Below are 144,179 nucleotides of genomic sequence, written 5' to 3' on the forward strand. Positions count from 1 at the left end.
CCGTGATAAAAAGTATTTAATAAAAAGTAATTGAAGTTTCAGAAGATGAGAATCATAAGATAAATATGTGTCGAAATTATACAGTATAAAAGATATTGTACAGATACCAAATTAAATATATTATTTTTGGAAATATAAAGACTCTAATTGTTGATAAACTTAACAAAATCACGCATTCGGCTCGCTATATGCACTGGACATACACAAAAATGTTGGACTGCAAAGAACTATGCTAGCTAGCTCTTTTTCTACTTCTACTTAGTTATTTTTCTAACATAATTTAGCTATATTCTTCTCCATATTGCTTCCTTCTACTATATCCATGTGAATGTATGGAGATAATCGAGTAATTATCAGATTCTCAATTTTGATAAAAAATATATATTTCTTCTTACTAATTCTTTGTCAATAGGAAAAACAGTTGTATTCTATTAAAGAATTATCCACGACAAACAAGTTATCATGCAATAATTCACATTGATTATTCGCAAAATTTTATACCTTATTTTTTCATGTACAATTATTTATTCAAAACTTTATTTATGAATATTAATATTATTTACAATATCATATACTACCTGGTTCGGCATACACGTGCAACGCACATGCCGAGAGACTAGTGTGTGTGTATATATATATGTGTGTGTGTGTGTGTGTTCATTTTGAGTGTGTGAAAGAAGTAAACAACTTTCTTCTAATTTTCTTTTGATTAATCTTTCTTGTTTCTGCTCCTAGTTTATACTAGCAGAACTTGTTGAATCCAGGGGGATATGCCTAATTTTATTCATCAAAGTATGGGCGAAATATCCTTAAGGACAGTGTCCTTGACACGCCTCAAGCTAAGTCTTATTTTCCATAATCCAATATTTTTACAACAATGATTCCATTTGGATCTATTAAAAGGACTTACAATGTTAGTTTAATATTTAATGGAGATCAAAAGTGTCATGACCCAAAATTACGTGACCGACACCCGGCACACTATCTAACCCGGGCGTACCAAGCAGTAGAAGAATGCCCATCTATATGTAAAATAAATACATGTGGAAGCCTTTTTGAAAACACAATTATTTTAAATGATTAAAACCATATGTAGACAATAAATTTGCGTCAAGAAAATAATCGAGAACGAAAATATTGCAACAATCGTAGTATTTGATTTCGATTAATTTGAGTGTACAATCTCTATGAATCCTCTGATTCTTCTTTTCAATAGTAAATAAATTCAAGGGCCTTTGAGCTTGATCTTGAATCTATATTTGTTACCACGAACGATGATGTTGAATTCAACTAGTATGAACTTTGATTTGAACTCGTACTCCTTGAATCTTGATTTGTTCTTCGTTCTTGAGCTTGAACTTGATTTGTTCTTCGTTCTTGAGCGTGAACTTGATTGCTTGAACTTGAACTTGTGGAGGAATTTGCAGCATTTGAACCACGAGCTCTTTCTTGCTTCTTGTTATAACTTATGGTCCCTTTTCTAGGTTATGAAGACCCTTATTTATAGTTGTGGGTGGGAAGAGTTATGATAAGAACAAACTCTTTCCGACCAATCAGATTGAAGAGTGACAAGGCCGCATTTGATTGGCCAGAACATGTCACTTGCACATGTGGCGCGGTTTCATTGGCCTTTTAATTTAACTTGGCATGCCTTGTCATTTTGACACATGGCATGATCCCATTGGCTCTTCTGTTTGACTTGGCGTGCCACATCATTTGATACATGGCACCAAATTGGGCCTCTAGGAAGATGGCATATTGTGCTTAATGAAGTGGGCTCATCATTTGTAGCCCAACTAAATAGACTAGCCCAATGAATTAAGACTTATTTATTTAATCCATATATATTGAATTTATATAATTAATTCAATTATATTAGCCCATAATATTTATTTGGACCAATATATCTTGAATTTAAAATATAGTCCAAATTATTTTATGAATTTAATTTTAATAAAATTTATATGCCTACAAATACCCCTACTTCAAGATTCGTCCAAGTGTATGCTTGATAAACAATAGGGACGAGGCTTGAAGTACTAACGTAGTACATAATTTTTTTGAATTCACATTTACTATTTCCTGGAGACCTACTCGTGTACACTCTCTCCAAAGTGTAACTTGAGGTGATTGAATCTTGATTTTTGTAATGCTAAATAGATTAAGATCGCAACAGTTGCAAATTAACAGTAACATCCATTCTTTGTGTCTGGACATTTTTCATGAGGTCCATTTTCTTAAATTTATTCTCGAACATTAACTAAATATGCATGAACCAAGATTAACACGTTGGATTCAATTTTGAGTAGCACTCTCTTGCTGAGCCTCGTGGGAATTGGATAGAAGTAGATTACGATCATTACTAGTTAAATTCTTTTAACCCAACTAGCTTAATTTGCTTTCATGTAGGAGACCATACCATCAATAAAAGTACTAGAAAGCCTTTATAGCACATGTATATCTATAAACCAAAGATTCAAGCACCTCGTTCTAGAAAGTCCCTTCTTTTCTATCATTGGCTTAAGCTCTGTTCAGCTAGAATTCTTTCTCGATGCAAATTTGTGTCATATTCAAGCAACAAACTTTCTTCTTCGACTTTAAGTAGGTTACTTCAGGAAGAAAAGACGCCACATTGATACTTTTGTCCTATTGAAATACAAATTCCTTTCCCACCGATGTCTATAAAAGGGGTACCAACCCAACTAGTTTTGACCACAAGCCAATATCGAGTTCCTCTAATATGTAGACTTGTAGTCAAGTTCTTTTGCACCAGTAGAAAGTTGTCTTCTTGCATCGGCCAAAAATAAAAAGAACCGTGCACTCTATCTAGGCCGAAGTACCAAAGCTAATATTAGTGTTTCACCCATCTCAAATTAAATTGCTTTCATGAACTGCTTTCGCTCATCCTTTCTTTCTTTCTTTCTTTTTCTTATTCTTAACTTTTGTTAATGCATGACTTGATCCCTTTTATTTGTTGCAACATATCGTTTAAACTAGGAAAAACAAGAACTAGAAGCAACCCAAGGGCTCCGAGATCGCAAATCATTGTGTAATTGACAAAGAGACCGCAAAATCTGCAGAAACTTCATTGTTGGCACTGAGGATTTCCAAAATAGTTTTCTTATGCAGACTTTTGCAAGAGTACCGGCGGTCTTTGATATCCCTAAGGAGATGCACGAGATGCCTATATGATTTTCAGCGAAAACACTTGTCTCCTTGTTGCGGCCTGGCGAGAGACACATGAAGTGTCCTTTCAACCTCGGCGATGAAATCCCTACTCTTGGAAGCTCGGAGATACCATATTTCATGTGCTCTGTGTATTAATTTGCAGTTCAAAAGCCTATCGCTTAAGTCCATATTCGACGGGTAAATTTTCTTCCTTCGTTCAAATTTCGTCACCTTTTCATTGCCAGCATGTCTGTAGTGTAAAATTAATATTTTGCAGTAAAAAGTTCAAATCACAGTCTGTCTAATTCTACAGAAGCTAGACTTTTAATTTTAAAACATAGCCAAAATTTAGAATTAGAATCTTCGCGGATCACCCTAGGTGATTTTTCGAAGTTAGCCTTGATTTCTGTCATGCTGATAGTTTCAGATTTGTGCGATTTTGCCAAAAGTTTTATATCTTGATGTAAGTACCTCAGAATCATAAACCGTTTAATTTATCAAAAATTAAAGTTCAATATCTACAACATATCCGAAATTTCGAATTAAATACTTCTAGGATCATTCTAGATGAGTTTTAAAAGTCGGATCTATATTCTAACACGCCATCAATTGTAGATTTGTGCGACTTCACCAAAAATTTTATATCTTGATATAGGGATCTCAAAATTATAAACCGTTTAATTTTTTAGAAACTAGAGTTCAAGATCTACAACATATCCGATATTCAGAATTAAATACTTTCAGGATTGCTCCAGATGAATTTTTGAAGTCAGCTCTATATTCTAACGCGCCATCAGTTTCAGATTATCGCGGCTTCACCAAAACTTTTGTATCTCGATGTTGGAATGTCAGAATTGTAAACCGTTTTAATTGATAGAACCTAGACTCGGAGAGCTTAGTATCACTAAAATCATGGCCCGAATTATGCCATATTGTTCTAGGCAATACTTTGAACTCAATTTTCGAATCTGATATGCCTTGGCAGGTTACCATCTTTCTTGTACTCGTATTTTTTTTTGCTGCCTTCTTTTTTGTTGTTGTAGGCAATGGAGACATCTTCGTCAAATAGGTTAGACGCACATAGAAGGAAAAATTCGTGGCACCAAATAGAAGGACCAATATTCAACATCATATGGAAGTACAAATCCATGACAACATATAGAAGGATCAAATCCATGACAACATATAGAAGGATCAAATCTATGATAATATATGGAAGGATCAAATCCATGAAGAGGATAACTTAAGGTGCAAAGGAACTTCAACGTCCACCTTAGGATTGAAAAATTATAGTTCCTTTTAAGGACAAACCCGCGAAGAGACCAACTTAGGGTACAAAGAGACTAACATGTCCACCTTAATATTGGAAAATTAGAAAACTTCAACTTGAAGACTTGGCGGACTTTGCAGATTTCAACTTGAAGACCAACAAATTTGAAGATTTGACGGGATTGAAAATTTGGCGGACTTTGATGCTTCAACTTGAAGAGCGGTGGACTTTTACTTCAACTTGAAAAATTAGTAGACTTGAAGACTTCAGCTTTAAGACTTGTAGGGCTTAAATAATTCAACCTGAAGACTGGCGAATTTGAAGACTTCAGATTGATGACCGACGGACATGAAGACTTGGAGGGATTGAATACTTCAACTTAAAGATTGGCGGACTTTTAGACTTCAACTTGAAGGGCGGTGGACTTGCTGAATTCAACTTGAAGAGCGACATACTTGAAGATTTGGAGTGCTTATATAATTCAACTTGAAAACCGGCGAACTTGAAGACTTCAAATTGACCACTGACAGACTTGAAGACTTGGAGGGCTTGAATACTTCGACTTAAAGACTGGCGAAATTGCAGACTTCAACTTGAAGGATGGTGGACTTTGAAAAATTTAACTTGAAGAGCGACATACTTGAAGATTTGGAGGGCTTAAATAATTTAACTTGAAGACCGGCAAACTTGAGGACTTCAAATTGAAGATTTGGCCTTCTACTAAAAGTTTACATCCATCAATGGGAGATGCCAATTTGCTATGGAGGCTTGCCCCCATTGGACCACCAATCTTCAATAAGGCACAAAGTTCGTGTAAGCCCGATTTTTAAGTTCCAATTAAGTGGATTATATTCCATCATTCTTCATTCTAACAACGATTGGGGTACCATGTATCTTTTGAACTTATGCGACTGAACTCAGAATGAAACTCTAAGCTACCTACGTACCTCAGTGAAGAGGATCAAGTCATATCGTAATTCAGAATAGGTGATTTTTTTTTAATTTATTTTTTTTATTTATTTTTTTATGTCCTAACTTTTGCCTAGACCGCCTCTTTCGAGGTTTTCAACCTAGCAGACTCTTTTTTTTTTATTTTTTTATTTTTTTTATGTCCTAACTTTTGCCTAGGCCGCCTCTTTCGAGGTTTTCAACCCAGCGAACTTTGTTTTTTGGTGGGCCGTACACAGTTTAGACTCATGTAGGCCAAGAGTGTAGGAACATGCAGTTTAGGCTCGTGCGTCAAGGAGCGTTGCAACTTCAAGGATAATACTTCTTCAAAAACTTACCATTGATAGGTCCGATTCTCATGCCATCTGAATCAACCAGCTTGTAGGCTCCACTTGAATAAGCTTCTTGCACTACATATGGCCCATCCCATTTTGAAGTAAACTTCCCTACAGGTTTATGGGAAGTAATAATGGGTCTTCGCACAGCAAGGACTTGATCTCCTACTTGAAAGGATCTCGGGCGAACTCTTCTATTGAAGGCACGAGATAATCGAGCTTGATAACATTCAAGACTCTGTTGAGCTTCCAACCTCTTCTCATCAAGAGCCTCTAACTCTGCTAATCGAAGTTGAGCATTTTCTTAATCAGTGATCCCTTCTTGAATAGCTAATCATAATGAAGGTATTTGACTCTCGAGTGGTAAGATGGCTTCGACTCCATAAACGAGTGCATAAGGGGTTGCTTGTGTTGGCGTGCAGTGAGTTGTCCTATATGCCCACAGAGCTTCTTCCATACGGTCATATCAATCTCGTTTGTATTTGGAGACAACTTTCTTTAATAAGTTGCATAGAGTCTTGTTGAATACCATAGCTAGACCATTGGCGGCAGCATTGTACATAGAAGAGTTACGTTGCTTGAAGCCAAAGAGATCACAAATCTTATTTATCAACCTATTGTCAAATGGCTTGCCATTATCCATTATTATGTAATGAGGAATGCCAAAGCGATAGATTATGTTTACTCGAATGAAACTTGCAACATTTTCCTTCTTTACTTCCTTAAGAGCCACAACTTCAGCCCATTTTGAGAAGTAATCAGTTGCAGCCAAGATGTATAGGTGTCCACCAGAGGATTTTGGCAATGGTCCAACAACATCTAATCCCCAAGCGTCAAATGGCCAGGATGCAACATTCGGGTGCAAAACTTCAGGAGGCTGATGAATAAAATTCGCTTGGAATTGGCAAGCCTTGTATCTCCGAGCGTAGTCCAATCAATCTTTTACCATCGTTGGACAATAATATCCCATCCTTTTTATATGAAAGTGGAGCTTTGGTCCATATTGGTGTGACCTACAAACCCCAGAATGTGCTTCTTGCAAAGCTTGGAGTGCTTCATCTTTCCCTAAGCATCACATTAGTACTCCCTCGAATGACCTTTTGTATAGAGTATCTTTGTAGTAAAGGAAGCGAGTTGCATGACGACGAATTTCAGTCCTTCTCCTCGGATTTTTTGGAAGTATCCCACAACTTAGGTAGTTAATGATGGGTTGTCTCCATTCTTCCTTCTCAACTTCAGAAATGGCCACAAGATGCTCAAGTTCATTTTCTTCACTTTCACCCTCATTTAGCTGCGGTACTACCCATTTTTCGCAGATAGTAACTTGCGCTTGATTAAGCAGGGTTAGCGATAAAGCTAGGGCAGCTAAAGCATCAGCCTTCTTATTTTCTTTCCTAGGCACATGTTGAATAATCACATCACCAATCCATCCCATTAATTTCTTAGCATAATTATAATAAGGGCATAGTTCAAGTTTCTTGACCTTGTAACTACCTAAAAGTTGATTGACCACTAATTGGGAGTCACCAAAGACTTGCAATTGCAACTGCTTCATATCACAGCCATTTTAAGACCAAGTATTAATACTTGATACTCAGCAACATTGTTGGAATAAAGTTTTGTCAACGTAAAAGAGTAGGGCAGAACTTCGCCTTGAGAGGTGACAAATACTACGCCAGCAGCAGCTCTTCCACGATGCGCAACACCATCAAAGAACATCTTTCATGGAAGTTGAACATCAACAACCTCTTTATCAGGTAGTTCGTCAGTTAGCTCCCAGTCATCAGGTATCGGATGAACTGCCAAGAAGTATGCCAATGCTTGTCCTTTTACAGCCTTTTGAGGGATGTACAAAATCTCAAATTGTTGAAATTGGAGGTACCATCTCGCTAGTCGATCACTAAAAACAGGTTTTGACATCACGAACTTAATGGGATTCGCTTTAGAAACAAGACGAACAACGTGAGCTTGAAAGTAGTGCTTCAACTTTTGAATTGAGAAGACTAGCGCTAAACACAACTTTTCAATTGGCGAATAATTCAGCTCGTTTGGTGTCATCATCCTGCTCAAGTAGTAAAGAGAGTTTTATTTCCCCTCACTATTTTCGTGGGCCAACAGTGCTCCAACAGACCTTTCTTATGCTGAAATATATAGTATCAACGACTTTCCAGGTATATGGGTGCCAAAATCGGAAGCTTCATCAAGTAAGTTTTGATGTTTTCAAAGGCATTGATACAAGATTGGTCCCTCTTAAAAGGAACGCCTTTCTTCATGAGGCGACTGAATGGTTGGCACCTCCTAGCTAGGTTGGAGAGGAATCTCCTAAGGTATGCTAGATTTTCTTGCAGACTTTTCAATTCATGAATATCGCGACGCTCGGGCATCTTCAAAATGGCATCCACCTCGGCTTGATCAATTTCGATCCTTCGATGTCGGACAATGAAACCAAGGAACTTTCCAGAAGTAACTCCAAAGGAACATTTCAATGGATTCATCCTAAGTTGGTACCTTCAGAGCAACTCAAACACCATTCTCAAGTCTTTCAAGTGGTCGCTCTTCTCTCTTGATTTTACCACCAAGTCGTCAACATAGCATTCGACATTCTTGTGGAGAAGATCATCAAAAATATTCTGCATAGCCCTTTGGTAAGTAGCACCAGCGTTCTTCAAGCCAAAAGGCATTACCTTGTAGCAATAAATACCCTTGGGGGTACGGAATGTAGTAAGCTCTTCATATTTTGGTGCCATTCGAATTTGGTTATAACCCGATAAACCGTCTATAAATAACATTGCCTCGTACCCAGTAGCAGCATCGATCATCAGCTCTGGAATAGGAAGTGGGAATTCATCTTTGACACGCATTGTTGAGATCTATGAAGTAAACGCACACCCGAATCTGGCCATTCTTCTTCCTTACAGGGACAATACTTGAGACCCATGTTGGGTATTTAACTTCGCGAATAAAGCCAGCTTTAATGAGTTTGTTAACTTCACTTTCGATCAAGGGAACCAAGTCCGGCCTAAAGCGCCTTTGGGCTTGCTTAACAGGACGAGCGCCATTCTTGACTGCAAGGTGATGAACTGCTACTTTAGGGTCCAAGCCGGGCATCTCTTTGTAACTCCAAGCAAATACATCCTTGAATTCCTTGAGTAACTCGATATAAGTGATTTCTTCATCGATTGCTAGTAAAGCACTTAGGTATGTGGGCCTTGGTTCTTCATCTATGCCAAGGTTAACTTCTTTTAAGGCATTAATCGTTGCCTTCACCTCTTCTTCAAGTTCCTGGGGAGCATCTTTCACATCTTCATCTTCTTGAGGGTCCCCATCATTGAAGGATATGTGATAACACGGTGAAACATCCTCCAATTTCTCGTCATCCTCCATTAGAGATGAAACACCGTGCTCGCCTTGTGCAGTGACATGATATGAAGAACACACACTTTCTTCGTCTTCATCACGTTCTTTAGTGTAGACCACAGTGTATGGCTTCACCTTTAGTACCTCATTACACGTAACCATGACTTTTGTTTGTCGCCTTATTCTAGAAGGAACCAGACTTTGGAAATCCTTAGAGATTTTCTGAATTTTGGGTGAGGCAGGTGTTCTTGTATTTCGATAATTTCTCTGGAACTTATTCTCTTTCTTTATTGGACCCAATCTCTCAAACACGGAAGTCCTCACAGTTGATTTTCCAAGTTGATCAAAGATAGAAGGCTTGTTAGAAGCGGCAGATTCATCTTCTACGGTGATATAATTGCTGCTCGGCCTTCTTATGGATATGAGCACTGGTGACGGTTGCTTGTATCCCAAGCCTTCACGTGGTTTCCTCGTCGCAGCCTCTGATGGGATCTTCTCTAACTTTGACGGCTCATTGGATATGTATCCAGCTTTTGCAAATAGCCTGTACGCGTTAGGATTAAAACCTTCATTTGTTCTATTTGTAGGGAATGCCACATTCTGCAAACGATTTTGGGCCACAAACCCTGCAAGTGGCTTTGAGGAAAACTTTACTGCCTCAATTTGTTTTATCGGAAGAGTTAACTCCTTTAGCATGTTAGTTTGGATATTAGATGATTCACCTTCATCTTTCTTTCTTTTAGGGATATATTGGAGCGCAGGAGTTACTTTCTTGCCATAAGACGCAATATCCCCTCTATAAGATTTATTTGAGTTAGGTTGCACCTCTTTAGTAATAGCTTTGGCTCTACTAGCAGTCACCTCAGCTCTTTTAGTTGTGGGCTCGTCATTCTTGATTTTCATGACATCATCAGCTTTTAGCTCCTTCACAATGCGGTTCTTCAAGTAGAACTTTGCATCGGTAAAGTGTGACTCAGCCTCGGTGAATGACTCATCATCAACAACTACCGTCTTCTCGACTTCACCCTTGTAGTATTTTAAACATTGATGGTAGGTAGATGGAACTACTTTATTCTCATGTATCCAAGGCCTCCCAAGCAAAACATTGTATGAAGTCTTCGCGTCGATCACATGCAGCCATGCACTTGATTGCATATCTTCAATAGTGATTCCTAGCCTGATCACGCCTATGGCTATTTGCCCCCTTGGTTGAATCCTTGGATCATCACACAACTTTCCGAGACTTCGTTCATGGGAATACTAAGTTCTTTCACAGTGCGAATTGGCAAGATGTTCATTGAGGATCCTCCATCAACCAAAATTCTATTTACCCTTTCATCAAGCATATAGCCAACCAGGTACAACGGGTGGTTATGGGGAGTGTCACCTAGTAGAAGATCGTCATTTGTGAATGTAACTTTTTCCTCACAAGCATTAACTTCTTGAGGAATGGACTCGGCGAGCTTTCTTGAGGATGGTGTCGATGGTAGGTCCTCACTCTTTTCTTCCCCTTTGTCAGTATGGCAACAAGAGGCATCAATACCCTCATGGGAAACCTTCGTTCGGAACCAACTTGGTAAGAATTCCTCCAAGGTCACTAGATGTCGTGGCTTTTGAGGATGGCGCACCTCCACTTTTGCTTTCTTCAAATGCTTAACTGGACTCCATCTCCTTGATCTTTTTACCATCATTTTCTTTGTTGGTTGTTCTATTGATTCTTTTCGTGGGCTCCTTTTGTGGGCCTAAGACGAGTCACCAACGTCCAACCTTCATCATCATCAGGTTGATCAACTTCAACATTGTTGTTCTCCAGTGATTCTTCATTTTTATTTTCTCTAAAACTACATAATTCATCTAGACTGAATGAGCCAAAGGTGATAGAGACTTGGTTTGTGCTTGCTTTCTCATCTGCAAGCACGATCTTCTTTTCACAAACCAAGTCCATAACTTTGTCTTTGAATACAAAGCACTTCTCTAGAGGGTGACTCACAAGTCAATGGTATTTATAGTAATTTGGGTCATTTGTTTTACCAGTTTCATTTGGCCGCTTCATCTCCGGAAGCTCAATGAGATTTAACTCGAGGAGTTCTTCAAAAATTGCTGGCACATCAGAATCTAGAAATGGGTACTCCTTCTCTTGCATTTCTTTTAGAGTCAACTTTCCACTTGGTTTATCTTGAAAAAATGTGGATTTCGTACTCTGCTTCTTGCTTACATTCGTTGTGAACTTCACTGGTGATGTGTTGACATTCATAGCTTCTTTGTTTTCAGACTTAGGTGCAAACTTGCTCCATTTCCTAACTTCTTGCTTGTCGTTCCCTTTGCGAGGCTCATAGATAGGCAGTCTTTCGTTTCCAGTGGAGGCCATGCTTAACTCCATGTCATGGGCACGAGTCGCAAGTTCTTTAAATGTGCTAGGCTTGATACCTTGCAAGATATAGCGGAGTCCCAAATGCATGCCTTGGATGCACATCTCAATGCCAAAAGCTTCACTAAGCTTGTCTTTGCAGTTGAGGCTTGCATTCCTCCAACAATTGATAAAGTCAATAACTGGTTCACATTTCCGTTGACGAGTATATGTAAGTTCCACCATGCTCATAGTGCGACTTGTGCTATAAAAGCGATTGAGGAACTCTTGCTCTAGTTGATCCCAGCTATCAATAGATCCCATCTCGAGGTCTGTATACCAATCAAAAGCATTTACCTTTAGCGAGCGGATGAACTGCTTGATGAGGTAATCTCCATAAGTCCCAGTGTTGTTGCATATCTTAACAAAGTGTGCCACATGTTGCTTTGGGTTGCCTTTTCCGTCAAACTTTTGAAACTTTGGAGGTTGATAGCCAGCAGGCATTTTTAACATATCGATCCTCGCAGTATATGGCTTTACGTATGTAAGAGAGGACTTGGTAACAACTTCGTACTTGCTTTTAATAGTTCCTTCAATGAACTTCTTCAGTTGATCGATTGGAATTATCCTTTCATATGAGACATGGATAGCCTTAGCGGATACTACTTGTCTTGGGGGAGAATTACTCTCTGGAACCTTTGGGAGCTTGACAGGTGCACGGGTAGATTCTTCTTCTATCAAGATTCCCACCCTATCTGTTAACTTGTCAATTCTAGCATCTTGATTTTGCATGCACTTGGTCAAGCCATCGATTGCTTCCGTCAACTTTGCCAACTGCTCCTCCACAAATGAAGTGTTTGTCACCATGGCTTACATGATTGTTGTGGATGATGGAGAGTAGCATGGATGGTCACACGGATTGATCCTTGATTGGCTCACACTATGCGGTGTAAGTGGAGAGGATCCATCACTTGAAGCATCATCATCTTCCTTCACATCAGAGTTCTTGGATCCGGAGAGGTCAAGCAGAATAAGAATTTTCTTGATCTTTTCATCAACATCGCTTCCTCCTTCGGGTGCGTTTGTGGAAGATCTTGCTCCTTTGAGGGTGAAGATCCGAAAATAGGGGTTGATGCGGACGACACTTGGGGTGCTTGTTGTCCTAATGAGCTTGCTTTGCTTCTCGTAACTAGTCCAAAGCTTCCAAAGGTAACATCGAGGATGCTTTCCACATCAGCATAGAACATGGAATTAGCAGCCTTGGTGGAAGTTGAACTAGAGTTGATTTTCTTTGAAGCCATTTCAATGTTCTTGAACTTTGGTGATTGAAAAGTTGAGATGAGAGGTAGAGATTGTCCCACTGGGCGTGCCAGAATTTGTAGACAATAAATTTGCATCAGGAAAATAATCGAGAACGAAAATATTGCAACAATCATAGTATTTGATTTCGAGTAATTTGAGTGTATAATCTCTATGAATCCTTTGATTCTTCTTTTCAATAGTATATAAATTCAAGGGCTTTTGAGCTTGATCTTGAATCTATATTTGTTGCCACGAACGATGATCTTGAATTCAACTGGCACGAACTTTGATTTGAACTCGTACTCCTTGAGTCTTGATTTGTGATTCGTTCTTGAGCTTGAGCTTGTTTGCTTGAACCTGAACTTTATTTGTTCTTTGTTCTTGAGCTTGAACTTGATTTGTTCTTCATTCTTGAGCTTGAACTTGATTGCTTGAACTTGAACTTGTGGAGGAATTTGCAGCGTTTGATCCACGAGCTCTTTCTTGCTTCTTGTTATAACTTCTGGTCCCTTTTTTGGGTTATAACGACCCCTATTTATAGTTGTGGGAGGGAAGAGTTATGATAAGAACAAACTCTTTCCGACCAATTAGATTGAAGAGTGACAAGGCCACATTTGATTGGCCAGAACATGTCACTTGCACAAGTGGCACGGTTTTATTGGCCTTTTAGTTTGAATTGGCATGCCATGTCATTTTGACACATGGCATGATCACATTGGCTCTTCTGTTTGACTTAGCGTGCCATGTCATTTCACACGTGGCACCAAACTAGGTCTCTAGGAAGATGGCATATTGGGCTTAATGAAGTCGGCTCATCATTTGTAGCCCAACTAAATGGACTAGCCCAATGAATTAAGACTTATTTATTTAATCTATATATATTGGATTTATATATTTAATTCAATTATATTAGCCCATAATATTTATTTGGACCAATATATCTTGAATTTAAAATATAGTCCAAATTATTTTATAATTTTAATTTTAATAAAATTTATATGCCTACACCATATATGAAACAAAATCTTTAAATCCATCATTTTTTATAGTTGAAATGTACGAAAGAATAACAATATTTCTTTCATGCGTGTTATATGAATAACTATCGATTACAACTCCAAAAGAATAAAAATTGTCTATGGAATCTCTAAGACACAAGGATGAAATAAATACTTGGGATGAACCCAATCAAAATTAAGTAAGATCAACATGAAGGCTACCACGGAATAGAAGTGGTGCGTTGCTATATGCCTCGAAAAGATAGTCATCCTAGCCCCATCCACTAGCGTATCATGTCTCATCCTAAAAATATGTAAAGTAAGTGGGACCCTGGAGAGGGCCCCTGAGGGCTGAGTAAACCACGACGGTACTCAATAAGTGTCATAAACTCTCTCTAACTCAAGTTCTTGGGTGTAACAACCCGACCGGTCATTTTGAGCATTTGTACTTTGCTCAGTAGTTTGAGGGCATGAGTAGCTCCTTATGATATATTATAACTTGTGTGAATCGTCGGTTTTGATTTTCAGGTTAATCGGAATCGATTTGGAAGAATGAATTTCATGATTTAAGTTTTAAGTTGGAAGAGTTAATCAAGTTCGATATTTTGGTGTTTGACCTCAGATTGGAGATTTTATGGTTCCGTTAGGTTCATATGGTGATTTTGGACTCGGGCGTATGCCCGAATTTGCATTGGGATATTTTTAGAAGGTGTCGGCGCTAATTGGCGAAAGTTAAAAATTTGAAGGTTTGGAAAGTTCATAAGTTTGACCGGGAGTTGACTTTGTGGATATCGGACTCGTATTATGGTTCTCGGAATTGGAATAGCTTCGTTATATCATTTGGGACTTGTGTGAAAAATTTGAGTTTTTTCCGAGTTGATTTGATATGTTTCGGCGCGAGTTTTAGAAGTTCAAAGTTCATTCAAGTTTGAATTGAGATGTGATTCATCATTTTGATGTTGTTTGATATAATTTGAGACCTCGAGTAAGTCCGTGTTATGTTACGGGACATATTTGTATATTCAGATAAGGTCCCGAGTGGCTCGGTTAAATTTCGGACGGAGTTCGGATCGATTAAAGCCTTGTTGAAGCTGCTGAAATTTTTTGGGTTGCTGGTGCAACCGCTTCAGTGGAAGCTTGGTCGCAGAAGCGACTCCGCAGAAGCGAGCAGCCCATCACAGAAGCGGAGTGGGCAGCTGGGCAGTGGACTCCGCAGATGCGAGGTTCCAGTCGCAAATGCGACGCCGCAAAAGCGGCTAGTAGGATCGCAGGTGCGAACAGACCAGGGCAGAAGCTATAATTGATGTTTTGGTCATTTTATTCACATTTTTGAATTTTGGAGCTCGGTTTGGTCGACTTTGGAGAGAAATCTTTCCACACGACTTTGGATAAGTATTCTTGACTTACTTATGATTATATTTCATAAATTAATCTTCGTTTTTGGCATTGGATTATTGATTTTTAAAGAGAAATCGGAGGAATTGTCTATAGTATAATAAAATGAATTTTTTAGATTTGAATGTCGATTCGGAGTCGTATTTGAGTGAAACTAGTATGGTTGGACTCGTGATTGAATGGGTTATCAGATTTTATAAGTTTCGTCGAGTTCCGAGGTGCGGGGCCGAGTTTTATTTTTAATTGATTTTGGGCTTTTGAGTAAAGATTCGACCTCTATCAATTGGAATTGTTTCCTTAGACTCTATTTGATGTATTTGAGTTGCTTTTGCTAGTTTCGAGCCGTTCGGAGGTCGGTACGCGTGGGATGGCATTTTTGGAGAATCGCTTGGCTTGCTCGGTATTGGATTTGGCTTGTCCGAAGTAAGTAATACTTCTATACTTGGAGATGGGAGTATGAACCCTGATTATACGTCTTATGTGATTTTGTTTAGAGGTGATGCACATGCTAGGTTACGGGCGTGCACCGTAGAAATTAAGACTCGGTCGATTCCGTAGAGCTGTGTAGTCAATTAACTTGTATTTTCCATGCGTAGAGAAACTGAACCGTGACTCATGTTAGAAATCATGCTTAGGCAAATGCTGGTATTATTGGGACCCACTGAGGTCATTTCTGCTAGCGAATTATATGTTTAAATTGTAATTTGGTACTCAGTCATGTTCATTTATTGCATATCAGATCTCAGTCTTTTGCTATTTATTGATACATCATATCATCATTTTGGGCTAATTTCATGACATTGTGAGCTCGAGAGACTAGAGAGATTTATGACTGAGTGAGGTCGAGGGCCTGATAGTGAGTGATGTTTATGGGATCGGGATGCACGCCGCAGTATATTTTATTGATTTATGCCTGGATTTGTCTCATTATAGTGCTTGGGCAGAAGGAACCCCTCCGGAGTCTGCACACCCACAATGAGCGCAGTTGATATTATATTGAGGGATGGATCTTCCCTGGACATGGATCTTGCCTAATTATTTATATTGTGAGATGGATCTTCCGTAGGTTGTATTGGCTATATACACTACTGAGTGATTGAGTATTCAGATATTACATATATATATTTAGGATGGATCTTCCCTGGTCTAGACTGGATATATACAGTGGTGAGTGACTGTGCGCGAGTTGTCATTTATATTTGGGTTGGATCTGCCCTGTATAGTATCGAGTGACTGAGTGTGCTGAGTATTGAGCATGATGTGTGAAAATACAAGACAATGAGATTCAGCACTCTGAGAGTGTGAGTACATGAGTTCATCATTAAGATGCATTGCATTTGCCATGCGTACTTGAGATACGGGCTTATATATGGATTTCCTCATGCTACCCGATTTTGGTGACATTCATGATTTCACCTATTTAATGACATGTAGGCATAGAGATGTATTTTCTTCATGCTATCTGAAAATGAAACATCTTGTTTATTGTTGAAAGGTTTTTAGAAAAAATCACAGTTTTCAAACTTATTCAAATGCTTTTGGTGTTTTCGGAGAAAGTTTTGGGATTTACTGTTATACTTGAAAAGCATGCCTAAATTTCCATAATTGTGAACGAGTTGAGCATCTTACCTCTGAGTTATTTTCATGTACCATTTTATTATTATTGTTATGACTGTTGCTGGTTATTGGAGTTGGACTCTGACCCTTGTCCCAGCTCGTCACTACTTTCAACCTAAGGTTATGTTTGTTACTTATTGAGTACATGGGGTCGGTTGTACTCATACTACACTTCTGCACCTTGCATGCAAATGTTGGATGTTAATGTAGCTGCGTACGGCGGGAGCTGGATCTGAAGATGTACCTGCATTTCGGTCATAGTTGCCTCTTGATCTTGGTAGCTTTAGAATATTAATCTGTTTATGTATAGTTCAAACAGATGATGTACTTTATTTCATACCAGCTTTATAAATTCTAAATCTTAGAAGCTCATGATTTGTACCACCAGTCCTTGAGGAGTTGTATAAAAATTTAGTTATCTCATCTTTGATTCACGTTAGTGTTACTATATTATGTTATTTTGTTAATTGGCTTACCTAGCAGGTTGGGTTAGGTGCCATCACGACAGTTTGGATTTTGGGTCGTGACAAGTTGGTATCAGAGCTCTAGGTTCATAGGTTCTACAAGTTATGAGTAAGTGCCTAGTAGAGTCTTGCGGATCGGTATGATGTCATCCATACCTATCTTGGGGAGGCTACAGAGCATTTAGGATAAACTTCCCATCTTTCTTTCCTTATCGTGTGATATTGATTCAGCTTGAAGCGTAACTCTTTGAATTCCTTCCACGCATTCATATGTGCATGTGAGCGCTCGGTATCAGTTGTGCATCGACGGCTTGTGATTCCATGGATGAGGTGCGAGATATGATTTCCGTGCTGATGATGGGTCAGTATGGAGGACTTGAGGCCGTAATTTGACCGTAGCTTAAGCATGGGGTGTTCGGCTGTGTGAGCACGCGCTTTTAGGACTTATATGTTCGGTAACGTCCCTATGAGTGGAATTTATGACTCGATGAGTGGTTGGATGGTTATATGATGAGTATGATGTTACTGCAGGATGTGTCCAAATGGTTTGATTGTGGCAAGAATAGTTTGCTTGAGATGTAAAAAGGACTATTGGGTGCTAGATTGTTGTCTTGATATGACATATAGTCTCGAGTTATGAGTGTGTTGAAAGATTTTTCATGTTGTTTAAGGGTGGAACGAAGTAGATTTTCATGTCTTGTTGTGAGTTCAGACTCATGGAGATTAAGTGATTGCATAGTAGTTGTTGTGAAAGGGTATAGAGAGATGTTAGTCTGAGGCTAAGCAAGTGGGTTATAACTTGCGGGGTAATCTACGGATGTGTGATAATTATGATGTTGGGTGGAGGCTTTCTTTTCTACCAGTCGGTTATACTTGTGCAATTTGAGTTTGGATCGGTTGTAATAGTTGACCTGACCGTCACGAGGATAAATGCCAGATTTATAGATTATTTGAGGTATTAGATGGTTTGTATGACATGAGCTTATGAAGGATTGAGTTGAAATTCGGTGCGGGATTATGGCAGTAATAGAGTATGGGTATTATGAGTTATCACATGTTTTATTCCATGGCTTTGAGCCAAGTGGGGGAGTCTGCTATCACCGATTTGATTGCATGGTTATGTGTTGTGCTAGTTTCGGTTTGAGGCATACTTGTGAATCAGATGTGACTTGCGGAGGTTGAGATCGAGGATGACTCGAGTAAAGGAATTTCTAGATGCGGTTATGTCACACTTTATGGGTATATGGGGATCATGGAATGATTGAGTTGTCATTGTAGAAGATGTAGTGCGCATAGAATAGGACTTTGCTCTATTGCATTAAGGCGAGGTTACTTATTTCGGTGTTGGTATGCTAATGGGGCACATGTCGTTCAGCCCGTTTGGGCAGTGCAATTGAGATTTGAGCAGAGTGGATGACTCTCGAGAAGGTTTTAATGGATTCAAGGTTTATATATAGCAATTGAGAATTTTGTGGATTTGTATATGGCTAGAATCTAAGATTTAAGTTGAATGGTATCGAGACTTGTGGCATTTCTATATCATTATGGGTTCTACATTTCAGCATCATGAGGGTGAAGGAAACAATTTTGGATTCATAGAAGGTCTCTTCAGAGTGGGTGTCTCGGTTGTGATACTTTTGGATGCTTGAGAGCGAATACAGCGGCTTATGGGCCTTAGGGCAGTACGGTTGCATGCTAGGATCTCTTGTGATGAGCTTTGCGTGAGGATCACGGTTTTCTAACAAGGAGAAGGTTTAGCTTGAGGGCAATTCAGAAGGAACACGGAGAAATGGGATAGCTTAGTAGTAGCTTGGATCAGCATGGTAATGGATATGATTGGTTTTTTGGGTACTTACATTATGGTGAGGCTCTACAGATGTTTTGGTGTCAATACTCTTAGGTTTGGCGACCTGCACGGCTTGGTTGAGTTAGAGATATTCAGTTCTGATGGCTTGGTTATGTGCAAATGGATTTCAAAGTGTTCTCAATGGTTTCTACCACGGTTCGAGGTGTATATTTCCTGTTGGCGTGGGGAGCATGTTGCATCTTGTGATTTTCTCGTGGATGAGATCAAATGGAGGGTTCTTGGCTAATTGACAATGTATTCTTGGTGACTCGGAGTTGATTATGAGATTCTCATACTTTTCATATAGTGGCATGATAGATGCGATGTATTGTGTAGGATTGAGATTGCATGTAAAAGGTCACGCTTCAGTTTTGAAGGGAAGGTCATGAATTCTTAAACAACATGGACGATTTCAAATGACTAGATGAATGATATTAATACTTGGTATTGCTTTAGGAGAGTGTACATTTCAGAAGGTGCACTGAGTGTTGACTTACGGATGCTTCATTGGTATTGCGGTACTCGCCTAGATAATCGACTGCTGATATTCAGATTTTGCTATGTAGCATGGAAGAATTATAGAAATATTCCTCGTGAGATGATCGTGTATGATAGATGTGTTAGACATTCGGGCGGTGGAGTTGGGATCAGATATGGTGATTCGTGTATTCCATGGATTTGGAGACTGGGAGTTCTCAGAAGCAGATTGTTTCGTGGTTATGGACTATAAAGATGTGGCTAAGCTAGACAGATGGTAGTATATGTTATGGTTAGGTCATTTTGGACTTTCGGAGGATTATTTATCTATTTGTGGATGACCAGAGTTGATAGGGGCCCATTGGTAGGCCCAACGAGGATGTGTATTCTACACCGAGTCGAATTGGTCAACTCCGTATTGCTATTGTTGGGAGATGTGCTATTCGATTAGATTTGAGCTTATTCGTGTTCTGATATGATCTATGTGTTACTCCTCTATTCTACGAGGGGTTGTGATTTGTTGGTTATAAGCACATATGGTGTGGTTCTGTTTGGGTCTTGTAGCGGGATCTGAGCGAGATGGTTATTGGGGTATCGAATGGTTGATTGCGCCTTGGCTATGTTTTCTCCGGACTGTGGAATATTGTGCTATTTGCTTCTCTATGGTTATGGTCATACACTTCGTGTATTTGATGTCGAATTGCGTGTAGTTGTTGATTTTGAGCATGGTGGAATGAGGTATTTCATATGGACCCGTGTTTGGATGGGGTCACGCATTGAAGCTGGGTTATGTCGGGATATAATCCTTTGTGTTAGATTCATTTGTCTTGGTTCTACTATGTAAGATGGGTTTGTAGCATTGCGGTTGTGGTGGTACTTGTTGAACTTGCGGGATGGTTCTCTCATTTGAGTCATTTTCCATGATTGAGTACATTTGGGTTGTTGCTTATTGGTGCTCGGATTGTGTGGGTTGTGGTCTTAGGTTATATTGAGGTGGCATGTCACTAGAGCGATTGTGTGATGAGATGAGGTCATCGGACCTAGAATGGGTGCTACCGGATTTGTTTGCAGTATATTTGGAAGGATAATGTCATTGATCGGCTTAGAAATTGGCTATAGTTCTTGTCGAATGAGAGGGAGCTCCATGACTTGTTGATCTGATAAGTGGTTATGAGTTTCTATGTTATACCCCATATTTTTTGTACGTGAAAGTACGCCATAAATAAATTGATGAAAGCTCGGAAATGAGATGTTACATCCCGCATTTTTGTACGTTAAATTTTCGTTGTAAGTTAATCGACGTAAGCTCGAGAATGAGATTATTTTGGGATTATAAGTATTATGCTATTTCAAACAAGGGATAAGTAAATTCGTGAAGGTGAGAGGGTAAGAAAATCGAAGAAAATGAGTTTCGTTAAAATTTGATAATTTGGGATAAAATACGGTCCGAGCTATAATACCTGGTATTTATGGACTAGTGCCATACAAGGTACCACATGACCATAATAGTAAGTGTACAAAGTGTGTTAAAAGTGAGTAGTATTTTAAATAATTTGAGATAATTCTTAATTATGTGGATAATTGGATAATTATTGGATTAGTGGGGAATTAACTAGTTAATTAAGAAAATGAGTGGATAAGCTTAAGAAGCCCCAATGTGGCAGCAACATATGATCATTTAAGTGACTCTTAAGTCGCATTGAAAGGCGAAAAAATTGGAGGAATTATTGGTTGCCAAGTCATGCATAAGTGGGGCCCACAACCCACAAAATTATGCTAAGTTAGTAAGTGAGATGTTAATGTCTCTATAACGTGAGAGATGAAGACTTCAGCAAATTAAAACAAAAAGTTTGCATCTTAATAACGTAATGTTCTTGAAACAAAATTCAAAAAAAGATCTCTTAGCATCTTAGCAATGTGAGGTGTTGAAATTTTAAGGGAGTACAGTGCAATCTTTCTCAAGAATATCATACGGATTCTTCCCTACTCCGATCTTGCCGATTACATATTGTCGTAATTGACGTGTATTAGAGGGATTGTCAAGAGAACCGGCTCAGGTATGTTAAGGCTAAACCCTTCCTTCATTTTGGCATGATCTTGTAATTACATATGTTTGATAACGAGACATAAAGAGAAGTTCATACTCCCGAATTTATATACATTATCCTAGTCTCATAAATTATAGTATTCTCCTTATCGGGACTTCATATTTAATTGAGTGTTGTCTTCTTCCAGTCAAGAGAGCAGAGAGCCTATATATACAGTATTATAATATTTTCATTACTATCGAGCTATAATCGATGGGCAGGCCCCTATTGGGCAACCTCTGATCAGATGGTAAGTTATATACCAAGCCTACTGTGGTCGAGCGCCTATGAGCGAGCCCAGTTGGCCGAGATACAGAGCCTAGTATGGCCGAGTGCCTATGAGAGAGCCTACTACGGCAGAGCAGTTATATATACCGAGTCTTATAAGGCCGGACAACTATTTTACTTACTATATTGAGAGAGTTGAGTCAGTATCAGTAGGTGAGCATATCTTCAGATTATCTTTGACTCCCAGTTACTTTCAGTTATTATATTATCAGTTCAGTTTCAGCTTTCAGTATATTACCTTACATACTCGGTACATTATTTCGTACTGAAGTCCCTTTTCTGGGGGCGCTGCATTTCATGCGTGCAGGTTCAGGCAGACAGACGGGTAGACCTCCTCATTAGGTGTTGTCCGAGTTCAGCTTGATCGGTAAGCTCCATGCCCTTCGGAGTTGCCGGGTCTAGAGCTTTATGTACATCTTGTGTATATATGTATATATGTTATGAGTAGGCCGTTACCTGTTATGATCACAGTATATCCATCAGTAGAGTAGGTCGGGGCCCTATTCCGATCACAGTATATCCAGCAGTAGAGGCTTGTAGACATATCCTGTCAGTTAGTATAGTATTTTAGGCTTGTAGGCCTTTTATATATATTTTGTTGGTTTGCCAGTTGTAGTAGTTATGACGGCCTTGTCGGCCCAGCATTATATTGATGTTTAGTCAGCATTCGTAATTGTCTTGCAATGTGGCCCATGGCCAAAGTATGACATTATATGATTGGAGTCCCTTAGTCGCAAGTTGGTACGCAAGGATAGGTGAGGCACCGGGTGCCGGTCTCGCTCCCCAGGTTCGGGGCGTGACATTCTACGTGCTTCTTTCATCATTGGCAATGTATAAAAGTTTTAGAATGAGGTTTTGTTTGATATGAGGGTTATTGCCGGTTGCTTCGAGCAGTTATTGTGGTCGGGAATTATTGCTATGAGTATTTGAGTTATATGGTATATCATGTGATTTTGTCTTGGGTTATGGTTATGACTTAATGCAGCTGGTTCAGACTTATACAGTGTGTAGATGTGAGATTCGGGACTTATAGAAAATTTCAGATGTTGTAAATTGGATTCTAAGGTTTACGGGCTAAGGTCAAAGAAATGATCTTCAGTTATGTTGTGTTGTCGGGTCTATATGGAATAGGGTGACGCGGGATCACCCCCGGGTATGTGCATGGTAAGGTTACACGGCGGTTAGATGGATTTGGAACGACTCTGGACACGTTCGAGGACGAACGTATGTTTAAGTGGGGGAGGATGTAACGACCCGATCGGTCGTTTTGAGCATTTGCATTTCGCTCGTAGTTTGAGGGCATGAGTAGCTCCGTATGATGTATTATGACTTGTGTGAATCGTCAGTTTTGGTTTTCAAGTTAATCGGAATCGATTTGGAAAAATAAATTTCATGATTTAAGCTTTAAGTTGGAAGAGTTGACCAAGTTTGACTTTTTGGTTTGACCTCGGATTGGAGATTTTATGGTTCCGTTAGGTTCGGATGGTAATTTTGGACTCGGGCGTATGCCCGAATATGCATTTGGATATTTTTAGAAGGTTTCGGCGCTAATTGGCAAAAGTTAGAAATTTGAAGGTTTGGAAAGTTCATAAGTTTGACCGGGAGGAGACTTTGTGGAAATCGGACTCGGATTGTGGTTCCGGGAATTGGAATAGCTTTGGTATGTCATTTGGTACATGTGTGAAAAATTTGAGTTTATTCCGAGTTGATTTGATATGTTTCGGCGCGAGTTTTGGAAGTTGAAAGTTCAAAGTTCATTCAAGTTTGAATTGAGGTGCAATTCATCATTTCGACGTTGTTTGATGTAATTTGAGACCTCGAGTAGGTCCGTGTTATGTTACGGGACTTATTGGTATATTCGAACGAGGTCCCGAGTGGCTTGGGTCGTTTCGGACGCGGTTCGGATTGATTGAAGCCTTGTTGAAGCTGCTGGAATTTTTAGGTTGCTGGTGCAACCGCTTCAGCGGAAGCTTGGTCGCAGAAGCGACTCCGCAGAAGCGAGCAGCCCATCGTATAAGCGGACTGGGCAGCTGGGCAGTGGACTCCGCAGATGTGAGGTTCCAGTCGCAAATGCGACGCCGCAGAAGCGGCTAGTGGGATCGCAGGTGCAAGCAGACTTCGACAGAAGCTATAATTAAGGTTTTGGTTGTTTTATTCACATTTTCGGATTTTGGAGCTCGGTTTGGGCGATTTTGTAGAGGAATTTTTCCACATGACTGGAGTTAAGTATTCTTGATGCGCTTGTGATTATATTTCATGAATTAATCTTCGTTTTCGGCATTGGATTATTGATTTTTAAAGAGAAATCAGAGGAATTGTCTATAGTTTCATAAAACGAATTTTTGAGATTTGAATGTCGATTCGGAGTCGGATTTGAGTGAAACAAGTATGGTTGGACTCGTAATTGAATGAGTTATCGGATTTTATAAGTTTTGTCGAGTTCCGAGGTGCGGACCCGGGTTTGATTTTTGGTTGATTTTGGGCTTTTGAGTAAAGATTCGACCTATATCAATTGGAATTGTTTCCTTAGACTCTACTTGATGTATTTGAGTTGTTTTTGGCTAGTTTCGAGCCGTTCGGAGGTCAGTACACGTGGGATGGCATTTTTGGAGCATCGCTTGGCTTGCTCGGTAATGGATTTGACTTGTCTTAGGTAACTAATACTTCTAAACTTGGAGTTGTGGGGATGCACCGTAGAAATTGAGACTCGGTCGATTCCGTAGAGCTGTGTAGTCAATTAACTTGTATTTTTCATGTATTTTCCATGTGTTAGAGAAACTGAGCTGTGACTCGTGTTAGAAATCATACTTAGGTAAATGCTGGTATTATTGGGACCCATTGAGGTCATTTCTGCTGTCGAATTATATGTTTAAATTGTAATTTCGTACTCAGTCATGTTCATTCAGTGCATATCAGATCTCAGTCTCTGTTGCTATTTATTGATACATCATATCATCATTTTGGGCTAGTTTCATAACATTGTGAGCCCGAGAGACTGGAGAGATTTATGACTGAGTGAGGCCGAGGGCATGATAGTGAGTGATGTTTATGGGATCGGGATGCACGCCGCAGCATATTTTATTAATTTATGCCTGGATTTGGCTCATTATAGAGCTTGGGCTGAAGAAGCCCCTCCGGAGTCTGCACACCCACATTGAGCGCAGTTGATATTATATTGAGGGATGGATCTTCCATGGGCATGGATCTTGCCTAATTATTTATATTGAGGGATGGATCTTCCCTAGGCTGGATTGGCCATGTACAGTACTGAGTGACTAAATGTCAGTTATTACATATATATATATATATATATATATATATATATATATATATATATATATATATATATATATATGTATATAGGTATATATATATATATATATATATATATATATATATATATATATATATATATATATATATATATATATATATATATATATATATATATAGAGAGAGAGAGAGAGAGAGAGAGAGAGAGAGAGAGAGAGAGAGAGAGAGTGTGCGCGAGTTGTCCTTTATATTTGGGCTGGATCCGCCCTGTATAGTGCAGAGTGACTGAGTGTGCTGAGTATTGAGCATGATGAGTGAAAATACGAGACAATGAGATTCATCACTCTATGAGTGTGAGTACATGAGTTCATCATTGAGATGCATTGCATTTGACATGCGTACTTGAGATACAGGCATAGAGATGGATTTCCTCATGATATCCGATTTTGGTGACATTCATGATTTCACCTGTTTAATGACATGTAGGCATAGAGATGTATTTTTCTCATGCTGTCTGAAAATGAAACATCTTGTTTATTGTTGAAAGGTTTTTGGGAAAAATCACAGTTTTCAAACCAATTCATATGCTTTTGGTGTTTTCGGCGAAGGTTTTGGGATTTGTTGTTATACTTGAAAAGCATGTCTATCTTTCCGTTATTGTGAACGAGTTGAGTATCTTATCTCTGAGTTATTTTCATGCACCATTTTATTATTATTGTTATGACTGTTGCTGGTTATTGGAGTTGGACTCTAGCCCTTGTCCCAGAACGTCACTACTTTCAACCTAAGGTTAGGTTTATTACTTATTGAGTACATGTGGTCGGTTATACTCATACTACACTTCTGCACCTTGCGTGCAGATGTTGGATGCTAATATAGCTGCGTACGGCGGGAGCTGAATCTGAAGATGTACTTGCGTTCCGGTCATAGCTGCCTCTTGATCTTGGTAGTTTTAGAATTTTAATTTGTTCCTATATAGTTCAAACATATGATGTACTTTATTTCATACCAGCTTTGTAAATTCTAAATCTTAGAAGCTCATGATTTGTACTACCAGTCCTTGAAAAGTTGTATAAAAAGTCAGTTATCTCATCTTTGATTCACGTCAGTGTTATTATATTATGTTATTTTGTTAATTGACTTACCTAGCGGGTTGGGTTAGGTGTCATTATGACGGTGTGGATTTTGGGCCGTGTCATTGAGACAAGACTTTATAAAAATAATTCAATCAACATTTGATATAAAACGATAAAAATTATATCAATTCATTGTTCTTGTCATTTCAAATGAAAAGACTTGAAAAATATAAATCATGATACAAACTTTTAAAATATTTATATCGACCCAATAAGAATCATGCAAACCATTTCAACTGCATTAAGTCACTGAAATCCCTTTCGGCTCCTTAGGCCTAAACATAATAAAATTATGTTTTATCTTTCCACTGGGAGTACTATACCGTCACCGACACAAGAAGGTCAACTAGGTTATGTACATAGTAGCAAGTATCATATACCCTACTTGCTCAGGTCGTCTCATCGCAGTGTTGTACGAATCGACTCAGCCATGCTATTAATAGCACAAAATAGCACCCTCTCAAGGAGCATACTCTGTCGTAGTCTATACCATGAAGTGGCCATCTACGGCACGTGTAGTTTCATGACAACAAATATGATATATCCGAAGTCAATCTCGGTGAACACAAGTAACTCCCAAAATATTTGATACCCAAAAATAGATTCATAGCAAATAGCCTCAAAGTATATATTTTATCAAACCATGATGTTTACGATCAATCCAAACCTTTTGAACAAAATCAAATAAAACCCTTTCTCATTTCATATTAAGCAATTAACAAAATAAGATTTCAATCCTTAAAGATTTAAGAAGTGGTATTTCAAAATATAAAGATTCTAGAAATATTATATTTCTCATTTTATAAAACAAAGGTAAATATAAAACTCAAATGTTTAATCATTTTATCATCAACACAAGTTCTTTAACAAAATTTATAACATCAGTCTCAAGTGTCATTTAACCAACCAATATTTAAAATAAAGTTTTAGAAAATAACATGACACTTTATATGTAATAAATATTTTAGTACATGAAGATATCCGCACCCACTTGTCCCCACAAGTACGAACATACATATATATAAATAACTTATGTCTTAACCCAAATCATGCTCTTAGAGAAAGTCCCTCAAGAAAAGTAAGTTTAATCAACTTACCTCAAGTCCAAGCTCCAAAATAATATTACAATGCTCCAATTGATACAAACTCTCAAATGTTGCCAACAACACTATATCTATATAAATGAACTCACATACGTAAATAGCGCGTCACAACAAAACCAACCAAACCAACTAAGTGCCTTGCACCTAGGTTCAACTTCACAACATTACAAAGTTTCTTATTTCAGCATTTAAAGGCCAATCCTTGAGTTTAATTAAACTCCAATTCATCCATTAAGTGCATTATGGAATCTATTCGTCCCATTAGAAACTCAACATGACATCGCTCAAACAAACCCAACACTATTCATCTTCTCTACTAACGACTTTCCAATTTCAAGACTAGTTTTTTATAGTTTCATGAATTGATGTTTAAATTTAAATCTTTTTTCATAAATATACTTTTAATACCCATGGAATATAATATACAAGATTGAAGTGGAAGAAATACTTCTTTGTCAAACCTTAGAATTTTTAAGACTTGAGTTCTTGAAGTGTTCTTGAGATATTCTTTAAAAATTTATAAATCCTATATTGTTGGAGTGTTAGAAGAAGAATTAAATAAACCAAATCTACCAACATACTTGTTAATTACTCACCTCTATATGGTATCAATGATGTAGGAGCTCCCCCTTACTCTCTAATCTTCAAAAATTTGCCCCAAACAAATAACATTTCTCTTTCCACGAAATAGTCTTTTAAAGGCTTCAGTTGACCCAGAGCTAGGATAGGCGCGACGCACCACCATCGCGCGCGACCGGTCCACTTTGTAAAATATTTTTGACGCCAGATTTGTTGCGTTGGGGGCAGTTCACTGCCTATCCTTCTTGGCAACAGAGGCGTGAAGATTCTTAGTTTTGTTAAATCACTTACAAATCGACTTCTTGTCTCCTTGTTAGTCAACCACGTTATTTTCTTCTTATTCATTCATTTAGTCACCTGAAGCATTTGTCCTCATTACTCCATTTCTTTTATTTCTCTCTCTTTTATTTTTTTATTTTTTATTTTTTATAATTTTATTAATCCAAGGTTTAGTCAAACCAAGCACTAGCCCCAAGAAATTCCCAGCATTCATTCCTTTATAAATAAATATTTTGTTCCCATGTCTTCTATTAAAACAAAACGTCTTGACTTATATCTATCTCTCTCTCCCTCTCTCTCTCTCTCTCTCTCTCTCTCTCTCTCTATATATATATATATATATATATATATATATATATATATATAAAGGAGGGAATAAAAGTGGTGACTTGGCAACTCTCTTAGGCCAAGAATCACATTTATCTTTTTTCTCCTTTTTTGCTTCTTTCCTCTCATTATTTTCTTTCAAATTCAATTTATATTAGAAAGCCCAAAAGTTTGTAAAAGAAATTAAATAAAGAGCAATCAGAAAAGATTTCTTAATACTTAGTGACCAAACAAATCCCCACTCCTCCATATAACTTCCTAATTAATGGTAAGGTAGCAATTAGCTTTCATAATTAGAAGAATCAGAAACGGCAAAAGCAATTAACACATTAACACAAAGGAATATAAGTATCTCACTGTATATTTGTGTGTGTCATTGTTGCATTGGGAGTATAGGCTGCTATAACTTGCGGCGATGCACATGAAACATTATCGTGAGGGAGTGACTCAGTCATGAAGTAGTGGAGTAAGGATCAGGACATGAGAGGGTAGTTATAGAGCCTCATATTTGACCAATTCTATTATCTCCCCAAATAATGCAGCAATCACCTCTCCTCAGCAATGTGAGCTGCTACGTTTAGACGTTGTGGACTTAGCAATTCGCTTGCTCAAGATTACTTTGTCTTAGATCATTTACGTTCACAATTGTGCTCATGTATTTCATTTTAGATGAAGTATTTGTTGCTTTCTTTTCTTAGTTACCATGGTACAATAATCTATTTTCACGTTTAGTAACTAGAGCCTAGAATATACTTTAAGTTTTACAAAAATGTTGTCACGTACTTTAAATTTATTATAGTTCTATTTTATAACGTAATTGGTTCTTTCTTTTATTAAGTTGTATGAAATGTTGATATATTATTGTTATGTGTGGCATTAAATTTCTAAATTCAGAAAACAATCTATGAGAAGATTTTGTTAAATTTATTTAGCACCGTTTATCTTCAAATTAAGTGCCATTATTATATTGTTAATGTTATAAGTTAAATTGGCCAAAAACAGCACGGAGTATCAATATTCTTGAGACTTCAAATGTTTCACATAGAGATACCTTGTGATGATTTCTCAGTAAATTTGAATTAGTATAATATTAGAAAAATACACAAATATTATATACCGAAACAAAAATACCAAACTGTCACGACCCGAAATTTTTCACCGACGGGACCGTGATGGCGCCTAACATTTCACTTGCTAGGCAAGCCAACGTTAGAAAATCATTAAACTAATTCCTTATTTTCATTCAGTAAATAACAATAATAAACTAAGATGAAATATAATAAGTGCGGAATATCATAAAACAGTATTAATTACTACCACCCGGATCTGGAGTCACAATTCACGAGCATTCTAGAATTTACTATAAGTAATAGTGTAACGACCCGGCCGATCGTTTTGAGAGTAATAGACCCGATCCCCTAATAACTGCTTTTCCCAAATCTTTATCTGCTATTGTGGCTTGCCGGGATGATTGATTTTGAGTTTCGGGGTATTTTGGGACACTTAGTCCCTAAATGAGAGCTTAAGCCTTAGGATTTGGACCATAGTCGGAACTATGTGAAGACGACTTCGGAATGAAATTCCGTCGGTTCCGTTAGCTCCGTTAGGTGATTTTGGATTTAGGAGCGTGTCCGAATTGTGTTTTGGAGGTTCGTAGCTCATTTAGGCTTGAAATGGCGAAAGTCGAATTTTTGGAGTTTTGGACCGGTAGTGAAATTTTTGATATCGGGGTCGTTTTCCGATTCCGGAAGTTGGAGTAGGTCCTTAATATTGATTATGACTTGTGTGCAAAATTTGATATCAATCGGACGTGATTTGATAGGTTTCGGCATTGGTTGTAGAATTTTGAAGTTTCAAGTTCTTTAAGTTTGAATTGGAGGGTGATTCGTGATTTTAGCGTTGTTTGATGGGATTTGAGAGCTCAACTAAGTTCATATGGTATTTTAGGATTGGTTGGTATGTTTGATCGAGGTCCCGGGGGCCTCGGGTGTGTTTCGGATGCTCAACGAGTCATCTTTGGACTTAGAGAAGTGGCAGATTTCTGGTGTTTTATTGCAGAAAAATCCTTCATCGTGTTCGCGAGAGGTGCCTCGCGATCGCATAGTGCATCTGGGAAAGGCAGCGAAGTTGTTCTTCGCGTTCGCGATGTTGTTCCCACATTCGCGAAGGTGTGGGAACTTAAGCCTACGCGTTCGCGATATGGTCCTCGCGTTCGCGTAGAGGAATGGGGCAGAGGAAGCTTCGGGCATTAAGCCTACGCGTTCGCGAAGAGGTTCCCGCGTTCGCAAAGGGTCCGTCAGTGGAAGGTACGCATTCGCGAGAGTCCCCTCGCATTCGCGAAGGAGGAATTTTGGGCCAGTGGAAGATTGTTCATAGCGTTCGCGATCGTGATGTCGCGTTCGCGAAAAAGAACACACGTGGGCAGAATTTAAGGTTCAAAAACGAGGGTTGAGTTCATAACACAAATATTTAATTGAGAGCTCGGTAGAAGGCGAAATTTGGAGAGATTTTCGGAGAAAGTTTTTGGGTAATGATTCCTAACTCCTTTATGGTTATATTCCACTAATCTATGGTTGATTTCATCATTTAATTTCGGATTTGGGGTGAAAAATTGAGAAAGATTCTTAGGCCGAATTTTGGGATTTTGATCGAGATTTTGGTATTAGATTTGAACAATTTTGGTACGAGTAAACTCGTGAGTGAATGGGTGTTCGTATTTTGCGACTTTTATCCGATTTTGAGACGTGGACCCGGGGTGACTTTTTGGGCGTTTTCCCTAATTTCACGCTTTTGCTTCGAATTAATTAGCTAAATTAGTTACTCGTAGTTATATTTACATTATGTAATTTATTTGAATAGATTCGGGCCATTTGGAGTCGGATACTCGTGGAAAAAACGTGTTTTCGAGGTGATTTGAGCGGTTCGAGGTAAGTGGCTTGCCTAACCTTGTGTTGGGGACTTCCCCCTTAGGATATCTTGATATTATTTGGTGTGTGGGCGCCATGTACGTGAGGTGACGAGTACGTATACGGGCTATTATTGCAAAAATCCTGTTTAACCTTTTTAAATCATAAATTGTTTCTCTTATTAACTCGTACTAATATGTTTAATTGTGTAGTTTAGACTAGAAAAGCATGTTTACGTGTTTTAACTGCCTAATTGACATTCTGTGCGTCATGTTTAGCTAAGTCCTCATTTGCCTTATCTGTGTCCAGTATAAACTGTATAACTCGATGTCATACCTGTCATTTCATCTTGCGTTGCATATTTACTTTAGGAGTACAGACTTATTCCGGGAGATCCCCCAGCACTGCATATTTACTTGGGACTACGGACGTATTTCGGGAGATTCCCATGTACTGCATATTTATTTTGGGACTACAGACGTATTCCGGGAGATCCTCCAGCACTGCATATTTATTTTGGGACTACGGACGTATTCCAGGAGATCCCCTTGTACTGCATATTTATTTTGGGACTACGGACGTATTTCAGGAGATCCCCCTATACTGCATATTCATTTGAAACTACGGGATAGTATCTCGAGAGATTTTCCCACTGTGTTTACCTTGTTTTGAGCCGAGGGCTCCCTTAACTGTTAAATTTTCGAGAATTTCTTTAACTATGTTACCGTAAATTTCACTTATATCTTTTACTGCTTAATTTATTATATTTACTCCGGTAGGGCCTTGACTTGACCTCGTCACTACTCGATCGAGGTTAGGCTTGGCACTTACTGGGTACAATTGTGGTGTACTCATGCCCTTCCCTGCACATGTTTTCGTGTGCAGATCCAGGTGCGAGCTATCAGCCTCGAGGTTAGTACGTGCTACTGATTCTAGGAGACTTCAAGGTACTTCTGCTTGCGTCCGCAGATTTTCGGAGTCCCCTTCTACTCCCTCGCCTAGATACTTTTTTTATTATCCTCAGACTTTTGTATAGAGCTACATAGATTATAGCAGCTTGTGACTTAGTGATATTCCGGGTGTTGAGAAATTTTTTTGTATATGCCGAGTGGTACTACTCTTGGCTATTTATAATATATTGTTTATCTTTAAAATGTTGTGTTTCTTTATATTTTTCGTAATATTAGGTTTACCTAGTCGTAAGGACTAGGTGCCATCACGACACCTTACACAGGGATAATTTTTGGTCGTGACAAGTTGGTATCAGAGTACTAGGTTCGTAGGAGTCGCGAGTCACAAGCCGGTTTATTAGAGTCCTGCGGATCGGTGTGGAGACGTCCGTACTTATCTTCGGGAGGCTATGTAATTGTTAAGAACAATCATATTTCTTTGATTTCCTTGTCGTGTGAGTTATTGACACCAAAAATTCTAAGATTCTATTCTATTCTTTCTCACAGATGGTGAGGGCTCGCAATGGGAGGACCGACGATCAGGCACCCGAGCCCCCTGCCAGAGGCCTGGGTCGGGGTAGAGGACGACCACACGGTGCAGCCCGAGCACCTGCGAGAGCTGCGTCAGAGAAGCCCCCAGCAGCTCCAGCTGGAGGGCCAGCGCCGGAGATCCCTATTGCTACTCCAGCCCTCCAGGAGACTTTAGCTCAGTTCTTGAGCATGTTTAGCACTCTGGCTCAGGCTGGACTATTTCCGATAGCTCCCGCTACATTTCAGGCCGGGGGAGGGGCACAGACTCCCGCAGCCCGCACTCCTAAGCAGAGGGTCCAGGTTGATCAGGCCCCAGAGTATATTCCTTTGCCCCCAGTGGCTCCAGTTCAGCATGAGATCAGGGTAGCTGCTTCTGAGGCAGAGCAGCTCAGACTTGAGAGGTACAAAAAGTACCACCCACCTACTTTCAGCGGACTAGCCTCAGATGATGCTCTGGGTTTTCTTGAGGAGTGTCAGCATATTCTCCGCACTATGGACATTGTGGAGACGAGTGGGGTTTCTTTTACCGTTTTCCAGCTGAGGGGAGCAACATATCAGTGGTGGCATACCTATGAGCTGAGTAGTCCGGACGAGGCAACATCACTCACTTGGACTCAGTTTTCAGAGATGTTCTTGCGTGAGTATGTTCCTCAAAGACTCAGGGATGCTTGGCGCGCAGAGTTTGAGCAGTTGCGTCAGGGTGCTATGACTGTGTCGGAGTATGCAGTCCGTTTCAGTGAGTTAGCTCGCCATGCGCCGGCTCTGGTTGCTACAGTCAGAGAGAGGGTTCGTCGCTTCATTGAGGGACTCTACCCCAGTATTCGGACCAGTATGGCCAGGGAGTTGGAGATGGACATCACGTATCAGCAGGCAGTGAGCATTGCCAGGAGGGTGGAGGGCATGTTTGCCCGGGACAGAGAGGAGAGAGAGGCCAAGAGGTCTCGAGAGACTGGTCATTATTCAGGAGCTCGTGCACCAGCAGCACGCTATGGTAGGGGTTTTGTGAGTCGCCTTGTTCATTCAGCTCTTCCAGCAGCCAGTGGTGTTCCAGTGTAATGACCTCAAGAGCCCTATTATGCACCGCTAGTATCCAGTATGCCTCCTACTCAAGGTGCTAGTACCGGCCAGTCCAGCAGGCCAGGTCCGAGTCAGCCTCAGCCCCCGCGTCCTTCGAGAGGTTGTTTTGAGTGTGGTGACACTCGTCACCTGGTTAGAGATTGCCCCAGATCCAGGAGGGGTGCACCTCCACAGACTTATCAGCCTCCACGTGCTCCACCGGGTCCTCCGACCATTCTTTCAGCACCAGCTGCTACCCCACCTCCTCAGCCAGCTCGAGGTGGAGGTCGGGGAGATCGAGGTCGCCTAGAGGGGGAGGCCAGGCCAGGTACTATGCCCTTCCAGCCCGTTCAGAGGTCGTTGCTTCATATTCAGTCATCACAGGTATCGCCCCTGTCTGTCATAGGGATACATTAGTATTATTTGACCTAGGCTCTACGTATTCATATGTGTCTTCTTATTTTGCTCCACATTTTGGGATATCTCATGATTCTTTGAGTTCCCCTGTTTATGTATCTACTTCTGTAGGAGATTCTTTCATTGTGGATCGTGTATATCGGTCGTGTTTGATTGCTCTTAGTGATTTTAAGACCAGAGCCGATTTGTTATTACTCATTATGGTAGATTTTGATGTTATCTTGGGCATGGACTGGTTGTCGCCTCATTATGCTATTCTTGATTATCACGCTAAGACCGTGATGCTGGCTATGGCAGGTTTGCCGAGATTAGAGTTAAGAGGTACCTTAGAGTATACTCCCTGCAGGGTCATTTCATTTCTTAGGGCTCAGCGAATGGTTGAGAAGGGGTGTGATGCGTATTTGGCCTATGTGAGAGACGTCAGTATTGATACCCCTATAGTCAAGTCAGTTCCAATAGTGAGGGACTTCCCAGATGTGTTTCTAGCTGATTTTCCGGGCATGCCGACCGATAGAGATATTGATTTTGGCATTGATTTGTTGTCGGGCACTCAGCCCGTCTCTATTCCTCCAAACCGTATGGCTCATCCTGAGTTGAAGGAGTAGTTGCAGGAGTTGCTTGATAAGGGCTTCATCAGGCCCAGTGTATCACCTTGGGGTGCTCCGTTATTATTTATGAAGAAGAAGGATGGTTCTATGCGTATGTGTATTGATTATCGGCAGTTGAATAAGGTTATAGTGAAGAACATGTATCCTTTGCCTCGCATTGATGATTTATTTGATCAGTTACAGGGTGCCAGGGTATTTTTCAAGATTGACTTACGTTCTGGCTATCATCAGTTGAAGATTCGGGAGCCGGATATCCCGGAGACTGCTTTCAGGACCAGATATGGTCACTATGAGTTTCTTGTCATATCATTTGGGCTGACCAATGCCCCAGCAGCCTTTATGCATTTGATGTACAGTGTATTCCGGCCTTATCTTGATTCCTTCATCATTGTGTTTATTGACGACATCCTGGTATATTCTCGGTCTCGGGAAGATCATGAGCAGCACCTGAGGACCGTGCTTCAGACTTTGAGGGAGAAGAGGTTGTATGCAAAATTTTCTAAGTGTGAATTCTGGCTTGATTGAGTGATATTCTTAGGCCACATAGTGTCTTGTGATGGGATCAAGGTAGATTCGAAAAAAGTGGAGGTAGTTCAGAGTTGGCCCAGACCATCATTAGCTACGGAGATCCACAGTTTCCTTAGTTTGGCGGGGTATTACCGTCGCTTTGTGGAGGGATTTTCATCCATTGCAGCACCTATGACAAGGCTGACCCAGAAAGGTGCTCCGTTCAGGTGGACCGAGGAGTGTGATCAGAGCTTTCAGAAGCTCAAGACAACTTTGACTACAGGCCCAAAATTAGTATTGCCTACAGGTTCGGGGTCCTACACTGTCTATTGTGATGCCTCGAGGATTGGCCTTGGAGCGGTATTGATGCAGGATGGTAGGGTGATTGCCTACGCATCTAGATAGTTGAAGGTGCATGAGAAGAATTATCCAGTTCATGATCTCGAGTTAGCAGCTATTGTTCACGCCCTGAAGATCTGGCGTCATTATTTGTACGGTGTTCCCTGTGAGATTTACACTAACCACCGGAGTTTGCAGTACTTGTCCAGTCAGAAAGACCTTAATTTGCGTCAGCGGAGGTGGTTGGAGCTACTTAAAGACTATGATATCACTATATTGTACCACCCGGGGAAGGCCAACGTAGTGGCCGACGCCTTGAGTCGCCGGGCAGAGAGTTTGGGGAGTTTGGAATATCCTCCGGCATCTGAGAGGCCCTTAGCCTTGGATGTTCAGGCCTTAGCCAACCAGTTCGTGAGATTGGATATTTCAGAGCCTAGCCGGGTATTAGCTTGTGTGGTTGCTCGGTCTTCTCTTTATGACCATATCAGGGAGTGCCAGTATGATGATCCTCATCTTTTAGTTCTTCAGGACAGGGTTCGGCGAGGTGATGCCAGAGATGTGACTATTGGTGATGACAGTGCGGTGAGGATGCAGGGCCGGATCTGTGTGCCCAATGTAGATGGGCTTCGGGAGTTGATTCTTGAGGAGGCCCATAGCTCGCGGTACTCCATTCATCCGGGTGCCGCGAAGATGTACCAGGACTTGAGGCAGCACTATTAGTGGAGAAGAATGAAAAAAGATATAGTTGGGTTTGTGGCCAAGTGTCTCAACTGTCAGCAGGTTAAATACGAGCACCAGAGGCCGGGTGGATTACTTCAGAGGTTAGAGATCCCAGAGTGGAAGTGGGAGCGGATCACCATGGACTTTGTAGTTGGACTTCCACGGACTTTGAGAAGGTTTGATGCTATCTGGGTGATCGTGGATCGGCTGACCAAGTCAGGTCATTTTATTCCAGTGTTGACCACTTATTCTTCTGAGAGGTTGGCTGAGATTTATATCAGAGATATTGTCCGCCTTCATGGTATTCCAGTATCCATCATTTCAAATAGAGGTACACAGTTCACAAACCGGTTTTGGAGAGTCGTACAACAGGAGTTGGGTAATAGGGTGGAGTTGAGCACAAACTTTCACCCTCAGACGGATGGGGCAGTCCGAGCGCACGATTCATATTCTTGAGGATATGATTCGTGCATGTGTGATGGAGTTCGGAGGGTCATGGGACCAATACTTGACACTTGCATAGTTCGCTTACAATAACTGTTACTAGTCCAGCATTCAGATGGCACCGTATGAGGCCTTGTATGGTAGGCGGTGCCGGTCCCCAATGGGATGGTTTGAGCCGGGCGAGGCCCGATTGTTGGGTACAGATTTGGTCCTGGATGCCTTGGATAAGGTGAAGGTGATTCAGGAGAGACTTCGCACAGCCCAGTCCGGGCAGAAGAGTTATGCAGACCGTAAGGTTCGTGATTTGGCATTTATGGTTGGTGAGCAGCTCTTGCTTCGGGTATCGCCTATGAAGGGTGTCATGAGGTTCAGGAAGAAGGGAAAGTTGAGCCCGAGGTCCATTGGTCCTTTTGAGATATTGCGGCGAGTTGGGGAAGTTGCTTATGAGCTTGCATTGCCTCCCAGTCTAGCAGGAGTTCACCCGGTATTCCACTTGTCCATGCTCCGGAAGTATCACGGTGATCCGACTCATGTATTGGATTTTAGCTCAGTCCAGTTGGACAAAGATCTATCTTATGTTGAGGAGCCAGTAGCCATTTTGGACAGGCAGGTCAGAAAGCTCAGGTCAAAGAATATTGCTTATGTAAAGGTCCAGTGGAGGGGTCAGCCGGTCGAGGAGGCAACTTGGGAGACTGAGCAGGATATGCGCAACCAGTACGCTCATCTTTTCACAGTTTCAGGTATGTCTTTATACTCGTTCGAGGACGAACGATTGTTTTAAGAGGGGAGGATGTAATGACCTGGCCGGTCATTTTGAGAGTAATAGCCCCGATCCCCTATTAACTGCTTTCCCCAAATCTTTTTCTGCTATTGTGACTTGCCGGGATGATTGGTTTTGAGTTTCGGGGTATTTTGGGACACTTAGTCCCTAAATAAGAGCTTAAGCCTAAGGATTTGGACTGTAGTTGGAACTATGTGAAGACGACTCCGGAATGGAATTCCATCGGTTCCGGTAGCTCCGTTAGGTGATTTTGGGTTTAGCAGTGTGTCTCGATTGTGTTTTGGAGGTTCGTAGCTCATTTAAGCTTGAAATGGCGAAAGTCGAATTTTTGGAGTTTTGGGCCGGTAGTGGAATTTTTTATATCGGGATCTTTTTCCGATTTCGGAAGTTGGAGTAGGTCCGTAATGTTGATTATGACTTGTGCGCAAAATTTGAGGTCAATCGGACGTGAATTGATAGGTTTCGGCATCGGTTGTAGAATTTTGAAGTTTCAAGTTCTTTAAGTTTGAATTGGAGGGTGATTCGTGATTTTAGCGTTGTTTGATGGGATTTGAGAGCTCGACTAAGTTCGTATGGTGTTTTAGGATTGGTTGGTATGTTTGATCGAGGTCCCGGGAGCCTCGGGTGTGTTTCGGATGCTCAACGAGTCATCTTTGGACTTAGAGAAGTGGCAGATTTCTAGTGTTTTATTGCAGAAAAATCCTTCATCGCATTCGCGAGAGGTGCCTCGCGATCGCGTAGTGCATCTGGGAAAGGCAGCGAAGTTGTTCTTCGCGTTCGCGATGTTGTTCCTGCGTTCGCGAAGGTGTGGGACCTTAAGCCTACGCGTTCGCGATATGGTCCTCGCGTTCGCGTAGAGGAATGGGGCAAAGGAAGCTTCGGGCATTAAGCCTACGCGTTCGCGAAGAGGTTCCCGCGTTCGCGAAGGGTCCGTCAGTGGAAGGTACGCGTTCGCGAGAGTCCCCTCGCGTTCGCGAAGGAGGAATTTTGGGCCAGTGGAAGATTGCTCATCGCGTTCGCGATCGTGATGTCGCATTCGCGAAGAAGAACGCACCTGGGCAAAATTTAAGGTTCAAAAACGAGGGTTGAGTTCATAACACAAAAATTTGATTGAGAGCTCGGTAGAAGGCAAAATTTGGAGAGATTTTCAAAGGAAGTTTTTGGGTAATGATTCCTAACTCCTTTATGGTTATATTCCACTAATCTATAATTGATTTCATCATTTAATTTCGAATTTGGGGTGAAAATTTAGAAAGATTCTTAGGCCGAATTTTCAGATTTTGATCGAGATTTTGGTATTGTATTTGAGCAATTTTGGTACGAGTAAACTCGTGAGTGAATGGGTGTTCGTACTTTGCGACTTTTACCCGATTCCAAGACGTGGGTCCGGGGTGACCTTTTGGGTGTTTTTCCTAATTTCACGCTTTAGCTTCGAATTAATTAGCTAAATTAGTTGCTCGTAGTTATATTTACATTATGCAATTTATTTGAATTGATTCGGGCCATTTGGAGTCGGATACTCGTGGCAGGAACGTGTTTTCGAGGTGATTTGAGCGGTTCGAGGTAAGTGGCTTGCCTAACCTTGTGTTGGGGACTTCCCCCTTAGGATATCTTGATATTATTTGGTGTGTGGGCGCCGTGTACGTGAGGTGACGAGTACGTACACGGGCTATTATTGCAAAAATCCTGTTTAACCTTTTTAAATCATAAATTGTTTCTCTTATTAAGTCGTACTAATATGTTTAATTGTGTAGTATAGACTAGAAAAGCATGTTTACGTGTTTTAACTGCCTAATTGACATTCTGTGCGTCATGTTTAGCTAAGTCCTTATTTGCCTTATCTGTGTCCAGTATAAACTATATAACTCGATGTCATACCTGTCATTTCATCTTGCATTGCATATTTACTTTGGGACTACGGACGTATTCCGGGAGATCCCCCTATACTGCATATTTACTTTGGGACTACGGACGTATTCCGGGAGATCCCCTACCACTGCATATTTACTTTGGGACTACGGACGTATTCCGGGAGATCCCCCAGCACTGCATATTTACTTTGGGACTACGGACGTATTCCGGGAGATCCCCATGTACTGCATATTTATTTTAGGACTACGGACGTATTTCGGGAGATCCCCATGTACTGCATATTTACATTGGGACTACGGACGTATTCCGGGAGATCCCCTTGTAATGCATATTCATTTGAAACTACGGGACGGTATCTCGAGAGATTTTCCCACTGTGTTTACCTTGTTTTGAGTTGAGGGCTCCCTTAACTGTTAAATTTTCGAGAATTTCTTTAACTATGTTACTGTAAATTTCACTTATATCTTTTACTGTTTAATTTATGATATTTACTCCGGTAGGGCCTTGACCTGACCTCGTCACTACTCGACCGAGGTTAGGCTTGGCACTTACTGGGTACCATTGTGGTGTACTCATGCCCTTCCCTGCACATATTTTCGTGTGCAGATCCAGGTGCGAGCTACAAGCCTCGGGGTTAGTGCGTGCTACTGATTCTAGGAGACTTCAAGGTACTTCTCCTTGCGTCCGCAGATCTTCGGAGTCCCCTTCTACTCCCTCGCCTAGATACTTTCTTTATTATCCTTAGACTTTTGTATAGAGCTACATAGATTATAGCAGCTTGTGACTTAGTGATATTCCGGGTCTTGGAAAATTTTTTTGTAGATGCCGAGTGGTACTACTCTTGGCTATTTATAATATGTTGTTTATCTTTAAAATGTTGTGTTTCTTTATATTTTTCGCAATATTAGGCTTACCTAGTCGTAAGGACTAGGTGCCATCACGACACCTTACGGAGGGATAATTTGGGGTCGTGACAAATAGTCTAAAAGAAATACAACTGTCTGAATGAAAGAAAACAGTAGGACATAAAATATAGACGGGGACTTCAAGGTATGTGAACGCCGACAGATCTACCTTGAGTCTTCGGACAACGGACCAGTAGAAATATCGATCAACCTGAGCCGCTATCAAAATCTACACAAAAAGTGCAGAGTGCAGCATCAGTATAACCGACCCCATATACCGGTAAGTGTCGAGCCTAACCTCGGCGAAGTAGTGATGAGGCTAGGACAAGACACCCACATATAACCTGAATAATATAATCCTGCTAGTGGCAACAACAGTAAATAAAGAAATAACATACAAATAATGGGAAGGGAACATACAGTGGGAGAATACAACATAAAGAGTGAGAATAATGAAAAGACAGAATTAAACCGAAAATCCTTAAACGAATTGAGCAATTAAAACAACAAGGAAAACTGCACGGCATCACCCTTCGTGCTTTTACTCTCAACCTCACCAAATAAATAAATAGAATGGCACGACATTACCCTTCGTGCATTAAACCTCTCATAATATACACGTCATCACCCTTCGTGCTTTAAACCTCTCATAATATACACGACATCACCTTTCGTGCTTTACACTCTTCCTTACAATATAATTAATGCATGCACGAAATCACCCTTCGTGCTTTACACTATTCCTCACCAATCACAAAATCAATAACAACGGATAGATAAGAGTATCACAAAGAAACCAGTATTTTACCCATAATCAATAGCACAATGTAATCTCAACCTTGAATCAATATTCGAAAGTTACCAAATCTCAATGAAACCAGATATGAGTCACCCAACATTTCAAATAACCCGCTAAGCATGGATAGTAGAATTTAAGGCTACAAAATAAATAAGAATAGAATTTCACTCGCATGATATGACTCGACCACAATGCATAGATGCTCGTCACCTCAACTATACATCATATTTAACAACAAAACACGTAGCAAATACTCACACAATACTTATTCCCTCAAGCCAAAGTTAGACACAACACTTACCTTGCTCCGAAGGCCACTTAATTCTCAATCACGGCTTTTCCTTTGGAATTCACCTCCAAACTACTCGTATCTATTCAAAAATGACTCAATAATATCAAACATTGCTAAAGGGATCAACTTTAATGAATAATTACAAATTTCCCAAATTTTTCTCCAAAAAGTCTAAAATCGACCCCGGGTCCGCTTGGTCAAAACCCAAGGTTCAGACCAAAATCCATTTACCTATTCACCCCGAGGCCGAATATGTAATTGATTTTGGAATCCGACCTCAAATCGAGGTCTAAATTCCCGACTGCCCTGAGAGGCTATACTTGTTTTTCATTTGTTAATGCACTTAGTTGCTATCTGTCATTATTGTGAAATTTCTGAAAGATTCTATATCCGGATTACCTGCATTGTAACTGTATAAACTGATTTGACTTGAACTGCCGGATTTGAAAGCATGTCTATTCTTTACTGGAATTATTGAAAATGAACTGTATTTGTATAGCTCGTCACTACCTTATCAGTTCTTTATTTATTTCTGTTACTTGCTGAGTTGGTTGTACTCATGCTACACCCTGCACTTCATGTGCAGATCCAGGTGTGTTTGATCACGGAGGTCATTGAGTTCGTGCGCGATCGAGTACCAGAGACTACGAGGGAGCTGCCGACGTCCGCAGACCTTGTCTCTCCTTCTATGTTCTCTTTCCTCAGACATTGTTTGTATTAGACTGGATATCTAGATGCTCATGATTCAGTGATACCCCGATGTCGGGCTATTTTTTCGCACTTATGCTTTGGGTTTTACCCCGTTTTCATGAAAGATGTTGGTTATTTTTAAATATATTAATTCATTTTTGTTAAATGTTGAAAGTGTTTTGGAGATGTCAGCTTGCCTAGTATCACAATAGGCGCTATCACGCCAGGTTAGGTTTTGGGTCGTGACAAAAAGTATATATCACTGAGGCATATTTATAATTAAGTACAATAAAATATAATTATTAAAAGATATAAAATTATAAAGGCAGAATAGCATGGGAGGCCCCTGTACTTGTCCAGTTCTATCATGCCGATGTTCGTACTTACAAGTTTGCCAACCAAATCTCTCTACCCTTAAAAACTGAGCATTTTAAACCCCGCTCATCCTATATGGCATTTTTTACTGAAGTGCGTGTGCTACACTCGTTTAAGGAGCGTGAGGCCTATTAAAAAGACACCAACAATCATTTTTTGGCTGTTATCTTCTTCCCGATTGTTCATCCTCCATTGTTGAAGTAAAGTGAGCTTTTCTTCTTTCCTTTTCTCTCTCTCTCCACAACATTTTCTATCCAATTCTTTTTTTTTCTCTTTCTTTCTTCAATATTTTTTGTCCAATTCTTTCTCCCCTCCCCTATCTTCTTTGTTTGTTTCTTACCTCGAATCTGAAACTTTTTCATAAATTTCGAATCCTTTGGCCAATAATTCATATTTCTCTTAAAATTCAATTATATGCCCATTTTGTAAAAGGAAAACCCATCAAACTATCAAAAATACCAACAAACCAAAAAAAGGGTTAACCGAAAAATTCTCAAGAATTACCACACCTCAAGATTAACCCATAAAGGATTTTGAAGCACAAATTATTCTTTTACCAATTAATACTTAAAAAAGATTAGACCTTTTTGAGAAAATTTAACCCCAATTTCAAAAATCAAACAAGGCAAGACTTATTTTCTAAATCAGTAAAAAGAAGAAGAAGAAAGATAATGAATTATTCCCCCATTTTCGAGCTGGACAAAAAATGGACCACCGAACCTCTTCTCCGCTACCTAACGCCTTCAGCCATGGAAATGGACCACCGAACTTCTTCTCCCACTTTTCTTTTCTTTATTCATTTTAATTTTATTTCTATAATATAAAAAGGGAAGAATTGGAAGGGGAGAGGAGGAAGAACATGAAGAGAGAGAAGCGAGATGGGCAGGAGGAAGAACGTGAGAGGAGAGAGATAAATCAATGAGGGAGAGGATTAGGGGATTAATGTTTGAATTTTATTTTTATTTTTTATTTTTTATTTTTTGATTTTAATTATTTTTAATCTACCATGTGACATGGCATCTACACATTATTTTTTTTGACGTGGCAGCCAACGTGGAGGGGATTGTATTGCACGCACTGACAGCCTCCTGTCATAAGCGTTTATTATACACGGTTTGAAGGAGTGTAAGTGTTCAATTGGCAAATTGTTAAGTTTGGGGACCGGAATGACAAAGTAGCACAAGTATAGGTGCCATTTAGGCCATTCTGCCAATTATAAATAAAAACTTTTTCCAATTTTATTTTTGTTTGTTTATTTGTTCTTCTGCTTCAAAATTATGTTAAATCACTTTTGATTTGTTTCATTATATAAGAGTTTAAATGTTTAAAATAAGGATGACAATATTGTATTTAAGAGTTTCGAAAGATAAAAATAATTTGCTAAATACGTAAAATTCAAGTCACCTCATTAAGTAATTTGTGTTCAGTTCCTATTTAAGAGTTTCAAAAGAACATATTTCAGAATTATTTATTCTCTTTTTAATCAAAAGTGAGAATAAACATTTTCAACAAAAATATTTACGATCTTTTAAATTTCATTAAAATAATTTAAAAACATTTATTAATAGTTTTAATTTGTCTTATAAAATTTATATTTTAATATAGGTTACACCTCATATTCATAGGGGGTATAAGTGTAAGATTTCAATAGTATAGGGGGTGCAAGTGTTTAAGTTTAAAATACAATTGGTGTTTAGTATAATTAACCCTTTGATTTATATATTTAGCAAGAATTAAACAAATAGTTGAACCTATTATCTTTGCATTTATCTATATCCGAGCAGTAGTTTCACTGCAAGACATTGAGACATTACAATTATTTCACTTTATAAATCAAGTAATATCTTATTATGCTTATATGCTTTAAACTTAGCTAACATTAATGATTAAAATAATGAATAAATCACTCCAAAATAACTCCAATGAAAAAGAATACAAAACTCAACTAAGCATCATTAATATGTCTAGACAACTTTATTGGCTAAGAGTAAACACATATTTTTTAAAATAAACAAATATTTTGCTAGTTTCTTTAATATCAAACCAAATCAAATATTGTAGCTTTTATTTTAAAATTTAAAAGAACCAAACCAAATCAAGTCAAAAGTATATCTAGTTTTTTACGTGAACTTGATATGATTTTGAACACCCCTAGTCTAAAGCCAAACACTACTCAAATTTTTCTATTAGTTATTCATTAAAGAATAAATTTCTATGTAAATTTATCAATCATCTAAACCTCAATTTGAAATTTATTTAAGACTTGCATATGAATTTTCTATGGTCAAGTAATGTGAAGTTGTAAATAAGCATAAACATATTGAAATTTCCAATTTAACTTCTAATAAGTTACAAACAGAAAGAATATAGTTAATAGGGAGGCGCCAGTTTAGGAGTTATTGGCAATAACAGATAAATAATTACTGAGTTATGCCAATAACATTGATTCTCCAAACTTCTCCAATCCCAGAATTTGATTGTACATATACGAATACTCATTTTAGGAGATCTACAAAACAACAATCCTCATGGTATCTCAAGGGGGGAAAAAATCTGATCTCTATCAAAATCATTTTGTACAGATTCTGTTGACGCCTAGATCAATTTAAGATCTCTCGTCTACGAAAACATTATTACATCATGGACCTATCAAAAAAGAATTAGCAAAAAGAATGGTTCCTACAAAGTTTTACAGCCGCAATTATTCACTATGATACAATTAAATAACAATAAGACAATCCAATGAGAAACAGAAAGGGGGAAAATGCACAGAATGCGCTCACAAAACTCAGTAATCTGCTCTTCTACTATTGACAAGGTCACCAGTGATATCATCCTCTTCATTCTCGCATTGTTGCAGCAGTTTCCTGTAAGACTCGTCATAAGCAGTAGCCAATTGCAGATGCTTAATTGCATCGTTCTTGCGACCAACATTGACCAACGCACTGTAAGAACATCATGTACCAGTTTAATCAATTGTAGAATTGGAATAAACACAAGGTCTTTTAGAACTTGCTTTCCTAGGTGGAACTAATTGGAGATGATAAACCACGGGTCAAGAATTAAAGGAAAACCTTTACCTTGACAGCAGTACTAATCCGTCATAGTAATGAGCCTTGCTCTTTGGGTCCTCTGGCTCTTTTATACTAGCTATTCGTTCCAGGTGTACAAGTCCCTCTCCCATCTTACCCTGTAAGAAAAAAAGAAAGGTGCAATATCACACTGAGAAACCTACTCCCATGACGTCTTCATAAACAAGCTGTGCTGGTCACATTATCCAAGGGCTCGGGCTTGGCTCAAGAAAGAGAAGCCTCGAGACAGATCTGACTTTGACTATAAGCCCCAAAATATGGCAAGTCAAGTTCAAAACAACAGAATAAAATAGAAGTTGGACTTACATAGTGGTGAGAGAGCAATACAGTCATCAAATGAAGAGGAAACAAAAATCTGTCTACAATCCTTATGTAAAGATCCCGAAAAAAGAGAGACAAAAAGACTAAAGAATGAAGACTACATTGAGCACCATTCTGGAGGTGTCAGCATTCTTATAGCTGACTCACCTACCATCCACACTAACTCCAGGCACTGAGCAATCAGCCGACAACCTATCCGCCTTTATATTATTTGTTTCATTTAATCTCAATTCGAGTCCAAAGAGTGGAATGAGGAAAAGAAAGAGTGAGGTTATAGCTAGTTTTGATGGCAAAAAACAGTAAAGCGAGAGAATATGCAATGCCTAAGGTTTCTTTCAATGAAGGACAAGGCAGAGATACATAGAGGGTAATCAGTTTGTTCAGATCATTGAAGGGAGAGGGGGGAGAGCAGCTAGGAATTGGGGTAAGTCGGGTCGATTCTTCACTGTTATATAGGAGAGCAGCAATCAGGAGGCCATAGGGGCAGTTTAGAGTCTTCAAAAATAAAACTATATTGTAAGAAAGGAAGCTGAATGATTGAATCATTAGTGTTATTTATATTTATATGAACATTAAATTCAAAGAAAGATAATTGACAAAAACAAGCTAAATATTCTCCGAACATACTGCAGATGAAACAGACAGGAATTTAACAAAACATTTGAATAGGAAAGAGAACTAAGATAAAAATTCTAGCATATACAGGCCAGGGAAAAAAAAAAGAAAAAGGGAAATCTTATATTAGGAGCCTTCTCAGTTCTCTAGGCTGAAAATATATTTGAAAATTATCCCACAATAGAGTTCCAATAACTCAACCCACTAAAAGCAGCAAAAAGGAAAACATCCCCTACATACATGGTTTCTCTATCGCCACCACTGCCATGTCACAGGGAATCACGTAAATAGTGCAAGGTACTCAATTATCTGTACTAGAATTCTTTTAATTAAACTACTTATAATAAAAAAGAATTCTTATTGTCATGTCAAGCCTATTAGGTCAACCATCAAGCCAATTTCTTAAAAAACCATTACCTGCCGTATACAGGCAACACCTGCCCATTGAGATGATAGAATCAGGAGATCAACATCCTCAATGTCCATCGGATTCTCCTTTAGCAGAAGCTGAACTTGCAGAAATAGACTTTGGTTAGCAACAAATCAAGTTTGCTGGATTCTAGCAGCCAGATCAAGGTCTGCTGTAGAGTATACTGCATACTACATAGACTTTAGAAGGTTACCAGATATAGAAAAACAGATTATGACTTTTAACAGAATTTAGTAACCATTTCATGGAAAATTCTTAGTCCACAAAAGCACACTGAGGTTTCTTCACTCAAAAAGATCAATAAACTCAAATTGAAATGCAGGACGTCAGACTCGAACCTTGCCAATAGCACGTTCCAAGTACTCAGTAGCTTCTGGTAAGGAACCATCTTGCAAAAGTGACTGACCAAGAACAAGCAAAGCTCGAACATACTCGGGATCCTTTGCAAGAGCAAGTCTGTAAGACATACATTAAAATGGGAGATACTACAGTAAAGAAAGAAAATAAATGAGCAGGTGAGGATTGTTTTTATTTAGTGAGAGACCTACCGAAGAAAGGACATAGCTTCATCTTTACGTCCTCCTGCTAAGAATTTGATTGAAAGCTGATGAAGTTTCAACAACAAAAATTTAGACAGCAGCAAGAACTATTCAACATTTCATGTCGATAACAGGAAAAGAAAATAGTTACTAACATTAACCAATTCATGAGGTGATAGGTTCTGGACAGATACTTTCCGCTGCTTTTTTGATGGATCTATTTTGATTTCTTCAGGATTACCTAACTCTTTCTGATGTGCAGTCACTGACTGAGGATCCTTATGAGGTAGCCCCAGTTTCTTGCGAACATCTGGATGCTTTAGCAATAGTTGCTGCCCATAAAGGTAATGAGTTCTCCACATTCATTGATTTTCATGAAGATGTAAGAAAGTGCAATCTTAAGAAGTGCATTTTCAATGGCAACAAGTGGACCGGGAAAAGAATAAAAACTTAAAAGACAAACTGTTATGTACGATCTGCTAGACAGCACTGCTAGAGGGAGCAAAAGCGAGAAAACGAGGAGCTCATAGACATTTTCCAAGGGAAGTTTGAAGAAAGTTACCATCTTCATTATCTAGCAGTTTATCTATCATGCTTTCTTTCCACGTATCCAGGAAATTTAAAGAATAAGTCCCAGCACTCCGCATGGATCATGCAAGTTCGAAACTTAATGCCTTTTCAAGAAAAGCTCTTGGAGTCCATTCATAAGAAGTTACAAAACCTTAAAGATAACTGAGAACATTTGCATTTATCTGCATGCCCAGTCACCAAGGAAATAAAATTGAGACAAGGAACATTCAGGGAAGGATACTTCAGAAGAGATACCTGAACAACAGTCATCGAACTATTGGTAAGCCAATAGACTGAACTCCCCTGAAAAATAGACAAATGAAAGAAACTTCATTTCATGCACATGATCCTTTATCAGGCATATCAAGATAGAAGGGCAAATGAATGAGTCAGAAAGGTAATGAAACTTGTTTCCCCTTTGCAACACCCTCTCCAACTCAACACCACAATTAAAAAAATTGGAATAGTAAACGTAAGGGACTTATCAACACTAACATCTATTTTTAAGTGATCAGTCCACCCACAGCTGCCATTCTTTCGCATAAGTCTCCAGTATCACATAGAGAAACTAAATCAAGTTGCTCTCTCCATCACCCAAAACTCCATATGGGCTTCCCCTTCTGTAAGATATTATATTGTACTGTTGAGGAATCGTCGGGTCATTACTCATTTGGCAGTTCATCACCTCCCACAGCATCAGCTTTCCAATTCCAAATGACCATTAGATGTGCCACTTATTCACCACAATATCAATTGCATTAATTGCATCTCTATTCCTAGTACAGTCCATTCTCTGAAGGTATTAACCAGAGAACAATGATTTGCAAGAGAAACTAAACCTATCAACAAGAACATTAATTCATAAAATACTATGTTCAATCTACCCAACTATGATATGGTTCAGTCTGTTAACTTTAACAAACGCAACAGATTGGCCCAAAAAGCTGCATTTACAATGACAAAAATCTCATAGTGTCTGTCCCAACAAAGAAAGCCTTGGGAGACATATCCAAACTAGACATGATGCAGACTACCAAGAAAAGCAAGAACATCCCGGCAATTCCAACTCAAACTCTGACACGATGAGTTACTCCTTACCATCAATTAGTTGTTAAAACACAGGTAGAGATGTTCAGATTCAAAGCAGAAATATCAGTATATTTACAATATGATAAGCCCCTTTTGCCCTATATGGAGGAAATATTTCTATGATCAGAGGGGGTCAAGAAGAACGGAGGCAAAAGTCAAACTGTACCTCCATTAACAACCTCTTAAGAAAACAATGATTTCAGCTACTGCAAAGATCAATAAATCAACTGGACCCAAAAAAAAGATTCTAGGGGAAACCAAACCAAACAGTTCAGAATCAAAATAAGTTCCTTCTTCTCTCCACTTAAAATTGGGCCAAAAAGCTAACGTAATAAAGGAAAACATCAGATGCCAGGTTCATATTTTAATGCAAATGAATGAAATGAAAGTGGACAAATCTTATGGCACATCAAATTTTAGAATCAAACAGTTGATTACCTGGGGAATATTGAATGTAATAAACAATAAGGGTAATGTCAGGACTTCCAAGTACTTCTTGTAGTACTGCAACAAGAAATGCAGTTGTTAGACTTACTTCTCAAAGCTATAATCAATAAAACAGAAAAAACATCACAAACCTTGAGCTAAAGTATTTTCAAAAGTTTTAACTTTGCTTCTAATTTTACTGCAGCTGCAAGACGCTGCAGCTACCACAAAATAGCTTAAGTCTATCAAAAACCTGCAGCAATACTTGTTACAGCAAAAAAGATGCTAAACCCTGAAAGTTTGTCTGCCTAGCAGAACTTATAGACAAATCAATAACCTTAAAATTTAATAAGATTTAATGGTGAATCATATAGCTATAGGACCTCTTAAGATTTTATGGTGACCTATATAGCCATAGGACCTACATGACTAGATAGAATAAAACTGTTGGACACAACATCCAGTTGCTGGGATTGCTATAGCTTGTGAAATGTGATGTTGCAGTTTCGATCCCCACTCCCAAACAACTTTGTTGTACCCCAGCTCTTTTCAGACCTTTATTTTATCCAAAAATAATAAAACGCCATCGTAGACCCATGATGGCCCCGCTTTATTTGGGGCACAATTATTTATTGTGGCAGCAATCTGTTCGTCTACGAACTCTCACTCCAGCCATTCTTTTTCTATCCAAGTGCATATTTTATGTGATGTTGCCATTTTATGGAAAATTTGTGTTTTTGTCTCCATCTTTTAACCACGAACATCTTGATTTTTGCCTCCAAGAGATTCCCTCTGCTTTTGCCTGATTAACTAGCTCCTCCATTAGCTCCATCCTTTTTGTTTCATCTTATGAAAGGGTTCTTTTTCCTGCCAGCTGATCAAGGGTTTGTAACTCTTCCCAAATTAAAGTTTTATCATCTACCGGACTACAAAATTCTTCCTTGTTTCATTTTTTTGGATTTGTTTTCAGCATTTTAAGTTCTCTGCATCCATATGATACCAAGGGTTCCTTGAATTGCATAGTTGTTCCACAAATTTTTAACTTTATCCAAAAATCTACCGCTCTTGAGCCACATATTCTCAAATTTGAAGTAGCTTAGATTAGGAGTCCATTCACCACTTCCCAAGAGAAAAGGATTACGATCAGAGTATGCCTTAGGAAGAAAAGCTTCATTCCAATCAATTGGGACTAAGGATCAGTCTATTTGAGAAACCGCAAAGTTGGGATTGTATCTTGACCATGTCAAACTCCCTCCATGAAGTGGTAAATAACCAGAGTTATGATCAGAGAAGGCCTTAGGAATTTCCCATAGCCCTGCTTGTTCTGTTGTACCAATCTTTTCTTTGGTGAATCTGGTAGTGTTAAAATCTCTCCCTTACTCAAGGCATTTCCCAAATTAGTCTAATTGCAGCAAGCTTCAGCCACATACTTTATCTTTCGTCAGGTCCATACATTCCTGTAAATGTTCCAGTGAACTCTCCTTTGTTATGCTTTCAAGCACACATGAAATTTTATAGCTCCCTGCCAACTTATCCTTACTTTGCCAGACTCTTTATCTGCCCAATCAGCCCATTTGTTCCCCGAACGTGCATTGCCTTTTGTACAGTCCACTCTTCTACTTTTGTTTCTTGGAAGCACGTAACATCAGCCCCCATTGTTTTGCTAGCATTTTTAATGTTTTGCATTTGCCCCCTAATCCCTCACATTCTAGCTAAGAATTTTGATCATCATTTACGGAGAATTTTTCTTTCTCCACTTTTCCCCTTCCAAAGATTCTCCATAATTTACCTTAAATTCTAGCTTTTTAAGTTCATTCTTACCCTTTTATGCTTTGGCCTTCTCCTATTTGACTGAGACCGGCTGATTTGAAAGTGATTTCCTTTGTTTTTATATTCAAGAAGAGCTCCAACAACTCTGTTTCAAAGCCCCTAGATTTGACATCTAACTGCATGGCGAATCTGAGCATACTTTATTTACTCATCGTGATGCTTCAACCACTGTAGGGATGAGTCTCTGGTTCTGCATGTCGTTTGCATGGTCATACCAAGGGAGAAGTAATTTGCCGTCCCCTGCCTGCAATGAGTAGTTCTCCTCCGTATCTCCTTCAGACTGCAAAGAGAGTCCAATATCTGAAGTGGTTACCGAAAGGAGAAATCTTTTCCCTTCCCGACTCGCTTGAGTCTGGTTTTGAGTACCAATCCATGAGGTAACCATCATCGCTGTGGCTAGACTTCACTTCGATCTGTTCTTGGTATCTTGATGGGAATCAGAGATAGACCCTTGATGGGCTTGAATATCTACCTAGAGGGGGTCCCCAGATGATAGGTTAAATGATGAGCAGTGGGCCTTTCTCAGGGTTCAAGGGTCTGAAGGTTTCCCTAAATTTTTATTAACTAGATTTATTGAAATTGCTTCTAAATGATGGGCCTTTTTTATAAAATGAATGGTCACAAAGTGTTGAACCTTGGGGGCTAGATAGACTATAGCTGGGCTCCCCTCTGATTTCCAATCATCAAAAATTCAAATTGGATCCCCAAGATTTCAAATGTCTCATAGTAACCATGTGCTAAGTGTCGAGTTCTCTGATTTGAGCCTTGACTTGTGTTAGATAGTTATGTACATAATATGAATTAGTCCTAGTCCCACACAGAATAGGACTATGATATGTATTGTATAAATAGGGCTCATTGTATTATAATAAAACAAAATATCAATAATAGATTTTTCTCCCGTGCATTCTCACATGGTATCAGAGCAATCATGAGAGATTTATCGCTGTGCATAAATTCCAGCGACTCCGAGAAGAAATATCAGTCAACCGGAAGTCTTTTTCCGGCAAACACGGGTCTGCCGCAAGTAAAAAGCCACTTTTCGTCAGTGTTGTGCAAAAACCAACACCACCACGAAGTAGATCGGCCTCCAGCGACTAACCCATAAAATAATCTCCGTCAGAAGACCCTCCACGCGCTGCCACGCGCCGCCGGAAGAAAATTTTCCGGCGAAGTACCGACATCACACGCCGGCGCGTGGGCCACCTTCCGGCCATTTTTTAGCGGCGACTCTTCAGGAAATATTGTTCCCCTTGAAATTCCGAGCCTATCCATCCAATTTAAATCAAATTCCGACCACTTTCATATTTGTTTGGCGTAAACATTATAATGGCATTCATATTAGAACCTTTTGACTCACAATCCGTTAGATCCAATGCATTGAATCCAATCCAGATGGTTTCTTTACCGGATTATATTGAGTTCCTTCGGTACAAAGCATTTAAACAGACATCTTCAGGGATAGCTTCCGTTGTTCAAACAGATGCGTGACTTGTATCTCCCAATCTTCAACCTATGAGTCTTGGGTCATTGATTCAGGTACATCTGATCATATTTTTGGAAGCAAGTCTCTTTTCACTACTATTTCATGTTCTCAATCTCTCCCAACAGTCACAATGGCCAACAGGTCTCAAACCATGGCAACTGGAATAGGTCAAGCAAGTCCAGTTCCTTCCTTACCTTTAGATTCAGTTCTTTATGTTCCCGGTAGTTCTTTTAATCTCATAGCCGTTAGTCGCTTAGCCAAATCACTTAAATGCTCTGTTTTATTTCTTGATGACCTTGTTTTTATACAGGAACGCAGTACAGGGCGAATCATTGGTACCGGGCGTGAAACAGATGGACTTTATTACCTTATCCTTGCAAAATCACATGGACTCACATCTTGTCTTCCTTCAACAACTTGTCATGTCACTGATTCACCAAATTTATTATATAAACGGTTGGGACATCCCAGTTTGTCAAAACTTCAGAAAATGGTACCTGGTTTATCTCACTTGTCCACTCTAGAGTGTGAGTCATGTCAGCTCGGTAAGCATACCCGCTCCCATTTCCCTCGGTGTCTTGATAATCGAGTAAAGTCACCTTTTACTTTAGTCCATTCAGATGTTTGGGGTCTTAGTCGGGTCAGTTCTACCTTGGGATTCCGCTACTTTGTCAGTTTCATTGATGATTATTCAATGTGCACTTGGATATTTTTGATGAAAAATCTATCTGAGTTGTTTTCTATTTTTCAGACCTTCCACCTTGAAATTCAAAATCAATTTGGGGTTTCTATCCGCACATTTCGTAGTGATAATGCCCTAAAGTATTTGTCTTCCTCATTTCAGTAGTTTATGAACTCTCATGGAATTATTCATCAAACATCTTGTCCGTACACATCCCAACAAAATGGGGTAGCTGAAAGAAAGAATAGACATCTTATTGAAACTACTCGTACCCTACTCATACAATCTCATGTTTCGTTGCGTTTTCGGGGGGATGCAGTTCTTATATCTTGCTATCTTATTAATTATATGCCATCTTCAGCTATCCAGAATCAAGTTCCATTCTCTGTCTTGTTTTCCCACTTACCTTTGTTCTGTCTTCCACCCCGTGTCTTTGGGAGCACGTGTTTTGTTCATAACCTTACTCCAGGAAAAGATAAGTTAGTTCCTCGTGCTCTTAAGTGCATATTTTTGGGTTACTCGAGAATGCAAAAGGGATATCGATGCTATTCTCCTGACCTCAGGCGGTACCTTATGTATGCTGATGTTACCTTCTTTGAAACCCAATCATACTTCACAGGTCCAGGTAATCACTTAGATATTTCTGAGGTGCTACTAGTTCCATCTTTTGGAGATTCAGTCACGGTCTCTCATTCATCTTCACCTACAGCTCCAGCTCCACCATCTATAGCTCCAACTCCACCACCTATAGCTCCAGTTCCACCGCCTAGTCCAATTCAACCTTTTACAGCTCCACCACTCCTGACTTCTCATCATCGTCGCCCAGTTGATTCACGTCCTGCACCTGACCCTGCTAATACTGCGGACTTGTCTCCTCTTAGTCAACAGATTGCACTCCAGAAAGGTATACGGTCCACACTTAATCCTAATCCTCATTATGTCGGTTTAAGTTACCATCGTCTGTCATCACCCCATTGTGCATTTGTATCATCTTTGTCATCTGTTTCCATCCCTAAGTCTACACGTGAAGCACTGTCTCATCCAGGGTGGCGACATGCTATGATTGACGAGATGTCTGCTTTACATACGAGTGGTACTTGGGAGCTTGTTCCTCTTCCTTCGGGTAAATCGACTGTTGGTTGCCGTTGGGTGTATGCAGTCAAGGTTGGTCCAGATGGCCAGGTTGATCGACTTAAGGCTCGTCTTGTTGCCAAAAGGTATACTCAGATATTTGGGCTCGATTATAGTGATACTTTCTCTCCCGTAGCTAAAATAACATCAGTCCGCCTTTTTCTATTCATGGCTGCTGTTCGCCATTGGCCTCTATATCAGTTAGACATTAATAATGCTTTTCTTCACGGTGACCTTGAGGATGAGGTTTATATGGAGTAACCACCTGGTTTTGTTACTCAAGGGGAGTCTAGTGGTCTTGTATGTCGGTTGCGTCGGTCCCTCTATGGTCTAAAGCAGTCTCCTTGAGCAAAGTTTGGTAAGTTCAGCACATTTTTTCAGGAGTTTGGCATGACTCGTGGTGAAACTGATCAATTTGTATTTTATCGGCATTTTGCTTCAAATCTCAGTATTTATCTGGTAGTTTATGTTGATGATATTGTTATTACTGGCAATGATCAGGATTGTATTACTAAGTTAAAGCAACATCTCTTTCAGCACTTTCAGACTAAGGATCTGGGCAAATTAAAGTATTTTCTAGGTATTGAGATTGCTCAGTCTAGCTCATGTGTTGTTAGCTCACAAAGGAAGTATACCTTAGACGTTCTTGAGGAGACATGAATGATAGGCTGTAGACCTGTTGACACTCTATGGATCCGAATTCTAAACTTCTACCAGGACAGGGGAAGCCGCTTAGAGATTCTGCAAGATATAGGCGGCTGGTTGGTAAATTAAATTACCTCACAGTGACTAGACCTGATATTTCCTTTCCAGTGAGTGTGGTAAGTCAGTTCCTGGATTCTCCCAGTGATAGTCGTTGGGATGCAGTTGTCCGCATTCTTCGATATATAAAATCAGCTCGAGGCAAAGGATTATTGTTTGAAGATCGAGGCCATGATCAAATTGTTGGGTACTCAGATGCTGACTGGGCAGGATCACCTTCTGATAGACGTTCTACGTCTGGATATGGCGTCTTGGAAGAGCAAGAAACAAAATGTGGTTGCTTGGTCTAGTGCAGAAGCAGAATATCGAGCAATGGCTGTGGCAACATGTGAGCTAGTTTGGATCAAACATTTGCTTAATGAGTTGAAATTTGGTGAGGTCAGCAAAATGGAACTTGTGTGTGATAACCAAGCTGCCCTTCATATTGCATCAAATCTGGTGTTCCATGAGAGAACTAAACACATTGAGATTGATTGTCACTTCGTTAGAGAAAAGATACTCTCAGGAGATATTGCTACAAAGTTTTTGAAGTCGAATGATTAGTTTGCAGATATTTTCACCAAGCCCCTTACTGGTCCTCGTATTCGTTACATATGTAACAAGCTCGGTACATATGATTTGTATGCACCGGCTTGAGGTGGAGTGTTAGATAGTTATGTACATAAAATGATTTAGTCCTAGTCCCACATAGAATAGGAGTATGATATGCATTGTATAAATAGGGCTCATTGTATTATAATAAAACAGAATATCAATAATAGATTTTTCTCCCGTGCATTCTCACATCTTGCCCATTGTGCTTGAAGTTTAATGCATCTTCGGACCAACCTCATTCAGACCGCCTGTCACCTCTGCAAGTATGCTAAAGTATTCAGCGAGGTTCTTTTCTTATTAAGATGGTAAATTTTTTCCGCTCACAACCAGATCAATCTTTTCCGGCACTGCTTATGTCGTCAGTCTCATTGCAGTCAAGCTTCACCTAAGAAAGCTCATATTTTCGTTGTATCATCTATTCCAATCAGTCCCCCCATTTGTCTTCAATGCATACAAACACCTCTTCCGACCAGACAAGCAGAGTTTATAGGGCTACACTTCCGGTATAAAACAGACTTGTAGTACCCAGAAGATCAGCTCTTGAGTTTGATACCCCGAAGATGACCTTATACCAAATACTTTTAAGATTAACAAAAATATTGCACCAAGATGGACAATAAAGCGACTAAATTGGCATCTATACAATGGTGGAAAGTGATTATAGTACAAGCATAATAATGTGAGAACTCAAACTACAAAACACTAAAATACTAAATCACCATATCATTTAGACTTCTTTCTTCTTCTTCTTTTTTTTACTCCTTTCATCCCAAAAAGGATGACGATGCTGCTGTTTGAAGAATCAAATTCAAACTTTTTTAAAAACATTGTATAGGAAAAATGTAATTTGTAATACTTTAATATTATGTGTAGATATTTAAATTATACTCCCTCCGTTTCAATTTATGTGAACCTATTTCCTTTTTAGTCCATGCCAAAAAGAATGACCCCTTTCCTTATTTGGAAACAATTTACCTTTATGTAATGATTTATAGCCACACAATATATATGTGCCTCATTTTACACCACAAGTTCAAAAGTCTTCACTATTTTCTTAAACTCCGTGCCCAGTCAAATGGGTTCACATAAATTGAAACGGAGGGAGTATTTCAAACGAATTCGGAAATCGGTATTCCTTTTGGAATGGAGGGATAATTTTTTAGCTTGTCTCCAATTCATAGGATAGGACTCTTGCAATAAGATAACTGAATATTAAAGATATACTTCTACAATGGAGTTTGATTAGAGATTGGTTATGTTCTGTAATTATACAGCATAATGAAGAAAACCACATTTCATAAATTTCTCTTTCTAACAATAAGAACCTTTTAACTAAAGCAGATGTCACATAAATTTCTAGACAGATTACTGACCTTGGCTAATAATCCCAGGAATCCACTCATATTTCCAACTGAAGATTTCTGAAAGGATACCTGAAGAGTAATAGGAAGAGAAGATATCAGCTATCAAAAAGCATGGAGACAGAATACCTGCTGGATTATCACTTCCATAAGAAACTAGACCAAGCTCACTGCATAATAAAATACAATGTGCTGCCTTTAAAAAAATATAAATTTTGAGTAAGCGTTTTTGCAAAACTCATTTTCTCCTTTTTATTCCCTTTTCATTTTCAAGACAAGTTTGTAAAAGTTGTTTGGTGCATAAGAGCGGGAGAAATTTAGGGAAAACCCTCTTTTTAAATGTAACCACTAGAAACACCAAATGGTGTTTTTCTTTTTTATTTATTTATATTTTTTATTAGGAGTAGATAACATTATTTGGTGTAGATAAGACCATATCATGCTTTTCAAAATTCAAAAACATGGGAGCTACTTTCTAATTAAGTCTGGTCTCCTGTTCAAATCTCGTCACCTACAACTCAGCCAACTACTTAATAATCTTCTTTCCACTTTCCTTATATATCTCTTTGGTGATTATCTGTCTTTCTCTAAACCCTTCCCCCCCCCCCCAAAGTATGGTGATTCTCTCTCATTCACTTTGAATTTGACATCACACTTAATCCTTTGAAAACACACTGTCATTTCCATGGCTCAACCTTCTCAATTCTTTCTTACCCACTACCGCAATGAATGCAAGAATTATCAGATGAATCTCTTTCATTGCACTATTTGTTGGGAATAAATAGGCCACATAAATAATATTCACAGTAACAAAGAAATGATAACGTAGCATCGAGATAAGATAGTCAACAAGAATAAAAAAAGAGGTTTTAACACTGTTAGTCCCTTTGTAAAGAGTTTTTATATAAATAGCATTACTTTTGCTTTATTTTTAAAATAGCACATTCATTTACAGTTAAAGCATTTTTCAAGATTCTTTACGTGGCATTTAATTTCTTAAACGTAAACATTAAGCACAATTCAGGGGATGATTGAACTATATTAATTTATTACAATATTCTCTCTCATCATTAATCTAAACTTGTCATTTTCTTTGAATTTTGACTCCAAATTAGGTGCTCTAAGAAAAAGTCCTTTTTTCATAATTCTCTCATACACAATCTAAATCAATCCACATTCCATAATCTTTTTTTCACTTCCATAAATAAATACTCACCCATATATCTTAAAGATACTGAAAAGAAGCAATAGTGGGAACTTCTTGTATTTTTTCAAACTGCATAATTTTATATTTTCTCCAAGTTATACCTTTAATATACACACACACACACACACACACACACACACACACACACACACATATAATATAATATATTTATTTCATCAGTATGTCATATATATTGTTTAATGAAATATATATGTATATGTATATGTATATATTGTTTATACGTATATTATACATTGTATATCGTATGTTTAATATTTAATATATATACTATGTATATAATAGGTATATTTCGTGGATTAGTTTTACAATGAAATGTTATAAGATGTGTGTCTAACAATTATATTGATTGTATAATTAATGCAACAATATTTTTTTCTGGTAGGTTTGAAGACACATACTTATATTATATATAAATAGTTGGTATATTTAATTTATATATTGTATTATTTATGCTACTGCAAAGCTAGTCCTTTATGTTTTTTTTTTCTTCTAACTTTTGATGATTATCTAAAAGGAAGAAATAATGTAAAAGGAAGAAATAATGTTTGTGAAGAGAGGAATAAGTTAATAAAATGGATATAGTTAGCAATAATTAACTTTCATATATTTAGGAATGTTACGGAATGGATGCATCATATTGTTATAGGGATTGAAAATAAAACGGCTGTTATGGGGAGATTTTAGGCTTAAAATGAGGGTTCCATTTCTGGCAGGGGGTTGCTAAGATGGTAACTTTTTCATGGCTACAGTTGGAATATTCATTTTAATACTAAAAATCTGCAATTTTATTTTTACATGCCTAGTTACGAAATCTTCTCATAAAAAAAAGAGTAACAAGGACACCAAGATTTTTACATGAAAAACCACAACTCCGAGAAGAGCAACTAATATTACTATAGTAAGGAATTTTACACTATGAAAGCTGTGTAAAATACTCCAAATACTACTATACACTCAAAAGAAATAACCCTCTTTTCACTTGCACTCTCTATATTTCCTCGCAATATTTTTTACTTCTCACTCTGTGAATTGCTCATTTGTTCTTTGTATTACTTTTTGTCCAGTGTGTTTGGTATGTTGCAAATACGGAAGAACTTTTGTATTTATAAAGGTGAAGAATAGCATGCCAATGTCATCAATGACATAGGCAAATGATAGCAATGTCAACAATTGCGATGTGAAGAGATCATTGGCCGGTTGGCCAAATCTGTAGACATTTGAATTTCTTACCAAAGGAAGAAAACATCTTCCTTAAAACATGGATTGGACGCACAAATCTCCTCCTCCTAGAATATGCATCGGAAGGAGGTATCTACAATTTTTCACATAGAGCTCATGCCAACAAGTTCTATACATAGCTCGAACTTGTCTCTCGGCATCACCTTAACATATCTGCATGATTTTCACTCATGTGAATCTTCTTGATCTACAATGACTCGTTCTCCACTTTATCACAAATCCAATGATATCTTACATCGATGTGTTTTTTTCTTGCATGGTATATGTACTCAAATCTATTGCACTTTCACTGTTACAATAGACGACACACTCCTTTTGATGCAATCCAAGCGCTTGAATGAACTGTTTTAGCCATATCATATCCTTCTCATCTCCTTGCCAGCTTCAATAGCGGCAATGTACTTTGCTTTAGTTGTAGAGTGCGCTACACTTCTGGAACTTCGACTGTCATAATATAGCTCCACCTAAAAATGTGAGCATGTATCCAGTAGTAAATTTTCAATTATCAAGATCACCAGGCATATCATTGCCCTGGACCAAACCTTCCAAAACATAAGCAGTCTCCAGAGGTACCTCTCAAGTATATGAGTATCCATTTGACTGCTTATCAATGTTCTTTTCCAGGATTTTCAAGGAACCTACTAATAACACCGGCTACATGAGCAATATCAGGTCAAGTAATATCATTGCATACATCAGGCTTCCGACCGCTGAGGAACAAGGAACTTTGGATGTTGTCTATTTTTACTCATTTGTTGTAGGACACATCTTCTTGCTCAATTTCCCATGACAAACAAGAGGAGTGCTAACAGGTTTAGCACTTTTCATGCTGAAGCGTTCCAGTACAAGTTCAATGTACAATTCCTGAGATAGCCACAATTATTTGCTTATTCGCTTTCAAACAATCTTCATCCTTAGAATCTATATCTATATTATATTAAAAGGATGGTAGTCTGCATTGTGATTAATAGCCTGTTTGGCCAAGCTTCTCCAATCCTAGAAGCATTTTTTTTTTTCAAAGTTGAAGGGTTTGGCCAAGCTTTTGGAAGAAAAAAAGTACTTTCGAGGAGAAGCAGAAGCAGTTTTGGAGAAGCAGAAAAAGTAGCTTATCTCCAAAAGCACTATTTTGAAAAGTACTTTTGAGAAAAATACACTTAGAAGCTGTTTTTAAAAGCTAGGCCAAACACGAATTGATGCTCATAAGTGTTTTTCAAATTAATTAGTCAAACACAAACTACTTCTCACCAAAAGTACTTTTGAGAGGAAAGGGACAAGTTATTCCGGCTGGCTAAGGCGAGAGAGAGGACGACTCGTGATCTAGACCAAGTGAGATGCATCAAGGACGAGGAAGGCAGAGTGTTGATGGAAGATGCTCAGATTAAGCGGAGAAGGCAGACTTACTTTCATAAACTGTTGAATGACAAAGGGGACAAATATATTGTGCTGGGGGAATTGGAGCACTCCGAGAGTCACCGAGATTTTAGCTACTGTAGGCGCATTAAGGTTGAGGAGGTTGTGGGGGCTATGCGTAAGATATGTAGGGGCAGGGGCAGAGCAACCAGGCCCGACGAAACCGATAGAATTTTGGAGGTTGGTGGGTAGAGCAGGATTGGAGTGGCTAACTGGGTTGTTTAATATTATTTTCAGGACGAAAAAGATGCCAGAAGAATGGAGGTAGAGTACGATGATACCGCTGTACAAGAACAAAGGCGATATCCAGAATTGTAACAACTATAGGGGTATCAAGTTACTAAGTCATATCATGAAAGTTTGGGAGAGGGTGGTGGAAGTGAGGGCAAGGAGGTCGGTGTTGATATCCGATAACTAGTTTGGGTTTATGACTGATCGTTCTACTACGGAAGCTATCCATCTTATAAGGAGGTTGGTTGAACTGTACAGGGATAGGAAGAAGGATTTGCACCTGGTGTTTATTGACCTAGAAAAAGTATATGACAAGGTCCCTAGGGAAGTTCTTTGGAGATGCATGGAGGTGAAAGGTGTTCCGATTGCTTATATTAGGGTGATTAAGAACATGTATGATGGAGCTAAGACTCGGGTTAGGACAGTGGGGGGCGACTCGGAGCATTTTCCGGTTGTTATGGGTTTACATCAAGGATCTGCGCTCAGTCCATTCTTATTTGCACTGGCGATGGACGCACTGACACACAATATTTAAGGGGAGGTGCCATGGTGTATGTTATTCGCTGATGATATTGTTCTGATCGATGAGATGGGAGGAGGTGTTAACGAGAGGTTGAAGGTTTGGAGACAGACCCTTGAGTCTAAAGGTTTCAAGTTGAGCAAGACTAAGACATAGTACGTGGAGTGCAAGTCCATGTTCGCATATCGGGAGACGCAGACATAGACGTGGTGCTCGACTCTCAAGTCATCCCCAAAAAAGGGAGCTTCAAGTACCTGGGGTCGGTTATCAAGGGGGATTGGGAGATTGACGAGGACGTTACGCACCGTATAGGGGTGGGGTGGATGAAATGGAGGCTAGCGTCTGGTGTCTTGTGTGACCGAAAAATGCCTCCGAAACTTAAAGGTAAGTTCTATAGAGCGGTGGTTAGACCGGCCATGATATATGGTGTCGAGTGTTGGCCAGTCAAGAATTCGCATATCCAGAAGATGAAAGTTGCAGAAATGAGGATGTTGAGATGGATGTGCGGGCACACTAGGCTGGATAAGATTAGGAATGAAGATATCAGGGTGGAGGTGGGCGTGGCTCACATAGAAGACGATGCGGGAAGCTAGGCTTAGATGGTTCGGGCACGTGCGAAGGAGAATCATGGATGCCCCTGTAAGGAGGTGTGAACGGCTGGCCTTGACGGGTATGAGGAAAGGTAGAGGGCGGCCAAAGAAATATTGGGGAGAGGTGATCAGGCAGGACCTGGTGCGACTTCAGATTTCCGAGGATATGGCCCTTGATAGGAAGTTGTGGAGGTCGAGTATTAAGGTTGTAGGGGGCTAACCTGATAGTGTTTTGTCTTAGGCTGCTAGTGGCTTCAGTTGTGTCCGTATTACTTCTTTAAGGTTGCAGGTTAGGTCGTAGGAGGCTAGTCTGATAATGTATTGTCTTAGGATGCGAGTGGCTCTTGTTGTATCCTTATTACTCCATTGTGTCTGTAATACTCTGCCATTGTTACTGCTTATTGTTATTGCTTTTCTCATTTTCTAGTTATTACGTTGCTAGTGTTATCTTTCTTGCTTCCTTTGCTATTACTGCCCTAGTGTCTCTTTTCATCTTCTTGTGCCGAGGGTCTATCGGAAATAGCCTCTCTACTCCTCCGGAGTAGGGGTAAGGTCTGCGTACACACTTCCATCCCCACACCCCACTTGTGGGATTTCACTAGGTTATTATTGTTGTTGTTGTTGTTGTTGTTGTACTTATGAGAAAAAACACTTCTCAAAATAAGTTGATTTTTACAGCTTGGCCAAACGGGCTATAAGCCAAGTGGCGCATTAAGAAAAGGTCATTTGACACTTTTAGGACAAAACCTAATAAGAATTAGGACAAATCTAATGAGAATTGTAATAAACAATTCGAATTAATAATTGAAAGATAAATATTTTATTAAAACTAATATTGATTATCCTTTAAAAGGTTAATACCATTTCAATCTAAAAAGGTAAGAATCAAATGTACGGATTTAACTAATTCCATATTCTACTCATGGGAGAAGATTACTTACGTGATAATAAAAATTTTCTTATAATTATTTTAATGAAGTTTATATTATTTGTCAATTAATTAATTTTTACATGTGAAGATAAATGAAATAAAATAATAATTCTTTTTCCTGTCAGTAGTTAGCGAATCATAGAAATAACACAGAAATCAATGCAAATTAAAAGATTTAAAAATATAAAAAAAAGAAAGTGTTTATAAAAGCAATTTCATGAGGGGGCGTGAAAAAAAAAATCAAAATGGTAAAGGAACTAATAGGGAACCAAGAATTAAAAATCAAAGTTAAATAGTTATTTGGACAAAGTTCATAAGCATTGTATAAAAAATATTTGAATTGAGATTAAAAAAAGTTGGAATTTGAACTTAAAGATATAAATATTTTATTTGATAAAGAAAATAATTTGCATTCGAATTTAATAAAAATATGATTTAAAAATTTAAAGATAGAAATATTTGAGTTGAGATAAAAGAAAAAGTTCATTTGCTTATGGCAAATAATAAGAATATTAGTAGTTTTATAACAAAATAGTAAATAACTTATCTGTTTATGTTTTGAAAAAAAATTCAAACTTACAATTTAGTTTTTTTTGTTGAAATAGGAAATATTTTATTTAATACTAAGGGATATTACACAGATCACTCACAGCCATCCCATTGGGATCGAAACTGTGAGGAGTTACAAGAGTAGAGGTCCCGTCTAACTAGCCTGACCTGGCGACTCTATAACAACCCCACAACCCCTTGGGCTGAAATTCTCATCAATCAATATTCTTGGAAACATTCTCCCAAGAATACCTCATTCATATGTAAAAACATTGTGCAAGGATGGAAATTATGCGCCGAAGGTCTTGCATGGAGGGTAGGGAAGGGTGATCGAATAAACTTATGGAATAGTAGATGGATCCCTAACCTCCTCGTAAAAGATGTTGTCACAAATGTCACTTGGAACCTCACTAATATTTCCTTCTCCCTCCCAAGTGAAGTCACTAATGCTATCCAAAGTATCCACATTGTTAATTTCATTGACATCAACGACCAGCCATACTGGCTCCCATATAGTAATGGCATTTTTAACTTAAAATCTGTTTATAAACTTATTACTCCTATAAAGGAGCCCATCTTGAATTTCTCTTGGATATGGAATCTAAAAATCCCCAGGAAAATTAGTTACTTCTTATGGCTATGCTACCACAACAAACTTCCCTCTAGAGCGTACCTCCATCACATAGGCCTTAACATCGACGAACAATGCCCAGTATGTAGGAAAGGGGAGGAAAATCTTACTCATATCTTCCAAACATGCCCCACTGCCAACAGGCTTTGAACAACGCTGGGTATCACTACTACTACTACTAACAATAAGCACTGGCTAGATACCATCAGACTTGCGCAACCTGCAAGGTCCTTCCCTTCAAGGTCCTTCCCTTCACTTGAATGGGATGACATCTTTCCTTTTTGCCTTTGGCACCTTTGGCTAAACAGGAAATATAACAACTTCAATAATGAATCAAAAGATGTCTCCTGCTACCAAATTCTCAATAGAGCTGCCGAGTTCAAACATCTCACTGGTATCTACCACGCCCAACTAAACTTCAAAAACATCGTCATTAATTGGAAAAAACCAGACCCAGGCTCTTATAAGCTCAACTGTGATGGAGCTTATAATAGTAACCAAAAGATTGGAGGCATGGCCGAGTCATACGCAACAGCCATGGCCAATGGGTATTAGGTTATCAAAAACTGACAAACGTTATCAGCAATACTCAATAGGAGCTTCTTGCCTTGGAAACAGGCCTCAAGATCGCGGTGCAGTTCAATCTCCAGTCCCCCGAAATCGAAACTGATTCAACGGAGGTAATAAAACTGCTACATACTAATCACCTAATTTATAACCATATTATTTCTTCTTGCAGGTGGTCAATGTCTCAACTGGGGAACCCAGTGCTCAGGCACAATTTCCAGGAAGCAAACAAGGTGGCCCATCTTTTGGCTAAGGAAATACCCAACTAGTTACTATGAATAAAACAATCATCCTTCCTGCACCTACACCAATGGTGGAAGCTGTAGTGAATGCTGATGCTGAAGGCACCTCTTACTCTAAATCTATATCCGAAGAAGTTTGTAATATACTAGCCAGTATGGGGAATGCTACTACAATTTAGTTTTAAATATAACAGTATTTCGATTATATGTAAAATTCAAAATGAAGAAAACTAATTATAATATTACAGTAGAAAAATGTACAAAGATGGGAATAAAGATAATATGAGGATATGATTAATTTAGAAAATAAAAACGGATTAAGTAAATAATACACAAAGATACTATTGATAAATTTGTGAACTATAGCATAAAATTTTAAGAAATAAGAAATATTTATGTTATATTAAAAGGAGAGGTCAGGTGACACGCTAATAAAATATTATATTAATAACCTAATAATACTAGATAATAGAAATTGTAATAAAGAAAAATAAGAAACAAAAATCTTACATGATGACCATATGATTCATTTCTCCTTAATTTCATATGGATTGAGTTAATAAAAAATTGTTTTGAGAAGTAAGATGCTAGTTGGAATTCTATTATATACTAAAAAAGATAAATCATAATTTATTTATTATATACTAAAAAAATCATAATATACTAAATAGTAAAAAGATAAATCATAATTTAAAATGATTAATACTCTTTAATAATGATCGTACATCGTAGATTCTAATACTAGTTCGTTGTAATGGGCCCAAATCCACAACTTCGCAATTGTCCTACAATTAACATGTCTTCCACAAATAACAATAAATAATAAAATTGTTGTCAAAAAATCTTTTGAAGCATACACAGAGATATGAAAAGGTATTTATGCATGTTTGACTTTTCATGAATGAGTCAAACTTCTTGTACCACTTTCAAACCATAAAGACTCTTATTCAATTTGCACACCACGTGTTTCTTTCCAACTACTTCAAATCCTTTTGGTTGCTCCATATAAATCTCTCCTTCCAAATCTCCATGAAGAAACACAGTTTTCATGTCCAATTGCTCTACCTCAAGATATAGGATAGTTGTTAAGCTCAAAATTGTTCGAATAAAAGTCATTTTGAATTATATATGATAATATAAATAATTCAAAGTCATATTGATTTCGTCAAAATCAATACCTTTCTTCTGTTCGAAGCCTTTTACCACCAATCGAGCTTTGTATTTGACGAGCTTGCCATTTCCATCGTTCTTGATCTTAAAGACCCACTTGCACTTGAGTAGTCTTTTACCTTTTGAAAATTCAACTAGCTTGTACATGCCATCTTTCTGTAGAGATTCCAGCTCCTTTGAATGGCTTTTATCCACTAGTTCTTTTCTGAACGGGATAGAACCTCCTTAAGACTTTTTGGATCCCCTCGTCACTGATGAGCACATAATCTGAGAAAAGATACTTAGATGACCCTACCCTTGCCTTTCGGATCTCCTTAGAGGTTGAGGTTCTTCTCCTTCCTGTTCCGGAATAGGTTGCCCCCGCTGCTTAACAACCTCTTCATCTACACCTTCCTCATACATTGCTTCACCTGTGGAAGGACTATGTATATGTACAATAGGAGTGGTAACAAAGTTAGTGACTATGCTTCTTTTTGGTCTTTGCTGATTTGATTACCATCAATCCCGACAACATCTTCTCTAAAGATCACATCTCTTCTTCTGATGGTCTTTTTTTTTTTCTGGGTCCCAATCTGTAGCCGAATTCTTCTTTTCTATATCTGATAAATATACAAGGAATAGCTTTGTCAGCAAGCTTCGTTCTCTGCTCCTTCGGCACATGCACACAAGCTCTAAATTCGAACCCTCTCAAATGGAAGTAGGACACCTTTTTATTGGTCCAGACTTTCTCCGGAATGTCGAACCCCAGCGACGCCTATGGACTCTGTTAATCACGTTATCTGAGTTGCTTCACCCTATAGTGACTTGGGAAGTTTAGCCATTTTGAGCATACTTCTCACTTTCTCACTAATAACACAGTTCATCCTCTCAGCTACACCACTGTACTGTGGGGTTCAAGAACTGTATTTTCAAGTCTGATGTCTGATCCCATGGTTAGGGACTATACCATTATTATTTTTGGTCTTTGCTGATTTGGTCACCATCAATCCCGACCACATCTTCTCTAAAGATCACATCTCTACTTCTGATGATTTTTTTTCTTTCTGAGTCCCCCACATGTACTCGAACTCTTCATCTCTATATCCGATAAATATGCAGGGAATAGCTTTGCCATCAAGCTTCATTCTCTGCTCTTTCGGCACATGCGCAAAAGCTCTACATTCAAACACTCTGAAGTGGAAGTAGGACACCTCTTTGTTGGTCAAGACTTCCTCCGGAACGTCGAACCCTAATGGCGCCGTTAGAGACTTGGAAAGTTTAGCTATGCTACACTCTGAACAGGTTGTCTTAGCTGCTTCACCTCATAGAGACTTGGAAAGTTTAGCGTACTTCTCACCAATTGTATAGTTCATCCTCACAGCTACACCATTCTATTGTGGAGTTTAAGACCTATCTTTTCATGTCGATGTCTGATCCATGTCCGGAACAATACTCTTCAAATAGTTTGAAATATTTACCATGGGTCCAGCTTAGGTTCCAAACCATGTTTTAAGGAAGATGTTTTCTTCCTTTAGTAAGCAAATATCTGCAAATTTGGCCAACCGGTCAATGATCTCTTCACAATCGCATTTGTTGACATCACTATCATTTGCTTATGTCACTGATGACATTAACATGTTATTCTTCACCTCTATAAATAGGTAAGTTATTCTGCATTTGTGACAAACCAAACACACTGAGCGAAAATTAATACAGAGAGAAAGTGAGCAATTCAGAGCAATTCACTGAGTGAGAAGTAAAATATTATGTGCGGAAAAATAGATAGCTCGAGTGATATTGCAGTGAGGTGGAAAAATCAAAAGAGATTTATTTCCTTTGAGTGTGTAGTGGTCTTTGAAATACAAAATGTAAAATTCCTTGCAATAGTGATAGCAGTTGCTCCTCTAGGGGTCATGGTTTTTCCCTTATTTAGAATGATTGTCCATGTAAAAATCTTGGTGTCCTTGTGACACTTTATTTATTTTTGTTGATTATTGTATCTCGGTACCACATTATTATTTCGTTGTTACCGTGAATATTATTTGTGGACTCTGATACCAATTATTGGGAAGCGTGTCAGGCTAATACAACAACATACCCCGTATATTCCCACATAGTGGGATATAGGGAGGGTAATGTGTACGCAGACCTTATCCCTCCTACCTTGTGGAGGTAGAGATGTTATTTCCGGTAGACACTCGGCTCAAGAAGAAGTGTATCAGGCAAATAGAAGGAAAAATGAAAAACAATAGATTTCACAAGACGAGACAAGATTGATGTGGTTCAATGATTTTCACTGCCGCACCGAAAATAACATTATTATTACTGAAGAAAAAGAAAGGTTGTGATTGGTGATTTACAAATGGAAGGGCAGAAACACTTTTATAAGCTTATGAAAGCCCGGCTGAGGTAATCACTTATGTCATAGGAAAGAAATTGAGAGATGAATTCTTCCGCCGGACAATATACTCCACACTACATTTTTTCCTTTGCAGTCAAGCAAAGTCATCATTTGCATAATTTTTCCTTTTTCTCTTTGTCTGTTTTCCACTTTTTGTATTCTTTCTTTTTAACTTTTTTCTTTCTTTTACAACGTACCGGTTTTGTCCATCAATCTCCCCCTCAAAACCATGTATATCAAAGAAAAAATAGAATAACTATTCTCTAGTGCGACACCTTCAAATTATTAGTTTTGAAGGTCAATTGAGGCAGCGCATAGCCTCAACTTGTCAACACCGACAACTTTGGTTAACATGTCTGTCGAGTTCTTCAATCTGTCAAATGATCAATCATCAAAGACAGATGAAGAAAGAAAGTACAAGTCCAAAGCTCCATATCCTTCAGCAATAAGAAGTTTGATGTATGCTATAGTTTGTACTAGACATGACATAGCTTATGCAGTTGGAATTGTGAGTAGATACATGTCAGATCCAGGATAAGAGAATTGGGAAGGTGTAAAATGGATTTTGCGATACCTCAAAGGCTAAGTTGCTCTGACACGGCGGTTTAGGTGTCGCACTCATGTCGACACGACACTAGTATGAGTGTGCGCATGAGATCCATACCGGATCTGGTCAAATAATTTTGGTTACTTTGACCACGACAGACGAAAAAATTCGAGACGAGATACAATTTGATTCCTGAAACCAAAACCAAAGTTGGGGAAGAAAATAGCTTACCGTATCCAGGATCAATCCTTTACTTATCTACAACTTGAGAATAAAAAAGAAATCCACACTTTACAAGCTATACGTAATTATTCCTCAAAGATTTCCCATAATTTAGAAATATTTTTATTTTTTTGAATTACTTTTAGCCGGATCCTCGCACACGTATCCGTACTAGGATCCGTATCCCCGAATCTTAAAATTTACATCTTGAAGGATACGAGCAACTTAGCTCAAAGGTACCTCAAGTATAGCACTTTGTTTAAAAAGGAGCAATATTATCTTACAAGGTTTTGTTGATGCCAGCTTAGGTGATGCTCTGAATTGTCTGAAAAGTAACACTTGCTACGTGTTCACTTTGATTGGTATTGATGTTAGTTGACTGTCCAAACATCAAAAAAGTGTTGCTCTATCTACCACCGAAGCAATCTCAGAAGCTAGAACGAAGATGATTTGGTTCAAGAACTTCCTGAAAGAGTTAGGTAAAGAGCAAGACAATTGTGAACCCTTCAGTGATAGTTAAAGTTCTGAGGGAGGTTCTATGGAGATGTTTGAAGGCTAGAGGTGTACCTGTGGCGTATATTAGGGCGGTTAAGGACATGTACGATGGAGAAAAGACTATGGTAAGAGCAGTGGGAGGATACTCGAAGCACTTCCGAGTATTGATGGGGTTGCACCAGGGATCAGCTTTTAGCCCATTATTATTTGCCTTAATGATGGATGAATTAACATTCAAGGGGAGGTGCCATGGTGTATGCTATTTGCAGATGACATAGTATTTGATTGACGAGATACGCGTCGGAGTTAACGCTAAGCTGGAGGTTTGGTGATAGACCCTGGAGTCTAAAGGTTTCAGGTTGAGTAGCACTAAGACGGAGTACTTTTCCTACTTGGAGTGCAAGTTCAGTGACATAACTCATGAGGAAGATGTGGAAGTGAGGATTTAAACACAAGGCATCCCCCAATAGAGAAAATTTCAAGTATCGAGGGTCAATAATCCAAGAAAATTGGGAGATTAACGATGATGTCACACATCGTATTGGAACGGGGTGGATGAAATGAAGGCTCGCACCAGGTGTGTTGTGCGATAAAAAAATGCCACCAAGACTTAAGTGTAAGTTCTATAAAGTGGTTGTTAGACTAGCTATGTTGTATGGGGTAGAGTGTTGGTCAGTCAAGAACTCTACGCTTAGAAGATGAAAGTAGCGAAAAATGAGGATACTGGGATGGACGTGTGGGCATACTAGGAGAGATATGATTAGGAATTAAGATATTCGGGATAAGGTAGAAGTGGGCTTCATGGTCGACAAGATGAGAAAGCGAGGCTGAGATGGTTCGGGCAAGTGAAGAGAGATGCACAGATGCCCCTATGAGGAGGTGTGAGAGGTTGGCAATTGTGGGTCTAAGGAGTAGTGTTTTAAAAGGTGTGGGCGTAAGACAAAGCATTTTACATATACGCCCCCCGAGGCACGGGGCGTAAGCCCCATGGGCATTTAATTTTTAATATTTCATAAAATAATATAATTATAGTAAATATTTTCAAATAGATAAAATTGCATAAAAATTGAAGAAAGCTATAAATAATTGAAAAATATACATAGATGTGCTCCATCTCCACAAAAAACTAGTTCAAATAATCCATTATATGCTACTTACAAGCACAAATAATTTGAGTAGAAAAGAATAAAGTTTTCTACATGGAGGAACAAAAAGGATGACTAACCTGTAATTTGAACTATACTTGCTTTTATGGAGGAGAATGGAGTGTTCTTTGTATTTGCGGGAAAAAAGATTGACTTTTCGTTGCGTTTGGGAGATAGTAGCAGACAAGATAAAGAGTTGGGAAAGGCCATAAATTTGGGCTTCTAGCAATAAAAAAAGGTCTTGAGCTTTAAATTTAATGCATTACTTTTTTTAAAAACTTTTGAGTAATTACAAGCTGACTTTTGAGAATTTGGGTATTATGTTAAGGACTTATTCAACAAATATTTTAATTTGAAAGTCTCTTGGACTTACGCCTCACTGCAAAAACTCCCCTCAACGCCCGGGCGTACGCCCCGAATTGCTGGGCGAACGCCTCTTGAGACTTGCGCCTCCCCACCATCGCCTCGGGGCATTTTTGATGTGCCTCGCCCTAGCGCTGCCTCGAAAACACCTTTTAAAACACTGCTAAGGAGAGGTAGAGGTAGGCCGAACAAGTATTTGGGAAGCGATTAGATAAGACATGGCAGATCTTCAGCTTACCGAGGACATGACTAAGGCTGCTTATCGGGCGGATTGGACGAATATTTACGCTTAACAGTTTGGCTTATCGGTTATTGGCTTGTAAATGTACTAATCAGCTAGCAACCCAATAAGATATTGGGCAGATTGGTATCATATTAGAAATTATCGGGCGGTTATTGGACAGTTTATCGGCTGAATAGACAATAAAAATTACATAAATAAGCAAGACATTAAACAATAGATAGTCAATCCAATCAGAATCACACTCCAATACGCTAATGAAGCTCTCATTGTTAATGGTAGTTTCTTTTTCTTTAATTCTTTTTCAATAAGCAAGCTAAAATACAAATTGGGGATCCTTAACGAGTGATAGAAGTTCAGTTAACACAAATTATGGATATAGTTTTGCTTCAATTACCTAGTTAAATAATTTATTTGAATAGAAAGATATCAAACTATCTTGATCTGCCTAGTCCTACCCCAAAAACAAGTTATGATAATGTTAAAGCCCAGGCTGCTAAGAAGTTTCTTCATAATGAGGTAAAAATATAAATAAAATAATTCTTAACGGGTTAACGGTTTATCCGATAAGAAAATTAAGTAATCCGCCCCAAACCGATAAGCCGTTAATTATAAAATTTCAATCCATTCACCAACCGTTAATCAGATAACTCGATAACAATAAGCCATTAAGCCACTTTTACGGTTCGGTTAACAGTTACGGTTCAGTTTTGAACACCCCTAGACATGACCCAAATAGGAGGATATGGAGGTCGAAGATTAAGGTAGAAGGTTAGTAGGTAGTCGAGTTTGGGATACCGTATCTGGTCCGAAGGGCAAAGGCGGGCCTACGTTGTGGGTTGAGGGGTCACTGGACCCCGTTAGCCTCGGCAAAAGTACTGCATATATATGTTATATATATGTCCATATATATGGGACCCCTTAAATATTTAAGATGTGCCCCCAAACACAAAAAGGCGGATGGAGAAGTGGTTGCGTTGGGCATTTAAGTTCGCTTCTTGTCTAGATGACGTGGGTTCGAAACCCCTCTTCAGCCTTTTCTCCTTTTTGTTTTAGTTCTTGGAATACAAGAGTTTTTAGACTTAATAGCAAATTGCTTTAATTTTAACTTTTATCTTCTTTTTTAATTCAACTATAGCTTAGTACTAAAACATAATAGTCAACTTATTTAGTTTTATTCTTTTTCAAATCCCTATCTTAAAATTAAAAGCCTCAAATTGCAACTTATCGCTCCACAAATAGAAACACACAAATCCTTCTTCAACAATCACTTTGACTCCGACTCGGCAATGGAAACTAAGAGTTTGAAACTCCTTCCCTTTCCATAGCATCCATTTTGCGAAGGAATCTCCCTTTGTTCAGTGCTTTCTGTTTCTTTAGAACTCCTTTTTATTTATACTTGAACGATAAGTCATCATAATATTATGTTTTCAAAGAGTTGCACGCCGAATTTAATTTATCGCTAGTGCTTAGCATACAGTGGTGCCCCCGTTGTGCTCAAATCCTGGGTCCGCCTCTGCCGAAGGGCATTGACAGTTTTCAACAGGGTGTTGCTGGATACAAAGACAAGTCCAAGATCCCTAGCTCGTTCCTCCGTCACAAAGTTATGTGTCGCACCCGTGTCCACCATGATGCGCACGTCTTCGCCTTGGCATCGACAAATAATGATTCACGCGACCTCTTGTCACGGGCCTATTTTTAAAGGCGGCGTGGGACAACTCTATGAGCAAAATCGCTCCTTAAAGGCTTCAGTCCTAAACACAAGAAACGGCACAACCGTGCTGAAGCGATGGCAAGCACACGAAACGAGCAAGAAAGCAATGAAAGAAAGAGACCAAGATGTGGGAGACAAATACCCTTTTCTGTTGTATTTATCAATTAGGAGTTGCTTCCAAAGAATAAGCCCAAAGGGCTATTTATAGAAATCTAAAGGGCTGTACAAGGGGAGTGGTCCGCAAGGCTGGCAAGCTGCCTGGTGCATTCCAGCCTGGCGAAGCTGGCAAGGCTGCCTAGAGGGGTCTTGCTGTCATCTATTGCCCAGAATCCCAAAGATGCTCTTCCACTTTCGGCTGGTGGTCCCTTGGTCGGCTTACTTTCGGCCAAAGGTGCCTTTTGAGGGCATCCAATGACTTTTGTGAGGGCCCAAGTGTTTTCCCATTGATGGCTGTCCAAAACTTGAGCTCGTGTAAGCCTCATTGTCGCTGGAATTGCTGAAAATTAATAGGTGTGACGGCGGTGCGTGCACTCTCTCCCACCTGAAATGGCGACGACCCCGGCGCGGCACAACTAAAGATAATTGTGGACTTGTTCTCTGAACTGCCACAAATCTTCGTATCTCTCCCATGATGCCTCATCTGGCGAAGTTCCTTTCCAGTGGACAAGGAACTGCGCGCTTGAATTGCCCCAACCTTTTCCACGGACCTATTCATGGTCTATGATGGCCACCACTTGTTTGTCCGTTGCCGGTGGAGTAATAAAAATTTGACTGCGTCTAGACTGCCCTCGATCCTTGTCTTCCACGTCTTCAAAATATGGTTTCAGTTGGCTAGCGTGGAAGACGGGATAGATTTTAGATGACGCAGCATGTCCCGTCGGTAAGAGATGATACCCACCTTGGCAACAATCTCGAATGAGCCTTCATATCGGCGAATCAAACTTTGACTGACGCCTCACAGTGATTTGAACTGCCGTGGATTCAACTTCACCATGGCATTGTCTCCAATCCTATAGTTGAGTGGACGACGTTTCCGATCCGCAAATTTCTTCATTTTGCGGGCAGCTAGGTCGGCTTGTTCCTCCCAAGTTTTGGCCATGTGATAAGCACCTGGATTCTTCAATCCGACGTTGACGGGCAATGATTGTGGGGTGTTGGACTGTTGCCCAGTTGCAAGCTCAAAGAGACTCTTTCCCGTCGCTTCACTCTATTGTAAATTGTAAGAGAATTGGGCTATATCAAATAGTTTAGCCCAATCCCATTGCTTGGCGCTGACATAATGCCGTAGATAGCACTCTAGGAGGGCATTAATCATCTCCATCAGTTTGAGGATGGAAACTTGTTGAGAAGTGCAGTTCGGATCCTAACAAGCTGAATAGCTCCTTCCAGAATGAGCCAGTAAATCGAGAGTCTCGATCGCTAATGATGTGCTTTGGTACACCCCAGTGGTTTACGACGTCCCTTAAGAATAGACGTGCAGCCTCTTTAGCCTTGCAACCGGCCGTGGTGGCCGAAACGGTTGCATACTTGGAGAATCTGTCGACAACCACCATGATGGTGCTGAATCCTTCCGAATTTGGCAGACATGTAATGAAGTCCGTTGTGATGCTATCCATTAGCTTCTCTACAACTGGCAGCGGTTCGAGTAACCCCCAGGGAGTTTAGATTCCACCTTGTCTTGTTGACAAACTAGACAGGTGCGCACGTATACCTCGATGTGGTCTCGCATTCGAGGCCAATAGTAAGATGACTCAATCAGGGCCAACGTGCGTTTTTGCCCTGGATGACCTGCCCGGGCAGTGTCATGACTCTCCTTCAACAGCGTACGCCTGAGATTTGTCCACTTGGGCACGTACACCCTATTGCCAGTGGTGTATAGGAGACCGTCTTCCTCCCAAAATCTTTGAGTCTTGCCTTGACTGGCCAAGGCAAGAAGTTGCTTTGCTACTGGGTCATGTTGCATGCCCTCTTTGATGGTCTCAATAATGCTACTGCTTGCTGGGCTAACAATGGTTGCCAGCCCAGCTTAGCGACTTAAAGCGTCGGCTACCACGTTAGCTTTCCCTGATTTGTATTCCATGGTGTAGTCGAACTCGGCTAGGAATATTCTTGCCAACGGGCCTGCTTGGCGGATAGCTTCTCCTGGGTCTGGAAGTAGCTAGTTGCGACATTGTCAGTCTTGACAACAAAATGAGACCCCAACAAGTAGTGACTTCATGTCCTTAGGCAGTGGACTACGACCGCCATCTCCTTCTCTTGGACAGTGCAACGCCTCTCAACGTCGTTCAACTTTCGACTCTCGAAACTCACATCGCAACGAAGAAGAAACCCACGTTGAAAAGAACCCAGAAGTACAAAGAGGTATGGCCAGGAAGCGAGATAAAAGTAGGGCAAGAGACTTATCTCAACCACCTGTTAGCGAGATGCTACCCTACGTGGAACCCGAAACTTTTGAAACCAGCATACTTAATGAGAGGATGGTTATGGTAGAAACTGGTTTGTGGGCCTTGCACTGTAGTATTAACGCCGCCGAAAACAATTTATGTTCCCTTGAGTCAGTTGCCCTTGAAGGACTTGGCGAAGTCAAAGGGAACATTCTAGAGCAAGATGAAGAGCACAAGGAAGGGATGACCCACCTTGAGCTCAAGCTTTGTCTGCCTGCAAGTTGAGGCTTTAAAACTGCGTCTAGACGTGGAAAACTTCTTGTGGCAATTAGATGCTTATTTTGAACATGTAAGCATAGCCAACGAGACTGCCAAGATCCGAACGGCAGCCATGTATCTGACCGACACCGTCATGCTATGGTGGCGGAGGAAAAAGGCAGATATGGAGAAAGGAACATGCTTTTGACCGATCTCGGGGTCGTGGCCTCCATATATTCTGTTACATCCCATATTTTCGTACGTAAAAGTATGCCATAAGCAAATTGGTGAAAGCTTGGAAATGAGATATTACATCCCGCATTTTCGGACGTTAAGGTTTCGTTGTAAAGTTAATCGACGCAAGCTCAGGAATGAGATTATTTTGAGGTTACAAGTATTATGCTATTTCAAACAAGGGATAAGTAAATTCGTGAAGGTAAGAGGGTAAGCAAATCGAAGAAAATGAGTTTCGTCGAAATTTGTCATTTTGGGATAAAATACGGCACGAGCTAAAATACCCGGTATTTATGGACTAGTACCATACAAGGTACCACATGGCCATGATAGTAAGGTGTATAAAGTGTATTAAAAATAAGTAGAATTTTAAGTAATTTGAGATAATTCTAAATTATGCGGGTAATTGGTTAATTACCGGGTAGCGGGATATTACTTGACAAGAGGGGTTGCTCTGATGATAAGCAACCTCCACTTCCAACCAAGAGGTTGTGAGTTCGAGTCACCCCAAAAGCAAGGTGGGGAGTTCTTGGAGGGAAGGATGCTGAGGGTCTATTGGAAACAGCCTCTTTACCTCATGGTAGGGGTAAGGTCTGCGTACACACTATCCTCCCCAGACTCCACTCGTGGGATTATACTGGGTGGTTGTTGTTGTTGTTGTAATTAATTGATTATAGGATAAGATTAAAATTTCCCCACCCCCACGTGGCAGCAAGGCCTTGTCCATATCCATGACTCTTACAATGGAATGGAAAGGTGGCAACCTAAATGATAATGGCAAGACACTACTTCATTTCTAGGAATTGGGATACAAAACAACATTTCATTCCAAAAAGACTTAAAACCCATTTTCAATTCGTTTTGGTGTCTCTGAAATTAATGAAAAGGTTCAGCAAGAAGGTTTCCTCCAAGATGATACTTGATAGTAACGTAAGTTACTTAAGTTCATACGAAACTTCTTAGAAAAATTAGCAACGAGATTTTGCGATTCTATAGGAGTACGGTGCAATCTTTCTCAAGAACATCATACGGATTTTTCCTACTCCGGTCTTGCCGTCACGTGTTTTGTCGCGATTGTCGTGTGTTATAGGGATTGTCCGGAGAACCGACTCAGGTATGTTAAGGCTAAGCTCTTCCTTCATTTTGCATGATCTCGTAATTACACAAGTTTGATAACGAGGTATAAAGAAAAAATTCATGTTCCGGAATTTACGTATATTTTCCTAATCTTGTAAGTTACAATATTCTCCTTATCGGGACTTCATATTCAATTGAGTATTTCATTTTTCCAGTCAAGAGAGCAGAAAGTCTATATATACAGTATTATAGTATTTTCATTACCATCGAGCTATAATCGATGGGCAGGCCCTATTGGGCAACCTCTGATCAGATGGTAAGTTATATACCGAGCCTACTGTGGCCGAGCGCCTATGAGCGAGCCCAGTTGGCCGAGATACAAAGCCTAGTATGGCCGAGCACCTATGAACGAGCCTACTACGGCAGAGCAGTTATACATACCGAGCCTTATAAGGCCGGGCAACTATTTCACTTACTATATTGAGAGAGTTGAGTCAGTATCAGCAGGTGAGCATATCTTCAGATTTTCTTTGACTCCCAATTGCTTTCAGCTATTATATTATAGTTCAGTTTCAGCTTTCAGTATATTGCCTTACATACTCGGTACATTATTTCGTACTGACGTCCCTTTCTGGGGGCGCTGCATTTCATGCGTGCAGGTTCAGACAGACAGACGGGTAGACCTCCTCAGTAGGTGTTGCCCGAGTTCAGCTTTATCGGTAAGCTCCCCGTCCTTCGGAGTTGCCAGGTCTAGAAATTTTGTGTACATCTTGTGTATGTATGTAGATAGGTTATGGGTAGGTCGGGGCCTTGTTCCGATCACAGTACATCCATCAGTAGAAGCTTGTAGACATATCCTGTCAGTTAGTGCAATATGTTGGGCTTGTAGGCCTTGTACGTATATTTTGTTGGCTTGTCAGCTATAGTGGTTATGACGGCCTTGCCAGCCCAGCTTTATGTTGAGATTTAGTCAGCGTTAGTCTCTATTCAGTTTTATATTTTGCTTCGCAAATTTTCTTGCAATGTGGCCCCTGGCCAAAGTATGACATTATATGTCCAGAATTCCTGAGTCGCAAGTTGGTACGCAAGGATAGATGAGGCACTTGTACCGGTCTCGCCCCCAGGCTCGGGGCCTCGCTGGCTATGCTTACATGTTCAAAATACGCATCTAATTGCTACAAGAAGTTTTCCACGTCTTGAGCGCTCCTTTCACCTCGAAATTCTTTGGGTTGAGGAGCCTCAATACGAGTCTCTCGGACAGTGACGGGACCCCGCCCGCTGGCTCCTGCGGTCTCCTCTAGACGCAGTTTTAAAGCCTCAACTTCTGCCTGCAAGGCAGACAAAGCCTCAGTGAGCTTGAGCGCAAGGTGGGTCATCCCTTTTCTTGTGCTCTTCATCTTGCTCCAGAATGTTCCCTTTGACTTCACCAAGTCCTTCGAGGGCAACTGACTCAAGGGAACATAAATTATTTTCGGCGGCGGCAATACGACGGTGCATGGCCGACAGACCAGTTTCTACTATAACGATCCTCTCATCGAGAGTGCTGGTTTCGAAAGTTTCGGGTTCCACGCAGGGTAACATCTCGCTAAAAAGCGGTTGAGATGTGTCTCTGGCCTTACTTTTGTCGCGCTTCCTGGCCATACTTCTCTGTACTTCTGGGTTCTCTTCAACGTGGGTTTCTTCTTCGTTGCAATGTGAGTTTTTAGCCATGCAAGAATCTAAGCTCTGATACCACTTGTCACGGGCCTATTTTCAAAGGCAGCGTGGGACAACCCTATGAGCAAAATCGCTCCTTAAAGTCTTCAGTCCTAAACACAAGAAACAGCACAACCGTGCTGAAGCGATGGCAAGCACACGAAAGGAGCAAGAAAGCAATGAAAGAAAGAGACCAAGATGTGGGAGGCAAATGCTTTTTTCTGTTGTATTTATTAATTATGAGTTGCTTACAAAGAATGAGCCCAAGGGGTTATTTATAGAAATCTAAAGGGTTGTACAAGGGGAGTGGTTGGCAAGGCTGGCAAGGTTAGCAAGGCTGGCAAGCTGCCTGGTGCATTCCAGCCTGGCGAAGTTGGCAAGGCTGCCTAGAGAGGTCTTACTGTCATCTATTGCCCAGAATGTCAAAGATGCTCTTTCACTTTCGGCCGGTGGTCCCTTGGTCGGCTGACTTTCGGCCAAAGGTGCCTTTTGAGAGCATCCAATGACTTTTGTGAGGGCCCAAGTGTTTTCCCATTGATAGTTGTCCAAGACTTGAGCTCGTGTAAGCCTCGCCGTCGCTGGAATTGCGGAAAATTAATAGGTGTGGCGACGGGGCGGTATTTCCCATATCAGTATTATTATTATCATTCTCGTATTTTCTTAATCTTCGATTTCTATTACTACTTGTTGTTCCCCTTGCTTCGGTTTTCTTACTGCTTTGTTATTTTGATATTGTTACAATTTTTGTCTTCAGTATTTTCAGAATGGCTTTTTCATCACTGTTTTTCTTGTTCAAACCTTATTAGAAATGATTTTCTTGAGTCGAGGATCTATCGGATACAGCATCTCTACCGTCACAAGGCAAGAGTAAGGTATGCGTACACACTACCTCCCCCACACACACTTACACGGGGTATGTTGTTGTTATTGTTCAGTGATAGTCAAAGTGCAACTCATCTTGAATCTAGTGTTTCATGCTTACTGCATCGTTTTTTGGGTGAAAGCTTATAGGCAATTGAATGGAGTGACCACAAACAGCCTCAACAATTGGTTCAAGAAGCCACCTTTTTCGGTAACAGTTGCAAAAGCTAGTTCAAGCTAATATTGTTGGGGTGTAAAACAGACTTGTAATAAGTCCTAGAACATGCGCCTACCACTTCCAACGATCTAAAATTTTGACAACTGAGAAATCCCTGACCGCTAATGGCACACGGTTCGAAACTCCATGGATAATGGCCCGCCCCTCTATCCTTCTCCGCTTAAATACCAGGATTTTGTCGCAAGGTTCAAGCTTGTGTCATGCGCCTAACCCACGCATCACAAGCCGCATACCACTAAACCAAAGCCCTGTGCCCAAAGATCTAATTTTCTCTGCTCCAACTTCGTATTTTTAAGTTATAAGCTAAAATTAGTTAGTAGTATCCTAAAGATAACACTGAAACTAAAACCCCGAGTTCACAAAAGACCGGAAGGATTATTAAATCAGTGTGTATCTGGTTGGTAAACTGCAGGTTTTCAGCATCAGTTCCATACCTATCCAGCACCACAAAGATAGAATTCACACCCTCCCAACTCTAATGAACAAAACACAACGTTACAGCGATACCTAAGGTGGCTCCTTTCGTTTCTTCTTTTTTACCTTTTTGCACGTAAAACTTCCAGGAACCCATTTTTTAAGATGTTTTTTGGGAAAAATGGAGAAACAAGGGAGATTTTATAACAGAAAGCAGTAAGCACAAAATAACAAGAAGAGGCAATTTCGTAAGTATTCTTTGCTTCCTAACCAATCTGCTAACTGTTGAACTCAAGTCCTCCATGATGTTTAAGCCTTTGCTCGTTGATCATCCAAACCAAGATGAAATCCTCTCTTCTCTAAGATTCTACGCCACCATTTGGAAAGATCGAACTTTATCGAGCAGGTCTTTTAAGTTAACTGAATAGAGGTAACATGAAAATCCACATGTCGGTTAAATCTTAGATCCTCGAGAGTTTTGAGCACCGGAGGGGATTTGAGATTACATCTTAGATCCTCGAGAGTTTTGAGCACCGGAGGGGATCTGAGATTACAGAACTCAATATTTACGGATTTACAGTTCCTATATTGTTTGGGAGAAGAGTTCCTATCATTCAAAACCGTGCAAGAATGGATTATTTTTCCTTGCGACAGTATATCAAAAAGCTCAAAAATGTGAAGGGGCAAGAAAGTAAAGGCAAATCTAGTAAGTATTGACAATCAACAAGCACTGGACAATGGGAAAAAATATTTAAAAACAAAATTGATGTTGGTATATAGGTGTCTCATACCTATAGAACTGTAGAAGATTTTTTTCCTTTTACCTACTTGCTTCAGGCCGGCCCCAAACTTGAAACAATATCCAAGACCCATCACCCCTTGCAGGGTGGGCCTCAAATGAACACGTCTTATACATAAAGTGATGGTTCATGTTGATGATCAAATGCCTAAGCATGATTATATTGGATGGCAGCCAACCCGCCAAACAGAAAAGAAATTATATGTGAAAGTGTATCTAGTACCAAGGACAAGAACAACGTACAGGTCTCTTAATCCCATGATGAAACTCCGGTAACACAAAGAAAGAAAACAACAAAACAGATGAGCTGTAACTCTCAAGTTGATAAAGCAAGATACCTGAACATTGACATAATGCAAGCCAGCAATCAGTAAAGGAATGACTGGCCCTAAAACACCACTAGGGAACTCAGTCAAGTTCTGGAACCAAAGAATGCCCCCCTACAATGAAATGAAATGGAAATCAGTATCATCGAGTGGAAAAAAACCTAAAAGAATTCCGAAACTTTACATAGTATATAAATGCAAGAATTAGACTACTAACCAGAAATAATTTTGTAACAAAAAGTAAACTATATAGTTATGCTATTAAGTCCTTCATAAAAAATCCAACATGCTCTATAATCTACTATTCACAGAAGAAAAAATGAAGGCAGTGGTTAGGAGGTGGACAAGAAGCAAAATGGTTCTTCTAGAGGAATATGGAGAAAATCAAAGGGATAACTGAGTGGAGTTTTGTGGGAGTTCATGGTCTCGGAGGAGAAGAGTCCAATTTAGAGAGTTTTGACAAAATTAGGTTAGTCTCAAGATATGAGGTAACAAGGGTTATAGGAGGGATTTCAATAAAATAAGGTTGTCTGAGGAGAGAGTGGAATGTGAGACATATTCTAGGGAAATCTTAAATTTTATAAACTATCACCAATTAGCTGACTTCCCTCAGACAGGTAATAAGTTTACAAGGTCCAAAGCTGAGGAGTCGAGACCAATCAACACTTGAGATTTCTTATCTCGACAGGGTTAATCCAAGTTCCACTTTTTCAACTAGCATAAAACCACCAACAACAACAAGCACTATGCCTCAGTCCCAAACAAAATTGGGGTCGACGATATGAATCCTCACTTCTTTTTTCAAGCTCAACTCATATCATCATCATGCCAAAATAAAATAAGAGTGGTAATGAAAATAAGTGTTATATATATATAGTAATAATAGTAATAATAATTAAAAGATAGTCATATTTAAAGCTTATTCCTAAATAATAAGTATCACCTATATGGATCTTTTTCCTCCATTGTGCCCTATCTTAGCTAAGTTTGCATTGATTCCAAGGCTTTCGAGATAACTTCTATCCATGTGATTTTAGGCCTACCTCGTTCCTTTTTAACACCTTCATTCACCACAGTTTCACAACAACGGACTGGTGTATCTCTAGGACGACGTAAAACATGACCAAACCATCTCAAGCGACCTTTCATTTAATCACAATACTAGATTACATTACACGCAATTTTAATGGAATACTAAAGTGTCTGACGCCTTTCAAATTTGAAATATGCGGTTGAAAGCACACAACTTGGGGATAATGAGGACTTGGTGTAGGAATTATTAGGTCTAAAGCAGTGTTATAAATAGCGCTCGCCTCAGCGCTAATAGCGTGAGGCGAGGCGAGGCAGTGTCGCTACTTTCCCTCTGATGTGTTGCATTACAAAATAGCGCTCGCCTCTGCCTATGTAGCGAGAAGCGACTGTAGCGTCGCTTTTTTAAAAAAAAAAAAAAAAGGCAAAGACTTAACAAAAGGGTCGCGATTAGGGCTTGACAACAGAGCTTCTTCAACTTCGAACAAAACAACAGAGCTTCATCTGAAAAAAGGTCGCGAACTCGCGATTAGGGCTCGCAATTACTGTGCCATCGTCTTCTTCATCTGAAAGCTTGAGGTTTCTGCCAAGTGCCATCATCTTCTTCATCAAGTTTCTGCCATTGAAAGACCAGGTATGCTTCTCTGAGTTTCCTTTCTTTCTTCTTTTTCTTTCTTCCTTCTCCTTGTTCTTCTCTTCTTCTTTCTATTTTTTTCCTCTGTTTTTTGTCGAGAAGAACAGAAACAGAGGTCTGTTTTTGTGCTCTATTTTTCGAGCAAAATACAGAGGCTCTTCCCTTCCTCTTTCTTCTTCTTTTAATTTTTTTTTGGCTCTGTTTTGGCAAAATAACAGAGGCTCTGTTTCGAGCAAAAATAACAGAGGCAGAGGCAGAGCAGACTGCAGAGGCAGTAGCTCATTCTGTTTTGTTTGCCCTGTTTTTTTTTCAATTATTGACTTATAGTCTTATAGAGTAGAATTAATTGCATATTGACTTGATAATTTTTTTTCTATAAAACAGCGTTGAAATGGCGTCATCCGATAGCAATAAACGAAATGATATAGCTTGGAATTATGCTATACAAGGCTCATCAAGATCCGCAATTAAATGTGTGTGTTGTGAAAAAACATATCATGGTAGAATAACTCGTCACAAGCAACATTTGATAGGTGGATTTAAAAATGTAGTACAATGTCCTCTTTGTCCGCCCAAGGTTAGGGAGGAAGTAAAAGCGTTTGTTGATAAGAAAAATGTGACAAGAACTCAAATGAATTATGAAGCATCGGTGAATCTAATTGATGAAAATGATGAAATAGATGAAGATGGTGAAATGGGACCTCCGCCCCCCAAAACTCATAAGATATCTTCAAATAGTTCTAGTGGGCCATCCACGACGGCACGTACGGTGACAAAAGGTCCTCTCAACCTTTATTTCTCGGCAAAACAACAAGAAAAGGGAAAAGGTGATTCTGCTTCAGGTTAAGAAGCCAAGAAGATTTTGAGGGATCGCGCTGTAAGTGCCTTTGTAGCATGGATGTATGATGCAGGGCTTCCTTTCAACTGTGTTAACTACAAAACTTTTGATAAATTCATTGAGGTCGTAGGACAATATGGCCCAGGAATGAAGCCTCCTAGCTATCATGAAGTTAGAGTAACACATCTTAAAAAAAAGGTGAAAAAGATAGATCAAATTATTGAGGAGCATAAAGTGGAATGGAACAAGTTTGGATGCTCCATTATGATGGATAAATGGACAGCACGGAATGGAAAAATGATCATAAATGTGTTGGTAAACTCTCCAATAGGAAGTGTTTTTCTTGAATCTTACGATGCTAGCAACTCCTCTACGGATGGAAGCAAAATGTACAGCCTGTTTAGAAAGACTATTGATAAAATTGGAAAGGAAAATGTTGTACAAATTGTTACCGATAATGCTAGTGAGAATGTTAGTGCGGGTAAGATGATGGAAGTTATGTATCCACACATTTATTAGACTCCATGTGCTGCCCATTGTATCAACTTAATGTTTGGTGACATATTCAAGGAAAACCCATATGCTTCAGGTAACTTTAATATAGTTATCTTTAAAGCTTTAACTTTATTTATACTTATTATGTCCTATCCTATTAAGTATTAAGTATTAACTATAAAATTGTTAATGTTACTTTTACAGTTTTCACTAAAGCCGTCAAGGTATATTCTTACATCATTCAAAGGCCGTTGTTGTTGAATTTGATGAGGAGTTTCACAAATGAAAGAAATTTGGTGAGACCGGCCAAGACTAGATTTGCAACGGCTTTCTTAACTTTGCATAGTTTTTACTTGCAAAAGAAAAACTTAAGAAAGCTAGTTCTTTCAAATGAATAGAAAGATAATAGATATGCAAAGGAAGTTGCGGGGAAAGAAACTGCCAAAGTTCTTATTTCTCCATTATTCTGGAATGACGTCGTTCGGGCTCTTAAAGTTGGTGGTCCTTTGATTAGGGTGCTTCGTATGGTAGATGGGGAAAGAAAACCACCAATGGGCTATCTTTATGAAGCTATGGATAGAGCCAAAGAGACTATTGCAGCGTCATTTGAGGGAGATGTTAGGAAATATGAGAAAGTTTTTGAGATTATTGATAGCAGGTGGTCGAATCAACTCCATCGACCTTTGCATGCAGCAGGCCATCTTCTGAACCCGGAATTATTTTACAAGAACACTAGAGATGAAACTTTGGATTCAGAGGTGTGGATTGGATACCATGAATGTCTTGAGAAGTTGATCCCCAATTCAGCGACGGTAGATCAAATAGGGGAAAAGTTTGGTAGGTACTCAAAAGCAGAGGGCCTATTTGGTTTACAGGCAGCCATTAGAGCCAGAGACATAAGGTCGCCAGGTAACTAACTTTAATATAGATATCCTTATAACTTTAATTTAATTTATTTGATTTATACTTATTACCTTTTAAAATATTTTTCTATAGTTGAATGGTGGATGCAATTTGGACATCAAACTCCAAACTTGCAAAAGTTTGCCATCAAAGTACTAAGCCTAACTTGTAGTGCATCTGGATGCGAGAGAAATTGGAGCGTATTTGAGCATGTAAGAAGCAGATTTATTATATTAATATATTCTATATTGTGTTATTATTAGAATCTATTAATTAATCTAAACAATTTATGCGCAGATTCACTCCAAGAAAGGGAATAGGCTTGAGCTATCGCGTCTCAATGATCTAGTGTATATTAAATACAATAGAACATTGAGGCGACGTTATGAAGCTCGCGATACCATTGATCCCATTTTGTTGGATAACATTGACGAGGCAAATGAATGGTTAACTGGAGCCCCCCAAAATCATGAAGATGAACAAGTGTATGTAGGAGATGATCTTGATTGGGGTACTGTTTCTATGGCGGCTGGAGTTGAGGAGAATATCTATGGTCTTAGAGGAAGTTCTTCAAGTTCAAATTACAAGGGAAAAGGAGTAGCAAGTTCAAGCCGGTCCCTAATTGATGAAGACTCCGAGGATGAAGAAGATGATAGCCAATATAATGCTAACATTCATGAAGTTCAAGAATTTGAAAATCTTGAAGAAGAATAGATGTTGCTTGTTTTAGACTTTTAGACTTTAGTTTATGATATTTATTAATATATTATTGTTATTGAGTTTTTAGTTATATGTATATAATATTTTATGTTTTTGTATAAATTGTCGCTTCACATCAAAAAGGCGAGCGCTTCGCTACGCGCCTCTTGCCTCAGTGAAGCGGGCCCTCATCGCTATTTGACGCCGCACGCTATCCAAAACACTGCTTAAAACCCCCGTCCTCACCCATGAAACTTTGTAATATTTTATATTTTTGTATAAGTTGTCGCTTCACATCAAAAAGGCGAGCGCTTCGATACGCACCTCTCGCCTCAGTGAAGCTGGCCATCGTCGCTATTTGTCGCCGCACGCTATCCAAAACACTGGTCTAAAGCGCTGTCTTTCTATCTCACCTAGAAATTGAAGCTTCTCAAGATAATTTGGATTTCAAGTGGGAGACCTCTAAAACATTTTTTGCAAATACGCTCTTGATCCACCCTATTAGTTTACAGATATGTATAGTGTAGTCTTGTCCCACCTTGGAAGAGGAGTAATATCTCCTTGTAGTGTATAGCTATAAATAGGGACCTCTTGTATGTATTTATCATCCAATATCAATAACATATTTTCTCCCGTGCCTTCTCACACACACCAACAAAAAAAAAAACTTTGCAAATGAGCTTTCCTTTAGACAGAAGAAGGTTTAGATGTCACGATATCAATCTCCCAAGGCATATCATTGAAAGAAGACAAATATTAGATTTGGAAAGGCAGACGAGTTACTAGTCTCCATATGGAAAAGGCAGGATTGCTTACAAAATTGGATTTGGAAAAACATGACCACATCAACGGGGACTTTCCGAATTTCGTAATTACGGATAGGATTCACTAAAAGGAGAAGACAATGAATATAATTTTACATGTCTCTCATCAAATTCTCAATTCTTGTCAATGGAAATCCTACCAGCTTCTTCAGAAGCCGAAGGTGTTTACAATAAGGGGACCCCTTGTCCCTTACGTTGTTTATACTTGTCAAAGAGGTGCTTACCAAAAGATGGATAGAATTGCAATGGAAGGTAATTTGAATGGCTTCACAACTAGCACAAGAACTCAAGAAAGCTTACAGGCTTTTAATTTCTATTTGTGGATGATGCGCTTGTATTATGTAAGATCGAGGAGGATCAGCTCTACTCACAGGTGATACGCAGTGTATATACCTGCGAGAAGAATCAGAAACCTCAAGTGTTCACTATTATGAGGTTTCAAGCAGTGTCGAGCATAATAATCTGAAAAAATGTGAAAACATTGATTAGTCGGCCAGGTCTTAAATTGTAAGGTTGTTTCCTTCCATGGTTTATCTGGGACTATAGTTGGATGCATCTCACAAGGATTGTACAGTATGAAACCAATGTGAGAGATTTGAAAAGAAGCTAGTAGGTATCAAAAAAAATACCAATCAAATGAAGGAAAACAGACACAAACCAGTAGTCCCTTATCCAATATTCTGACTTGTTACATATCCTTAATGTCCACTCCTGTGATTATGGCACAAAAGTTTAAAAGCTGCTGAACAATATTGTATTAGATGTGCGCAGAGAGATGAAAAGTATCACACAATTTGAAACAATTATATCTCTAAGGCAGGAAGATTCGGGAATGCAAGATTGGAGGTTTGGTCGAGAGGACCAAGCTTTGTGGAAGATGGTCAGTTTGATAAATATGTCATGCAGAAGGCGTGACGGGCAACCCAGAAACCAGTGCCATATGGAGTAATATTGTCAATAAGTATTATGAAAAGGTGGAAGGAGTTTTACATGAATGTCATGCTAAATGTCATGGGCGGCTTTCCGGCCATGCCCCATGACTCCTTGGACGCGCCCCATGGCGTCCTGGCAAGCCTCCCAACGCCTAGCGCCATGGACGGCCTCGTGGTCTTGGCCGCGCCAAGTGACAAGCGCGCATGTGCCTATGTCGCCCCACCGATAGCCCTAATCAGCGCCCAGCTGCTGGCAGATGCCCACAGCGCCACGCGCGCAGACTCTGATGCTAAAGACAAGGTTGCTGCCAACGGACCTGCTTCTGCTTTGTAGGAATCTAAGTCATTTCTTTTGTAAATATAGAGTAGTTTTACTTCATGTATTCCATTATGTCTCTCGAGCTTAGTTATATCAAGTCCTGTAACTTTGGTTTATTTTTTTAAGTACTATTAGGGGATCAAGCAATCAAACTTTCTAGCAAGCAAACAATTCTCTGTGTCTCCCCCTCGACACCGTTTTGCTTTTCTGTAATAGCTTTCATTAATGTAATCAAGTTTTCTTTCATTCTGAATTCTCTCAATTGCTCTTGACATTGGTTTTCCCGTACGGCACTGACAATCTCGCCTAGAGTACGGAGGGGACCCCAGTTGGCGGATAGTAACTACACGGACATCGGTTGCTTAGCCTTACGTCGCCCTTCCAAGGAACCTCAGGAAGGTGTCGCGTAACAGTTGGTATCAGAGCCTAGGCTCGAAATCAGACGAGGGAACACATTGCCATTACCACCATTTCTGACCATGGTGAATCATGGGGACCGCATTGCGGCCCTTGAAGAGACGGTTGACGTATTACGACCCATCGTGAATACAGTGCCTGATCGAAGAACCAGCCTATTGCAAAGGTTGGACGACCTGGATCGCAGGATGCGACAGGCCGAAGGTGACATTGCGAACATCAGTCGCGACTCTGAAGGAGACCGGCAAACGCCAGCCACAGAGGCAGCCGAAATTTTTGGCAAACTCGAGAACCTCCAACAGGAGCGTATCGAGGATTTAGCCTATAGGGCACAAGAGGCAGACAGGTTGACTGCCATGCAGCAAACCATAGACAACTTGACAGGCCAGCTCAATGTTGTCAATGCTGCACTACAAGGCCTACTTCGAGGATGCGGAAACCAGATCGAGGGTGCTGTGAACCTTGCCCATGTGCCACAAAAGCTGAAGATTCCTGAGCCAAAACCATACAATGGGGCTCAGAATGCCAAAGTGGAGAACTTCATCTTCGACATCGAACAGTACTTCGATGTCATAGGGGAGTTAGAAGAAGCATAAAAGGTAGCAACTGTTGCCATGTATCTTCAGGGTGATGCTAAACTCTGGTGGCGAGTGAAATACGAAGCCATCAGGGCAGGTGAAGATACCCTCGAGACATGGGCAGAACTGAAGGCAGCCATACGCCTATAGTTCTTCCCCGAAAATGTTGAGTACAATGCACGGAGAAAGCTACGGGAGCTCAGCCAGACCAAGTCAGTGCGGGAATTCTCTGCGCTCATGCTGAACATACGGGATATGGGGGACAAAGACAAACTCTTCACATTCCGAAAGGTTTGAAACCGCCCATATGGAGCTGCAAAGACAAAGAGTAGACACTATACCCAAGGTGATCCAAGCAGCGGAATACCTTGGGGACTATCAAGTGAAAGCTCAGAAGGATAGGCCTAGCCGCATGTCACAGGGGGATACAAAGGGGGTCAGCCTAGCAATGGTGGCCCTAGCAGAAGTGGAGGAGATCGGAGTGCAACCAAATCTAAGGCTCCCTCCTCAGGCAGCAATAGTGTTGCATCTAACAACAACGATCGGTGGAAGAAGCCCCCTTCAGGATGTCGTCATTGTGGCGGGCCACATTGGAACAATGAATGCCCACATGCACAGACGAACGCCCATCAAACTTTTGATGATGGGACGGATGACGACACAGATGATGTTGACCAGACAGAACCAATAGGTGCCTTCAATGCACTTGTTTGTTCTATTTCTGAGGCCTTAGCGAGAACCAGTGCTGGTATCCGTAAGAAGAAGGACCTCTGCCCTACCACCAAGAAAGGAAAAAAGAAGGCGGATGAGGGGCCTCCTCTTAACCAAGAGAAGACCTTGATGTTCGTCGAGATGAAAATTAATGGCATGCCCATTCGGGCGATGATAGACATGGGTGCTACTCACAACTACTTAGCCTCAACTCAAGTAGAGCGTCTTAGTCTAGTTGTGGGAAAGGGCAGAGGTCGAGTCAAGGCTATCAACTCACCGCCCCAGCCAGTGGGTGGAATAGCCAAAGGAGTGCTAGTGAAGCTTGGTCCTTATGAAGGAAAATTCAACTTGCACGTGGTGATCATAGATGACTTCGAGCTGATAATTGGGTTGGAATTCATGCGGCAAACCAACACCATTCCTGTTCCTTATGCCGATATGCTACTCATGATGGGAGCAAACAGGGCCAATCCCTACATCATCCCATACACAACCATAAAGATGGCCGCTGAGAACATCTCGGCCCTGCAATTGAAGAAGGGAGTCAAAAGACATGAACCTACGTTCCTGGCTACCCTCTGTATTGAAGATATAGAACGCTCTTCGGGTCTTATTCCTACACCGTGAAAGAGCTGTTAAAGGAGTTTGAAGAGGTCATGCCACAAGACATGCCAAGGCGACTCCCGCCTAGGCGCACTGTGGACCATGAGATTGAGTTGGTGTCGGGTGCGAAGCCACCTGCCCGGGCGCCTTACAGAATGTCACAACCCAAACTCATCGAGCTTTGGAGACAGTTGACGAAAATGCTAGACATGGGGATCATTGTGCCCTCCAAGTCCCCTTTATGGGTCCCCTAGGCTATTCCAAAAGAAACCATGATGGCACCCTACGACTCTGTGTGGATTATCGGGCCCTAAATAAAATCACCGTGAGGAACAAGTACCCTATCCTGCTAATGGCAGACTTGTTCGATAGATTGGGTGGTGCTACAGTGTTCACCAAAATAGACCTGAAGACAGGCTACTGGCAAGTCCAAATCGTTGAGGGAGATAAACACAAGACGACCTGTGTGACAAGATATGGGTCGTACGACTTCCTGGTCATGCCATCCAGCTTGACTAATGCTGCAGCCACATTTTGCACATTGATGAACCAAGTCTTCCGAGAGTACATTGACGAGTTCGTAGTGGTCTACTTGGACGACATTGTGATATATAGCAAAATACTAGAGGAACAAATGGAGCACCTGCGGAAGGTCCTAGCTCGACTGTAAGAGCATGAATTATATGTGAAGCTATCCAAGTGCGCATTCGCCCAAAAGCAGATTGACTTACTCAGACATGTCATCGAGGAAGGGCGAATAAAGATGGACCAACAGAAGATTCAGGTTGTCACAGATTGGCTGCCGCCTAAGGATATCCTCGCCTTGAAGGCGTTCCTTGGCCTATGCAACTTTTATCAGAGTTTTGTGAAGAATTACTCTCTCATTGCATTGCCGTTGACAGAACTCCTAAAGAAAATCACGCATTGGGATTGGGGTCCCAAGCGAGCGGAGGCCTTCACAAGAGGGGCACCCAGTGGCGTACGAGATTTGGCCAAGCCATTCGAAGTACAAACGGATGCCTCTGACTATGCTCTAGGCGGAGTCTTGCTACAAAAGGGGCACCCAGTGGCGTACGAGAGCCGGAAGTTGAAGGATGCAGAACGGTGCTATGCCGACCGCGAAAAAGAATTATTGGTTGTCGTCCATTGCTTACGCCTTTGGAGGCACTATCTGTTGGGAACCCCATTCGTGGTCAAGATAGACAACTCGGCAGTTAGCCATTTCATGACCCAACCAAAGTTGAATGGCTGACAGGCCAGGTGGCAGGAACTCCTAGCGGAATTTCACTTCAACCTGGAGTACCGAAGTGGGAAGACCAACCTAGTTGTTGATGCGCTCAGTCGAAGGGCTGACTTAGCATCGGTGTGCCTACTCGCCATCCTAAGGGGGAGCGAAGTGGCCACCACTATAAGAGACCAGATATAAGATCTAGTCCCAAAGGATCCTGATGCATTGTATTTGGTCGATTTGGTAGGATAGGGCAAGACTCGCCAGTTCTACATGGAAGATGGGTTCCTTAAGGTGAAAGGGAACTGACTTTATGTTCCTAAAGGAGGAGATTTGCGAAGGACTCTTCTCATGGAATGCTATGATACTCTGTGGGCCGGCCATCCAGGTGAAGAACGCACCATGGCGTTGTTACGCCGTGCTTATTATTGGCCTTAAATGGCTGATGATGTTGCTCAGTATGTGAAGACTTATCTAGTATGCCAGAAAGGCAAGTCAGATCGCTTGACACAAGCGGGACTTTTGGAGCCATTGCGTATTCCAAAGAGACCTTGGGAAAGCGTTTCACTGGATCATCACTGGATTGCCCAAGGTCGGAGATCTTATAACTATCTTGGTTGTGATAGATCGGTTTTCCAAGTATGCTACATTTATAGTTGCCCCACAATATATATCAGCAGAAGATACAGCTCAACTCTTCTTCTCTCATGTTGTCAAATATTGGGGTCTGCCTAAAGACATCGTTAGTGATCGCGACTCTCGCTTCACTAGCAACTTTTGGACTAAGCTGTTTAAGTGCCTAGAGTCCAAATTGAGCCATAGTTCAAGTTTTCATCCGAAATCTAATAGCCAGACGGAGCAGTTCAATGGCATGCTGGAGGAATATCTCCGCCATTTTGTTACCGGAACGCAGACGAATTGGGTGAAGCTTCTGGATGCTGCTCAACTGTGTTTCAATTCACAAAAGAGCCCTAGTGCAAACAAAATCGCTTTTGAAATTGTTACCGGACAGCAACCGCTACTCCCTTCGCTTTGTTGAATATCAAGTAGGAGACAAAGTGATGGTGAAAATCCCAAAGCGGTACTTGTTTTAAGTACTATTAGGGGGATCAAGCAATCAAACTTTCTAGCAAGCAAACAATTCTCGGTACTGGTGTCTCTCCCCCTCAACACCGTGTTGCTTTTCTATAATAGCTTTCATTAATGCAATCAAGCTTTCTTTCATTCTCAATTCTCTTTTTTGTTCTCTCAATTGCTCTTGACATTGGTTTTCACGTACGGCACTAACAATCTCGTCTAGCGTACGGAGGGGACCCTAGTTGGCTGATAGTAACTACACGGACATCGGTCGCTTAGCCTTACGTCGCCCTTCCAAGGAATCTCAGGAAGGCGCCGCGTAACATAAAGCATGCAATGATAATAGAATCAGTTTCTAGAAGTAGGAATGTTTGTGGAATCCCCTTTATGTGAAGCTTTGACGAATACTTTTAGTATATCTAGCAACAAACAGCATGTAATTTCCCAGATACACGAAGAGAAAAGAAAAGAAATTTTATGGGTCCGGAGATTCAAGGGATATCCGCAAAAGATCAGATGCCCAATAGTTTGTTAGATTCAAGCAACCAAAATGTCCTACAGAGAGAGATGGGAAGGATAGTGCGATAACATGTTCACACTGAACTTTTTGTACCAGGCTACTAAAAGGGGAGAACAAGGATTTTTTCTGTTCTTTTCTTTATTTTGACCGTAGCATGGGGAGGTATCCTGATCGTAGAAAACTTGAGTGAAAAGACAATCCACATTGACGCGTACAATATTTGCACAAAGATGGGGCAAAATGTTAACCAGTTGCAACTTCATTGCCCTATTACAAATAAACTAGAGCGATTTGTGTTGAATATGTTTGGAGTTAAATGGGTAATGCAAGGAGTTGTCAGAGGTGGTGAAGGACAGCATGGAACATAATCCCTTTGGCGCTTATGTGGAACTGATGATCCCTTAGTCCAGATTAGTGGAACATTTTTGTTGTAAGAGCACTTCTAGAGCATAAATGATAGTCATATACTGGATGCTCTTTGCAGAAATCATGTTTTTGTGCAAGATTCTGCGTCTTCAATATAGAGCTTGTATGAGGTTTTCCCACCTTACATCAAATATAGTTTAACTTCACTGGAAAAAGCTATCTCAAGTAATTTTAAAAGATTCCCATTGTGAAGCATAGCGGATCTCAAATCTAGATAAAAGAGGATGGTTGTGGTTGGTTGAAAACCAACATAATAATAAATAATAATCTAGTTATGAGGAATACTCGGGATATTGAATTATCTGAATAAATTGGAATAAATATGAGAACTCATAGCCATCTAATAGAGAATTAGGGTATAGTTGGTTAATTGAATGTCCATAGGGGACAAAGAGGGTTGTCCAAATGATAAAAATATGTTTCATGTTAAAATACAAAAAAAAAAGGAAAAAAAAAAAGAGGCTTTCAAAATATTGAAAACCATTTGGGATACCACTAAAAGAACAGAAAACCTCATTGGATGTGTGTAAATCCCATCTTGTTTGGAGGAGGAGATGGGAGGAAGCAATTATTAAGGTAAAACGAGCATCCGTCCATTTCAATAAGCACAGTAGTAGAATTCATGTTGCATACACCTAGATTTAAGGGATAACATTTATGTTTGTATACTTATTACGAAAGACTGTTACATATATTATGTGCCTCGCTTTTTTTTAGAGTTACTATGTTAGTATAAATGCTATGTTGTTGGATTGCATATTATCTGCAGAAGCAAAAACGATTCGTTTTTAATCGTTTTTGAGATGGAGAAACAACAAAAATTCTAACATCTTGAGCTTATGTACTATGTGTATTAATGAGCCTTGTAATAGAATGATAATCAAAAAACAGACTAAACAATTAAACAAGTACAAGAAAGAATCATAATACCAAAAGAGCAATAACCTACACAGGAATTGCATAAAACAAGAGTGCCCTTACACAATCAAAGCCTTCGTGATGATCCAGTGACATTCTTCTAATAGTTGTAATCCAAAGAAGGAAGCAGGGCACCTAGAAATGAATAAGAATACAATCGAGATGACAAGATTATCCAACCACATCTTACTTTCATCAAAAACAACCAAATTTCATGCATAGATTTCAATGGCTTCAACCAGACAAATGTCATTCTATCATTCTTCATACCCTTCATGTGAAGATAAATCTTCATTGGTGCATCTACTTTTTTCGGGTGAATTCTTCATCAAAAACTAAAAATAAAGCAAACCGGAATCCAGATTGAAGGTAACAGGCCAGGAAAACGAAATATAACTTCTTGTAGTCTTAACTCCTACTCATACTAAATAAGCAAATAATGAATCCTACAAACCTCACTCTAAAAATATAATTTAAAAAAAAAAAAAGAATCTGCAGACCATGATTTCAAGAATATTAACTTATTGGACTGTGTCGAAGACTGAGAACTAAATGTCCTCAAGCAGTAACAACAGCAATTACTTTTGATAAGTAAAAGTATCTTTATTCCATAGGAATAGCACCAAGTAGGTTCAGCTATACACAAATAAAAAACTCAGCCTTCTCTGTTTCAAACATCTAGCGAATTGAGGAATTCAAGTAGAGAGTTTTTTTATTTTTCCAAAAAGGAATTCAAGTAAAGAGTTGACATCATATGCATCTGTCATCTTAAACCAAAAGGCCAAAGAATATAAGCATTCCAAAGACCAGATATCAATTTCCCAATCACCTTTTTCAACCTTACTATTAATGTTTTTGCAATAATATTATATTTTCCTCCCACCAAACTAATTCGTTTGTAGTCGTTGAATTCTTCTGCATAATTCCTTTTCGGAACAAGAGCAATGTGTGTTGCATAGAGGCGTTTTTGAAAGACTTCATATTGGTAGAAATAATTTACAGTATCCATTATCCCATTTTTTATCACTGGAAAACATTTATGTTTCCATTGTATAATCATCAGGTCCCGAGGTTAGTTTCCATATTATGTTTCAGTGCTTCTTCAATCTCTTCCACTATGAATGGTCTTTGCAGCCACTCTCTTTCACTTGTTGTAATGGTGGGCATGATACCCCCAAAAGTTCTCCAAGTTTCCTCTTCCTGAAGCGAGCTGTATGCTATCCAACTATCATGTTGTTAACTTCTGCTGGATCCCATACCATAGTGTCATCAACCTTCAACTTTTCCATACAATTATATCTCCCGTAAGTATTTGTCATTTTGTAAAAAGAAAAAAGAAAAAAACTGTATTCTTGCCTCCTTGCTGAAGCCATAAACACTGGTACTTTCGTCTCCAGGATATCTCCCTCAGCTTTTGCAATTTCCTGAAGTCCTCACCTGATACCATAACTTTTCTTCCAGCCTGCTTCCAGCCTTTGTAAATTTTCTTGACACTTGACAGCTGTTTCTTTTTCTTACCTTCTCTAAATCACCATAAATGTTCTCATTCCACTCCCTTAGATCCTTTTTCACCAACTTCTATAACCAGGGGTACCCAACAGCCTGTAATAGCACCTACATAGCAACAATTACTAGTCTATGTCTCAATCTCAAGCTAGTCAGGATCAACTTTATGAATTTTCACAACCATGTGGTTCCATTTAGACCTACATTAATCTAATATTTAAAAATTCATACAAACTTCTGAAAAGACCAAAAGACTCAAGCGCTTTTAGGAACCAAGAGGGGAATAAGGTTGTACAAACACTAACACAAACATAATGTCCACTTAACAACACTATAAATCAAATGAAGTCATTCTAGAAGTTAATCCTATAAAAAAGACCCTTTTCAGAAGACTAACTAAAGAACAATATCTTCACAATCCCAAATACAGCTATTCTTATTTTTTTTTGTTTACATATATCAACCACTCAAATGAAATAACCACGATTCAAGATTCCAGTCAATTTTTGTTTTATTGGCTCACTACCACCTAATATGCAGATCGTTTCATTTTGCAGAGCAAGAACAAGGTCATAATTCGCTACCTAACCTAAAAGACATTTCTCTAGGGAAAGGTCTTATAGATCATAAGTAAAATACTTTAACTTGATAAACAAATAAGAGCATCTTATGTTGGGAAGAGCTTGAAGGCCTAACATAGTAAGACTACTAGAAATATCTATGGAATCACTAAAATTAATTTGGATTTAAAGACAAAACTCCTATAAATCACATAAAGTATAATGATTAGAATATCGCATCACAAATCGGAATAGTCAATCTCGGATTCACTCAGATAGTACTGAATTGTCGTAAGTTTTGGTTTTGCTGCACACTAGGCTCCCAAATAAAGGTCACAATTTCCTCACTGTATTTTAGTGTACAATCAAAAATAGTTATCCAGAATTTTATAAAAGGTCTTCTAAAGCAAATTAACTTGATATAATAAAATAGAAAGGATTATCACCTGAACTGCCAGAAAGGCGAAGTACCAAACAAATGAAGGACATCCTGCTTCTCGTTTCTTCTTGAAAAAGATTTTAAGTTGGTCTCTTAAACTCCTTCCTGACATAGGCGGAGGGAATGGAGGAGGCACTTAAAAATACATAAGAAAGATCAGTTGAAAAATAATAGCTTCTGTCGGGCATTCATCTCTATTAAGAGGTAAATACTATGTCCATTTTCTCAAACAACTCACTAGGTTAGCCTCTTTAACTCTTTCTTTTTCATCTGTTTTGTGGAGGCTGGACATGTCATTATGAGATGGATTCTTGAGGCAACAAAGAAAATAGCAGCAACATCAAAGTTATCATGCTTGTTCTGTTTTTTCTTTTTAAAATTAGCAGTGCACGGGCTAGCTTGAGAGCACCTCAACTAATCTACAGGGCAACTTGTCCAGTCCATAAGCATAGGTTTCCCAAGATACATCCATCAAGGCTGAAGCAGATGGGCTCAAACCAAGTGATATAGCTGGTGTTGGAACCTAAAATGTCCGGGTAATTAATCCCATGCTTCAACCATCAGGCCATCCCCTTGGGGACCCTACATAACTTTCTTTTTGAACAAGTGCACCTCAAGAAACATGAAATGACAAAATGCAGGGATACGACCCTATTCTAGGGTGAATAGATACCGAAGCACTTGGAAGGAAAGAAGTAGAACTATAGAACACATTAAATTTAAGATTTCTATTGTTTTGTGAATCTCGAGCAGAAATGATAAGGAACTGAATTGTCAAAAAAAAAATCTTATTTGTCATCTTCTAGAGGCAAAATCACTGAGCATCTTACCAAGTTAATTTTGCAAATTAACTTGCCATCTTGTAGCGGCAAAATCACTCAGCATCTTACCAAGTTAATCCAAATCTATGAGCATCTTCTTTGAAGATTTTAATACTAGTAGGCATCTGGACAAAATTTGGTTGAAGTTGAAAAAAAAGAGTGTATTTGAAGTTGAAGTTGAAAAAGAGTATTTGGAAGTTGAAGTTGTGTCTGACTTAAATTTCACTTGGAAAAAAATTAAAGTTTTGTGATTAAAAACCATTATTTCACTTAAAATACTCCTCAAACCAGTTTTTCAACTTCAAATTCTCCATTTCAAGTTGAAGCTGAAATAATGGATCAAATGGTAAAGCAAACATTGATTTATAAATTATATTTCAAGTTGAAGTTGAAATAATGAAATATTTTTTTATCCGAAATTCCAATCAAAAGGAAAAGTCCACCTATTCATTCACTCCACCCTACTTTTTGAGTTCCAAAGTTAGCATCAGCTAAAGGAAAACGAACGGTATTGAGAACCAAGCCTCACATTTAGGAAATAACTCTCCAATCCTCTTCAACTTGTGGAGTTGCAATATTACAAACGGGAACAATGTCAGCCTCATAGCCACTGTTGAAGAAGCTATTATGATCCACCTGCAAACCAAGTACATACACCATTATTTTAAATTCAAGGACCATATACTATCATTTGATACAAATTACAAACAACTACAAAATTAAGAGATTATCAACTGCTCCATGTGCTTTTGGACGGAATTTTGTCAATAACTCTCTTTCTTGGTTGAGGAACAACGCAGGCCTTGTGGGCCATCTAGCAAAATGGAGTGGGTCTAAACCAGTGAAGTAAAGATTAAGCTGCTTAAGCCAATTTTTTAAACACAGAGACTTGATAATAACTGCCGACAGCATAGAACCTTTTGTACAAACCTGGTAAATCCTAAGGCACAAAGTTCACATTGAATTACTGCTAACATCATATACCTCCAGCAAAAACCTGGTAAAACCTAAGGCATAAAATTCACAAAGAAAATATGCATGGTCCCCGAAGTATCCAGTGATTAAATTTTGAACAAACCAGTTCCTCCCACCCAAAAGTAGACACTAAAGCATTTGGCTAGATAGAGGATAGTATGACATAAGGAGGCATCCACTGGAATCCATTATTACGAGTGAACAACAGCATGCAACTACTTGTACTAGTATCGAAAGCCTAATCCTGGCTCTTAATGACAACAAGTTACACGTTAAATCATCTTCAATGGTTGTAAGCAGAGCACAAGCAAAAAGAAATGTTTAGTGCCACAATTTACTCTTGACGTGCACCTATCTCAACTACCACCGAAAGCCTAATGCAGGCCCTTATATTTTCCTTTCCAAATCATGCAGTCCCTTATCATAGACAAACTTCCAGCAACATGACACATTTTGCACCATATATAGATACAATTCTCTTCTATAAGCGCTTTAATGTATAAATAAAAGCATTTTCTGCATTGTTTGCTTAACTTCTGTATATGCATTTTACACTGTACATAATAGCTCTTTTCACCTCACTGTATCAATGATCAACGCATATTTAAACTACAAATTTTCGAACTATAAAGCATAGAATTTCTGAAATTCAAATAAACAAATCTAAAGGTGCTCAAAAATAATTTTACCAAGGGAAGCCAGTGAGGTCATGATAACCATCCAGCAACGAAATCAAGGCACGCACTGGGAGAATCGAATCCTCAACACTTCCACTAACATTTTCTCCGATCAATGACAACTCCGTCTTCTCATACTGAGTCATCACCGAGTCACCGATATCACCAACTCGCCAGTCGCGAGTGGAGAACGAACGGCAGAAGGAAACACAGTGCGTTCCAGCAAGTAGCGGCTGCGACGGTAATAACGAGTTGAGAAAGTGGAGGTGCCGGCGGTGGCCATGGTTGTGGCGGTGATAGGAATTGGAAGGGTTTGAGGATTTAGTGTGAGAGTCTGAAGAAGTGACAGTGTGGAGAAAGGAGATTTTCGGTAAGTTACGAGAGCAACGACGGAGCTTTGATAGGGAGAATCTCTGAACTGACATGACGGAGAGGTGGGTGGCGGCCGACGGCGGAGCAGAGAATCGACGTGATGGCAATTTAGTAAATAAATCAACTAAAATACATTTTTGGTAGTTTATTAAGATCGGAAGTTTTGGTCGTCCTAATAAACAAAATAAAGATCAAGTTATAAACATTAAACGAGAAAACCAAAAAGAATGCAACTCTAAGTTTTATTACAACCAGTTTAAGAAGGAGGTCATGGCTGCCATACTTGGAGCCGCTGTTCATCAGATTTGGAAGGCTAGAAACTGGTAGATTTTCAGAGGCAGCAATGTATACAGCAGTTTTGTAGTGCAACAGATACAGATAATGATTAAAGAGAGTAGATATGCTTAAGAGCTCTAAGAAAGAGTTGTAAGAAAGGCCAAGACATTAGATGCTACTTAGGTGTATTAGTTTTGTTTGTTATGGTAATATTTTATAGTTATTGCCAAAAAATATATATATACTAATTTAGTGTAAACACTAGGGAGAGGTGATTAGGCATGATATGACGTTGATTCAGCTTATCGAGGACATGACTCAAGATAGGAAGGCGTGGAGGTCGAGAATTATGATCGAAGATTGTTAGGTAGTCCAGGGTGTTTCCTAGTATTAACGGTAGTATTAGTAATATTCTTATTTCATGTCCCTAGACCTTGTTATTATATGTTGTGTCTTTCTCACTGATAATATTAGTACTATTCTTGTATTTCTTATCTCTAGATATTTGTTAGTACACGTGAGTCATTATTTCTTTTTTTTGTTGTTGTTATGGTTGGTTGCTTGCTTGTCACTGTTTCTCGAGTCGAGGGTCTATCGAAAATAATCTTCCTACCTTCAAAAAATAGGGGCAAAGTATGTGTACACACTACACTCTCCAGACCCTACTTGTAGGATTATACTGAGTTTGTTATTGTTGTTATTGTTATACTGAATGCTAGTAAATTTTTACTTTAATAATCATAACCATATGGTCCTTAGTGTATTGTGATTGTCACATGAGTTGCTCATAGGCCGACGGGTTAAACTTAACAGCCCCTAATGGAAATCTATTAGGTTTAGGGCTTTAGACCAAAATATTCACCCTTTTACGTGCATCAAGGATAATATCTATCATGGGATATACTAAGGGCCAAAGTAACTGCAATTTCAATATATTATGGACCATGTTGATTATTTTCTTGTTTATTAAGATTAGATGTCGTCCTAAGAATGGTAAATAATTATCATATTTGGGTATTTTAAAGCATATCAACTTGCATGATAAAGTAATTTAATAAAATAAAAAGTTATTAAGTTCTGACTCTACTAATCATAGCCATATTTTTTATTAATTTCTCAGATTAAAAATTAAACTTCTTATATAGCAAGTTTTTATTAATAGAAAGAACTCAACTAAACAATCCCCAAAGTTAAATATGAACCAGTAAAAATAGATAGCTCTGACAGTCCAATTCTTAGTGAAATGCTCCAATCAAAAACAGGAGAAACATATGATTCTTTGATGATGATAACATCAGGCGAAGAGTTTGAAACTAATAGAAATTATTTAAGAATATTATGTGTTAGACCAAAAAATAATATTAAAGAAGCAATGGTATAGAGAAAATTATTCACTAGAAGAAAGAATGGCATTTAAAGAAAAATGAAACAAAAATATTAGAAGGATGAGATGCAATCTAAAATTCTTTATGTCACAGAGAAAATAATCATACAACTTGCAGCCAGAAGACCTTGACTTTGATCCTTTTTCAGATAAAGTTACCGCAAGATATTGATAAATAAGGATTAAGTAATGATTACTTCACAGAATTTAACAATTAATACTAGATAAAGATTCTCTGTCTCTACTAATTCTTAGGTTAAGAAAATCAGTAGGAGAATTAAAATAATCTTTACTAGCATATAAAAACTTTTTAAATTGAGTGGGAATGTTATGTTAGACTAAAACGGTTAAAAGATACTCTTAACATGGTGTGATATTGTCTGTTTTGGACCAATCCCGCACGATTTTCTCCAAAAGACCCCATCATTCAAATAGACAATCAATACAACCAAATACTGTTTGACCAAAAATATAGATCTTGGTTCAACTAGTTAGAATTAAATAAAGAAGAGTCAATCTTAGCTAATAATAATATTCTAAAGACAAAGCTATCGGTTTTATGACAAATAACTTGTATGTTTGTCCGGATGACAATGAATGTAAGCAATACTGACAGTGTTCAATGATCCATAAAGATAGAATATGGAATTAATAATAACAAGTAGCAATAAATGACATTTAAGTAAATAAAAACGTGTGAGTCACCCGAAAAGGGGTGAGATATGTGGATATTCTCTCTCACAATGATGAATGATCCAGTGGGAATGCTAGACAAGAATCTTAGTAAAAAGGTTATTTTTGTATGCTTGTAATAAGACCAGATTCTCCCTATAAAGTCAATGTATTTTTTACAAATGAATATCTTATGTCCCATATCATTGTGTCATTTTTTATTTATAGGAAACATATTTCTAGAAACCCTAACAGTACAGGTGCAGAGAATATTCACTGAAATATTCTCTTTTGTGTCCAATCTTAAAACTAGCCGTTATAATTCTGTCTGAGATGCTCGACCTCAACCTTGAACTACGATGACTTCACGACCTTGACCTTGTTGACTCTTCGACCGCACCCTTCATCGCTTTGAGGCTACTTCGACCCGGGGCAGATCTTTGTGGAGACCTTACTGATAGCACGTGGCAGCCAACGAAGGCTATCATGGTGCTGACGTGGCTTGCCCATATCAAAAGTATATTTTGACCCATACAATTAGTCCCTCCCACTTATCGAGGTCGTCCTCGCGGGCGAGGTCGATGAGTGAATAGAGTCGTTTGTGGTCTAGCTTACCGAGCTTGCTACATAGATCATGGTCGTCGTAACGATCAAGCAACGTAGCTCTCTGAGGGCCGCACTTAATTTCCCAATAAGTCTGTTAGAGCCATCCGGTCCATGAGAAAGGGTGACGTTATGACATCATGCGTCATGATGACGCCATTTCCCTGATGCCTTGCGTCGATTCACGCGTGAACCTTGATTGGTTTTGTCGTTTCAATCTCCATTCTAATCATGGCCTGTCGTTTCTATTCTAGTGCCCCCAAGTCTTATAAATAGGGTGGTTCATTGATTTTGAAACTTTTCCACACTCATTCTCCTTAATAAGCAGAGCTTCTTCTTATTTTTAGCAGAACCCTTTTACCTCTATGTTTTTTTCTTTGCTTCTCTATCTCTTTCCACAACAATGTCGGACCTCCCATCAGATATCCACATGGAAGATCACTCCATCCCTCTAGATGTTGTTTTCCCTGACCGGGGGAGGACGGCGGAGCTGCCGTTGAGGAGGAAACCCTACCTACTGTAGAGGATATCGTACCTCGATATCCCGATGCTAAACTCGACTTTCACAAGGCACTGGAAGTGGTGATGGAGAGGTTTAAATCTATGATGACGGTTGAGCAATTAACTGAACTCAAGCTACACTCGACCTACCTGGTCAAGTGGACTTGGTCGTTGCGGGCGACGACGAGGTGTTGGTTCATCGTCCCGGCTTCTGCGCCTTTTACGCATATCCGTTCTTAATTGGATATTCGTTTCCTTCCCCGTCGTTGATAGAAGAGTTATGCCGCTACTAAAATGTATGCCCGGCGCAGCTCGGCCCTTATATCTTTAAAGTGATCATGATGTTTGATGAAATTCGCTGAATTGGCCGACATTGACATAACAGTACGCCACTTGATCCATATCTTCGCCCCTTATTCCTATCGAGGGACTCTGCTTAATCTTCGCCACCGCAGGGGGAAATGTTTGGTGGTGAGGATGGATGACAAGGCTAGTCGGCATTTTTGGCTTGACTATTTCTTTGTCAAGACCGGGGTCGTAGTGTCTGCCGCCGTAGGCTTCCCTGAGGCTTGGAACTCTATTCGTAAGTGCTCGTATCTGTTTATATATCTTTTTTGTTTCCAATGTTTTCCTTACTGTGGGTCGGTTAATCGGCTTTCCCTTTTTTGCAGCTACTGCTCGACCTTTCTATATAGTGACCCACATTGCCGATTGGGTTAGACAGATTCTTCCTCATACAGTGGGGATACGTGATTGGTCGAGTTTTTCTTAGAGATTTAAGCCATCTCTTCCCTCAGCAGGTAACTTGCTCCCTACCGTCAACGTCGTGGTTTCTTTGCCTATGTCTCCCATTCTTATTTTTCTTTATCTTTGGTCGGGGGGTCTACGAGGAGGTCGAGAGCTCCCACGCCCTAGTTTCGGAAGAGGAGAGCCACTACAGCTCCAGTCTCTGCCCCCGCATCGACTACGGTCGATCCTGCCTTCGTTCCAATTCCACTCGTCGCCACTTCCACCTCCGTTTTCGCTCCGGCCGTTGAGACTTCTGCCCTTCCTCTATATTCACTTATTGAAGAGGATGATGAGCATTTGCCTAGTGACGGAGATCTTCAACCTCGAAAGAGGAGGTCTCTGGATGTGGGTGACTGAGTCACTCTGGCCGTTGATGCGACGGAAGGGGACTTTTCGTTGGGTGAGATTTGTAAGAGATGATGTTGAACCGAGTCTCGAGGCTCCGAGTCCAGTGTAAACTGATGTAGGCGTATCTCTTCAGTTCGAGGGGATGGAGACCGAAGGGGCAGCTACTGACGAGCTCGAAAAACACACATAAATTATGCTCGCTAATCAAATATAGTATAGTATAATATCGTATTCACATGGATTAGATTTAAATAGTATTCTCGTAGTTTCTAGCTTGGTTGCTATCCACTATGATCAACAATTGAGATTTATATGATTTCTAACTAAAATTAACTAAGAGTTTAAAGTTATTGACTAATGACAATCGAAACAAGGAACAAGCAAAGAAGGTTATCAATGGGAGAAGATAGAGTTTTGATAGGATAGGTGCAAGATAATTGTTTGGTATCTAACTCTAGATAATTCACTTCTAATGTTTAAGTGAGTCTCTCAAATTCACTCAATTATTAGTTCACACGTTCAGCATAAACTCCTCTCTCGATTAAGTCTCAACCTCGCGAGATGAACCACTTTAAGCACGTGAAGATATGCAAGAATGCATAGTGGATTGGTCTTTAGGAGAACCTCTCTCGATTATCTTCCTAACTAGGTTTAATCAATGATTCAACTAGCCTATTTCGATTACTTAGAAGAATCTATGAGCTCAACCAACAATATAATGCAAAGATATCACAAGTTATGCCTCTCTCGATAACATGAACTAGTGAATATAGATGCAACAATTAAATCATCCAAAAATGATTCAATACATAAAACTAGAGTTATAATCCACAAACAATCATCAATACACCAAATCTATCAAACCTTAAAGAGAACTACTCCATAGATATGTAAAAATGCTTCACATATAAAATTAAAGTATTGAAAAACATAAATTCAATCCAAACTCGGGTCTTTAGTGAGGAAGGAATGATGAAATCCTTGTACTTGTGTTCTTCCAACTCCTCCTTATCCTCCCTAGGTCCAAAGTATGTCCAAAAGTCCAGAAAATAACGGTTTCCATGTATTTATACCAAGTAGGGTCGGGCCCAAACGAAACCACCTTCTCCTAGCCGAAATAGGACATTGGTTCTGTAAAACTTATACAGGCGCGCCGCACGGGGCGATGCACCATGCAGGCATTTGTGTGGATTTCCATAGAGCATCACAATTCAACATGCTACCCAAATACACTGCTACGGCGCACCACGCACCGCCCCATGCGCCGTAGTAGTGCAAATTTCTCAGAGTACGGATTGTGCTTGATTTTTGACGTCCAGACTTGGTCCTCGACCACCCGTTTGGTCTGCCAGTTGCTACGATATTGGTGCAGACCTTATCTCTCCAATCTCCTTCTCCAGTTTCCTATAAATAGATAGAGGCATTATATTAATTGAGGCACCAGAATCACATAAAGATTTATCAAAATTAATAGTTCCTAAAGAGCAAGGTATAATAAAACTCCCTAGATCTCCATACTTTTGTGGGAGTTTATTTTGCAATATCGCACTGCAATGCTCCGTGAGCTTGACCATTGAGGTCTCCTCTACTTTCCTCTTCTTTGTAAAAATCACCTTCAAGAATTGGGCATAAGAAGGCATTTGTGAGAGCACTTCTGTGAATGGTAAGTTCACATGGATCTGTTTTAGCACATCCAGAAATCTCTCAAACTGCTTATCCAGCTTTTTTCTATATAGCTTTTGGGGGAAAGGTAGCGCAGGCATATGTTTGCTCTCCTCATGTTCCTCCCTTCTCGATTTTTCTTCCTTCTTCTTTTTCTCGGCTTTCATCTGGCCCTTCTTCTTTTTATCAACATCATTCTTCAGCTCCTTCCTGCTTTCTTTTTCAAGTATCACATCATTTTGAATCAGGGTGGGATCTTTCAACACTTGCCAACTTCTTAAGGTTACAACATTCACTATTTCTTTGGGATTTATTTCAATATCAGCAGGGAGAGTTCCTGGAACCCTCTCAGATAATATTGTTGCAATTTGTCCCATTTGCTTCTCTAAATTTTGAATTGCCGCCCCTTGTACTTCAAATCTTTCATCAGTTTTCACAATGAAGGCCTTCATGAGATCTTATAGACCGAGCTGATTAGGCTGTTGAGGATGAAACTGCTACCTCAACTGATTCATAAAACCAGAAACTCCTTGTCCCTGAAATCTGGGGTTGTTTTGTTGCCATGCATTAGCGGTACCCCCAGGTGAACTCCATGAAAATCCGGGGTGCTTCTGACCCATTGCATTAAAATTATAATTTCTCACAGCATTCACTTCCTCAGTTGAGGCTTGACACTCATGAGTAGGGTGTCCTCTTCCGCATATATCACAAGCTGCGTGAGTCTCACTTTGTATCGAGGCTAAGGTCAGCTTTCTTATTTCTTTAGCCATAACATCTAGTTGTACCTGCACATATGTATTAGCATCAACTTGGTGAACACCAGTTGATCTTCTTCTTTCAGCACTCTCAGAGGGCCACTGATTTGCATCTTCAGACAACTCATCAAGAATTGTAACTACCTTCTCTGGAGTCTTCTTCATCGATGAGCCTCCAGCTGCATTGCTCAATGTTCTACGTGAGGCTGGTGTCAATCCATCCCAAAAGTCCTGGAGTTGCATCCAGAGTTCAATTCCACTATGTTGACACTTTCTAATTATCTCCTTAAACCTCTCACATGCTTCAAAAACAGTCTTAGTCTCTTTCTGGCAGAAGTTATGGATTTCTCTTCTAAACTCGACCGTCTTAGCTGAGGAGAAATATTTATCAAGGAATTTTCTGGCCATCTCCTCCCATATTCTAATCGATCCCGTGGGTAAGCTTCGAAGCCACTGCTTTGCGTCATCTTTGAGTGTGAAGGGGAATGCCCTTAAGTACACTACATCTTATGACACACCATTGTATTTATGTTTATAATCTCCTCGAAGTCCATTAGATGTGTATTTGGATCTTCGTTCATCTTCCCTCTGAAGACACAACAATTCTGGAGGGTTTGAAGCAACCCTTGCTTCAATTCGAAATTGTTAGCTGCCATTGGAGGTGGTCTAACACTTGATAACCCTTGATTATAGATTGGTCTAGCATAATCGCCCTGTGATCTCCTAGGCATGGGAGCTATATTTTCGAACTGGTCTGCAGCCAAGGGATGATTTTGAGCAATTCTCCGACCCCTCTCTTCTTCATAGATAATATGTGTCTCTAATAGCTGCTTCCTCAGCATCCCGTGCAACTTTTTCTCGTTGTTGGGCTGCCTCTCTTGCAGCCAAATCTACATTATCGTCACCTTTTCCAGCCATAGTTTCTTTGGTTGAGGATTGCCCAACCTTTTCTAACGTTTCAGTGAGATTTTTTTCCCTTCTCAGATGTTGCAGTTGTTTTTCTATCTCTGGCTTGTATGGTAGCACTTCTTTCATAGAAGCTCGAGTCATGCACCAATCTTAACCTATAACCCACGCACAATCAAAGAACACCAACCGTAAAAAGGGAAAAATAAAAAGAAAAATTCCTGAATTAGTAGTACGAACTATTTCAAACACTATTGATTGCCAATCCCCGACAACAACGCCAAAATTTGAGGAGCTCGAAACACACATTTAAATTATGCTCGCTAATCAAATATAGTATAGTATAATATCGTATCCACATGGATTGGATTTAAATATTATTCTCGTAGTTTCTAGCTTGGTTGCTATCCAAGATGATCAAAAATTGAGATTTATATAATTTCTAACTAAAATTAACTAAGAGTCTAAAGCTATTGACTAATGACAATCGAAACAAAGAACAAGCAAAGAAGGTTATCAATGGGAGAAGATAGGGTTTTGATAGGATAGGTACAAGATAATTATTTGGGATCTAACTCTAGATAATTCACTTCTAATGTTTAAGTGAGTCTCTCGAATTCACTCAATTATTAGTTCACATGTTCAACAGAAACTCCTCTCTCGATTAAGTCTCAACCTCGCGAGATGAACCAATTTAAGCACGTGAAGATATGCAAGAATGCGTAGTTGATTGGTCTTTAGGAGAACCTCTCTCGATTATCCTCCTAACTATCTTTAATCAATGATTCAACTAGCCTCTTTTGATTACTTAGAAGAATCTATGAATTCAACCAACAATATAATGCAAAGATATCACAAGTTATGCCTCTCTCGATTACATGAACTAGTGAATATAGATGCAACAATTAAATCATCCAAAAATGATTCAATACATAAAACTAGAGTTATAATCCACAAACAATCATCAATACACCAAATCTATCAAACCTTAAAGAGAACTACTCCATAGATATGTAAAAATTCATCACAAATAAAATTAAAGTATGTGAAAACATAAATTCAATCCAAACTCGGGTCTTGAGTGAGGAAGGAATGATAAAATCCTTGTGCTTGTGTTCTTCCAACTCCTCCTTAGCCTCCCTAGGTCCAAAGTATGTCCAAAAGTCTAGAAAATAACGTTTTTCCATGTATTTATACCAAGTAGGGTCAGGCCCAGACGAAACCACCTTCTCCTAGCCGAAATAGGACATTGGCTCTGTAAAAATTACACAGGCGCTTCGCATGGGGCAATGCGCCATGGGGGGCATTAGTGGGGATTTCCACAGAGTATCACAATTCAACAGGCTGCCCAAATACACTGCTGCGATAATGCAAATTTCTCAGAGTATGGATTGTGCTTGATTTTTGACGTCCAAATTTGGTCCTCGACCCCCGAACACGATCCCGACTTAATCCCTTGGGCTTTTACTCCGACTACAAAGCTCCAAATAGCTCGAATTTGCTTCACAACATCTACATAGCTCGGAATCACTTCTACAAGGCATAAAACACACAATAAGTGCAAAACACTACTAATTAAAGCTCAAATACAAATAAAGTGTAGTGAATTAGAGTGCAATAAGTGACTAAAATACGTAATTATTGCCTACCATCAGTTGCTGATGTCCTTAACCTTTCGCGATGAGGGGAGGCTTCAACCTCTCGGACAGCTGCGGATGCTTCTTTGCCTACCGACGATAGGGGCAAAAGCATTGCTGAGGAGGGTGATGAGTGAGGTTCTGATGTCAATGCAGACGACCTGAGAATGATTGAAGAAGGGCTTACTGTTACACCCCATGTTTTCGTACGTGAAAGTACGTCGTAAGTCAATTAATGTAAGCTCGGAAATGAGATTCTCTTTGAAAGTATATAAAGTGATCTAATGATATTACATCCTGTATTTTCGTTGAACATACAAACGACTAGGTTTAGGACGAATGCACTTAAACGTGAGAAAGGAGATTTTGGACAAATAAAAACGAGCTACTTGCTTACCCGACGTGCCTGTTTCACCAACTTACTTTCCGTCCTATTTGCTTGAGCTACTCGATTCATGTCTAAATTATTTAATGAGGATGAGACACATGTTTCAAAATATAAAAAGGACCAACATGAATCACCTACTTGATTAAGTAGGTGACAAGTAGGTGCATCACCTACTTAGAGCTTGTGGATCAAATTAAAAGGGAATGTAAAAGGATAGAGATGGGCAAGTCTTGGGGCAACCCAAGACCCATCTTTCCAAGCCCATTAGTGGGGCCATATAAACATAGATATATCTCAATTTCACATAGAAAATAATTCATAATCCCTCTCTCTCTATTGCAACGTGAATGAGCTCCAAAATATCAGCCCAAGATCTCTTTCAAAGTTATCCTAGGGTTTAAGACCAAATCCACAAGTTGGTAAGGTGATTTCTCTCTTGGAAGTTCAATATCACCTAGTTATCTCTCTACTTTGTTGTTTGGGGTAAAAAGCTTATTTGAGCTTGAAGTAAAGCTTAGTTGGATGAGTATTCTTGCTGCCAATGTAAGGTTTAACTTCTCCTATATGTATTTAAGATCATCTATATATATTTAATTGATTTGATAAAGGAAACTTGTGAAGTAAGTTGAACTTCATGTTGAAGTGTTGTAGTTGCTGGACTATTTTAGAGTTGAATTCTTGATGTTTTATGGCTGGAAATCAGTAGAAATAACTTAAGAATACTATTGCTATTGTGGTTGATGTGTTTGGAAGAAGAGAAGGCTTGGAAAGTGCAAGTTAGAACTTGGTTGTTGGGTGAGATGGTGTGGACTGTTTTGGTGATGTATTGTAATGAATATGAGGTTAAATATTGATACATATATGTTTGTTGACATTCTTGACATGTTGGTCTTGTTTGTGGATTTGAGGAAAGTGAAAAGAATAAGTGGAGGTGTTGTCCAAAATTTCGTAGATGAGCTAGTCGCTCATTGAGTTCTAGCTTCCGTAAGCTTAACAATGGTCCCTTATTGTTTGTTGTAGATTGAAGTACTAACGGGCTGAACCGACATCGTGTGGTTAGGTAAACGACAAAGGTATGTTAAGGCTATCCCTTCTTTACTTTTGGCATGATCCATATGATACAAACGAAACGAGCAAACACACAACTTTCATAAATGGCTCTATTCATACAAGTACTAGGAGTGCCTATGTTTTTGATTCCCCATGTGTCCTATTATTATATCATATGTTCACGAGTCTTAGAAAAATATGTAAGTTGATAAAGTTTATCCGAGAGATCTTATTGACTTACTTCATTATGTATTGCATTCATTTATACATGTACACTGATCCATGACCAGATGGGATATGGGGAAAGGTTACAGCGTTATATGCATGGTATGACATTTACACGTATATGCATGACTTTATAAATATTTCACGATTCACAGAGATATTCAGACTTATATGTTGAGTTCTTTACACCATGTTTCTTTCATTCCTTACATACTCGGTACTTTATTTCTACTAATGTCCCTTTTGCCTAGGAGCACTACGTTTCATGCCCGCATGTCCCGATAGACAGGTCTATAGTCCTCCTAGTAGGTTATCAGCTCAGCGGAAGGTGTTGGTGCACTCCACTTGCTCCGGAGTTGCCTATTTAGTTAGTATGATTTGGACATGTATTGATTGGTATGGCGGGGCCCTGCCCTGACATTTATGACGTTTATGTACTCTAAGAGGTTTGCAGACAGATGTAATGTATATGGATACTTGTATGGCTTTATCGGCCTATGTTTTGAGTGTACAAATAATCATGTCGGCCTTATAGTCCCGTATGTCACGTGTATAAGTTTCTATATCATGTTGGGTCGTCGTATGTCTAGTATTCCCTTATGTTTTATTCCAGTTATCTCATGATGGCCCTTATGGCCCATTTACCTAATGATGGTGTTAAGAAAGATATGTTATATTGGTACTCAGTTGAGTAAGGCACTGGGTACCCGTCGCGGCCCTCCGATTTGGGTCGTGACACTTACCTAGCTCGAGGTAAGGTTAGAGGGGCGCTCAAGGACTATCACGATCCCTATGGATCGTGACTTGTTGGTGGACACTAAGGAGGTAGTCCCTGCCCTCGGTCCTCTTTATTACGAAGTTGAGGGTAAGACCTTTAAGGAAATAAATGACGGTGCCTTGTCGAGGAGCATTGCTGGCCTCGCTCTTAGGGTGAGTGTTTGTTATAGAAACGTTTTCCTATTTTTTAGAGCATTCAAAGTTCTGACCTTTTTCTCTTCTTTATTTGTTTGTAGACGGTGATTTTAGAAATTGAGAGCGCCCGGAGGGAAAAATGGCATAAACAGATCTTCATGAAACTGAAAGATAAATACGTTGAGCATCATGGCAAGTATTAGGATCTCCGCAGTCGGTTCGCGAGGGCGACGACATGGGGACCCTGAGGGAAGATCTAAAGAAGAGGAACGAGGAGCTAGTGTAGGCCATACAGAAGTGTGGCGTCCTCAAGGGGATATTGAGAATTAGGGAAGAGGAGCTTAAGGTTAGCAGGGGCATAGAGGCCCAATATAGCAGCTCAGCGGCGAGATTGCCGAGAAACATGAGGAACTTGAGAAGGCGGAGTCCTCTCGTTTGGACGCTCGGATGAAGGTGGAGATGTTCGAGTTGGCGAATAAGACTCTTTGAGCTGAGCGGCAGAATGATCAATCGACAGCGAGAGCTAAGGAAGACCGGCTCGAAGAGAAGATCGGGGAGCTGGAGAAAGACAACTCCGTCCTTCATAATCGAGTGACCGCTCTAGAGGCCGAGAAGGCTCAACTACTTGCACGACCGTCCTCTTCCAACACTTTTGATTTTCCCAATGTACCTCGGGAGTTATACGAAGAATGGATCCATGTAGAGACCCAGTTAGATATGTTTCGGGACTTGCATATAGCAGGATCCGTTCCTAAGGCTGCCCTTGAAGATGCCCGGGTTAAGGCTCGTGAAGCTCGAGTCGCTTGGGGATATGATCCTGCTACGCCTCAACCTGGCGAGTAGGATGGAGAAGAGGGTGCAGACCGGCTTAAGGAGGACGCCTGGTGTGATACCGCTTATCCTCAGGGCGAATGTGGCGAGGGTGGCGAGGGTGCCGGGGGCCGAGGTGGTGAGGTCGCCGAGGGCCATGATGGCGAGGGCTAGTAGTCCTTCTCTTAGACCTTTTTGTGTATTTTTGCCGGCATCTTTAAGAGCCCTTGTTATGAACTCTTTATTTGTATATGAATGTTTAAGTTGTTTTATGCGCCTTCTTTCATACCTGTTACTTGTTTCCGCACTTGTGTACTTTGCTTTTGTTTTTTGCTTGTTATGATTTCTGTTCTTTCTGTTGTTGTCGGCCACTGCTTGGTCGTAGCCTTGTTGACGAATATTTATGGGTCGTATCTGCCCTTTTTTTATATGTGTCGGGTGTGCCTCTTTATTTAGATTTGGCTAATAGGTATTGTTTGAACTTAGTTGATTTTGGTCTTTTGCCAAGTAGTGGCCGAGGGCCGGTAGGTGTTATAAGAACGCGATCGAGCTTAACCTTTTATTAACTAGTAGCCGAGGGATGATAGGTATTTTTCAAACTTGGTCGAACTTAACCTTTTATAAAAATGTGACGAGGGCCGAAAGGTGTGTTCGAGTTGGGTCGAACTTAACCTTTTTATTAAAATGTGTCCGAGGGCCTAAAAGTGTTGTTCGAGCTGGGTCGAACTTAACCTTTTTTTGAGTCGTGGCCGAGGGCCGATAGGTGTTGTTCGAACTTCATCAAACTTAACCTTTTATTAAAATGCGGCCGAGGACCGAAAGGTGTTGTTCGAGCTGGGTCAAACTTAACCTTTTTTTGAATCACGGCCGAGGGCCGATAGGTGTTGTTCGAACTTGATCGAACTTAACCTTAACACAAAAGGTGTTATGATAAACGTAAGTTTCTTATTACTTTGACGTTGTTGCTATGGTTACATGATTGGAGAAAGTTACAGATTTTGGGCGTTGGTTGGCATTCCAGTCCTAGTCCCAGTCTATCTAGTCCCTTCATTGTTTGACTTGGAAAGTATTGAGGAGTCGAGCAATGAAAGAGAAAAATAGTCCCTCCCTCGCACAGTTCGACTCGAAGTGTCCCCTTTGTCACCTCGTTAGAAACCTCCTTGAGAAAACTCTAATGGGACAAAACTCATGTGAGGGAAAAAGAGTACGACTTGGGGACACTTTTTCCTTTTAGAAGATGAAGTATTGGAGGTGGCTGATTTTCCAATTGTTCGGTAATTGCTTTCCTTCCATTATCTCTAATTGGAACGAACCCTTATTTGCTTTGGCCGTAATTTTGTATGGGCCGTCCCAGTTTGTTCCCAGTTTGCCTTCCCGTGGGTCTTTGCTCGCTTGAGTTTTGGCTTTGAGTACGTAGTCCTCGACTTTGAGCGGTCGGACCTTTGCTTTCTTGATGTAATAACATTCTGCTTGCTGCTTCTGGGCGACCATCCTTATGTATTCCATATCTCTCCGTTCATCGATTTTGTCGAGTTCCTGCCTTCTACTCTCATCATTACTAGTATCGCTTTCATTTGAGTACCTTAGGCTGCGTTCTTCGACTTCGACCGGTATGACTGCTTCGGTCCCATAGACCAAAGAGTAGGGTGTCTCTCCTGTGCTCGTCTTCGGGGTAGTTCTATACGCCCATAGTACTTCTGGGAGTATCTCCAGCCACAGTCCCTTGGCGTCTTCGAGCTTTTTTTTCATGATGTTTAATATGGACTTATTGGAGGATTTCGCCTGTCTGTTACCCGCCGGGTGATACGGGGTTGAAAGTATCCTCTTAATATGCCATTTCTCGAAGAATACGCCGGTTTTATTTCCAGTGAACTAAGGTCTGTTGTCGTAGCTGATCTCCTTGGGTAGGCTGAATCGGTAGATGATGTTTCTCCATATAAAGGTGATTACGTCTTGTTTGTGTATTTGGGCGAACTCTCCTGCTTTCACCCATTTAGAGAAATAGTCAGTTAAAACCAAAAGAAATCGTACGTTACCTCACTCTGCTAGGAGGGGGCCACGATGTCCATTCCCCACTTGATGAACGGCCACGGAGAGGTGGGTGAGTGGAGATGTTTGCCTACTTGGTGAATTATTGGGGTGTATATCTGACATTGTTCGCATTTTTTCACGAATTCTGAGGCGTCCTTTTTCATGGTGGGCCATTAGTATCTTGACCATATGAGATACCTAACAAGTGCTCGATTGCTAGAGTGAGCACCACAATGTCCTTCATGGACTTCTTCGAGGACGCGCTGGGTTTGGTTTAGGCCCAAACATTCCGCTAGAGGGACACCGTATGTCCTTTTGTATAGGTCGCTATGGAGGAGATTGTTAAAACCAAAAGAAATCGTACGTTACCTCACTCTGCTAGGAGGGGGCCACGATGTCCATTCCCCACTTGATGAACGGCCACGGAGAGGTGGGTGAGTGGAGATGTTTGCCTACTTGGTGAATTATTGGGGTGTATATCTGACATTGTTCGCATTTTTTCACGAATTCAGAGGCGTCCTTTTTCATGGTGGGCCATTAGTATCTTGACCATATGAGATACCTAACAAGTGCTCGATTGCTAGAGTGAGCACCACAATGTCCTTCATGGACTTCTTCGAGGACGCGCTGGGTTTGGTTTAGGCCCAAACATTCCGCTAGAGGGACACCGTATGTCCTTTTGTACAGGTCGCTATGGAGGGGATTGTATCTGGCTGCTTGCATTCTTAGTTTTTTGGCTTCTTTTTTGTCATTTGGGAGCGCCGTCCTACAAATATGCGATAATACGATTGTGCCAATCCCAAGTTAAGCTTACATATCTTACCTCGATTTGGTCTAACGATGAGTTGAGGAAGTGGACTACGCTTTTATCCCTGGTCATGATGCTTTTGGTAGCTGCAACTAATTTGGCGAGGCTGTCTGCTTTGGCATTTTGCGCACGCGGGATCTGGTTGAGCTGGCATTTGTCGAACTCGGGCAGCAGCTTACAGATCTCGATCTGATATTTTTGCAACCTTTATTCTTTGATTTGGAAAGTACCTGAGACTTGGTTGACTACAAGATGGTAATCACAACTGAGCTTCAACCACTTTGCCCCATATTTGAGTGCTAGCCTAAATCCCGCAATTATGGCCTCATGCTCGGCCTTGTTGTTAGTCATATCTGGGCTTTTTATGGACTGGCAGATTATTTCGCCGGTAGATACCTCGAGTACGAGTCCCAGCCCGGATCCGAAAAAGTTGGATGCACCGTCAGTGTATAGGACCTAGAGGTCATATTTTTGGAGAGAAGCTTGGACGACTTCCTTCTCGACTTGAGGCATTATCTTTGTACTGAAGTCTGCGACGAAGTCGGCGAGCACTTGCGACTTTATCGTTGTTCGCAGTTGATATGGGATATCGTGCTCGCTTTGCTCGATGGCCCACTTGGCCTGCCTTCTCGATAGCTCGGGTTTATGTAAAATGCCTCTTAGAGGAAAGGTTGTAACGACTGAGATATGGTGGTACTAGAAATAAGGTCTAAGCTTTCGTGAAGCTATGACTAGTGCCAGGGTCAGTTTCTCGAGGTGCGGGTACCTCGTCTCGACATCAACAAGTGTTTTGCTAATGTAATAAATGGGAGATTGCATACATTTACTTTCTCGAATCAGGTTTGCACTTATTGCTACTTCGGAGACGGCCATGTAAACGAGGTGATGTTCCTTGGGTTCGAACTTTGAGAGTAGGGGTGGTGATGAAAAATACGTCTTCAGTTCTCACAGAGCTTGTATGCATTCGGGTGTCTACTCGAGGCCGTTGTCCTTTTTGAGTATGCCAAAAAATTTGTGACATCTGTCAGACGCACGTGAGATGAATCTCGATAAGGCGACGATTCGACCAGTCAACCTTTGGACTTGCTTCTTGGTACTCAGGAGATCCGATATCCCTTCGATAACTTTGATTTGGTCTGGGTTGACCTCGATCTTCCATTGTGACACTAAGAAGCCCAAGAACTTCCCAGAGGCTACGGCAAACGCATATTTCTCCGGGTTTCATTTCATTTCATATCGTCTTAGTATGTAGAAAGCTTCCTTCAAATTGGCAATATGGTCCTCTACCTTTATGGACTTGACCAACATGTCATCGATACATACTTCCATGGTCTTGCTGAGTTGATCTTTGAACAACCTCGTGACCAATCTTTGATATGTAGCCTCTGCGTTCTTCATCCCAAATGGCATGACCCTATAATAATATGTTCCTCGATGGGTGATGAACGCGGTTTTCTCCTGGTCCTCTTTTTCCATAAGTATCTAGTTATAGCCTGAGTACGCGTCCAAAAAACTCAACAATTCGTGCCCAACCGTTGCGTCGATGAGTTGGTCGATATGTGGTAACATGTACCAATCTGTTGGGCATGTTTTGTTCAAGTCAGTGAAGTCTACACATATCCACCATTTCCCATTTTGTTTTTACCATCACTACGTTGGCGATCCATTTGGGGTATTTCGCCTCCCTAATGGTGCCATTTTCTAATCTCCACCTCTTCATGGACGACATCATTGATGGAAGGATTGAATTTATGTCTGACCTGCCTTACCGGGGGTAGAGTGGATCGAAGTTTAATTTGTGTATGTAAATCTCCTTGGGGATGCCCGACATATCTTCATGGCTGAAGGCGAACAAATATGCATTAGTTATTAAAAATTGACTAAATTTACCTGGTTCTCAGAGTTAGTAGCCGATATAGGCCTTTTTGCTGTGGTCGCTAGGGTCTAATTGAACGGGTCGAGGTTCTCTACAGTCGAGTTCGCGACTTCGACCATTTCGGGATCCACGATGGCGCCCCTGATCTCTTCTTGTGTCGACCTCGACCTTGTTGATTGCTATGGCTCTTTTTCCTTGTCTTTTTCTATTGTGTTGTCGTGTTGTCTAAGGTGATATGGTAGTATTCCCAGGACATGCAATGTTCTCTCCGTATGCTGAATATCCCCCAAAGTGTTGGGAATTTGATTACTTGGTATTGGTTGGAGGGGATGGCTCTCATTGGATGTATCCATAGTCGTCCTACTATGGCATTGTATGCGGATGCCTGGTCCATGATATGGAATGTCGTCTCCAGCGTTACGCCGCCGGTCAAGATAGGGAGTGTAATTTCTCCCGATGTCCGTTCAACTGCATTATTAAAATCGATTAGTGTGATGCAGCATGGTACTATCTTGTCCTCGAGTATCATCTAGATGAGGACTCAAGGATGGATAATTCACGATCCACTTTCATTGTCTACCTTGATACGTTTGACATCAGTATCTAAAATGTTCAAAGTAATGACGAGAACATCATTGTGAGGGAAAGTCAACCGTCGACATCTGACTCGTTGAAGATGATACTTTCTTCGAGTTTGTCATACCGTTTGCGAGTGATAGATCATTTGAGTTTGTGAGTGGTGGTGAATTTAATGCCGTTGATGGATAAGTCGTCGCTACCGTCGATGATCATGTTAATAGTACGAGCTGGTGACGGTGGCTTCGGCGGGCCTTGGTGTTCACATCCTCTGGTGAAGTTATTTCTCCCCTTGTCGCTCAGCAGCTCTTTGAGGTGTCCCCGGTGCAATATGTTTACAATCTCTTGCCTGAGGGCGATGCAATCTTTTATTTTGTGTTTGCGCTATTGGTGGAACTCGTAAAGGGCATCGGATTTTCTGGTGTTCGGGTCGGACTTCATCTTTAGCGGCCACTTCACCTTCGTTCTGAGTTTCTCCTGGGCGTAGACTATCTCTGTAAGTGACACACAAAAATTGTGAGCAGATAATAAGGGAGGCATACCTCTCTCATTCCGGTGTGTCCCCGTTTTCGGCTTGGATGGGCCTTCCTTATAGTAGAGAGAAGGTGGGGCGGGGGTCCTAACGTATGGCTGGTGTCGTTCCCTATTGGGTCGTGGGACTGGATGATTCCTCCGGATGTTATCTCTTCGTTCTTTCCTGGACTCGATTTGTACCGAGATGAGCTGATGAGATGGTCAATTGAGGTCGTCCTTATTTTCTCGGACTTCCGTATAGTAAGCATTGTGGATTTCGTCCCAAGTGTTTGGAGGATATTTCATCAACTGACTTAGCAGCTTTCTAGTCGCTCTCGAACTATCTCTACTCAACTAATTTTCAAAAACTGCGACCGCCATCCCCCAGACACGTTTGGTAAGGTCATCCTTACCTTTTTGAATCGGGTGAGAATTTCCCTCAGTCCCTCTCCTAAGGACTGCTTGATGGCTAATATGTCATTTACTCTTGTTTTAGCTTTTCTGGCTCCGGCATGCGCAGTTACGAACTTGTCATCCATTTCCTCGAAGGTTTCTATGGAGCGGGTTGGGAGTTGTGAGTACCATGTTAATGCCCACTCCGTCAGAGTTTCACCAAATTTCTTCAGCAAAATAGAAGAAACTTGTTGCTTGGTGAGGTCGTTACCTTTCACGGCAGTGACATAATGAGTCACGTGATCTTCAGGATCAGTCATTTCGTCATATATCCTGAGATACGACGGCATTTTGAAGGTCTTTGGTATGTAATGCGGGGTTTCTTCTTTGCTGTACGACTACTCTGCAAATTTGCCAGTGTCCCTCTTTGGCAACAACTTAGGGGTGCCCGGTATCTTGTCAACTCGTTCTTGGTGTTCTATCATTTGATCTCTAAGTGCTTTATTTTCATTCTCCATTTATTCTATCCTCTTTAGATTTGTTAGTAATAGTGTGAGTTATACCTGATGTTGGAGAGTCTGGTTGGTTGCCCTGTTCGCCTGCCCGTTGCATTGTGTAGGTTCTTGCGGTCTCTATAGTCGTGCATGGAGTGGGCTTGTTGAGCACGTTTACTAGCGTATCTTCAACCATGCTTCGAGGAGCTTTTTTACGGCCAGAGGTGTCCCTTCTTCTGTGGATGTGGAGGTCCCTTTTCCATTTGGTTTTGTCATACTACAATTGGGGGGGGGGGACGCAACCTCTCGCATCTGGGGGAGGTAGTGGGCATCACGTCTTTGCCTAGTGTTTCACAACTCTCGTTGATAGCGTTAGCTGCAGATCTTAAGGAAACTAAAAATTAGCTAAGAAGTCCCCATAGACGGTGCCAAACTATTTGACCAAAAATATAGATCTTAGTTCAACTAGTTATATTTAAATAAAGAAGAGTCAATCTTAGCTAATAATAATATCCTAAAGATAATGCTATCGGTTTTATGACAAATAACTTTTATGTTTGTCCGGATGACAATGAATGTAAGCAATAACGACAATGTTCAATGATCCAAAAAGATAGAATATGCCATTAATAATAACAAGTAGCAATAAATGACATTTAAGTAAATAAAAACTTGTGAGATCTGTGGATATTCTCTCTGACAATGATGAATAATTGATAAGCCTTTGAACACTTAGATCGTTCTTGGATCTAGTGGGAATGCTAGACAAGAATCTTAGTAAAAAGGTTATTTTTGTATGCTTGTAATAAGGCCAGATTCTCTCTATAAAATCAATGTATTTTTTACAAATCAATATCTCACGTCCCCTATCATTGTGTCTTTTTCTATTTAGTGGGAACATGTTCCTAGAAACTCTAACAGTACAGGTGCAGGGAATATTTACTAGAATATTCTCTTTTGTGTCATATCTTAAAACTATCCGTTATAACTCTGTCTGAGATGCTCGACCTCGACCTTGAACTATGATCACTTTACGACCTTGATCTTTGCTGACTCTTCAAATGCACCCTTCATCGCTTCGAGTCTACTTTGACATGGGGCATATATTTGTGGAGACCTTACTGATAGCACGTGGCAGCCGACAAAGGCTATCATGATGCTGATGTGGTGTAATGACCCGACCGATATTTTTGAGTGTTGTAGCCTCGTTCCCCTATTTACTGCTTATTTTATGCTTAATTATTGCTATGTGACTTACCGGGATAGTTGGTTCGATTCCGGGGATTTTTCGGAATGAGTTGAGACACTTAGCCTCAAGGTTGGAAGCTTAAATTTAAAAGGTTGACTGGATGTTGACTTGTATGTAAATAGCTCCGGAATGGAGTTTTGATGGTTCCGATAGCTTCGTTGGGTGATTTCGTACTTAGAAGTGTGTCCGAATAGTGATTTGGAGGTCCGTAGTTGATTTAGGCTTGAAATGGCGAAAGTTGGAAAATTAAAAGTTTTGGAAATTGAGAAGTCTGACCGAGAGTTAACTTTGTGGTTACCGGGCTCAGATTTTGGTTCCGAGAGTTGGAGTAGGCCCGTTGTGTCATTTATGACTTGCGTTCAAAATTTGAGGTCAATCAGACTTAATTTGATAGGTTTCAGCATCAATTGTAGAAGTTGGAATTTCTTAGTTTCCGTTAGGCTTGAATTGAGGTGCAATTCGTGTTTTTGATGTTGTTTGATGTTATTTGAGTCCTTGACTAAGTTCTTATAGCGATTTAGGACTTGTTGGTATATTTGGTTGAGGTCTCGGGGGCCTCGGGTGGAGTTCGGATGGTTAACGGATCAAAGTTTAGAATTGAAGGACTGCTGAAGTGCACCGGGTCTGGTGCGATCACACATGCGGAGTTTTGATCGTAGGTGCGAGCCCGTAGAAGCGGCACGAGGAGCGCAGAAGCGGCCTGGAAAGGGGTGTGCAGTGGTCACAGGTGCGAGGGTATTTCCGCACCTGTGTGGTCGCAGATGCGGCGTATGGGCACAGAAGCGGAGCTCAGTGAGGAGGCTGTGGAGCGCAGGTGTGGAGGAAGTTTTGCAGTTGCGGAATCGCATCTACGTGTGTGTGATCACAGAAGCTAAAGAAAGGATCTTCAGTTATAACCGCAGAAGCGGAGGTAGTGTCCGCACCTGCGAGACCACGGATTCAGTTAAGTGGGTCGCAGCTGCGAAAGCGCTGGCAGTGTTAAATCCGAAGGGTTTCGTGATTTTTCTCATTTTGGACTTTGCAAACTCGGACCAATGCAAATTTTGAGAGGTATTTCGAGGGGTTTCTTGAGATAAGTCACTTGTGATCATTTTTATTCAATAATCTTGTTTCCCCATTGAATTTCCCGCTTAATTTGTGTGTTTTTGAGGTGGAATTATAGGAGTTTGAGGCTATAGATTTGGAGAGCTAAATTTGGGGATTTGAGTGACGATTTTTTGTCGAAATTTGGTAAATTTGGTATGGTTGGACTCATGGTTGAATGAGCTTCCGAATTTTGTAACTTTTATCGGATTCCGAGACGTGGGCCCGAGGGTCGACTTTTGAGTTGACTTTTTGACTTTTGATTAAGAACTTAGTATTTTCATATGGAATTGATTCTCTTAGCCCGTGTTGATTGTATTGAATTGTTTGTGGCTAGATTCGAGGCATTCGGAGGCCAATTTGAGAGGCAATGGCTTATTGGAGTAGAGATTCACACGATTTGAGATAAGTAACACTTCTAAACTTGGTTCTAAGTGTATGAAACCCTGAAATTCATGTTATGTGATTGGTGTTGAGGTGACGCGCATGCTAGGTGACGGGCGTGTGGGCGTGCACTGTAGTAATTATGATTTAGTTGATTCCATGTAACCGTGTAGCTATCTTATTGGAGAACGCCGTACGGGCTTGGCCAAAAGTGGACAATATCACACCATGTGTAAGAGTATCTTTGGGTCAATTTAGCCCAACAACAGTCATTAAAGCGGACTGCCTGAGCAGAAAGTTTCTAGAGCAAAAGAACACACTTTTCTCTCTCACAGTGCTTCAAAAAATGGCTGTCCCCTTATATTTTTGTGATGACCCAAAATGTCATTTTTATATTTAATAAGTAATTATGTATTCTAAGACCTAGAAAAGTATCATTTATCATTCCTCGACTTACGTGCGCAGTCCGTATAATTTTCTGGAAAAGTTTTTATGTGAAAAATGGATTAAAATGTGAAATAGAGCTTTAAAACTCAACCAAGTTGACTTTGGTCAATATTTTGAGCAAACAGACCCGGATTAGTGTTTTAACAATTTCTGTTGGTCCGTATCGTGATTTGGGACTTGGGAGTATGCTTGGAATCGAATTCCGAGGTCCCTAGCCCGAGATATGGAATTTTGATGAAATATTAAAAGCTTGAAAGCTTAATGATTTCAAAGAAATTACTGATGTTGGATTTATTGACCTAAGGTCCGTATTTTGGTTTCGGATCCTGGTATAAGTCCACTATAATATTTATGACTTGTCTGTCGAATTTGGTGAGAATCGGAGTTGATTTGACGTAATTCGGACGTCCGGTTGTAAAAATATAAGTTTTAAAGTTTTCTTGAAAACTTCCTTTGATTTGGTGTCCGATTCGTAGTTCTAGGTGTTATTTTGGCGATTTGATCACGCGAGCAAGTTCGTATGATGTTTTTAGAACTTGTGTGCATGTTTGGTTTGGAGCTCCGAGGGCTCGGGTGAGTTTCGGATAAGCTACGGGATGATTTCGGACTTAAGAAATCTGGTTTTCTGCACACTTTGGGCTTCTAGTATTTCCTTCATCGCATTCGCGAAAATACTCTCGCGAACGCGAAGAGCAAACTGAGCTTGCCGAATTTTCCTTCTTCTCGAATACGAGGATTGGACTACGAACGCGAAGCTATGGGGACTTTACCCTTCGCGAACGCGACCAGCTCAACGCGAACGCGAAGCTTTAGAGGTCTTGGGGAGGGGTCAGTTGTCCTTATACGCGAACGCGAGCACTGGCACGCGAATGCGAAGGCAAGGGGGAAAAAAGCCTTCGCAAATGCGAAGGCCAGGGGGGAATGCAAAAGTCACGGGATGCTACTCATCGCGAACGCGACAGGCCCTTCGTGAACGCGAAGAAGGCCTGACCCCTATGACTTAAAACAGAACCAAAACTGGATTTTTCCCATTTTTCACAAAACCTCAATTATAACTCGGCTTAGGGGCGATTTCAAAGGAGTTTTTCACGATTTCGAATTGGGTAAGTGTTCTTTATCATATAGTGATTGTATTTCATAAATCTAAGCCTATATTCATCATTTATTTCGGATTTAGATGGAAGAAATTGGAATTTTTGTAAAACTTTGCAAAAATGAAAAATTTAGATTTGAAGGTCCATTTGACATTGGAATTGGATAATTTCTATATGGTTGTACTAGTCTCGAAATGGGTGTTCGGATTTCGTAAGTTTTTTCGAGATTTGAGACGTGGGTCCCACTGCCGAATATTTTAATAAATTTTGGATTTTTATCCGAAAAATTTGTAAATTCATATGGAACTAATTCCTATGATTCGTATTGAGTATATTGAATTGTTTGTAAATAGATTTGAAACTTTCGGAGACAAATTTAAAAGGAAAAGCTGTGGTTGAATAATTGATTAGGATTTGCAAAGTGAGGTAAGTGTCGTGGTTAACCTTGACTTGAGGGAATAGAACCCTTAAATTATTTGTTACATGAATTGCATGTGAACGACGTATAGGCGAGGTGACAAGTGTCTATACGTCGTCAAATTAATTATTTGCCTGCTTACTTAAAAGATTATAAATTATTTTAAATCATGAATTAATTATTATAATAATTGTTTCTCTCCTATTCTTTGTCAAATATTAATTCTTGAATTCATGCATTAATTGTTACATGCTATTTGAATTATGTACCTTAATTGTTAATTGACATTTAATATATTAAATATTAAACTGCATATTTTCTCTCTGATTTCCATAATAATTTGCTATGTGCCTCTGTTTGTTACATAATTAAATCATAAATTATTGTATGCTTGTTGCCTTATAATTTTATATTAAGTGTTGAACTTATTGGGGAAATTTCTTCTATAAGAATCGGTAAATGAATATGTTGGAGGAGCGGGTTGCACGCCGCAACAGAATTGATTATAATGAACATATTGGAGGATCTGGTTGCACACCGCAACAGACTTATTAAAAGTCTATATTGGAGGATTGGGTTGCATGCCGCAACAGTCTTATTAAAAGTCCATATTGGAGGATCGGGTTGCACGCCGCAACATACTTATTTAAAAGTCTATATATATATATACTTGATTGAAATAAATATACAACAGACTTATTAAAAGTCCATATTGGAGGATCGGGTTGCACACCGCAACAGACTTATTTAAAAGTTGACATACATATATATATATATATATATATATATATATATATATATATATATATATATATATATATATATATATATATATATATTGGTGGATCGGGTTGCACGCCGCAATAGACTTGATTAAAATGAATATATTGGAGGAGCGGGTTGCATGCCACAATAGAATTGAATGTGAATATATTGTGAGAGCGGGTTGTAGTGAATTGAATGTGAATATATTGTGAGAGCGGGTGGTAATGAATTGAATGTGAATATATTGTGAGAGCGGGTTGCACGCTGCAACATAATTGATGGAAATGACAATTGGTTATGACTGCTGAGTTGGCTTCAATTATTATAAATGAATTACCTGGTTTATTTCTATTATTGTTGTTGTTACTAATATTGCGTACAGGTTAATGTAAGTGACCCGTCTTAGCCTCGTCACTACTTCGTCGAGGTTAGGCTCAGCACTTACCAGTACATGGGGTTGGTTGTACTGATACTACACTCTGCACTTCTTGTGCAGATTTCGGAGTTGGTCCCAGCAGCGCACCATAGACTTGCTCGGATTTCAGCTACCAGAGGAGACTTGAGGTATAACTGCATGGCGTCCGCAGTTCTGAAGTCCCTGTCTATTTTACTCTAGCTGTGTGTTTATTTCCAGACAGCTTTATTTATTCAGACCTTTATTTGTATTTATTCTAGAAGCTCGTGCACTTATGACACCAATTCTGGGATGGTATTTAGACACCGTCGTTTTTATGGATTATTTCACTATATTTCAAACTTTTCTTCCACATTTGCTTCTTTGATTATTAATAATTTAATGATTGTTTAAAAATCGGTTAATATTATTCTAACGTTGGCTTGTCTAGCAAGTGAAATGTTAGGCGCCATCACGGTCCGAAGGTGAGAATTTCGGGTCGTGACAGTTGGTATCAGAGCACTAGGTTACATAGGTCTCACGAGTCATGAGCAAGCTTAGTAGAGTCTGAAGGATCGATATGGAGACGTCTGTACTTATTTCTCAGAGGCTATGAAGTTTAGGAACAAATCACTTCTTTCTTATTATGTCGTGAGATTTTATTCTATCATCGATGATTGAACCATTCTACTCTTATTCTCTCACAGATGGTGAGAACACGTAATACCTTTACCGATGGATAGGGACCAGAACCCCCGGTGGCAACTATGGCCAGGGGTAGAGGTCGAGGTCGTGCTAGAGGCCGAGGCAGAGGTAGAGCTCAGTCCAGATCTCGAGCAGCTGCACCTGTTAAAGAACCTTAGGTGGACCTTCAAGAGGAGGTTCCAGTTCAGAATGTACCAGTTGGACCAGTTCAGGTCCCGGAAAGATTCATAGCCACTCTAGTACTTCAGGACGCTCTAGTCCGTTTGGTAAGTCTTATGGAGGGAGTGGCCAAGAATAGTACATTTCTAGTGGCACTAGCCGTCTCACAGGTTGGGGGAGGAGCACAAACTCTCACTACTCCCACTCCGGAGTAGGTGGCTCCCCAGAGTCAGGCTCTAGCAGCCCTGCCAGTTGGGGTAGTTCAGCCAGGGGTTGCGGCACAGATCGGTGATAGGCCCGCCATGTCTTTTGAGGCCTTATTGAGACTGGATAAGTTTACCAAGCTTTTTCCAGTTCACTTCAGTGGTACACCTTCTGAGGACCCATAGGATTATCTTGAACGTTGCCATGAGGTGCTGCGGAACATGGGTATAGTTGAGACCAATGTGGTTGATTTTGCTGTATTTCAGATGATGGGTTTCGTCAAGAGGTGGTGGAGAGATTACACATTGACCCGACCAGTCGGATCGCCTGCACTTACATGGGAGCATTTCTCTCAGCTATTTCTGGAAAAGTTCCTCCCTATCACACTGAGAGAGGAATTCCGCAAGCAATTTGAGTGTCTACAGTAGGGCAGTATGACTGTTACTCAGTATGAGTCTCGTTTTGTGGATTTGGCCAGTCATGCTCTCATTTTACTAAATATGGAGGGAGAGAGAGTGAGGAGGTTTTTTGAGGGACTCACTCACCCTATCAGACTTCAGATGGCCAAGGAGACTGGAAATGAGATTTCTTTTCAGGCGGCTGCTAATGTCGCAAGGAGGATCGAGATGGTTCTTGCACAGGAGAGAGGGCAGAGGTCCGATAAGAGGCCTCGTCAGTTCGGTGGTTTCAGTGGTGCCTCGTCTGGAGGCAGAGGTAATTTTGGTAGGGGTCATCCTCACAGACCATTTCATTCAGTACTTCATGCATCTCTCGGTGCTTCAGGGAGTCACAGTCCTATTATGCCTTACTCTAGGCAGCCAGTATTTAGTGCACATTCAGCTCCTATCAGTGCACCACCACTCCAGAGTTACTACAGTGGTTATCCGGCCCATTTGGGTTAGCTTCAGCTTCAGCTTCAGCAGCCAAGGCATCAGGATGGGTGTTATGAGTGTGGAAACATTGGTCACATCAGGAGGTATTGCCCTAGATTGGCGAGTAACAGATCTCGGCAAGATTCTCATGCCATCATACCGGCATCGGTTGCTTCACCGGCTGCTCAGCCAGCTAGAGGTAGGGGTCAGGCAGCTAGAGGTGGAGGTCAGGCCATTAGAGGTGGAGGTCAGACCGTTAGAGGTGGAGGACAGCCAATCAAGGGCCGTCCTAGGGACGCAATTCAGAGTGGTGGGGCCCAGCCCCGATTTTATACTTTTCCAGCTAGGCTTGAGGCCGAGTCATCTGATGTTGTGATCACATGTATTATTCCAGTTTGCTAATGAGATGCTTTAGTTCTATTTGATCCAGGATCTACTCATATGTCCTCCTATTTTGCTTCATATTTGGTTGTGCCTTGTGATTCTCTGAGTGCTTCTGTATGTGTCTCTACACCGGTGGGAGACTCTGTAGTAGATCATGTATATCATTCGTGTGTGGTTACTATTGGTAATCTTGAGACTAGTGTGGATCTTCTACTTCTTGATATGGTAGATTTTGATGTCATCTTAGGTATGGATTGACTGTCCCCTTATCATGCTATATTAGATTGTCATGCCAAGACAGTGACCATAGCTATGTCGGGGTTACCTCAATTAGAGTGGAAAGGAACTCCTGGTCATTTTGCCAGCAGGGTTATTTCTTATATGAAAGCTCGGCGTATGGTAAGAAAAGGGTGTCGAGCCTATTTGGCTTATATTAGCGATCCCACTGCGGATGTTCCTTCTATGGACTCAGTACCAGTTGTTCGTGAATTTCCAGAAGTATTTCCTGCAGATTTGCCGGGGATGCCACCCGATAGAGATATTGACTTCTGTATTGATTTGGCTCCGGGCACTCAGCCTATTTCTATTCCACCATACCGTATGGCCCCGCCGGAGTAGAAAGAATTGAAAGAGAAGTTACAAGACTTGCTTGATCAGGGATTCATTAGACCTAGTGTCTCACCTTGGGGTGCATCAATATTATTTGTAAAGAAGAAAGATGGCTCTATGCGGATATGTATAAATTATCGACAGTTGAACAAGGTCACTATCAAAAACAAATATCCGCTGCCAAGAATTGATGACTTATTTGATCAGCTTCAGTGCCAAGGTATATTCGAAGATCGATTTGAGGTCTGGTTACCATCAGTTGAAGATTAGGGCATCTGATGTCCCTAAAACAGCTTTTCGAACTCGGTATGGGCATTACAAATTCCTAGTGATGTCATTTGGGTTGACAAATGCCCCAACATCAATTATGGATTTGATAAATCGGGTGTTCAAGCCTTATTTTAATTCTTTTGTGGTTGTATTCATTGATGATATCTTGATTTACTCCAGCAGTCGAGAGGAACATGAGCAGCATCTTCGAAGTGTGCTTCACACCTTGAAGAATAATCAGTTATATGCCAAGTTTTCAAAATGTGAGTTTTGGTTAGATTCAGTTGCCTTTTTGGGGCATGTTATATCGGAAGAAGGCATAAAGGTGGATCCTAAGAAGATTGAGGTTGTTCAGAATTTGTCTAGACCTATTTCAGTTACAGAAATTCGGAGTTTTCTAGGTTTATCAGGTTATTATCGTCGGTTCGTGGAAGAGTTTTCATCTATAGCAAGCTCATTGACCAGATTGACTCAGAAAGGTGTCCCATTCAGATGGTCAGACGAGTGTGAGTTGAGCTTTCAGAAGCTCAAGACCGCTTTGACTATGTCGCCAGTGTTGGTATTGCCCACAAGTTCAGGATCGTATACGATATATTGTGACGCATGTCACATTGGGCTTGGTGCAGTATTAATGCAAGATGGCAAGGTAATTGCATATGCGTCGCGACAATTGAAAGTTCACAAGAAGAATTATCCTGTTCATAACTTAGAATTGGCAGCCATTGTTCATGTGCTGAAGATTTGGAGGCATTACCTCTACGGTGTCTCGTATGAGGTATTTACTGATCATCGTAGCCTTCAGTATCTGTTCAAACTAAAGGATCTTAATTTGAGGCAGCGAAGATGGTTGGAGTTGTTGAAAGACTATGATATCACCATTTTGTATCACCCCAGAAAAGCCAATGTGGTGGCCGATGCTTTGAGTAGAAAGGCTGTGAGTATGGGCGGTCTTGCGTATATTCCGGTTGGTGAGAGGCCATTAGCTACAGATGTTCAGACTTTGGCTAATCAGTTCGTGAGGTTAGATATTTCGGAACCCAGTCGAGTTCTAGCTTGTACAGTCGTTCGGTCTTCTTTATATAAGCGCATCAGAGATAGGCAGTATGATGATCCTCATTTACTTGTCCTTAAGGACACGGTGTTGCACGGTGATGCCAAATAGGTTGTTGTGGGGGAAGATGGGGTTCTACGAATGCAGGGTCATATTTGTGTGCCTAATATGGATGGGCTTCGTGAATTAATTCTTGAAGAAGCACACAGTTCTAGGTATTCTATTCATCCAAGTACCACCAAAATGTATCAAGATTTGCGGCAACATTATTGGTGGAGGAGAATGAAAAAGGATATAGTTGCACATGTAGCTGGGTGTCTGAATTGTCAGCAAGTTAAGTACGAGCATCAAAGACTTAGTGGTTTGCTTCAGAAGTTAGAAATTCCTGAGTGGAAGTGGGAACATATCACTATGGATTTTGTTGTTGGGCTCCCACAGACTCAGAGAAAATTTGATGCAGTTTGGGTCATTGTGGACAGGTTGACCAAGTCAGCACATTTCATTCCAGTGGCAGTTACCTATTCTTCAGAGAGGTTAGCTGAAATTTACATTCGTGATATTGTCCGACTTCACGATGTGCCCGTGTCTATTATTTCAGATTGAGGTACGTAGTTTACCTCACAATTCTGGAGGGCTGTACAGCGTGAGTTAGGCACGCGGGTGGATTTGGGTACAACATTTCATCCACAGACAGACGGACAGTCAGAGCGCACTATTCAGATATTGGAAGATATGCTTCGCGCTTGTGTTATAGACTTTGGAGGTTCTTGGGATCATTTCTTGCCACTTGCGGAGTTTGCTTATAATAAAAGCTACCAGTCGAGCATTCAGATGGCTCCATATGAGGCATTATACGGAAGGCGATGCCGATCGCCAGTTGGTTGGTTTGAACCGGGAGAGGCTCGGTTGTTGGGTACAGATTTGGTACAGGATGCCTTGGATAAGGTCAAGATTATTCAGGATCGATTTTGCACAGCTCAGTCTAGGAAAAAGAGTTATGCCGCCCGAAAAGTTCGTGATATTGCATTCATGGTTGGAGAAAGAAGTTTCACTTATGAAAGGTGTAATGAGGTTCGGAAAGAAGGGCAAGTTGAGCCCTAGGTATATCGGACCCTTTGAAATTCTTGAAAGGGTGGGTGAAGTAGCCTACAGGCTTGAATTACCACCTAGTTTATCGGCAGTTCATCCGGTGTTCCATGTGTCTATGTTCCAGAAATATCATGGTTATTCGCCCCATATGTTAGATTTCAGTTCAGTCCAATTGGACAAAGATTTGACTTACGAGGAGGAGCCGATGGCTATTCTAGCCCGGCAGGTACGGCAGTTGAGGTCTAAGAGTTATCCTTCAGTTCGAGTGCAATGGAGAGGTCAGCCAGTAGAGACATCTACCTAGGAGCCTGAGTCGGACATGCGGAGTAAATATCCACACTTATTCACCAGCTCAGGTACTTTTTTTTCTAACTCCGTTCGAGGACGAACGTTTGTTTTAGAGGTGGAGAATGTGATGACCCAAAATGTCATCTTTAAATTTAATAAGTAATTCTATGTTCTAAGACCTAGAAAAGCACCATTTATCATTCCTCGACTTACGTGCGCAGTCCGTATAATTTTCCGAAAAAGTTTTTATGTTAAAAATGGATTAAAATGTGAAATAGAGCTTTCAAACTCAACTAAGTTGACTTTGGTCAACATTTTGAGAAAACGGAATCGGATTAGTATTTTGACAATTCCGGTAGGTCCGTATCGTATTTTGGGACTTGGGCATATGCCCGGAATCGAATTCCGAGGTCTCTAGCCCGAGATATGGAATTTTGATGAAAAATTAAAAGCTTGAAAGCTTAATGATTTTTAAGAAATTACTGATGTTGGATTTATTGACCTCGGGTCCGTATTTTTGTTTCGGAGCCCGGTATAGGTCCACTATAATATTTATGACCTGTCTGCCAAATTAGGTGAGAATCAGAGTTGATTTGACATGATTCGGACGTCCGTTTGTAAAAATATAAGTTTTAAAGTTTTCTTGAAAACTTTCTTTGATTTGGTGTCCGATTCGTAGTTCTAAGTGTTATTTTGGCAATTTGATCGCGTGAGCAAGTTCGTATGATGTTTTAGAGCTTGTGTGCATGTTTGGTTTGGAGTCTCGAGGGCTCGGGTGAGTTTCAGATAGGCTACGGGATGATTTCGGACTTAAGAAGTCTGGTTTTCTGCACACTTTGGGCTTATGGTATTTCCTTCATCGCGTTCATGAATGTACTCTCGCGAATGCGAAGAGCAAACTGAGCTGGCCGAGTTTTCCTTTTTCGCGAACGCGAAGATTGGACCACGAACGCGAAGCTATGGGGACTTTACCCTTCGCGAATGCGACCAGCTCAATGCGAACGCGAACGCGAAGCTTTAGAGGCCTGGGGGAGGGGTCAGTTGTCCTTATACGCGAACGCGAGCACTGGCACGCGAACGCGAAGGCCAGGGGGAAAATAGCCTTCGCGAACGTGAAGGCCAGGGGGGAATGCGAAAGCCACGGGCTGCTACTCATCGCGAACGCGACAGGCCCTTTGCGAATGTGACAAGCCCTTCGCGAACGTGAAGAAGGACTGACCCCCGTGACTTAAAATAGAACCAAAATGGGATTTTTCCCATTTTTCACAAACCCTCAATTATAACTCGGCTTAGGGGCGATTTCAAAGGAATTTTTCACGATTTCAAACTGGGTAAGTGTTCTTTATCATATAGTTATTGTATTTCATAAATCTAAGCCTATATTCATCATTTATTTCGTATTTTGATGGAAGAAATTGGAATTTTTGTAAAACTTTTCAAAAATAAAAAATTTAGATTTGAAGGTCCATTTGACATTGGAATTGGATAATTTATGTATGGTTGGACTCGTCTCGGAATGGGTGTTCGGATTTCGTAAGTTTTTCCGAGATTTGAGACATGGGTCCCACTGCCGAATATTTTAATGAATTTCAGATTTTTATCTAGAAAATTTGTAAATTCATATGGAATTAATTTCTATGATTCGTATTGAGTATATTGAATTATTTGTGAATAGATTTGAAGCTTTCGGAGACAAATTTAAAAGGAAAAGCTGTGGTTGAATAATTGATTGGAATTTGCAAAGCGAGGTAAGTGTCGTGGTTAACCTTGACTTGAGGGAATAGAACCCTTAAATTATTTGTTATGTGAATTGCATGTGAACGACATATAGGCGAGGTGACGAGTGTCTATACGTCGTCAAATTAATTTTTTGCCTGCTTACTTGAAAGATTATAAATTATTTTAAATCATGAATTAATTATTATAATAATTGTTTCTCTCCTATTCTTTGTCAAATATTAATTCTTAAATTCCTGCATTAATTGTTACATGCTATTTGAATTATGTGCCTTAATTGTTAATTGATATTTAGCATATTAAATATTAAACTGCATATTTTCTCTCTGATTTCCATAATAATTTGCTATGTGCCTCTATTTGTTTAATAATTAAATCATAAATTATTGTATGCTTGTTGCCTTATAATTTTATATTAATTATTGCACTTATTGGGAAAATTTCTTCTATAAGAATTGGTAAATGAATATGTTGGAGGAGCGGGTTGCACGCCGCAACAGAATTGATTATAATGAACATATTGGAGGATCGGGTTGCACGACGCAACAAACTTATTAAAAGTTTATATTGGAGGATCGGGTTGCACGCCGCAACAGACTTATTAAAAGTCCATATTGGAGGATCGGGTTGCACGCCGTAACAAACTTATTTAAAAGTCTATATATATACTTGATTGAAATAAATATACAACAGACTTATTAAAAGTCCATATTGGAGGATCGGGTTGCACGTCGCAACAGACTTATTTAAAAGTCGACATACATATATATATATATATTGGGGGATCGGATTGCACGCTGTAACAGACTTGATTAAAATGAATATATTGGAGGAGCGGGTTGCACGCCGCAATAGAATTGAATGTGAATATATTGTGAGAGAGGGTTGCACGCTGCAACAGAATTGAATGTGAATATATTGTGATAGCGGGTTGCATGCTGCAACAGAATTGATGAAAATGACAATTGGTTATGACTGCTGAGTTGGCTTCAATTATTATAAATGAATTACCTGATTTATTTCTATAATTGTTGTTGTTACTAATATTGCCTATAGGTTAATGTAAGTGACCCGCCTTAGCCTTGTCACTACTTCGTCGAGGTTAGGCTCAGCACTTACCAGTATATGGGGTCAATTGTACTGATACTACACTCTGCACTTCTTGTGCAGATTTCGGAGTTGGTCCCAGTAGCACACCATAGAGTTGCTCGAACTTCAGCTACCAGAGGAGACTTGAGGTATAACAGCATGGGGTCCGCAGTTCTGAAGTCCCTGTCTATTTTACTTTAGTTGTGTGTTTATTTCCAGACAGCTTTATTTATTCAGACCTTTATTTGTATTTATTCTAGAAGCTCGTGCACTTGTGACACCAATTCTGGGATGGTATTTAGACACCGTCATTTTTATGGATTATTTCACTATATTTTAAACTTTGCTTCCGCATTTGTTTCTTTGATTATTAATTATTTAAAGATTATTTAAAAATTGGTTAATATTATTCTAACGTTGGCTTGCCTAGCAAGTGAAATGTTAGGCGCCATCACGGTCCGAAGGTGGAAATTTTGGGTCGTGACAATTTTCTCTCTTGTTATGTTTCTGATCTAAAATAGGCCATACTTATATGTCTTTGAGAAAGCTTGATTTGCTGGAATTGGTACATTATAATTTATGTGGTCCTTTTAAAGTAAGGTCTCATGGTGGTGCACTTTACTTTGTGACTTTTATTGATGATCATTCTCGCAAACTCTGGGTATTTTCTTTGAAGTCCAAGGATCAAGTACTTTATGTGTTCAAGAATTTTCAGGCCTTGGTTGAGAGGCAAACAAGGAAGAAATTAAAATGCATCCGCTCAGAAAATGGTGGTGAAGATATTGGTCCTTTTGATAATTATCGCAGATCGCTGTTTATTCGGCATTGGAAAACTCCTCGAAAGAGTCCTCAGTTAAATGGTTTAGCAGAAAGGATGAACAAAACTTTAGTTGAGATGGTTAGATGTTTGCTTTCAGATGCTAAGCTGTCAGACTCCTTTTGGTTAGAAGCACTTTTTACTGTTGCTTATATTATCAATTTGTCTCCTACTGTTGCTTCGGATGGTGATGTCCTCGATAAAGATTAGTTTGGTAAGAATGTTTCTTATGATCACGTGACAATCTTCTGGTGTAAAGGCCTTTGTGCATGTTCTTAAGGATGAGAGGTCAAAGCTGGATATTAAACTAGGTAGTGTATCTTTACTGGTTATGGTCAAGATGAATTTGGCTATCGTTTTTATGATCCAATTGAGAAAATTTTTATTAGAAGTCATGATGTTGCATTCTTTGAAGACCAGAGAATTGAAGATTTTGACAAAGCCGAGAAGATTGATTCTCAGAGCATGAGAGCTTAGTTGATGTTGATCAAGTTCCTATGACTATTCCACATGAAGAAAATCTTCAAACTAGTGATAATCAAGATGATAATGAAAATGGTGATCATATTCATAATGACCAGTATGATGTTGTTGATTCCCCAATACAAGGTGATGTGGTTGGGCAACAACCAACTACTATTGATGTTCTAGAGAATTGTCTCAAAAGATCTACTAGAGAGAAAATACCTTCATCTCGTTATCTTCCTACTTAGTATGTACTCTTGACTGATGAGGGAGAACTTGAAAGTTTTGAAGAGGCCATGGATAGTGAAGAAAAAGAAAAGTGGTTTGATGCTATGAATGATGAGATGAAATCCTTGCAGATAATCATACCTTTGATTCAGTTAAGCTACCTAAAGACAAAAAACCTTAAAGAAATATGTGGATTTTCAAGGTGAAATATGAAGATGGTAATCCAATTTCACGGTACAAGGCTAGATTAGTTGTCAAGGGATTTAATCAGAAAAAATGAGTTGATTTTGATGAAATTTTTCTCCAGTTGTGAAGATGTCATCTGTTCGGGTTGTTCTGGGCTTGGCTGCAGGTGTAGATTTAGAGGTTGAACAAATGGATGTTAAAACTGCTTTTCTCCATGGTGACTTAGATGAAAATTTATATGGAGCAGCGATAAGGTTTTGATGTCAAGGGAAAAGAGAATTTTGTTTGCAAGTTGAAGAAGAGCTTGTATAATTTGAAACAAGCTCCCAAATAGTGATACATGAAGTTTGGTTCTTTTATGAGTCATCAGGGCTTCAAGAAGACTTCTTCAGACCATTGTATTTTTGTGTAGAAATTCTCTGATGACGACTTTATTATCTTATTGTTTTATGTTGATAACATGATTGTTGTTGGTCATAATGCTTGCAGGATTCAGAAGTTGAAGCAAGAGTTGAACAAGTCTTTTGCTATGAAAGACTTAGGACCAACAAAGCAGATTATTGGAATGCAGAGTGACCGTGACAGAGAGGCCAAGAAGTTGTGGTTATCACAAGATACGTACATTCAGAAAGTACTTCGCAGGTTCAACATGGATAAAGCTAAGGCTGTCAGCACACCTTTAGCTATGCACTTCAAATTGAGCACGAAGCAGTCCTTCCAGTGATGATGAGAAGGAAGATGTGAAGAAAGTTCAGTGTGCTTCAACTGATGGTAGTTTGATGTATGCAATGATTTGCACAATACTAGATATTTCTCACGATATTAGTATTGTTAGCCGTTTTGTTTCTAATCTAGGAAAAGAGCATTGGAATGCGGTAAAGTGGATAATGAGATACCTTTGTGGCACTTCTAGTCTGAGTTTGTATTTTGGGACCGGAAAGCCTATTTTTTGTGGTTACACTGATTCAAATATGATAGGTGATGTTGATACTAACAAGCTTCAGGCTATTTGGTTATCTTTACATGGGAGTTATGTGTTGGCAATCTAGGTTGCTAAAATGTGTTGCTCTATCTACTACATAAGTTGAGCGTATTGCTGTCGTCGAAGCTTGTAAAAAGTTACTTTAGATGAAGAGATTTTTGGGGGAAGTTGGCTTTGCTCAAGAGAGGTATGTGCTTTATTGAGACAGTCAAAGTGCTATTCATCTTGGCAAGAATTCTACATTCCATAGTAGGTCTAAACATATTGATGTGAGATATCATTGTATTAGAGATGTGTTGGATTCTAAGTCGCTTGAACTTGAAACGATTCACACTGATGATAATGGTTCAGATATGTTGACTAAAGCTCTGCCAAGAGGGATGCTTGAAAAATGTTTCATGATCGTCGGGATGGCGGTCTCCTCCACATAGTCGGGAGTTGGAGAATTGTTAGGTTTTACGGATTTTTCTCTTCTTATATGGATAAATAAAATACCTTTTGGACTTAGCCCACTTTTTCCTAAAGCTCACTATATATATGAACAACTTAAGTCTTATTTCTAGAACACAAGAGTTATTTTATAGCATCCATATAGAGAGCAAAAGTGAGAGGGAAGTGGTAATTTTCACACCAGTAAAAATTATCTACAACATTCTGCTTCAAATTGCGTTTCCCGATTCGTTAACCATTGGACTCAAATTTGAACTGGGGGGTTCTCAACACCTGGATCTTGGATTTCAACGGTGGAGATTGATTTTTGTGGTGTGTATCTCTAGTTTCGAGCACAAATAATAGCTCATTTTTGGGGGTGATTTCTCTCCTTTTTACTAGTTTTGATACTATTTTTTATGTATTGTTGCTCCATATTTGGCATTGTGTTATAGCCATTTGGAGAATATTATTGTAAATTTCTTTATTATTAGTGAAACTTTTGTGGGCCGGAGGTCCCATGGTTATTTTGTCTTCACCTTGAAGAGGTTACCACATAAATCTTGGTGTCTCGTGTGTTTGATTATTTTACCTTTCCATATTCGTGGTGGTTGATATACTTGCTGCTCGTATACGTTTGTGCTTGAATTTATTTGTCTTTTCTTGGTTCAAATAGATTGAAAAAGTTTGACTTGGGTATTATTCCACTGCTACCTCGTCGTGCACATTGCTTGTGCTTGTAATTTACCAACAAAGTGGTATCAAAGCCAATGGTTTGGCGGGACTATGGTGATGCCGGAGTGTGGTATGGGGCCCCATCTTAGTGCCTTTGCCCGTCTACGGGGTTTACAACCTTTATCCGTAGCTTTAAAGACGCATACACAACCTTTGGATATCGGTGACCATAAATACTCGTATCATGTGGATTGCACACAATTAATCTTCAAATTAGCCCATAAATGATGATGGGTCATGTGAAACTTAGTTCAAGGGAGAGATTGTTGGATGTGTATGAATACAGTTGCAAATGGAAAGTAGAAAGGAAAAAAATGATTCTACTTATAAGGAGTTGGATACTCTTAATGGTGTGAGACTTTTTGGAGAAATCTGTACATGCTTGGCCCAAAGCGGACACTATCATACCATGTTAAAATTATATTTAGGCCAATTTAGCCCAACAACTGGTATCAGGGCTTGTGGTTATATTTGGCTATGTTGATTGTCTATTTGGATGATGGAGACCTTTTGGAGAAAACCATGCGGGCTTAGATCAAAGCGGACAATATTACACTATGTTAAGAGTATCTTTTGGCCATTTTAGCCCAACAACTGATACCAGAGCCAATGGTTTGGCGGGACTATGGAGATGGCGGAGTGTAGCGTGGGGCCCGACTTAGTGCCTTTGCCAATCTACAAGATTTACGACCTTTACCCGTAGTTTTGAAGACGCATACACGACGTTTGGGCTTCGGTGATCATAAATACTCGGATCATGTGGGTTGCACACAATTAATATCCAAATTAGCTCATAAATGATGATGAGTCATGTGGAACTTAGTTCAAGGGGGAGATTGTTGGGTATGTGAATAAAATTTCACATAGAAAGTAGAAAGAGAAAAAAAGATTCCACTTATAAGGAGTTGGATACTCTTAATAGTGTGGGGCGTTTTGTAGAAAATCGTGCGGGTTTGGCCTAAAACAGACAATATCATACTATATTAAGAGTATCTTTAGGCCGTTTTAGCCCAACAACTGGTATCAGAGCTTGTGATTGTATTTGGTTGTGTTGATTGTCTATTTGAATGACTGAGGCCTTTGGGAGAAAATCGTGCATGCTTGGCCTAAAGCGGACAATATCACATTATGTTAAGACTACCTTTGAGCCGTTTTAGCCCACAACTGGTATTAGAGCAAATAGTTTGGCGGGACGAGTATGAAGATGTCGGAGTGATGGCATAGAGGCCCGGCTTAGTGCCTTTGCCCATCTACGGGGTTTACAACCTTTACCCGTAGCTTTAAAGATGTATACACATCCTTTTCCAGGGCTTCGATTACCGTAAATACTCGAATCATGTGGGTGCCATACAAATAATCTCTAAATTAGCCCATAAACGGTGATGAGTAATGTGAAACCTAGTTGAGGGGGAGACTGTTGGGTGTGTGTGAACAAAGTCACACATGGAAAGTAGAAAAGAAAAGTGAGTTACTTATAAGGAGTTGGATACTTTTAATGATGTGAGGCCTTTGGGGAAAATCGTGTAGGCTTGGCCCAAAGTGGACAATATCACACCATGCTAAGAGTATGTTTGGATCGTTTTAGCCCAACATATCAAATCCTAAGTTAAAACCTAGTACAAAAAGTCATATAGAAAAATCTGGAAATCAAAATCAGTTTTGTACAAAATTATATAATTTTTATGATAATATAATAAATTCACCAACTTAAAATCTAGCTAAAGAACTAAGTAATATAAATCAACCAGATTAGTTTATATCTTATAAATAAGAATTAAGTGAAAAGAATAAATTAATACAAGAGTGTAAGAAAAGTATTATCACATCAAAATTAAGAATAAAAGACGGTAAAAATATTGTAGAGGACCATGAGATTTGACTATAATGATGCAAAATTTGGTTATACCATCACCTTCTACTTTAATCCAAATCCTTATTTCGAGAATACAAAGCTCTCGAAGACTATACCTTCCTTGAAGATGGACGACCTACAAAACATACTACTTTCACGGTACAATGGATAGAAGCCAATTGAGAGGATCTTGAGGCTGCAGACGAAGCTCGTAATGAGGGCAAGGATATTTAAGGCTCTCATGGCAGTGTTGAGAAACAAAATGACCGTGATCTAGGAGGATGGTGATGAACATACGGTGAATGAAATGTCCTGTAGATTCTTAAACTTTAACTATGTTAGTTAAGAGTGTAATGACGTAGTCAAAGCATCCTAAAGGTATTAATAATGTCATATGATAAAGGTTAAAGGTTCGGATCATGAATATAATATTAAAGTATTGGCGCCATCCAGTCGTATATCGCTAAAATAACGTTGGTCGCAGAAGTTCTGCTGCTTTTCACCTGCTATGGTTATGAGATAGAACTATGTCCAGCCCTATAAAAGACTCCAAAATGTTGTTTAAGCCATTCTTCTCATCTTGTAAACATAGAACACGACTTAAAAAGCCTCTTTTGACCACTCTAATCACGGAACTGAGTCCTTATGATCAAGATTGAGTGTTTGGCAGACCGTAATATGAAATCTAACATCAAGATCTTGAATTGTGATAGGAATCAAGAGAACGTATCAAGAACCCTCAAGGATTATGATTTAGAGAATCACTCCCAAAGGTAATTTTCGATGTTTTATATTGTTAAATTACTATTGTTAGAATGTACAAAGAGCATTGACTTCAAATATTAATAAAGTTGATAGTAAAATAGTAAAAAATCATTAAAGGCTAGTATGAAGCTTTATGAAAGAAGGATGGTTTGGTATAGTTGGATGGAATAGATAAAGAAGATCGTCCTAAATGATCTCATAGGACAATAACAAATTAGCGTAATGACCTGATATGTCGTTTTGAGTGTTAGCTTCCTTTTTTATAATTTGAGCCCTTTCACAATGCTACTCTATATATTATTACTTGTGTGTGTGGTCCGTGTCGATTTTCGGAAAGTCTAAATGTGAAGTTTTAAAGAAACTTGATTTTTGAACTTCAAAATGGCTAGAGTTGACTACAGTCAACATTTTTGGTAAACGATATTGGATCGATATTTGGATAATTCCGGTAGGTTCGTATGATGATTTTGAACTTGTGCGTACGTTTGATTAGGGTTCGGGTGACCCGAGGCCATTTCGGTGCTTACTGTGGAAAGTTGAAGTTTTAAAGTTGAATTATGAATTTCTTGAATTTTGGTGTTTGATTCTTGAATTTAGATATTATTGTGATGATTTGAACTTACGAACGAGTTCGTATAATGTTATTATACTTGTATAGATGTGCAAATTGGAGCATGAGGGTTGTCATGCCCCGTATCTGGGACTGGACGTAACACGACACCCGATGCCTGACTACATGTGACCGAGCGAACCAACAGGCTGGTTGAATCAACATGTGATATCATATCCTACTGAATGCGGAAGATAAACTAATACATGCTGGTATACTGAAAGTCTGAATGATATAAATCAAGTGCAAAAACAATAATATATAAGTCTGAAACATATCTATAACCAACATTGCTTAATATGAAAAGCTTGCGACTCTGTCTAACTGCTACTCTGGCCTATGAAGCCTCTAATTAAGTACCGAAAACACTGTAGAGTAATAATAATTCCCCAAAAGAATTGGGGCTCACCAAATAGATGGTACGAGAATGTAGCGCTATGAATCGTCAACCTGTAAATCGTTACTTGCATAGTGAGATACAAGCCCCCGACGAAAGGGACATTAGTACATTTGAATTGCACTGGTATGTTAATCAACTGATAGAAGAACTGTAAATACTGAAACTAAAACATAGCTGACAACTGATAACTGATAACTGAACAGAACAAAGGAAGTAAGGATATGAATACTCCCTCTTCTAAATGATGAACGATCTGTTTATTTGAATAAATAAACTAAGGCCTCAGACCAAATATATATGTGCACAAGCTACGGCCTCAGGTCCAAGTATACGTATACATAACAGCGGCCTCAGGCCCAAAGATGCATAAAGCATAAACTACGGCCTCAGGCCCAAAGATGCATAAATCATAAACTACGGCCTCAGGCCCAAAGATGCATAAAACATATACTACGGCCTCAGGCCCAAAGATGCATAAAGCATATAAACTACAGCCTCAGGACCAAATACAGTTGTTTAATATTCAGTGATTTAAAATCAGAAATTGAGAATCATACTGTAATATATGATACTGAAATTCTGAACCATACTAAGTTACATGATACTGGAATGCTGAATAGAACTAGATTGAAACATGTATTTATGAACTGATTATGAGAACTGAAGCTTAAACTGTTTATGACATGCTAAGTAACCTAGACTAAGACTCATAGATATCAAACACAATTCTATGTTGATTAGGCATTGAGCTCACAATGTTTGGAATGAAAGTTATGAATGAATTACGAAGCTAGAGAATAGAAGTTTTGCAACTATTCAAGGAACTAAGCTTAATTATATTTATGAGGCAATTAGTAACGATGTAGAAAAAACGTAATATAGGGAGAATCATTAACATTCCCAAACATAGAGAGTTAGCCTCACATACCTTGTCTCTGGCATTTTTAAGTGTATCACTGTGTTCGTCTCCTCTTTCAATGATAATCTATGGGAATATATATCAAAAGGAACCAATATTAGCACTAATGCTCATGTTTGAGTCACTTAGGCATTTTATCACATACTTGGTAGACATAAAGCTTCATAGCCCTTATTAATGGTATTTGTACACCCAACAAACCATTCTCTTGGTCCTAGAAAATTCTAAAATCTCAAATTACTATAATCAATACCATTATTCATCACCCATAAGATAAATAACATCCTTAATCAATAATCAATAATCAACAATCAACAACTCAAACCTATAACCGTTCATGCTTTTCTATCAAACCCATAAACTCATATCTCATGAACTTGGAGTCTATAACTATTAATCCAATGTTATAATCAATTAGAGGGTGACGATATTATCTTTTTGACGTTCAAGTCTCTTGAATTCGAGTTCTAGGGTTTCTTTTCACGATAATGATGTCCCAATTGAATATCTAATGCTTTGGAGGGTTTACACATATTAATAAGGTATTGAAGAAATAAAATTAACTTATAATCATCATTAGAACTTACCTTGGATGATGGAGGTACCTTGGAGGAAGTTAGGAATTGAGAGCTTCCCTTTCTAGAAAAAGTTTTCGTGTTTGGGGTGTAGGGGATGAGATAAGGCTTTTGAAACGACTTACAAGGTGTTCCTCCACACAGATAAAGGCCCAAACATGCACCTGAACATACAACAAGGGCATTGGCACTGCCACAAGTGCGCTGCCGCGCACGGTACAGTTGGGCGCGCATACTGCATATTATCCAGTAAACCGTGCATAACTGTTTGCACAGAGATCCGTTTGCACTCCACAATATATCATTAGAAAGGTATTTTAAAGATATACAACTTTCATGTTTTATGTTTTCTCAAATTACTAGCATATTTTGACAAAATTAGGCTGGAAGACAGACCT

General features: G+C 39.7%; 1 protein-coding gene and 1 non-coding gene across 2 annotated transcripts; one reads left to right on the forward strand and one right to left on the reverse strand.

The window, feature by feature from the left end:
* Window positions 1–45,317: 45,317 nt before the first annotated feature.
* LOC107829158 (ALBINO3-like protein 2, chloroplastic) lies at window positions 45,318–101,090 on the reverse strand. The gene is made up of 14 exons (XM_016656606.2): window positions 100,559–101,090; window positions 99,424–99,530; window positions 98,081–98,208; window positions 95,632–95,703; window positions 82,430–82,531; window positions 57,729–57,788; window positions 49,883–49,948; window positions 48,611–48,658; window positions 47,941–48,117; window positions 47,795–47,850; window positions 47,585–47,702; window positions 47,234–47,323; window positions 45,869–45,978; window positions 45,318–45,733 (listed from the first exon to the last, which is right to left on the reverse strand). Exons 1-14 carry the CDS (start codon window positions 100,969–100,971, stop codon window positions 45,577–45,579), a joined length of 1,704 nt encoding a protein of 567 aa, XP_016512092.2. The 5' UTR covers window positions 100,972–101,090; the 3' UTR covers window positions 45,318–45,576.
* Window positions 101,091–108,161: 7,071 nt separating this feature from the next.
* LOC142180481 (small nucleolar RNA R71) lies at window positions 108,162–108,267 on the forward strand. Its single transcript, XR_012709104.1, has one exon. It is a non-coding gene; the product is annotated as a small nucleolar RNA R71 (small nucleolar RNA).
* Window positions 108,268–144,179: the final 35,912 nt, after the last annotated feature.

Source organism: Nicotiana tabacum, chromosome 4, assembly GCF_000715075.1.
Source record: "Nicotiana tabacum cultivar K326 chromosome 4, ASM71507v2, whole genome shotgun sequence".
Classification (NCBI taxonomy): Eukaryota; Viridiplantae; Streptophyta; class Magnoliopsida; order Solanales; family Solanaceae; genus Nicotiana; species Nicotiana tabacum.

Bases quoted from the DNA above. Each gene is read 5' to 3' on its own strand.
- LOC107829158 (XM_016656606.2), bottom strand. From the start codon at position 100,971: ATGTCAGTTCAGAGATTCTCCCTATCAAAGCTCCGTCGTTGCTCTCGT. The intron at 48,118-48,610 runs GTATCTCTTCTG...CTTTATGGGCAG, and splicing joins GTTCGATGACTGTTGTTCAG to CAACTATTGCTAAAGCATCC. The intron at 45,734-45,868 runs GTAAAGGTTTTC...ATGTTCTTACAG, and splicing joins GGATTAGTACTGCTGTCAAG to TGCGTTGGTCAATGTTGGTC.